The sequence below is a fragment of the Papio anubis genome, chromosome 17 (assembly GCF_008728515.1).
Source record: "Papio anubis isolate 15944 chromosome 17, Panubis1.0, whole genome shotgun sequence".
Taxonomy (NCBI): domain Eukaryota; kingdom Metazoa; phylum Chordata; class Mammalia; order Primates; family Cercopithecidae; genus Papio; species Papio anubis.
In genome coordinates, this window is record NC_044992.1 from 18722336 (window position 1) to 18866514 (window position 144179).

General features: G+C 44.6%; 1 protein-coding gene across 4 annotated transcripts; it reads right to left on the reverse strand.

Moving 5' to 3' along the window:
* Positions 1–22273: 22273 nt before the first annotated feature.
* AKAP10 (A-kinase anchoring protein 10) lies at positions 22274–113454 on the reverse strand. Of its 4 annotated transcripts, none has more exons than XM_031657417.1 (15): positions 113373–113454; positions 92050–92097; positions 86214–86396; positions 80574–81131; positions 67876–67974; positions 61490–61574; positions 60554–60677; positions 59409–59545; positions 55592–55736; positions 51167–51340; positions 45577–45686; positions 40606–40688; positions 27724–27776; positions 26977–27072; positions 22274–24034 (listed from the first exon to the last, which is right to left on the reverse strand). In XM_031657417.1, the coding sequence occupies exons 1-15, from the start codon at positions 113437–113439 to the stop codon at positions 24029–24031; spliced, it is 1968 nt and encodes a 655-aa protein (XP_031513277.1). In that variant the 5' UTR covers positions 113440–113454; the 3' UTR covers positions 22274–24028. The 4 variants fall into 4 exon arrangements, with proteins under 4 accessions (XP_031513277.1, XP_031513276.1, XP_031513278.1 ...); XM_031657416.1 differs by lacking the exon at positions 113373–113454 and adding an exon at positions 101444–101708; XM_031657418.1 differs by lacking the exon at positions 113373–113454 and adding an exon at positions 101444–101693 and having other exon boundaries at positions 86214–86365.
* Between the last annotated feature and the right edge of the window lie 30725 nt (positions 113455–144179).

Consider the following 144179-nt stretch of genomic DNA (forward strand, 5'->3'; position numbering starts at 1 on the left):
TGTGCAGCCCCTGCAGCCCTCAGTTCCTCCTTAGAGGAGTCTGTAATCAGGAGGACTGATTTCTGCCTTCTGCATAATTGCTAACACTGGGAAACTCATATTTCCCTTTTTCTGCCCACTGTGGTGAGAATTGCTGAGCTGATATCTTCCCCCAACTCAAAAGGAAGTGAACGCCCTGCCCTGCGCAGGGGGCCCGAAGCCATCTCCTCTGCCTCTTGGGGATGTGGTCGGGATCTTGCCCGAGGTCAACCACACGGCACACACATGCCTACACGCCACGCCTCTTGGGGAGGAAGCTCTTGGAGGCTGCCAGCCTTCTTCAAAGGAAGGAAGAAGCAAAACCCACCGGCAACAAGAACTAAAACTGTGTGTGTGATCTCAGTGCAGACATAGGCAGATACATCAGTAGAACCAAATGGGAAGCCCGGAGACACACTGGGAGGTCAGCCCACGGCGCTGTGCCATGACAGCGAAGGGGCCACCCTGAGAAGCTGCAGCCCATGTCCTCCCTAAGGCTTCACAGCGGGACGCCTGCTCTAGAGAAACCACCTCGGTTGGCATGCAGGACTTGGCCTGGCACTTCCGTGAACCTGATTTCATGAGCACCCAGAGATTGGGGTGAGAGTCTCTCTCAAGAGTTCACGTTAATCACAATCCTAGAGGCTGTGACATTTATCCCAGAAGCCGAATGTATTGATTTGTGAGGGAAAGATCCAACTGTTAAAAAGTAAACCAGAAAAAGCACTTGACAAAATCCAACATTCATTTCTGATTAAAACAAAACAACACAAAACAACTCCTAGCAAACTAGGAAGAGAAGTGAACTTCTCCCAACTTTGGCATTTGTCCAAACCCATAGTACGTCTATCACCAAGAGTAGACACTAATGTAAAAACCCTCCTGTAAACAGTGGACTTCAGGTGATTAGAGTGTGTCAGTGCAGCCCGATGGATTGTGACCAATGAAGCACTGTGGTGGGGGATGTTGACAGTGGGGAAGGCTGTGCATGCAGTGGGGGCAGGGGGTGTGTGGGAACTCGCTGGACTTTCTGCTCAATTTTGCCGTGAACCTAAAACTGCTTTAAAAAATAAAGTCCTAAAAAATGCTCAGCACTGCTAATCATCAACAAAATGCCCATTAAAACCACAATGAGATCTCATCTCACACCAGTCAGAATGGCTATTATTAAACGGACAAAAAATAACAGATGTTGGTGAGGCTGCAGAGAAAAGGGAACTCTTTATATGCTGTTGGTAGGAATGTAAATCAGTACAGCCTCTGTGGAAAACAGTGTGAAGATCTCTCAAAAACTGAAAATAGAACCATACTGTCTTTTGATCCAGCAATCCCTCTATGGGTATCTACCCAAACAAAAAGAAATTAGTGCATCAAAGGGATACCTGCACTTGTATGTTTATCGCAGCATTATTCACAATAGCAAAGATATAAAATCGACCTACGTGTCCTTCAACAGGTGAATGAATAAAGAAAGTGTGGTGCATATACACAATGGAATATCACTCAGCCATAAGAAGAATGAAATTATTGGCCAGGTGCGGTGGCTCACGCCTGTAATCCCAACACTTTGTGAGGCTGAGGCGGGCGGATCACGAGATCAGGAGTTCGAGACCAACCTGACCAATACGGTAAAACCCCATCTCTGGCCGGGCGCGGTGGCTCAAGCCTGTAATCCCAGCACTTTGGGAGGCCGAGATGGGCGGATCACGAGGTCAGGAGATCGAGACCATCCTGGCTAACACGGTGAAACCCCGTCTCTACTAAGAATTGCCAAAAGAGGTGGCAGCGCCTGTAGTCCCAGCTACTCGGGAGGCTGAGGCCGGAGAATGGCGTGAACCCGGGAGGCGGAGCTTGCAGTGAGCTGAGATCCGGCCACTGCACTCCAGCCTGGGCGGGGGCGCGAGACGGCGTCCTCCTCAAAAAAAAAAAAAAAAAGGAATGAAATTATGTTTTTGGCGGCATCATGGATGGAAATGGAGGTCAGTCATTATCTTAAGTGAAACGAGCCAGGTGCAGAAAATAAAATACTGCATGTTCTCACTCATAAGTGGATACTAAGAAATGTGTGCATATGGAGGTAGAGTAGAATGCTAGACAATGGAGACTCAGAAGGGTGAGGGGCTGGGGGGATGGGAGGGTGGATGATGAGAAATTAGTTAGTGGGTACAATGTACATGGTGGGTGCACTGAAAGCCCTGACTTGACCACTATGCAATCTATGCATGTAACACAATTGCACGTGTACCCAATACATTTGCACAAATCAAAATAAAGGTAACTAAAAAGATAAAAATAAAGTCTTTAAAAGGAAAAGAGTAACCCAGATTATGTTGTTCTTTGTTAAAAACCCTACAGAGTCCTCTCACCCAATCAAGGGAACCTAAAGTCCTTATAATAACCTGCGAGAACCTTCGCTATCTGGCCTGTTTCCCGTTTGTCCACATCTCACGTCACCTTCCCCCGCCTTGCCTGGCCCCAGTCACACTGGGCTACATGCAGCCTCTGAGCTTCAGGGCTCCTGAACGTGCTGTTTCTTCCCTCTGGGAATGTTCTCACTCTATCTGTATGATCACTTCCTCACTTCCTTCAGGTCTTCTACTGAGCTGTCACTGCTCCAGTGAGGCTATCCCTAGCCTCTTTTGAGACGAGTTCTGCCTCTGTCACCCAGGCTAGAGTGCAGTGGCCAGACTCTCAGCTCACTGCAAAGCCCGGGCCTCCCGGGTTCACGCCGCATTCTTCCTTAGCTCCTCAGCCTCCCGGAGAAGCTGGGACCAGGCGCCCACCTCTGGGCGCTCGCTAATTTTTGTATTTTTAGTAGAGACGGGTTTCACCGTTAGCCAGGATGGTCTCGATCTCCTGACTCCTCGTGATCCACCTGCCTCCCGCCTCCCAAAGTGCTGGGATTACAGGCTTGAGCCGCCCGCCATTTTTTTTTTGAGACGGAGTCTCGCTTCTGTCAGCTTCAGGCTGGGAGATGCAGTGGCCGGATCTCAGCTCACTGCAAGCTCCGGCCTCCCAAGCTCCTCGGGGCCTCCGGTTCACGCTTATTCTCCTGCCTCTCTTAGCCTCCCGAGGTAGCTGGGACTACAGGCGCTTCAGCCAATCACAAATTCTCGCTAGTTTTTTTTTTTTTTTTGTATTTTTTTTTTTTTTTTTTTTTTTAGTAGAGACGGGTTTCACCGTGTTAGCCAGGATGGTCTCTACCCTCCTGACCTTGATCCGCCTGCCTCGCCTCCCAGTGTTGGGATTACAGGCTTGAGCCACTGCCAGCCTCGCCCCTAGCCTCCTTTTCAAGTCGTATTCTCCTCTACAATTCTCATTCCTTCCCAGGCTTCCCTTCGGGCACCTGCATCACCAGCTAACATCCTACCTAGTTTGTTTCTTTGATGGTCAGCCAGCCTCCACTAGAGAATAAACGTCTTGAGAACAGGGGTTTGTCAGTTATTTCGCTATTATTTTAATATATATATTAAAATGTAATATGAATATAAAATACATATATTATATATACATATATGTATTTCAGAAAGAGGGGTCTCACCTCTGCTGCCCAGGCTCTGAACTCAAGTGATCCTACTGCCTTCCTTCCAAAGTGCTGGGTGCCAGGATTACAGGCTCAAACCATTGCAACCTGTGGCTACTTTGTCAATTTTGTTCACTCCTAAATACTTGCTGAATGGAATGAATAGATGAACTATCTGGTGGCTAAAAAGGGTAACAGTAGCTCCTCACATACCCCAGCCTGCAAAGCCACCTGAAGCCATATAGCTTCAGGGGTACTGGAGAGGCTGGAATTCGAGCCCAGGTGTCTGCTGACTCCTGGGCACGCCGCTAGCTGCATCATCCTGGCAAGGCAATACCCTCTCCCCATATTTTCTCCTTGACACTGCCTTTTCATTCTTCCAGGGCTCTCATCCCTCTTTCTAACAAGTACACTCTTTACTCCCCACCTCCCTCTTTTTTCCCCCTTGCTTTCACTTTTTTCTTCTAAAGTGTCTCCCATCTGAAGTCTGTGTGGATCATAGCTCACTACAGCCTCCCAACTGCTGGGCCTTTAAATCCCTCCTGCCTCAGGCTCCCAAACACTGGATTACAGAATCACTGGCCTGGCCAGCACACTCTTTCATTCTTTTTGACGGAGTCTGGCTCTTGTCACAAGAGGCTGGAGGCAGGGCTCTGATCTCAGCTCACTGCAAGTCTGGCCCCGGGTTCACCATTCTCCTGCCTCAGCTCCTCCCCGAGTAGCTGGACTACAGGTGCCTGCCACTCCGCCTGCTGCTTTATTTTTATAGAGACGGGTTTCACTGCAGTTAGCTGTGATGAAGTTCATCTCTGATTCCTCGCGGGATCCGGCCAGTTTCGGTTTTCCCAAAGTGCTGCTGGGATTACAGGCTTGAGCCAACGCTACCGCCACATTCTTTTTTTTTTTGAGTATGTCCACTGTCTTTACCCAGGCTGGGAGGCACTGGCATGATCTAGGCTCACTGCAACCTCCACCTCCCACCAAGTGATTCTCCACCAGCCTCCCAAGCACCAGGATTACAGGCATGCACCACCACGCTTAATTTTGTATTTTTAGCAGAGACGGGTTTTGCCATAAGCTGGGCTGGTCTTGAACCACTGACCTCAGGTGATCTGTTTGCCTACCTCCCAAAGTGCTAGGTAGGATTACAGGTGAGCTACCGCGGCTCGGCCCTTTACTCTTTCTTAAGATATGCTCAATTTAAAAGTCTTGCTGCTGGTGGCATGGTGGCTTATGCCTTTAATCCCAGCACTTTGGGAGGCTGAGGTGGGTGGGATTGCTTGAGGACAGGAGTTCAAGACCAGCCTAGCCAACATGGTGAAACCCTACCCTACTAAAAGTACAAAAATTAGCTGAGCATGGTGGTGCATATCTGTAATCTCAGCTACTTGGGGAGGCAGAGACACAAGAATTGCTGAATCTGGTGGCAGAGATTACGGTGAGTCAGGATTGCACCACGGCATCTAAAGCCGGGTGATGAGAGCAAGACTCTGTCTCAGCAAAAACAAACAAAACAAAACGCTCTTGCTGCCTTGGCATTAAATTATTTAAGACATCTCACATAACCTCTGCTATGAGTTATTTTTACGATCTTGAACCTTGTCAGAACCAACCTCCTATCCACATAGCTCTCCTGGGAAACATCTATTATCCATGCCTGCATCATGAGAGTCTTAATGTTCGACCTAGTGCCATTGGGGTGCACCAATGGCTCACAGCTGTAATCCCAGCATCTTGGGAGGCTGGAAGCTGCATCACCAGTGAGGTCAGGTTCTGAGACCAGTCTGACCAACATGGTGAAACCCTGTCTCTACTAAATACAAAATTACCGGGAGTGGTGGCAGGTGCCTGTAATCCCAGCTATTTGGAAGGCCGCTGCAGGAGAATCTCTCTTAAACCTGGGAGGTGAGGTTGCAGGAGCCAAGATTGCACCATTGCACTCCAGCTCAGCAATAAGAGCTAAACTCCATCTCAAAAAAAAAAAAAAAAGAAAAAAAGAAAAATTTGGCCTGGTGTGGTGGCTCACGCCTGTAATCCCAGCACTTTGGGAGGCTGAGGCAGTTGGATCACAAGAGGTCAGGAGTTCCAGACCAGCTTCCACCACCATGGCAGGAAGCTCCTTGTCTCTACCAAAAATACAAAATTGCTGGGCATGAAGTGGCAGATGCCTGTAATCCCAGCTACCGAAGCTGAGGCAGGAGAATCTGAACCCAGGAGGAAAAGTTGCAGTGAGCTGGATCACGCCACTGCACTCCAGCCCAAGACAGTAAAAGACTCCCCCAGTTCCAAAAAAAAAAAAAAAAAAAAAAAATTAGCTAGTGGTAGCAGGCGCCTGTAATCCCAGCCACTTGGGAGGCTGAGGCAGGAGGAACGTTTGAACCTAGGAGGTGGAGGATTTCAGGTGAGCCGAGATCACGCTGAGCTGACTCCAGCCTGGGCAACAAGAGTTAAACCCAAATCCAAAAAAAAAATTTTTTAGAGACAGAGCCTTGCTCTTACCCAGGCTGAGCACACTGATGCGATCTGCATCCTTGAGCTACTGGGCTCAAGTGATCCTGCCATCTCAGCTTCCCAAAGTGCTGAGCAACTCTGGCAACTAAACAAAGTGTGGCCTCAAATACAATATTAAAAACCGTGACAACTCATTCAGCTCTCACAGATGCTGACTAACTGAACCCTTTACCCACCAGCTATAGCTACAGCTTTGATTCGGGTCGCAGACTGATTTTCAGTAACTTTCTCCTGACAAGAAGACCACTTTGGAGGCCAAGGTGGCGGATCAGCTGAGGTCAGGAGTTCAAGACCAGCCTGGTCAACATGGTGAAACGCTTTCGTCTCTACTAAAAAAATACAAAACTTGGCTGGATCATGGGCTGCAGATCGAGACCATCCTGGCTAACACAGGAAACCCCCTCGCCTGTACTAAAAATACAAAAAAATTAGCTGGGCATGGTGGCAGGTGCCTGTAGTCCCAGCTACTCAGAGGCTGGAGGCAGGAGAATGGCATGGAACCCGAGGCGTGAGCTTGCAGTGAGCTGAGATTGCACCACTGCACTCCAGCCTGGGCGACAGAGTGAAACTCCGTCTAAAAATAAATACATAAATAAATAAATAAAATTTTAAAGATACAAAAATTAGCTGGGTGTGGTGGCTAGCCGCCTGTAATCCCAGCTACTCAGGAGGCTGAGGCAGCAGGAATCGCTGAACTCCAGAAGGTGGAGGCTGCAGTGAGCAGGATAGCCACTGCACTCCAGCCTGGCAACATGAGTGAGACCCAAAAAAGAAAAGGAAAAAAAAAAAAAGACCTCTGATCGCGGACTGGCTCTTGTGGGTTTACAAAGGTTTCGTATTTTCACACCGTCGGGTCCTGAAAAGATCTTTTGACATATAGGGCCTAACTGTAATACATTGAAATGTTAAGTCTCTACCCGAAAGTGAACACGGGTTGTATGTTACAGGTATGTTTGCTCAGTACACGTCAGGACTGCCTTGATGAATATTCATAGCATAGCTCCTCCTGTAATATGTTGAATATGTATGCTTAGCCAACGTGTCCAGCATAACTTCTACCCTAACCCTTCCTCCTCTGAAGTGCCTATCTCTAGTCTTGGTCAGAGGCATGTTTTCCAGCCTGTGGGATGGCCACCTTGGGGGCTGTAACCCTTCTATAAAAAATCAAGTCTCTTCCCTTTTTCTAAGTTTACATATTGTGGTTTTTCAAAAGTTAACAGTACAACTCTTTTTTTTTTTTTGAGACGAGTCTCTCCTGTCGCCCAGGCTGATTGCAGTGGCCGGATCTCAGCTCACTGCAAGCTCCTCCGCCTCCCCGGTTCACGCCATTCTTCCTGCCTCAGCCTCCCGAGTAGCTGGGACTACAGGCTACGCCACCTCGCCTGCTAGTTTTTTCAGAAGTTTTTAGTAGAGACGGGGTTTCACCTCGTGTTAGCCAGGATGGTCTCGGATCTCCTGACTCAAGGATCCGGGCCTGGCTCTCGCCTCCCAAAGTGCTGGATTACAGGCTTGGAGCCTACCGCTACCGCCAGTACAAACTCTTTGGAAGACACTTTATTAGTATCTGTCAATGTTGAGTACGTGCATTGTCTATGATCCAGCAGTTCCATTGCTAGGTATACAAACAGAAATGTAGACATACGTTCACCTGAATTCACAATCTAGAGTGTTTGTAACAGCACTGTTTGCAGGAGACATAAACTTGGCATTCGTGGTTTATGCGTACCATGTGATACTGAATAGCAATGAGAATGAGTGAAGGACCACAAGCTGTCTACGGATGACTCTCACATGCATGACGCTGAGTGAAAGAAAGCAGACACAAACCAGACAAAACTAAATCTAGAGGTTGCGATAGTGTTACCTTTTGGAGTACAGTAGTTGGATGGGAGGATGACGGGGTCTGTGACGGGCAAACTGGGTTTCCAGAAAAATGAGTGAATCCAGCTCATCCTGTACGAAGAGGCCCAGCACTCTCAGCCAGCTCCAGTGACCCAGATCCTATAGCCCCAGTTGAGTCACCACAGGCAAAACCACGTGGGGCAGAGATGAACCATCCCTGATGGCCCTACCAGAATTCCTGACCTACACAATTGGGAACCCTTAATTAATTAATTAGTTAATTATTTTTTTAAGAGATAGGATCTTGCTTGGTTGCCCAGGCTGGTCTTAAACTCCTGGGATCAAATGATCCTCCCACCTTGGCCTCTGAAAGTGCTGGGATTACAGGCATGAGCCATCGTGCCCAGTCTGTGAACAGTTTTTTAAAAATGTTGGCCAGGCACGGTAGCTCACACCTGTAATCCCAGCACCTCAGGCAGGCAGATCACCTGAGGTCAGGAGTTTAAGACCAGTCTGGCCAACATGGTGAAACCTCGTCTCTGCAAAAATACAAAAATTAGCCGGGCATGATGGCGGGTGTCTGTAATCCCAGCTACTCAGGAGGCTGAGGCAGGAGAATTGCTTGAACCCAGGAGGCGGAGGTTGCAGTGGGCCGATATCGCGCCATTGCACTCCAGCCTGGGTGACAGAGCAAGATGCCGTCTCAAAAAAAATGTTTTTTGGTTTAAGTGAGTAAGTTTTGCAAAACAGTAATAGATTACTGAAACAATATTCATCCTTGAGGGGCTACTGAGGAAGGAACCAAATCTTTCTTGTATTTGGGGTGTTAAATATGTTTAACAATGTTTAATATAAACAGTATAGGCAACATTTAACAACATTATATGCTAACATACAAAATTTAACATTTTACTTTTTGAATAAGCCAAATAACACATGCCATAAACACATACATGCCATTGAAGATGTAGCATACATTATTAATTAAATTACTTTGAGGATTTCTAAATTATTTATCAATATTTTGAAGCTGTTGAGTGTTCATTTGTCTGATGTAGCTCTCCCTAGTTAAATGAGGGCTCATCTGAACCATGGTTTAACAACAGTGAACTATATCAAACTCTTCTCATGACTTCCCCACTGGATTTAAAGTCACTAAGTGGCCTGTATTTTTTTTTTTTTTTTTTTTAAGAGATAGAGTCTCGCTCTGTCGCCCAGGTTGGAGTGCGGTGGTGTGATCTCGGCTCACTGCAAGCTCCGCCTCCCGGTTCATGCCATTCTTCTACCTCAGCCTCCCAAGTAGCTGGGACTACAGGTGTCCACCACCACGCCTGGCTAATTTTTTTTTTTTTTGTATTTTTAGTAGAGACGGGGCTACACTGTGTTAGCCAGGATGGCTTCTATCGCCTGACCTCATGATCTGCCCACCTCGGCCTCCCAATGTGCTGGAATTACAGGCGTGAGCCACCATGCCCGGCCTGGCCTGTATTCTTAATACCTAGAGAATGTTTCAATATTAACAATATTGTTCATGTCTCTGAATCTTCTTAATCCTTATAATAATGTCAGAGATTTAAAAAATGTATCCAACAGCTTTATTAGGAAGTATATATATAGTAATTTATTGGAATAAATACCTTATTTATTTTTAATTTTTATTTTATTTATTTATTTATTTATTTATTTATTTATTTATTTATTTTTGAGACAGAGTTTTGCTTTTGTTGCCCAGGCTGGAGTGCAATGGCACAATCTCGCTCATCAGAACTTCCCTCCCCGGAGCCCAACGCCCTGCCTCAGCCTCCCTCGAGTAGCTGGGATTACAGGTTTCAATCGCGTTTGAAGTTGATTTTGTACTTTTAGTAGAGATGGGATTTCTCCCATGTTGGTGAGGTTGAAACCTCTCACGTGAAACCCCGGCCTCTACTAAAAAATACACAAAAACTAGCCGAGTGGTGACTGGCGCCTGTAGTCCCAGCAACTCTGAGGCTGAGGCAGGAGAATGGCGAACTCGGGAGGCGGAGTTTGCAGTGAGCTGGAGATCCGGCCACTGTACCCAGCCTGGGCGACAGGAGCTGGTGACTGGCCTCAAAAAAAAAAAAAAAAAAAAAGAACCCAGGCTAAGGGAGAGAAGGGAAATGAGGGCGGAAGGTTGCCCATACTGAAGGAGTGTAAGCTTAAAGAGAAAAGTAGAGACACAGAGAAGGGGCGGGCGTGAGCAGTCAAAGTATACGCCCCCGAACACTGCCACCAAGGGAATGTGGTGAATGACCAAGCGCAGGCATCCCCGCAGTGATCAGATACCAATGGAGTGTGGGTGAATAACCAGGCAGGTGTCCCTGCAGTGATTAAACACCAAGGAAGACTGTTTCCCGAAGTCCGCAGACCGGGCGCCAGAGTTTTGGGTCCATGGATCAAATGTGTCTCCTTGGTTCTACTAGAAAAAGAACTGGAATTGGCTGACAGGGAGATTGGAGGATAGCAAGAGAGGAAGACTGAAGGGTAGCTAGAGAGACTGGAGAAGAGAGTGAAAAGACTGCTTACCCGGGACGGAAATTGGTGAGATGTTCTTGGCTGGTTGGTCTGAGGACCCTTGGTCGTAGGTGGATCTCCTCACGGGAGGAGGGGCGAGGACAGGGGACTGGTGTCCTGATCGAGTCCCCCTCCTGTCCCGGTCGCCGGCACCAAATGTAACACGCGGTCCACGCCAAGAGACTAAACAGGCTTTGTGAGCAACAAAGCTGTTTATTTCACTTGGGTGCAGGCGGTTGAGTCCAAAAAGGAGTCAGACATTTTTTTTAAGACAGCCCACCACCTCAGCCTGCCAGTTTTGCATTTTTTAGTAGAGAGGGGTTTCACCATGTTAGCCAGGATGGTCTCGACCTCCTGACCTTCGCGGACGCCCTCGCCTCGGCCTCCCAAAGTGCTGGGATTACAGGCTTGAGCCATACCGCTTTTTTTTTTTGACAGAGTCTTTGGCTCTTTGTCTCCAGGCTGGAGTGCAATGGTGCAATTTCGGTTCACTGCAACCTCCGCCTCCTGGATTTAAGCGATTCTGCTGCCTCGGCCTCCCAAGTAGCTGGACTTACAGGCATGTACCACCACACCTGGCTAATTTTATATTTTTAGTAGAGACGGGGTTTCTCCATGTTGGTCAGGTTGGTCTTGAACTTCCGACCTCAGGTGATCCACCTGCCTCAACCTCCCAAAGTGTTGGGATTACAGGCATGAGCCACTGTGCCCAGCCTCGTGTTTTTTTCTTAAAGGTTAGTTACAATGTAGAGTCTGAACCATATCAATGAACTGTTCATAGTCTGTTATATTGAAATCTATTGCTGGCTCTTGCACTTTGATCTGTCACCTAAACATGATTTTTTATAGCATGCACTGGTCATTTGGAAAACATTGGTTTGGCCAGGTTTGGTGGCTCATGCCTATAATACCAATGCTTTAAGAGGCTGAGGTGGGAGCATCACTGGAGGTTAGGAGTTTGAGACCAGCCTGGGCAACACAGTAAGACCCCCATCTCAAAAAACAATTGGACTGGGCTAGGCATGGTGGCTCACGCCTGTAATCCCAGCATTTTGGAAGGCCGAGGTGGGTGCATCACCTGAGGTCAGGAATTAACAACATGGTGAAAGCCCGTCTCTACTAAAAAAATTAGTCAGGTGTGGTGGTGCACACCTGTAATCTCAGCTACTTGGGAGGCTGAGGCAGGAGAATTGCTTGAACCTGGGAGGCAGAAGTTGCAGTGAGCCAAGATTGCGCCACTGCACTCCAGCCTCAGTGACAGAGCAAGACTGGGTTTCAAAAAACAAACAAAAAAAAATTGGACTGGATAATGCAGATCTTCCAAATATTGGCACATTTTATTATACAGCATTTTACAAATCACATTTGTTTGCCGGTGTGGTGACTCACAGCTGTAATCCCAGCACTTTGGGAGGCCAAGGTAGATCACTTAAGCCCAGGAGTTGGAGACCAGCCTGGGCAACATAGCAAGACCTCTTCTCCACAAAAAAATCACGGTGGCACACACTGGTGGTCCCAGCTACGAGGGAGGCTGAGGTGGGAGGATCACTTGAGCATGGGAGTTTGAGGCTGCAGTGAGCCATGATCAGACCACTGCACTCCAGCCTGGGTGACAGAGTAAGACCCTATCTTAAAAATGAAGAAAATAAAATGTCTTTTAAAAACCCAATAGTCAATTGGTCAGCTGTTCTTTAAAGCAAAGATGGAATTCCATGAAAACGGTGGCTAAGTCGGCTGACCATCCAGACAACTGCACAGTGCTTTTCCTGGGGACAGCCATCACACTGCACTGTGCAGAAGTGCTTTATGCAGACTTCCCATTTGTTACGCACATTAAAATACATGTACTCGAGGGTTGATATTTAATGAAATTACCAATTGCTATCCTTCCCCAATAACATTCCTATGGGAAATGGTTTTTTTTTTTTTTTTTTTGAGATGGAGTCTTGCTCTGTTGCCCAGGCTGGAGTGCAGTGGCGTGATCTCAGCTCACTGCAATCTCCACCTCCCGAGTTCAAGCACTTATCCCTGCCTCAGCCTCCTGGGTACTGGGATTACAGGCAACTGCCACCACGCCCAGCTAATTTTTATATTTTTTAGTAGAGACAAGGTTTTGGCATGTTGGCCAGGCTGGTCTTGAACTCCTGACCTCAGATGGACCCACCCACCTCGGCCTCCCAAAATGTTGGGATTACAGGCATGAGCCATCGCGCCTGGCAGGTGTTTTCTTTTTTTATGGTGAGTGCACGGTGGTGAAGATTTCAATAATGAGTGGCACAGGTCAGCGTCACTGTCCAGATTTCCACTGAGATGCGTTTCGTCTATCCTTGCTTTTGCATCATCCGTGCAAACATTCACATGGTGACACCCCATCTTAGTCTGATTATGAAGTTTTGACCTCGCAGACCTCCAGAAAGGGTCTCGGGGACCCTTGGGCACCTGTGGGATGATGTCTTGTGAACTGCTGGACTAGCACTAGAGAGAGACATCTTAACGTCAGCCTCTTTGTAGGGGCAGACAGGGCGTTTTTCAGGCAGACGGGCCCAACAGGGCCATTAGCTGGGCCTGGTCCATTTACAGCAAACTTATTTCCCCCTGCATCTCCTGCATCATGTTTCCTGGGGACAAACCCGTCTTTCCTGGGAAGAGCTCACTCACATTTGATGGCATAGAGGCCCAGAACCGAACCATCAGTGATGCCAAACTGGATGCTATGTGAGGACAGGCTTGGCATCGGGAAAGGCTTTGGGAGGATGTGGAGGAGAAAGTGGTCAGTCTTGAGAGAAAAGGCGGCCTTCTTTGGGCAGAATGTGGGGGAAGACATTTTAAATGGTGGGCATTGCTTGAGGATAGGTACCAGTTCTGAAGTGTGAAACCCACCGAGGAGAGAGGAGATGTGTAGTTCAAGTAGTGGTGTTCTGGCTGGGTGAAGTGGCTCATGCCTGTAATCCCAGCACTTTGGGAGGCTGAGGCAGGTGGATCATCTGAGGTCAGGAGTTCGAAACCAGCCTGGCCAACATGGTGAGACCCCCATCTCTACTAAAAATACAAAAATTAGCTTGGTGTGGTGTAATCCTAGCTACAAAAATTAGCTGGGTGCTCCTGTAATCCCAGCTACTCAGGAGGCTGAGGCAGAAGAATCGCTTAACTCAGGAGGTGGAGGTTGCAGTGAGCTGAGATTGCGCCACTGCACTTCAGCCTGGGCAACAGAGTGAGACTCTGGACTTTATTCAGTGGACAATAGGAACTTCATGAAACATACAGGTGATTTCTACATTTAATACAAATCCCTATTTCCCTAATAACAAAATCATTTAAAGTACCCAGAGTACTTAAACTTCTAGGAATGCTGATGAAATAGGCACATGTCTAGTTATAATATCTAATTTATTACTTTAGTTACACATGCATATTTAAAATAACATTATATATATAATACATTAATACAAAATATTGCTTTTTTCCCATTCTCACATTTCAAGTAACAATTTTATCCACTCTCTACATGCATCTTGGACATCAACATCTTCCTGATACCTAGAGTCCATTGCTCAAAGTGTATCTCCTTCACTTGCCTCTAAGCTGTCTGAGGTGCAGCGCTTCTCAAATACATGTCTGACTCACTGGAAAGTTTGACCCAAGTCACCACATTAGGACCACCCTCCCCAGCCCCCAATTTATCATGTAGGTGTATTTGTAATCCTTACGACAAAATCACTTATTTTTCCTTCCCCTCTAATCCACTCCAATAGGAGGACTCTATAATGGTACAAAATGTTATTGTTTGAGGCGGTTGTGGGTAGTGTGTGAGGAGAAACCGGAGGTAGAGCAGTTGCAGGGGATCACCGAGTTTGGATACGGGTGCAACCGAAGAGTGAAACGCCAGTCTTGGGAACAGGCCAGATTGCTGGGCAGACTCTGCCATCATGGACAGTGATGTTCCTGGGGTGGGAATGAAGTGAAGAAACCCGGGAGTGGTAGATGGAAGACCTGGAGAAACAGGTAGGAGCGGCCTGGAGCCGAGCAGATGGCAGAAGTGAAAGGGCAGTTTCAGGTGGCAATGCTGTGGAGGACGGGGAGCAAGGCTGTGGAAGCAGCACTGGCCGGAAGCAGGTGCTACGGACAATGATGATGAGGTGTGAGGTAGGGAGTCAGGACTGGGAAGAAATGGTGTCTTGAGACTTGCAGAATGGGCAGGTCCTAGAGAAAGAGTGAGATGGTCACAAAGTCTGTAAACTGCAGGGTTGAGGGAGGGCACCTAAACTGCCCCCGGCAGGTCCCTTACTGTCTAGTAGCACTCATCCCATTGAGTGGTCATTGCTTGCTTTCTGGACTGCAAGGAGGGCAGGCAGTGTTTGTCCTGGATACTGCTGTATCCCCAGCAACTACAACAGGCATATAGCAGGCCCTCAGGAAATACATACCTGATGAAGAAACAGAGGGAGGAGGAAGAGGGAAAGAAACGACTAAGGTATGAGCATACTCTGGGAGGGACGTGAAAAGAAGGTCAATGAAGGAGAGATAGGCCAGGAAAGGCATGGTCAGGACCTCAGAGGGAACGGAGGACCTGAGGTACAAACGGAAAGAAAATGAACCACACAGGATTTGTGTGAAAAGTTCCACTGGGATCTTGGGTATGATTCCAACAGCCGCCAGTCTCAGCCCAGACTGTCAAGGGCGCTGTTCCCAGCAAAGAGGCTGGGAGCTGATGACTATGGGGCTGAAACCGGTCTATGGTCTCTTCTAAGCCTCATCCCAGCAAGCAACTTGCTTTGATAGCCTTAGATCTGCCCAGGCTCCCAGAGACTGAAAAACTGTTTGGGTGTTCTCAGCTTTGATAAACATCTGAATAATAGTAAAGGATTTATATGCTTGTTTGGGTGACTCATAAATAATAGATCTCGGCCGGGCGCGGTGGCTCAAGCCTGTAATCCCAGCACTTTGGGAGGCCGAGACGGGTGGATCACGAGGTCAGGAGATCGAGACCATCCTGGCTAACATGGTGAAACCCCGTCTCTACTAAAAAAAATAACAAAAAAACTAGCTGGGCGATGTGGCGGACGCCTGTAGTCCCAGCTACTCGGGAGGCTGAGGCAGGAGAATGGCGTGAACCTGGGAGGCGGAGCTTGCAGTGAGCTGAGATCCGGCCACTGCACTCCAGCCTGGGCGACAGAGCAAGACTCCGTCTCAAAAAAATAAAAAATAAATAATAATAGATCTCAAACTACATTTCTGTGTAGCATGGTCATTCCCAATAAGAGGGAATGAAAATATTCATTTTCCAACTCACAGGAAAGATTTTAAGGCAGTGGTTCTTGAAAGTGTCGTCTCCAGAGCAGCGGCATCTGGGAATTTGTTAAAAATGCAAATTCTTGCCTGCAATCCCAGCACTTTGGGAGGCTGAGGTGGGTAGATCATGAGGTCAGGAATTCACGACCAGCTTGGCCAAAATGGTGAAACCCCGTCTCTATTAAAAACAAAAAATTAGCCGGGCATGGTGGCAGGCGCCTGTAATCCCAGCTACTCTGGAGGCTGAGACAGAGAACTGCTTGAACCCGGGAGGCGGAGGTTGCAGTGAGCCGAGATTGCGCCAATGCACTCCAGACTGGGTGACAGAGCGAGACTCTGTCTCAAAAGAAAAAAAAAAAAAAAAGGCAAATTCTTGCACCATTCCAGACCTATTAAATTAGAAACTTTGGGGGTTAGGCCCAACAATGCAAATTTTCACAAGTCCTCCAGGGGATCCTGATGCGTGTGAAAATTTAAGAACCACTGCTTTAAGGTAGATAGATGGGATGTTTTCCATTTTAAAGTGAATCCCTCTAATTTTTTCTGAAGTTTTTGATATCTTCTATACTTGTCTGTGGTGAGTACCAATAAGCGCAAAATGAGAGAAGAAGAGAACATTTGCAGGATAGCATAGTTGTGAGTCTCCCCTGGCCGAGACCCTGGAGAAATTCCTTTACCTCTTAAGCCTGTCTTCTCCTTTGTAAGAAGGGAAAAAATGGCCAGGCATGGTGGCTCACACCTATAATCCCAGCACTTTGGGAGGCTGAGATGGGAAGAGTGCTTGAGGCCAGGAATTCAAGACTAGCCTGGGCAACATAGTGACCCTCTCTCTAAAAGAAAAAAAAAAGTTGTTTAAAGAAGGGAGAAAATCAGCCAGGCACGGTGGCTCACGCCTGTCATCCCAGCACTTTGGGAGGCCGAGGTTGGTGGATCATGAGGTCAGGAGACCGAGACCATCCTGGCTCACATGGTGAAACCCCGTTTCTACTAAAAATACAAAAAATTAGCCAGGCGAGGTGGCGGGTGCCTGTAGTCCCAGCTACTCGGGAGGCTGAGGCAGGAGAATGGCGTGAACCCGGGAGGCGGAGCTTGCAGTGAGCTGAGACCGCGCCACTGCACTCCAGTCTGGGCAACAGAGTGAGCCTCCGTCTCAAAAAAAAAAAGACGGGAGAAAATCAGTACTTACAAGATTATCATAAGGATCAAATGAGACGCTGCCTGGCACACAGTGTTTACTCATTATCCTGATTATTATTACCACTGCAGAACTGGGGAGCTGATTACTTAATGGAATTAGCTCAACAGCTAGCTAGGATTTTCCAAGGTTGTGATTTTACACTGCATGCATATAGTAACTGTACAGTAGTCTTGTTTTTAAGAATTCACATGTCCCAAAGCTCTGCAGAGCCATGGAGCTGAGACTGACTTTAGGCCTCTTCTAAGCCTTACTCTAAGGTAAGCCCTGTTCAGAGACTTGCCTTGATGGTCTCAGGCATCAAGATGCTGACGTATTGTCAACCAGGGGCTCAACACCTGAGGAAAAAAACCTCCAGTCTTGCAGGAAGTGAACGGAGTGGCACAGCAACTGGTCCTTGTGGAAAGATGAGGCTGACAGGACACAGAAGGGGGACCTCTCTTCAGGCTCCCCCTCTCGGCTGCAGCTCTCCCTATGGGTCTATAGCAGGAAAGCCTGATGATTTCCCGTAGACCTTGGTGGGTAAGAGAGCTAAATCAAGGGCTCAAAAGACCATCTTGAATCAAAAATGCCAGCACAGTTTAGCCGCTATCCCAACTTCCATCAGCTCTTCAGTAGAATACAAGCTCCAAGGTGTCTGCAAGTTTTATTCCTTCCTGTGTCCCTGTCAACAGTGCCTGGCACTTACAGGGTGACTGAATGGGTGAATTTACTAAACCAACAGTTACGTAGTTAGAAGAAACAAAAGGTACTCTTTGCCAAGAGAAAACTAAGACAAACTTGAAAGAAGTGTGGTGCTTCCTTCAGCTGGAGCCTCTTTCCAAGTTGTATGGTGTGTGGAATTCTTACTGTGATGTGGGAGAGGCCAGCTTGGGGTCACTTAGGGATGAGTCTGAAGGCACAGTCAATATACAGGACTCAGCTGAAGCTGGGGAAATGGCACAGTTGTTGCAATCATCGTCTCTCATTTGCTTCTTGGTAAATCCCAGCTCCTTTCAAGCTGAAACTAAGCCCTCTCTCTAGGCTCCTTGCCCACAGACTGGGCCAGTCCAACAGGTGCTTCAGTGGTACAGGGGGTGGGGTGGGGAAGGAGATGCACTATCACCTTTAGGCAAGGGGCTGAACGCATCCAGGTGAGTTGTGACATCCTGGATGTGCCAGAGCAGGCAGTTTGAGAGGAACAGACTGAGGAAATACTTGTTTACATAAAGTTACTAAGGTAGGGCCGGGCGCGGTGGCTCAAGCCTGTAATCCCAGCACTTTGGGAGGCCGAGACGGGCGGATCACGAGGTCAGGAGATCGAGACCATCCTGGCTAACACGGTGAAACCCCGTCTCTACTAAAAAATACAAAAACTAGCCGGGCGAGGTGGCGGGCGCCTGTAGTCCCAGCTACTCGGGAGGCTGAGGCAGGAGAAAGGCGTAAATCCGGGAGGCGGAGCTTGCAGTGAGCTGAGATCCGGCCACTGCACTCCAGCCTGGACGACAGAGCCAGACTCCGTCTCAAAAAAAAAAAAAAAAAAAAGTTACTAAGGTAGGAATACCCACCCTCCTGTGTGCCAAGCAAGCCAGTGGGCAGCAACCCTCCCTGAATATGAATGCCCTCGGGGCCTTTACTCAAACTGCTCCCTCCAATGTCCTTTATTGGACATCACTGGCCATCTCCACCTGCCCAGAATCCACAGTATCACTGGTCCTACTCTGCCCCATTCCCAGTCCTGCCCAAGCAGAAGGGCTTCCTTTAGTGCTCAATGTTAACCCGGAGAGGGCCTCAGTGGGTAACTATCAGTGTGGGCCACCCAAGTTGTAAGCTTGAGGGGTTTTACTGGGGTTTCTTCCCACTGTATGGTTCCAGCAAAGACCAGAGACCTTGCCTAAATCGGCAGGTATTTACAGATTTTGTAAAAATTATCTCTCCTGCCAAACTTCTACCAGTACTCTAACCAAAAAACTTTCTATTTCTGGGTTTATTACAATTGCTAAAAGTGGTCATAATCCTCATTAGTCTTTGGAAGGATCTGAGAAGCATGAAAAGGCACTGGCCTAGGCCTGAGTTCTAATGGTGATCATCTCACAAGCCAGGGACTTCTCCCTTTCCTGGGCCTCAGTAACTGCTTCTTATAAAAGTAAGAGGTGTCGTGTAGGTCCATTAGGTTAGGACACCACTTTGAGAGAATACACATGATGACTAAGTAAAGTTTACTAAAGAAAAATTATTCTCCAGAAATCAGCAGTACTTTGCAGACATGCTGAGCATACGTAATCATTAGGAATTAGAGCAGTCTGGCAGTGTTTTAGCCAAACTCCTTTTGGTTGCACGTAATTAAAAAAACTCACTTCAGACTGGTTTCAAAAAATCAAAAAACAGACCGGGTGCCATGGCTCACACCTGTAATGCCAGCACTTTGGGAGGCCGAGGCGGCCGGATCACCTGAGGTTGGGAGTTTGAGACCACCCTGACCAACATGGGAGAAACCCCGTCTTTACTAAAAATACAAAATTAGCCAGGCGTGGTGGCACATGCCTGTAATCCCAGCTACTCAGGAGGCTGAGGCAGGAGAATCACTTGAACCTGGGAGGTGGAAGTTGCCGTGAGCCGAGATCGCGCCATTGCACTCCAGCCTGGGCAACAAGAGCGAAACTCCACCTCACAAAATAAATAAATAAATAATTAAATAATTAAAAAAATAAAAAATCATTATAAGGATAACTGACAGATTAATGAAGTCCAATGCAATAATGCAGGACTAGATGCAGAAACCAGGGATGTCTTCAGTGTTATCACGATAGCTGCTATCTCAGGCCCACATGCTTCTGTTTGTCCACACAGTGCTGGCTCCTGATTTTGTAAGTGCCACATCCAAGCACCATCCCACATGGTGACCAGTATCTCTCTTTCCCCATGCAAAATTCTTTTTTTTTTGAGACAGAGTCTCGCTCTGTCACCCAGGCTGGAGTGCAGTGGTGCGATCTCGGCTCACTGCAACCTCTGCCTCCCAGATTCAAGCAATTCTCTCTGCCTCAGCCTCCCCAGGCGCCTGCCACCATGCCTGGCTAATTTTTGTATTTTTTTTTTGTTTTTTTTTTTTTTGAGACGGAGTCTCGCTCTGTCGCCCAGGCTGGAGTGCAGTGGCACGATCTCCGCTCACTGCAAGCTCCGTTGCCTCCCGGGTTCACGCCATTCTCCTGCCTCAGCCTCCCTAGAAGCTGGGACTACAGGCGCCCGCCACCACGCCCGGCTAATTTTTTTATATTTTTAGTAGAGACGGGGTTTCACCGTGTTCGCCAGGATGGTCTCGATCTCCTGACCTCGTGATCCACCCACCTCGGCCTCCCAAAGTGCTGGGATTACAGGCGTGAGCCACCGTGCCCGGCTGTATTTTTTTTAGTAACAGACAGGGTTTCACCATATTTGCCAAACTGGTCTTGAACTCCTGACCTCAGGTAATCCATCCACCTTGGCCTCCCAAAGTGCTGGGATTACAGGCATGTGCCACCGCACCCAGCCAAAATTTTTTTTTGAGACGGAGTCTCACTCTGTGGCCCAGGCTGGAGTGCAGTGGCACGATCTTGGCTCACTGCAAGCTCCACCTCCCAGGTTCACGCCCTTCCCCTGCCTCAGCCTCCCTAGTAGCTGGACTACAGGTGCCCGCCAACATGCCCGGCTAATTTTTTTGTATTTTTAATAGCGATGGGGTTTCATCATGTTAGCCAGGATGGTCTCGATCTCCTGACCTTGTGATCTGCCCGCCTTGGCCTCCCAAAGTGCTGGTATTACAGGCATGAGCCACTGCGCCCGGGGAAGTTTTTTTTTTTTTAGACAGAGTCTTGCTCTCTTGCCCAGACTGGAGTGCAGTGGTGCGATCTTGGCTCACTGAAACCTCTGCTTCCTGGGTTCAAGTGATTCTCCTGCCCCAGCCTTCCGAGCAGCTAGGATTATAGATGCCCGCCACCACATCTGGCTAATTTTTGTCTTTTCAGTAGAGACTGAGTTTCACTGTGTTGGCCAGGCTGGTCTCGAACTCCTGTCCTCAAGTGATCTGCCCATCTTGGGCCTTCCAAAATGCTGTAATTACAGGCGTGAGTCACCGTGCCCAAAATTCTTTTCCCTTTTTTTTTTTTTTGGAGACAGAGTCTCCCTCTGTCACCCAGGCTGGAATGCAGTGACGCAGTCTCGGCTCATTGCACAACCTCCGCCTCCAGGTTCAAGCAATTCTCCTGCCTCAGCCACCCACATAGCTGGGATTACAGGCGTGTGCCACCACGCCCAGCTAATTTTTGTATTTTTAGTAGAGACAAGGTTTCACCGTGTTGGCCAGGCTGGCCTCAAACTCCTGACCTCAAGTGATCCGCCTGTCTCGGCCTCCCAAAGTGCTGGGATTACAGGTGTGAGCCACTGTGCCCGGCCCCAAAATTCTTAACATAAAGAACTGTCTTGGGCCTGTCTGGATCAGGAGTTCAACCCAGGTCCAATCGACTGCTATGTGGGGAAGAGGGAGGAGAGGGTGAGAGAAAAGTTCACTGTGTAGAAACAAACCCCACTCCTGAAGTCAGGCAGGTACCCAAATAGTGTCACTGGAGAGAGGTCAGTCACTTCATCAGGTGCTTAGCTCTCAATACTTAAATAAAACAGCAAAGAAGTTTGTATTTTTCTACAATTCAGAATGACCTTCCCCTCCAAATTCCTACTGAACTAGTCAAAGCTCCAGTATTGTAAACTACTTACATTTCAAAAAGCTCTACTGAATGTTGAAACCCAAGTAGAAAAGTTATAAAAAGTCGCTCCCTGTTTTATTGCAGTTCACTGGATTTGGCTGACATTTGCTTTTTACTTTCATCAAATCTTGCAGAGTGATGAAGACACATCAAGTTACAAAATGTATCACTTTCTCTCTAATATCTTTTTTTTTAAACAATTTGTGTCAATGTCAACAACATGATAAAGATGAAGGGTGTTCAACTGATTATTTGAACCTATGAAAACTCCACCAGGGAATCTAATTTTATGAGCACAATGCACAGAGCCTGGAACATGGTGGGTGCTCAATATTGGAGGAATCGAATTCCAACTTTAAAATCAGTACAAGGATCTACTTTAGATCAAATATTACATCTGGCTAATAATTTCGGGTCACACTCCGCTTCTGTGTCTCAAAGCAGGTGGAGCAGAAAAAAGTAGCCAAGTGTCAGATTTGCTGCTATTCTCTTTATAAGCCGTTTACAACTACTTGGCATCTCTAGCTCAGAAGCACAAATTGTATATACAAAGAAATGATCAGAAATTATCTTAACTGAAAGCACTAGTTTAAACAGCCTAGAGTCTTGTAGAAATTGTTATTCCAAAACATGCAGAGGCAGCAAGAGTCGCCCAAAACCACATTTTATTCTATGACCTTTATATTGCTTTTCTGTTAAAGATTGAAGCAATGTGAAATGGATGGAAATATTTTGTTAAAAGAACAAAATGAATTAATCATAGCATAGATGCCGAATAAAAACCTTGGGTTTATGCCATACACTCCAAAAACAAGGCAAAGTCCAGTAGTGGCTCATGTTCTGAGTTTTTAGAAAGCAAATGGAAATATTTAGAAAGATCAATATATTTCAACAGAAGAGCCATAAATACCCTGAAAGCAGAAAGTTGACACAATTTTAAATAGAATTCTCATATATATATTTTAAAATCAAACACAATTAAATATAATATGGTTTAAGTACATGAATACTTCAGCTTTAAAAGAATAACAGAGGTGGTACATAGTACCAAAAACTTACACAAAGCCTTTTTGCTTCTTCTGTCGATGAAACAGTGTGCCTCTATACAATCAAATATTGCAATGGAATAAATTCTCTGTTCATTCAAGACTTTCTCAAGGACAAAAGTGATTAATAATTATATATTTATACATATATATATATATTTTTTTTTTTTGCAAAGTCTGAGCAAAAGCAGTAACATCTAAGAGAACTTTCTTTCTTCTCAAACAATCATGTGCATTGAGGAAGCACTGGCGCCACGTGGTCAATGGAGTGTGCTCACCAACTGGGCAGCCCTGCTGATGGCTGTGCGGTCCCGATGCAGAAGCCAACTGAGCAGAAGTGCAGTGAGTGAGTCTCTTACTGTCCTAAAGAAAGGAGAAGAAAGACCACCAACTGCACACTTCCCAGCTCACAGCAAAGAATGGGGGAGGCAGTCAAACAAAGTCGAATGTTTCCCTCTCCCCAATCATCCTGCTCATCTTATGTTAAAAAAAAAGTGTAATTTGGGAATAACTGTTTTGTTCAAGGTGCCACAGGGGCAAAATTGGAGTCATCGCTATGATTTCTTTCTTTCCACATGTATTCTGAAGGGAAAGTTAAGTACTGGAGTGCAGAATTCCAAAGGGGCAAATCCTAATGCTCAAAGTAAACCAGATTCACACCCTTCTGTTAGCAGGAGAGAGAATGGTTTTAAGTATACTGCATCTCAGGAGGAGGAATTAAATGTGAAAACTGTATACTGCCATCAAAGGAAGGAAGAAGTCACTGAAACTTGACCCATGACTTGTCAGCTTCCTTCCAAATTAATGCTGCTGTCAAGGAAGACTGCATAATTTACTCTCACCCTGTTCCACTGAAGCTGCTAGCACCATGCTGCCACTCAGAGCTGCCTGGCTCTCGGTGGGGCTGACTCACCTGCTTTGGAAGGACAAAGCAAAGCACCTCTGGCACCTGCTTTATGATGCTGTTAGGGATGAGTTACTGCTACGAGTGTGCATCAAGTATCGGTTCTATGCTTATCTGCTTCCCAGAGGATGTGGTCCCTGTCTATTCCAGTAGGCTAAAAGACTCTCATAAATGGGTTATTGCCGTTGGAAAACTAATAATTTTCTAGTAATGTAAACAATACCATTTTGTATCTTTAAGACTCTCACTGTGTGAACGTCATGTGCATCAATTATGCCTATAGGTAACTGCATTATGGTGGAAGTCTAGGATTGTCTCCCATTCTCTCCTGGAAACAACAGTGACAGATCAGAAATACAGTGCTGTTTTCATTGGCTGTGTTGAAGAATTCAACCAAGGGAAAAAAGTTCTCTTATTTTTCACAAGCAGATTTCCTTTATCTCAAGTTTTGAGTCATAACTGAAAAAAGAAAAGAAAAGAAAATGGTAAGGTGCATTTCTCTAACAAGTGACCTATTATTACAAATTAAGGATGGACACCAACACTTAGTGTTTACTATATACCAGAGTTTATGACAGCCAGAAGCTAACTACAATTTTGTGAGGTAAGATATTGTAATTTTCCTTGTTTTAACACATGAGTGAACAGAAGCTTAAAGAGGTTAGGTAACTTACCCAAGGGTCATTTAACAAGGACTGGCATCCAGACTTGCTTTCCCATGTTGGCAATAGATATTAGAATGAAAAATACTGCCAATTTTCAACAGAGTAAGTCTACTTCTAGGAATTAACCCTACAGCATATTCAAGAGGGATGGTAAAGACACGCATGCAGGCATTCACTGACTCCCTCCTGTACTCACAGCACTGGGGACAAATATCACTGGGTCCCCGGTATTGTGGCATGGGACATGTGCACATGAAGCAATTCAGTAATGGTGTAAGGTAGTTTATGCTGAATGTCCAAGTACATCCTATAGGCAAATGTCGAGTTGGAGGTTGAAGAGAGAGGTATCAACACAGGATAAAGAGACTGGGTATTCCTTCACAGGCCTAGGACTTCATGCATTCATAAAATCATGGAATGAGGATTAGAAGGGGTTTTTCTTTCGGGGTTTTGGTGTTGAATTTCTCTGATCTACTAATGAGGACATGAGGAACTAAAGTAGTCACCTGCGTAAAGAAAAACTCAGCTAGTTCTTTGAGTCTACTTTTTTTTTTTTTTTTTTTTTTTTTTTGAGATGGAGTTTCACTCTTGTGGCCCAGGCTGGAGTGCACTGGTGCGATCTCAGCTCACCGCAACCTCTGCCTCTGGGGTTCCAGCGATTCTCCTGCCTCAGCCTCCCAAGTAGCTGGGATTACAGGCATGTGCCCCCACACCCAGCTAATTTTGTATTTTTAGTAGAGACGAGGTTTCTCCATGTTGGTCAGGCTGTCTCGAACTCCCAATCTCAGGTGATCTGCCTGCCTCGACTCCCCCAAAGTGCTGGGATTATAGACGTGAGCCACTGTGCCTGGCCCCCATTTCTGGAATTTTTTATTTCAAGAAATTCAATTTGGTTCTTTTAAAACTATTTTGCATTTTTCTCATTATACTCTTGTTTTCCTTGATATTCTTGAACTTTTTTTTTTTTTTTTTTTGAGATGGAGTCTTACTCTGTTGTCTAGGCTGAAGTACAAGTGGCGCAATCTCGGCTTACTGCAACCTCCGCCTCCCGGGTTCAAGTGATTCTTGTGCCTCAGCCTCCCATGTAGCTGGGACTACAGGCGCCTGCCGCCATGCCCAGCTATTTTTTTTTGTATTTTTAGTAGAGAAGGGGTTTCACCATATTGGCCAAGCTGGTCTTGAACTCCTGACCTCACGTGATCTACCCATGTCGGCCTCCCAAAATGCTGAGATTACAGGCATGAGCCACCGCGCCTGGTCACTTGAGCATATTTTTAATATTTAAATTCACCATCTTTCTCATATCTGGGTCTGTTTCTATAGATTGAGTTTTCTCCTGGTTATAGATTAACTTCATGTCATACTTGGTAATTTGTGATTGATGTCAGAATTTTCATCTCATCTCCTCGTCTCGTCTCGTCTCATTGTCTGAGTTTTGCTCTTTTTGCCTAGGCTGGAGTGCAGTGGTGTGATCTTGGCTCACTGCAACCTCCACCTCCTGGGTTCAGGCAATTATCTTGCCTCAGCCTCCCGAGTAGCTGGGATCACAGGCGCCCGCCACCACGCCTGGCTAATTTTTTCTATTTTTCATAGAGACAGGGTTGCACCATGTTAGCCAGGCTGATCTTGAACTCCTAACCTCAGGTCATCACCTGCCTCAGCCTTCCAAAGTGCTGGGATTACAGGCATGAGCCACTGCACCCAGCCTGGACATTAGACATTCTAACTTTACACTGTGAAGTGCTGAATTTTGTTGTGTTACTGTAAAGAGGGTTAGCCCTTTGTTTTGGCATGCAGTTGTTAGAGTAATTTGATCCTTTAAAAATTTGCTTTCAAACTTGGTTCAGGTGGTTGTACTCCAGACCTAATTTAACTTCAGTAGTAAGGCATAACCTTTGTGAAGACCCTACCCAATGCCTTGTGTATCACAAAGTCTCTCTACTCTGGCCAGATCCTTCTGGCCACGAACTTTTCTTAGCCCTATGTTCAGCCTACTAATTTCTGGGGGGTTCTTTACCTGGACAGATGCATTTTCACCCCACACATATACAGATAACCTAGGCCAAGGATCCAAGGAAACCTCTCTAAATATCTCTACAGCTTTCTTTCTGGGCAGCTTCCTCTTTTCTGGTACCTTTTCCTACAACTTCTACTCAAATTGGTCTCTCTGAACTTTGATTTTTTGTTTGTTTGTTTGAGATGGAGTTTCGCTCTTGTTGCCCAGGCCGGAGTGCAGTGGCGTGATCTCAGCTTACTGCAACCTCCACCTCCCTGGCTCAAGCGATTCTCCTGCCTTAGCCTCCCAAATAGTTGGGATTACTGGCGCCTGCCACCACACCCAGCTAATTTATGTATTTTTAGTAGAGACGGGGTTTCACCATGTTGGCCAGGCTGGTCTTGAACTCCTGATCTCAAGTGATTCACCCACCTTGGCTTCCCAAAGTGCTGGGATTACAGGCGTGAGCCACTGCACCTGGCCTGAACTTTGATTTTTAACTCTTTCGTTCAGCAAGACTGGGCTCTGTTTGGTTTCAGTGGTTTCCCTGTATTGCCCATTGTCCAATATATGGAAACAGTTGTTTCATTTAGTTTGTCTGTTTTCTAGTTGCTTATGATAAGAAGGTAATCCCCATAGCAGTTAATCTTTCAAAGGCAAAGAAACCCCTTATGTCCTTTTTTATTTTTATACCTGGAAAATAATACTTTTTAGTTTACACAAAACAAAGTCATCCTTACCTTTGTAGATTTCTCTAATGGCTGATCATACTGTGCCTGCTGCATAACGTCACTGACTATCATTTTAGCAATCTTCCAAGCTAGCTCTTCCTGGGCCTAAAGAAAATAATTTAAACTGGTGATAACAGTTATTCATTAGATGGATCGAGATGCACATACTCAGTGCTCTTAACAAATGGCATAATCATGCACATCATTTCTACTTATTTGGATAAGAATTTCATTCCCACGTACGAAAAAACCTGGGCCACCCTCTGGCTATGAATATTAACAGGTCATTCCCTGTCTTCCAGTGTCAACTACTGGATATCTAGCACTGGAACTACTTTCAGGTTAGATGGTCAAAATAAAACACTTTCCTTTTTTCACCTCCCATCTCTCAATGTTCTTAACTATTAAAAAAGCAAGCCTCCACTACTTAAAGTAAAACTGATGGCGGGGAGGGAAACATTTGAGCTTTTGATCTATACATTGATTACTGATGCCTGCTGGCTGATGGAAACTTGAAAGCATGTATATCCTTCAGTGGTCCTAGCCTCTGGACTGAAGATACTTTCACTGCTACTATCAGGCAATTGTTATATGTTAAGAAGGGACCACCCTTTCTTGGTACATTGTGGATAAGAGAGCATAAATGTGCCATGCTGCTTAAACATGGGAACTAAAGAAAAAGAAAATTTAAAACCTTACTTACACAAGGATGGCACTTATAAACAGAAATCTCTTTATCCTAAAAGTAGAATTTACCTCATCAGTATTTCCTTGCACCCATTTCTTCATAGCTTGTGAGAACATGGATCCTAGTAAACAAAAACAAAATTGAATGTACATTTCATGCATAATCTTACATTAAAAATGCACTGGGCACAGTGGCTCACGCCTGTAATCCTAGCACTTTGGGAGGCCGAGGCGGGCGGATCACCTGAGGTCAGGGGTTCGAGACCAGCCTGGCCAACATGGTGAAACTCTGTCTCTACTAAAAATACAAAAATTAGCCAGGCATGGTGGTGTGCGCCTGTAATCCCAGCTACTCGGGAGGCTGAGGCAGAAGGATTGCTTGAACCTGGGAGGCGGAGGTTGCGGTGAGCCAAGATCGCACCATTGCACTGCAGCCTAGGGGACAAGAGCGAGACTTCATCTCAAAAAAAAAAAAAAAAAAAAAAAAGCTCTTATTTGGCTGGCCGTGGTGGTTCACACCCGTAATCATAGCACTTTGGGAGGCTGAGGTGGGTGGTTCACCTGAGGTTAGGCGTTCGAGACCAGCCTGGCCAACATGGTGAAACCCCTGTCTCTACTAAAATAACAAAAATCAGCCGGGCATGGTGGCAGGCACCTATAATCCCAGCTACTCAGGAGGCTGAGGCAGGAGAATTGCTTGAACCCAGGAGTGGAGGTTGCAAAAAAAAGCTGGGCACGGTGGTTCACTCCTGTAATCCTAGCACTTTTGGGGAGGCCAAGGTGGGTGGATCACCTGAGGTCAGGAGTTTGAGACCAGCCTGGCCAACATGATGAAACCATGTCACTACTAAAAATGTAAATAAAAAAAAAAAAATTTAGCCAGGTAGCAGGCACCTATAATCCCAGCTACTTGGGAGGCTGAGGCAGGAGAATCGCTGGAACCCAGGAGGCGGAGGTTGCAGTGAGCCCAGATTACACCATTGTACTCCACCCTGGGCGACAGAGTGAGACTCCATTTCAAAAACAAAAACCCAATATCACCACCACCACCAACAAAATGCTCTTTTAAAAGCTGTTGCTTCCAGACATGGATATTCTTATGTGATACCATCCAAAACACTAAGGAATATTGCATTAATAAAAATTGATTATATTGCTTCCATAACAGAGTATTTAACTTGCAAACATCATGGCTTGACAAACTTTTGAAAAGGTGTTTCAGAGTTCTGGACTTTTCTTCTACTCTCCTCACTTGATGAAAGAAACTAATATCTAGTGTTAGTTTGCGGCAAACATTAAAAAACAAAACAAAACCCTAACCAGGATATTGCTCTTGGGTAAGAATCTAGCAATACATTGGGAGACATCAACACATTTGTTATGTTTTCAAACCTTCCAGACCAGATCCTATATAAAATGGTTTCTAGGACAGAGTATGCCACTACATTCTAGTTCACTGGTCTATATAAACTAGCCGGGTGAGAGAACAGTTTCAAAGAGCCATACTCCATCCAAGCTAGAGTACACCTTAACTTCCTAGGATGTGTAAGCCCACATCTGTAATCACATGCTGAGAATCATCTGAAGTAGGCCAGCCTCTATTTCTACAAATGAAATACACAGCTTACTTTGTTATTTAATAATTTGAACACTCTTACTTGCTAACTTTGCTTTAAACCAAGTTAATTGTTGGTAGATTATTTCTTGAGGCGAGGTCCTGATTCATTCAATAACTGAATTCATAAAAAATACAAAACCTGGGCCAGGCGCGGTGGCTCAAGCCTGTAATCCCAGCACTTTGGGAGGCCAAGACGGGCGGATCATGAGGTCAGGAGATCGAGACCATCCTGGCTAACAAGGTGAAACCCCGTCTCTACTAAAAAATACAAAAAACTAGCCGGGCGAAGTGGCGGGCGCCTGTGGTCCCAGCTACTCGGGAGGCTGAGGCAGGAGAATGGCGTGAACCCGGGAGGCGGAGCTTGCAGTGAGCTGAGATCCGGCCACCGCACTCCAGCCTGGGCGACAGAGCCAGACTCAGTCTCAAAAAAAAAAAAAATACAAAACCTGGATCCTTTTCCCTCAATTTTTATTATTACCTAAGGGTTTAAATATTGGTTTATTCAAATTTTACTGCCAACCAGAGTCTACAGAGCCACAATGTTAAATGCTCTGCCTGAAGGCTCAACTGGCTGTTGAATCATCCCATGCACTGTTCTCTTTTCAGGCCACCCTGCAGAGTCACTCTATTGACAGTCTCCCTCTTATTGACTGATACTTTTTCCTCCAAACCCACATCTTAGACTCTTCCTCTGTGCATTCCGTCCTCCTTTAACATGGAGCTTCTCCAGGATCCAACTGCCAGCTTTCCTTTCATCTTCAACACATTCTCTTTGGGCATCTCATTCCCTTGTGTGGATTTAACTTCCTTTGATCTGCAGATAACTTAGAAACCCCTTGAGTGTCAAACCTGTAGTTCCAAATTGTCCAAAGGCATCTCAAACTGAGCCTATTTCAAACTGAACTAATCTATCTCCCACCTACTCTTTTTCTGTGTTGTGTGTCTCAGTTAACGTTACACATTTTCATCTAGAGAACCCATGTTAAAAAAAATCTCAATCTACCTTCCCAATTTAAACATGAAATCTGGTTACCAAATTTCACCTTAGAATTCAACCTTGGACATATCATAAATCTGACCTTCCCTCTAATTCTTGCTACCACTACCTAACTTTGAATCTTTTTCTTCTCCTATCTACATTATTAGCTAATTCCACTGGCTGACTGGTGTCCCTGATGCCAGTTTCTCCCAACTCCAATTCATTCTCATTCTACTGACAAGGAAAACATCTGGTTAGTACTTTGTTTAGAAATCTCTGATGTCTACATGATGCGAGTCTAAGATCCTTAAAATGACATGTAAGGGATTTATCAATTTAAGTACAGTTTTGTCTCCTGCCACTGTATCCAAGCACAAGGGATTGCCACTACATGGGCACAGGCTCATAACATCCTTTTACAATTCCTCCTTGTTACACTGTCTCCTAGATGATGTTAATGTAACTTAAGTTACCTTGCTTGCCCTTCTCATAATCTCAGAAGTCTCTTTTCAAAACTCAATCTTGGCTGGCACGGTGGCTCAAGCCTGTAATCCCAGCACTTTGGGAGGCTGGGGTGGACAAATCACTTGAGGTCAGGAGTTTGAGACCAGTCTAACCAACATGGTGGAACCCCGTCTCTACTAAAAATACAAAAATGGTCAGGTGTGGTGGCGCATGCCTATAATCCCAGCACTTTGGGAGGCCGAGGCGGGCAGATAACCTGAGATCAGGAGTTCGAGATCAGCCTGGTCAACATAGTGAAACCCCGTCTCTACTAAACATACAAAAATGAACTGGGGATGGTAGCACACACCTGTAGTCCCAGCTACTAGGGAGGCTGAGGCAGAAGAATTGCTTGAACCCAGGAGACAGAGCTTGGAGTGAGCCAAGATCGTGCCACTGCACTCCAGCCTGGATGACAGAGCAAGACTCCATCTCAGAAAAAAAACAAAATGGGCCGGGCGCGGTGGCTCAAGCCTGTAATCCCAGCACTTTGGGAGGCCGAGACGGGCGGATCACGAGGTCAGGAGTTCGAGACCATCCTGGCTAACACGGTGAAACCCCGTCTCTACTAAAAAATACAAAAAAAAAAAAAACTAGCCGGGCAAGGTGGTGGGCGCCTGTAGTCCCGGCTACTCGGGAGGCTGAGGCAGGAGAATGGCGTAAAAACCCGGGAGGCGGAGCTTGCAGTGAGCTGAGATCCGGCCACTGCACTCCACCCTGGGCGACACAGCGAGACTCCGTCTCAAAAAAAAAAAAAAAAAAAAAAAAAAAAGAAAAAAACAAAATGAAACAAAAACACAGAAAATTAGCTGGGCGTGGTGGCACGTGCCTGTAAGCTCAGCTACTCGAGAGGCAGAGGCAGAATTGCTTGAACCTGGGAGGCAGAGGTTGCAACGAGCTGAGGTGGTGTTACTGCACTCCAGCCTGGGCCATGGAGCGAGACTGTCTCAAAAAAAAGAAAACTCAGTCTTTTCCTCTGTGCTCTATTATCAAGGTTTCAAAACTCAGATTAAAACTATAGGCTAGTAAATGATGAAAATTCTTTCCATCTGCCCCCAATAAGGAAGGAGAGAGAGGCAGAGGAAGGGGAGTCAAACTGTAAACAAACTGTTGTCAAGGTGGTATTCTGAACCAAAGCCCTGTAGTTGCTACTAACCTGCTGTGTGACTCCTAACAAATCACAAATCACAATCTCCCCATTCCTCAATTTCTTTTTTTTTTTTTTAAGACGGAGTCTCACTCTGTTGCCCAGGCTGGAATGTAGTGGTGCATTATCAGCTCACTGCAAACTCTACCTCCTGGGTTCAAGCCATTCTCCTCCCTCACTCACCCTCCCTAGTAGCTGGGATTACAGGTACCCGCCACCACGTCTGGCTTTTTTTTTTTGAGACAGAATCTCGCTCCGTCACCCAGGCTGGAGTTCAGTGACGCAATCTCAGCTCACTGCAACCTCTGCCTCCCAGGTTCAAGGGATTCTCCTGCCTCAGCCTCCCGAGTAGTTGGGACTACAGGCACCTGCCACCATGCCTGGCTAATTTTTTGTATTTTTAGTAGAGACGGGGTTAGCCAGGATGGTCTCGAACTCCTGACCTCGTGATCCGCCCACCTTGACCTCCCAAAGTGCTGGGATTACAGGCGTGAGCCACCGCACCCGGCCCTAATTTTTGGGTTTTTTTTTTTTGAGATGGAGTCTCGCTCTGTGGCCCAGGCTGGAGTGCAGTGGCCGGATCTCAGCTCACTGCAAGCTCCGCCTCCCGGGTTTACGCCATTCTCCTGCCTCAGCCTCCCGAGTAGCTGGGACTACAGGCGCCCGCCACCTCGCCCGGCTAGTTTTTTGTATTTTTTTTAGTAAAGACGGGGTTTTACTGTGTTCGCCAGGATGGTCTTGATCTCCTGACCTCGTGATCCGCCCGTCTCGGCCTCCCAAAGTGCTGGGATTACAGGCTTGAGCCACCGCGCCCGGCCAATTTTTGTATTTTTAATAGAGGCGAGGCTTCACCATGTTGGCCACGCTGGTCTTGAACTCCTGACCTCAGTGATCCTCTCGCCTTGGTCTCGCAAACTGCTGAGATTACAGGCGTGAGCCACTGTGCCCAGCCTTCAATTTCTATATTTGTAGAATGAGGAGATGATATACACAGATACATCATCTAAGAATTGCATGAGCTTGAAAATGCTAAGAAATATCAATTATTTGGGAACTGAGAAGAGAATGGCCTCTGTGAGTATCCTCACAAGTAATCTGGCTAAGAAAACATAGTGTCTATGTCAGTGTGGCAAAGGGCAACCAAGTTTAAAAAATGATTTTTTTCTTACATAAATATAATCCATAATCTTATCACTCAGAAAATCCCAAATGAAATTCTTAAGTATTAATTAATTCAATCAATAAATATTTAAGGAGTACTTACCATGTGCTAGGCATAATTTCGGAATCAGGAAATATAGTGCCAAATAATACAGACAAACTCACAGCTCTTATAGAGGTAATATTCTAGTCATGAAAGAGAAACTACTTTTATTTACTTTTTAGACACAGGGTCTCACTTTGTCACTAGGCTAGAGTGCAGTGGCACGATTAAGGCTCACTGTCGCCTTGACCTCCTGGGCCCAAGTGATTCTCCCACCTCAGCCTCCCAAGTAGCTGGGACTACAGGCATGTGCCACCACGCCCAGCTAATTTTTAAACAATTTTTTATAGACAGGGTCTCACTTTGTTGCCCAGGCTGGTCTTGAAGTCCTGGGCTCAACCAATTCTCCAAACTAGCCTCCCAAAGTATTGGGATTATAGGTGTGAGGCACCATGTCCAGCTGATAAATAAACAAGTATATAAATAAATGAACAAGATAATTTCAGACAGTGAATAAGAAAATAGGCCAGGCGTGGTGGCTCACTCCTGTAATCCCAGCACTTTGGGAGGCCGAGAGATGTGCATTGCTTGAGGTAGGAGTTTGAGACCAGCCTTGGCAAATCCCTGTCTCTACAAAAAGTAAAATAATAAGCCAAGCGTGGTGGTGTGTGCCTGCAGTTCCAGCTACTCGAGAGGCTGAGGTGAAAGGATCATCTGAGCCCAAGAAGTTGGGGCTGCAGTGAGTCATGACTCCAGCCTGGGCAAGACCCTGTCTCAGAAAAAAAAAAAAGAAAGAAAAAAAAAAGGAAAAGAAAAAGAAAAGAAAGAAGTGGTAGTGAGTGGTACATACAACGGATTTTAGATCATGTGAGTTGGAAAGGTCCCTCTCTGAAGAGATAATATTGAGATGAGAAGGAGAAACAATCCTTGCAAGAAAGCCATGGCAGGGCTTGCCACAGTCATGAAACAGCAACTGCAGAGGCCCTCAAAGGGAAGAAACTTCAGCAAAAGAATAAAAGATAGTCCAATGAGAGCTCAGTCCATGAAAGGAGTGGTTCAAAGTAAGGTGATAGAGGCCAGCAAGGGACATTCACAGGTCACAGCAAAGAGTCTAGATTTAATTCCAAATGCAACAGGAAGCCACAGGGGAAGAGATGAGGTGGACGATTAAGCAATAAAGTATGCATAAGGCAAGAAAATTCAAAAAGCAGAGGAAAAGGGTATATTGAAAAGTAAAAGGCACCTCTTCTCATCTCTAATGTAATCACTGTTAAATTTTACGTGTATCCATTCAGGCAATATTTTAATGTACAGACCAATATATAGAAAGCCTTTCAAAAACACCATATACAACACACCCATGTGTTCTAATCTAAAATGTGTAACACGAATCATCAAGACTATAGGTGTAACTTCCAGTTTACAAGAAATGTCTAGGAGAGAGAAATAAGCTAAATAACAACCAGGAAATTTCAGAAGATTAAACATTCTGTAGGTTAACTGATATGCGCTTCACAAGTCAGGGTCATTAAAAAGGAACCAAGCTGGAGTAAAACAGACTGAGACTATGCCCTCTTATTTACATCCTTGGCATTCAGCATAGTGCCTGGCACACAGTAATCACTCAAATGCCTTCTGAGTGAATAATTCAATCCCTAGGCTCCTACACTACCAAAAAATACTTTGACTTAAAGAGACGTCTGGACAATTAAAAGAATTAAAAGAAGGATATATGGGGGTGTTTAACCCAACTGCAGACATTCCTATTCATTAGTTTATGTGGGCGTATCTCAATCAAATTAATAATACAAGTAACTTCATAGATGGGCTTGCTGGTAGAAATACAATGTTTGCCTCTACCTTCAAATACAACCCGAACTGGACTGGTCTTCCACTACCAGCCTAATCCACACCACCATCATCCCTTACTTAGACTACGATTACGGCAAGAATGTTGTTTCTCTGCTTCTATTCTTGAAGCCCTACACTTAATTTTCCAAATAGCTGATACAGCAATCCCTTAAAAACATAAATCCCATCATTTCCCTGCTCCAAATTCCAATGTGTCCCTGACACTTTCCAGTCCTTGCCATGGTCTCTGGTGACCTCCCAACTCATTCACCTTCTACTGCTCATTCCTTTGCTCACTCCATTCCAGCCACATGGGGCTTGCTGTTCCTTGATCATGCTGAGCTCTCTAGCTTCGGGCCTCTATCCTTGTTCCTTCCATCATGAACACTCTTCCTCCACTTGCTGCCTGGGCTTACGCCCCCAATGCGCTCAGGTCTACTAAAAATGCCACCTCCTCAGTGAGGCCTTTCCTGACAACCACCTTGAAAACAGCACTCCCTACTACTCTCTCCCAGCCCCCTACCCTGCTTTTCATGTAACACATGTACACAGGCTGCATTTGTTTATCTGTTACTGTCTCTACCAATATAATGTAAGTTCCATGAAAGCAGGAACTTTGCTTTCTTCCCCAGGACCCACAACAGTAGATGCATATAGTAGGCACTCCATTGTTCTATAGAATGAATGAATGAAGGAATAACATAAAGAGACTGAATGAATAGAACGAGCAGATATAGTGGTTTGGGAAAAAATTTCCTGTTTATCTTCAACTGCTCATAATACACCTTAATTCATATAAAACAAACAGAAACAAACACAACACCAAACACCTATGCTATACCTAACACATATATGTATGAAGCAGGAACACTTCTTCATGAGCTATCAGAGGTATGAGACCAGATTAAAAAAAAAAAAACAAAAAACCGGCCGGGCACGGGGGCTCACGCCTGTAATTCCAGCACTTTGGGAGGCCGAGGTGGGCAGATCACGAGGTCAGGAGATTGAGACCATCCTGGCTGACATGGTGAAACCCCGTCTCTACTAAAAGTAACAAAAAAATTAGCTGGGCGTGGTGGCCGATGCCTGTCGTGCCAGCTATTCGGGAGGCTGAGGCAGGAGCATGGCGTGAAACCAGGAGGCGGAGCTTGCAGTGAGCCAAGATTGCGCCACAGCACTCCAGCCTGGGCGATAGAGCAAGACTCCGTCTCAGGGGGGAAAAAAAAAACAGCTCAGAGATTTTCTATTAATACCGGGGAGGAGACTCCACTATCCTTATAGACAGAAGCTGCCTAAAGACACTGTAGAGTTCTTCCTGGCCAATGCCTCACAAAGGTCATCTGGCACTTCCTCTGTTCTGAAACCACCGCTGACCTCTTCCCAGTATTCCTTAAAAAAATTTTGTTTTGTTTTTTAGAGACAGGGTCTTGCTCCATTACTTAGGTGGAAGTGTGATGGCACGATCACAATTCACTGCAACCTCACCTTCCTGGGCTCCAACACTTCTCCTGTCTTAGTCTCACGAAGTGCTGGGATTACAGGTATGAACCATCATGCAGCCCCCAATATTCTTCTTTTATCCAATACAAGCTCATGCCTGTAAGCCCAGCACTTTGGGAGGCCAAGGCGGGCAGATCACTTGAGGCCAGGAGTCTGAGGCCAGCAGGGTCAACATGGCAAAACCCCATCTCTACTAAAAATACAAAAAATTAGCCAGGCATGGTGGCGGGTGCCTATAATCCCAGCTACATGGGAGGCTGAGGCAGAATAATTGCTAGAACCCGGGGAGCAGAGGTTGCAGTGAGTCGTGATTGCGCCATTGCACTCCAGCCTGGGCAACAGAGCAAGACTCTGTCTCCAAAAAAAAAAAAAAAAAGAAGAAAAAGAAAGGCACATAACTACTAGACTGTCAAATTTTTGAAAGCAAGATCTGAATCTTCTAACCTGCTGTGTGAATACAAGTACACAAAGAGGCACTCAAAATCATTTACTTAAAACATATACACAATTTTTTTCCCTTTCCTTAACTCAGGAAAAGCAAAACATTATTTTTTTTTTTTTTTTTTTTTTGAGACGGAGTCTCGCTCTGTCGCCCAGGTTGGAGTGCAGTGGCGCGATCTCGGCTCACTGCAAGCTCCACCTCCCGGGTTCACGCCATTCTTCCGCCTCAGCCTCCGAGTAGCTGGGACTACAGGCGCCCGCCACCACGCCCGGCTAGTTTTTTGTATTTTTAGTAGAGACGGGGTTTCACCATGTTAGCCAGGATGGTCTCGATCTCCTGACCTCGTGATCCACCCGCCTCGGCCTCCCAAAGTGCTGGGATTACAGGCTTGAGCCACTGCGCCCGGCCGCAAAACATTATTTACTGAATGAACTGTGTAGATTTTCCTTCAGTCTTAAGAGTCTTCCCAACAGTGTACCTAAGACTTCTCTGACAAAACAGGAAATAAAAGTAATTATTTGGATAAAGTCAACTAGGTAATAGGCCCTTTTTTGGTTTAAATTACTTCAATAATTGTTGCATTTTTTGCTTACTCTGTCAAATTTATATCTGACCAAAAAGTAGATCATTCATCAAAATGAAGAGATGCAATTAATTACCTAAATAATAGTTGCATTAAGAAAATAAAATGGGCCAGGTGTGGTGACTCACACCTATAATCCCAGCACTTTGGGAGGCCAAGGTGGGTGGATCACAAGGTCAGGAGATGGAGATCATCCTGGTCAACATGATGAAACCCCATCTCTGCTAAAAATACAAAAATTAGCTGGGCCTGGTGGTGCATACCTGTAATCCCAGCTACTTGGGAGGCTGAGATTACAGGAGAATCACTTGAACCCAGCAGGTGGAGGTTGTACTGAGCCAAGATCATGCCTCTACACTCCCGCCTGGCAACAGAGCTAGACTCTGTCCCCCATGCCAAAAAAAAAAAAAAAAAAAAAGAAGAAAGAAAATAAGATGGCTGGGCGCAGTGGCTCACACCTGTAACCTCAGCACTTTGGGAGGCTGAGGTGGGCACAGATAACGAGGTTAGGAGTTCGAGACCAGCCTGGCCAACATAATGAATCCCTGTCTCCACTAAAAATACAAAAATTTTGGGAGGCCGAGACGGGCGGATCACGAGGTCAGGAGATCAAGACCATCCGGGCTAACACGGTGAAACCCCGTCTCTACTAAAAATACAAAAAATTAGCCGGGCGTGGTGGCGGGCGCCTGTAGTCCCAGCTACTCCGGAGGCTGAGGCAGGAGAATGGCGTAAACCCGGGAGGCGGAGCTTGCAGTGAGCTGAGATCCGGCCACAGCACTCCAGCCTGGGTGACAGAGCGAGACTCCGTCTCAAAAAAAAAAAAAAAAAAAATACAAAAATTAGCCAGGTGTGGTGGTGCGCGCCTGTAATCCAAGCTACTTGGAAGGCCGAGGCAGGACAATTGCTTGAACCCAGGAGGCAGAGGTTACAGTGAGCTGGGATCATGCCACTGCACTCCAACGCTGGTCAACAGAGCAAGACTCCATCTCAGGAAAAAAAAAAAAGAAAATAAGATAAATGGCCAGACATGGTGGATCACGCCTATAATCACAGCACTTTGGGAGGTCCAGGCAGGCGGATCACCTGAGGTCAGGAGTTTGAGACCAGACCAGCCTGGTCAACGTAGTGAAACCCTGTCTCTACTAAAAATGCAAAAATTAGCCATGGCGCCTATAATCCCAGCTACTCGGGAGCCTAAAACAGAATTGCTTAAACCCGGAGGCGGCTGCACAGGCACATGCCACCAAGTCTGGTTAATTTCTGTGTTTTCAGTACAGACGGGGTTTCACCGTGTTGGCCAGGATGGTCACGATCTCTTGACCTCGTGATCCACCTGCCTTGGCTTCTCAAAGTGCTGGGATTACAGGCGTGAGCCACAGCGTCCAGCCAACAGCTCTTAATCTTAAACGTACTTATCAAAATTGAGTATTTTCTTCTTACAAAAATTAAAGACAATACTGTCAATTCAACCAAAGTGAAAACTTCTAGATATCATCTTTCACGGATCCACATTTGTTTCTGAAATCTTCCTGTGTAAACCAGGAAGAAACTGAAATCAGTCACAAAGAATGCACTTGACAAAAAAGATTTCTGTGTCTAACCCTTGGATTTGACTAAGCTACTCTTGTGATGAAACGAACAATTTGAATTTTGACCTATTAATATTTTCCACATATATTTCTTATTTATTTATTTATTATACTTTAAGTTCCAGGGTACATGTGCACAACGTGCAGCTTTGTTACATATGTATACATGTGCCATGTTGGTTGGTGTGCTGCACCCATTAACTCATCATTTACATTAGGTATATCTCCTAATGCTATCCCTCCCCTTTCCCCCAACCCCACAACAGTCCCCGGTGTGTGATGTTCCCCACCCTGTGTCCAAATGTTCTCATTGTTCAATTCCCACCTATGAGTGAGAATATGCGGTGTTTGGTTTTCTGTCCTTGCGATAGTTTGCTCAGAATGATGGTTTCCAGCTTCATCCATGTCCTTACAAAGGACATGAACTCATCCTTCTTTATGGCTGCATAGTATTCTATGGTGTATATGTACCACATTTTCTTAATCCAGTCTATTTTCTATGTATATTTCATTACTTTCATCAATCTTGAGGAAATTTAATAAAAATAATTTAATAAGGCCAGGCACAGTGGCTCACACCTGTAATTCCAGCACTTTGGGACGCCAAGGCGGGTGGATTGCTTGAGGTCAGGAGTACGAGACCAACCTAGCCAACGTAGTGAAACCCCATCACTGCTAAAAATACAAAAAGCAGCCAGGTGTGGTGATGTGCACCTGTAGTCCCAGCTACTCAGGAGGCTGAGGCAGGAAAATCGCTAGAACCTAGGAAGCAGAGGTTGCAGTGAGGTGAGATCAGACCACTGCACTCCAATCTAGGTGACAGAGCAAGAACTGTCTCAAAAAATTATTTAAAAAAAAAAAAAAGGCCGGGCGCGGTGGCTCAAGCCTGTAATCCCAGCACTTTGGGAGGCCGAGACGGGCGGATCACGAGGTCGGGAGATCGAGACCATCCTGGCTAACACGGTGAAACCCCGTCTCTACTAAAAAAATACAAAAAACTAGCCGGGCGAGGTGGCGGGCGCCTGTAGTCCCAGCTACTCGGGAGGCTGAGGCAGGAGAATGGCGTGAACCCGGGAGGCGGAGCTTGCAGTGAGCTGAGATCCGGCCACTGCACTCCAGCCTGGGCGACAGAGCGAGACTCCGTCTCAAAAAAAAAAAAAAAAAAAAAAAAAGGAAAAAAAGAAAAGAAAAAATATAACAATTTAATAAAATAAAGGGTCTCAAACATTAAGTCCAACTTAGGTTGGGTATTTTGCCATAAAATAAAAAAACAGACAATGCTTTTTCATATTCATGTGCCTTCTGGAGTGGCAAAGCAAGTTCACTAACTTTTGATTCAGAGGAAATTGCATAAAGATGTGACTACATGAAGCCCTTGTACTTACTTGTGACCATAAACACAAGGTGAAAGATACAGTGGTTATTTTACAAAATAAACAGTTTAAACCTTCAGTGGTCTTTGAGTTACAGTCAAATGACTTACAGTCAATGTGAGTAAAGGCTTAATATGAAGTATAAAAACATCACAAACCTTTTGATTTCTTTACATCAGGTTCAGGCTCAGATTCTCGGATGAATTGCCCCAAGTCACTGACTCTTCCAAATGTCATCTTCCTAAACAAGGATGAACAGAAGACTATAACCGCTAACAATCAGTTTTAAATTTAGGAGAATTCATCTAAATCTAGAAAGCCAGAAACACAATTTACAGCCATCCTATGTAACTTAAAGTAGGGCTTATTTGAAATAAAACGTTGCTGCACAGAAAGCAAGATAACCTTTGAGTGCAATTCCATTAGAAATCCTCAAACGGTTTACAAAACATGGTGAGTCAACAGGTAATTCACAATTCTAAAACTCACAAAGAAGAAAAAAGGCACAAGAATAGCCAAGACAATTTTGTCAAAGAAGCAGCCAAAAGGTAGGCCTTGCTCTAACAATGACTGAAATATATTATAAAGCCATAGTTGTGTGTATATATGTTTGTTTATACTAAAACTATAGTACTATAAAACAAAGGTAAAAAGCAAAAAGCAGCCGGGCGTGGTGGCTCATGCCTATAATCCCAGTACTTTGGGAGGCCAGGGCAGGTGGATCACTTGAGGCCAGCAGTTTGAGACCTAGCCAACATGGTGAAATGCTGTCTCTACTAAAAATATAAAAATTAGCCGGGAGTGGTGGTGGGTGCCTGTAATCCCAGCTACTCAGGAGGCTAAGGCAGGAGAATCGCTTGAACCAGGGAGGTAGAGGTTGCAGTTGCAGTGAGCTGAGAGCCGAGATCACACCATTGCACTCCAGCCTGGGCAACAGAGTAAGACTCTGTCTCCAAAAAGAAAACAAAAGCAAAAAATAAGGCCGGGCGCGGTGGCTCAAGCCTGTAATCCCAGCACTTTGGGAGGCCGAGACGGGCGGATCACGAGGTCAGGAGATCGAGACCATCCTGGCTAACACGGTGAAACCCCATCTCTACTAAAAATACAAAAACTTAGCCGGGCGAGGTGGCGGCGCCTGTAGTCCCAGCTACTCGGGAGGCTGAGGCAGGAGAATGGCGTAAACCCGGGAGGCGGAGCTTGCAGAGAGCCGAGATCGCGCCACTGCACTCCAGCCTGGGCGAGAGCGAGACTCCGCCTCAAAAAAAAAAAAAAAAAACAAAAAAAAACAAACAACAACAAAACAAAAGCAAAAAATACAGTAAGGTTCTTATTTTTAAGATATTACCAACCAATGATTAGTATTGAGAAACATGTACAGAATTTTTTTTTTGAATAATGAAGTGTCATGCCGAAGAAATATACAGAATTTTAACAAGTCACTAATAAAATCACGCAACAGAAATAATGTGAAAAGGAGATGAATAGTCAATTCATAAATGAAAAAACCTGAACAATCAAGAGATATACCAAAAGAAACCCAATCTCAACCTAAGACTGGAAAAAAAATTAAGTCTGAAGTTTTTTTTTTTTTTTTTTTTTCTGAGACGGAATCTCACTCTGTTGCTAGGCTGGAGTGCAGTGGTGCGATCTCAGTTCACTGCAACCTCTGCCTCCTGGGTTCAAGTGATTCTCCTGCCTCAGCCTCCCGAGTAGCTAGGACTACGGGCGTGCACCACCATGCTCAGCTAATTTTTGTATTTTTAGTAGAGACAGGGTTTCACCATGTTGGCCAGGGTGGTCTTGATCCCTTGATCCGCCCGCCTCGGCCTCCCAAAGTGCTGGGATTACAGGCGTGAGCCACTGTGTCCAGCCAAAAGTCTCAAGTATTCTCATTAATGACTGGTGAGAACATAAAATGATGTAGATACTTTAAAAAGTAAATTGTAAGAGCTATCAAATTTTAAAATCTGGGCCAGGCGTGAGTGGTTCATGCCTGTAACCCCAGTGCTTTGGAAGGCCAAGATGGAAGGACTGCTTGAGCCTAGGAGTTTGAGACCAGCCTGGGCAACATAGTGAGACTTCATTTCATTTTTTTTCAAAAATTTAAAAAAAAAAATTTTTTTTAAATCTGCTTCCTGGTACAAAGAAGCATATAAAAGGAGATCCTTTGTGATACTGGGTATAAGAGGGAAAAACTGCAAATGACTTAAATACTCATTGATACTAAAATGGCAAAACAGTAACACATACACTATGAGATACTCTGCTACAGTTATGAATTATAATAAATATTATATACAGAATACTACAGTATAGTTAAAATGAGGTAAGTCTGTATAGACGAACATAGGAATGCCCAAAACTCACTGTGAATGAAAGTACAACGTACAGAATGGAGCGTAATATCAATTATATAAAAACAAGCAAACAAAAATGCATACCATAAGAATGATTACTGTGAGTAGGAACGGAAGAAAATAAGCAATGGTACATGAACAAAGGGGACACTAAACTTAACTATAAATTTAATTTTTTATAAGAATAATGCTAGGTGCGGTGGCTCATGCCTGTAATCCCAGCACTTTGGGAGGCTGAGGAAGGTGGATCACTTGAGGTCAAGAATAATGCATTTGTCAAGTTGGTTAAAAGAAAAATTCTGTGAACATCAATATATCAGTTTATTTCAGGCAAAGTAGATCTTATTTTAAAGATACCCTCCTAATAAGTTATTTCATATATGGGTGCTGATATACCAACTGATACAATTTACTTGCCTTGAGAAAAATTTCAGGAAGATGCTAAAATCACAAAACTAAAACAAATATTAAAAACCATCTTTATGGCCGGGCGCGGTGGCTCAAGCTTGTAATCCCAGCACTTTGGGAGGCCGAGACGGGCGGATCACGAGGTCAGGAGATCGAGACTATCCTGGCTAACACGGTGAAACCCCGTCTCTACTAAAAAATACAAAAAACTAGCCGGGCGAGGTGGCGGGCGCCTGTAGTCCCAGCTACTCTGGAGGCTGAGGCAGGAGAATGGCGTAAACCCGGGAGGCGGAGCTTGCAGTGAGCTGAGATCCGGCCACAGCACTCCAGCCTGGGCGACAGAGCCAGACTCCGTCTCAAAAAAAAAAAAAAAAAAAAACCATCTTTATTTATTTATTTTTAGTAAAGACAGGGTTTCACCATGTTGGCCAGGCTGGTTTTGAACTCCTGACCTCAAGTGATCTGCCTGCCTCAGCCTCCCAAAGTGCTGGGATTACAAGTGTGAGCCACTGTGCCTGGTGAAGGTAATCTTTAAAGATAAAGAAAAATGATCACTTCTCTTTTCTGCTTCCTTTTATACATTTAAAAAATACATGCTGGGCGTGATGGCTCACGCCTGTAATAGCAGCACTTTGGGAGGCCAAGGCAGGTGAATCATGAGGTCAGGAGATCGAGACCATCCTGGCTAGAACGGTGAAACCCTGTCTCTACTGAAAATACAAGAAATTAGCCGGGCGTGGTGGCACACGCATGTAGTCCCAGCTACTTGGGAGGCTGAGGCAGGAGAAACGCTTGAACCTGGGGTGACAGAGGTTGCAGAGAGTGAGACTGCACCACTGCATTCCAGCCTGGGTGACACAGCGAGACTCTGTCTCAAAAAAACAAAACAAAAACATATATATTTACATTACACACATACACAATTACAGAAGTGAAACATCACACAATGGATAGACTTTATGTAAGGTCTTAAATAAATGAAACATTCCTTAAGAATAACATCATCTTTGGGAATGAACTCCTTTAGGTTTACTGTCCATTATTTTTTATTTTATTATTATTATTTTTGAGACAGAGTCTTGCTCTCTCGCCCAGGCTGGAGTGCAGTGGCGTGATCTCAGCTCACTGCAACCTCCGCCTCCCGGGTTCTAGCAATTCTCCTGCCTCTGCCTCCTGAGTAGCTGGGACTATTGGCACACGCCGCCACGCCCGGCTTTTTGTATTTTAGTAGACATGGGGTTTCACCATGTTGCCTAGGCTGGTCTCTAACTCCAGAGCTCAGGTAATCCACCTGCCTCAGCCTCCCAAAGAGGTGGGATTACAGGCGTGAGCCACTGCGCCCGGCCTTGTCCATTATTTTCTAAAAGAAGAACTAAAGATCACTATACAAAGCAACACAGCTGAAGAAGCTGGCTTTCCAAATACAGTGTGGTCAAACAAATCTTTTATTTCCTTCAAGTACTTTCCAGGCTCCTCAGTCTCCCAATACCATAGTTACTTTCTTTTTTTTTTTTTTTTTTTGAGACAGAGTCTCGCTCTGTCACCCAGGCTGCAGTGCAGTGGCGCAATCTCTGCTCACTGCAAGCTCTGCCTCCCGGGTTCATGCCATTCTCCTGCCTCAGTCTCCCAAGTAGCTGGGACTACAGGTGCCTGCCACCACGCCCAGCTTTTTGTCTTTTTAGTAGAGACAGGGTTTCACCATGTTAGCCAGGATGGTCTCGATCTCCTGACCTCGTGATCTACCTGCCTCAGCCTCCCAAAGTGCTGGGATTACAGGCATGACCCACTGCGCCTGGCCTACCACTGTTACTTTCTACTGAAAGCAATTAAGTATCTTGAAATCACTTTTTCATGGTACTGCTGGGAACTAGGGAATGGGTCAGGGTAGCGCAATCAAGTCTTTACACACCTTTACATGTTAATCAAGCCACCTTTAGGGAAGAGAAAGTGATTTTCTGATTGGATCTGTGGTAAATTTTAGTAAGTGGCATGTCCTATAAATCACTATCTTTTGATCACAAGCTAAAATGAACAACCGAGTTAATTCTTAAATTCAAAGAAATAATTTTTCCAAGTATGAGTTATGCAGCCCAGAGTAAATGATGTTGGCATCTTTTCACTTTATTATTCTTATTTTACAGATGAAAAAACCGAGATACCAAGAGGTTAGCAGCTTGCCAAGATTAAAACCCAGGAAGTCACTCCAGAGCCTTTACACTCAACCACCACATTATACTGCACACTCTAAGTGAAAGTTCTGGGCATATAATAATAGATTAGAAAAAAATGTAAAATTTAATTTAAAAATTTTAAAAGATGCAGTTATTTACACTTGTAAAAATTCTACACATGAGCTAAGCTTACCCGGCATATGTCCGTTGATACAAAGATTCCGGATCCAGACTTGCCGCATCCACAATTATCGCTTCATCAAAATTTTTCAGTATTTTAATACTGGCTTTTTTCACACTGGACTACAATAGAAATTGTAAAATTAGAAGTATATGAAACAATCAGTCCTGGGCTTGGAATGTGACAGATTTGTACAAAATTTTCTTCAGTGTTTGAAATAGAAGTAACTTTCACTCAACCTCATCACTATTAAGATGCTTAACAACAATGACTCTGAAATGTAACCTCATACTATAGCTAAAAGAGGAAAGCACAATATTAAAATGTACAGGTCAGGCACAGTGACTGAAGCCTGTAATCCCTAGGTTGAAGTGTGATGGCGCGATCACAACTCACTGCAGCCTCAATCTCCTGGGCTCCAGCACTCCTCCCGTCTGTCTCACAAAGTGCTGGGATTACAGGTATCAGCTACCATGCAGCCCTCAATATTCATCTTTTACCCAATACAAGGATCCCAGCACTTTTGGAGGCTAAGGTGGGCCAATCACTTCAGGCCAAGAGTTCGAGGCCAGCATGGTCAACATGGTGAAACCCTGTTTCTACTAAAAATACAAAAATTAGTCGGGCATGGTGGTGCATGCCTGTAATCCTAGCTACTCTGGAGGCTGAGACATGAGAATCACTTGAGCCCAGGAGGTGGAGGTCATAGTGAGCCCAGATTGCACCACTGCTCTCCGGCCTGGGCAACAGAGGAAGACTTTGTCTTAAAAACTAAAAAATAAAATAAAATAAAATGTGTAATATATGAATTTATAAAACATTCTTAATGACCTAAGTTCCAACAAATGTGCTGTACTCACAGCATTATTCCTCAGCGTGAAAAGCTCTCATCCATACAGAAATATGTATCCTGGGTAGTAAAACCCCATGTTTACAGGGTAAATAGGAATGTTTGATTCTTGGTGAGGCCATATGACAAAAAGAAGCTAAGGAAACCCTTTCTAAAATGACTAGCTAGCTGAGTACAGCATGTTACCCTCCAGCATTCTACCTCCTACTCCCCACCTCCACAAGAAAAGTCAGAATTGGTATTTTTGTGAAATACAGAGCCATAGGTTGACCTAGAAATTCCACTTCTAAAAATTCAGTTACAGACAGACTCATATTGATGGAAAATGACTTATATACAAGATTATTCACTGCAGCATTCTTTAAAATAAAAGACATAAACAAGCTTAATGTCCCTGACTAAGTAATAGGTTAAGTAAATAAAATAATTGAACAGACACTTATAGAACTCTCTATAGCGGGGGTGGGAGGGTAGGGAAAGGGGCTCTCATTATGTGTTGAGAAGGAACAATCTCCAAGATACACAGTTAAATAAAAAAGAAAGAGGGACCAGAATAAAGAAGAGGGAATACTTCCCAACTAATTCTATGACGACTGTTACTCAGATACCAAAATCTCACTCTTACTTTCTGATTTCAAAACTTATTACACAGCAATAGTAATCAAGAGAGTATGGTACTGGCATAAAGACAGACATACAGATGGATGGATGTCTTATCTTTGGAATGGAAGAGAATTAAGAACCCACAAATACACCCTCACATTTATGGTCAATTGATTTGTGATGGAGTATAAATGTTATCTTAAGCGTTCAGATACAAAATCTTCAACAAAATACCAGTAAATAGAATCCAGCAGCATATTGAAAAGATTACACACCATGACCAAGTGAGATTGATCTCAGGCATGCATGGTTGGTTTAACACTGAAAATCAATTAATATTTCACATCAATAGAATACAACCCAAAACCCATATGATCATTTGTACTGATACAGGAAGAACATGACAATATTCAACACCGTTTCATGATTTTAAAAAAAAAAAAAAAAAAGCATTAAAAAATTAGGAATGATAGGGAAATTCCTCAACCTGAAAAAAGGCATTTATTGAAAACCCAGACCTAATATCATATTAAATGATGAAACTGAAAGCATTCCCTGTCGGATAGGAAACAAGACAAAGATTTTTGCTTTTGCCACTTTTACTCATCATTGTTCTGTAAGTTCTAGCCAGAAATAAACTATCTGTATCCATAAATGACATGATCTTATATAATGAAAATCCTAAAGAATCCACAAGAAAACTATTAGAGCTAACAATCAGATTTAGCAAAGTTGAAGTTGCACTTGCATCAACATGTAAAAATCACTTGTATTTCTTTCTTTTTTTTGAGACGGAGTCTCGCTCTGTCACCAAGGCTGGAGTGCAGTGGCACGATCTTGACCCACTGCAAGCTCCACCTCCGGGATTCACACCATTCTCCTGCCTCAGCCTCCTGAGTAGCTGGGACTACAGGTGCCTGCCACCACGCCTGGCTAATTTTTTTTATTTTTAGTAGAGACGGGTTTCACTGTGTTAGCCAGGATGGTCTGGAACTCCTGACCTCGTGATCCACCCATCTCAGCCTCCCAAAGTGAGCCACCGTGCCCAGCCAAAATCACTTGTATTTCTATGCTCTCTCATCAAACAATCTGAAAATGAAATTAAGAAAACAATTCTATTTATAATGGAATCGAAAAGAATTTAAACATAGGAATAAATGACCCAAGGGGGTGAAAGGCTTCTACTCTGAAAACTACAAAATTCTGCTGAAATTAAAGAACACATAAATACATGAAGATACATCTATGTTCACAAATTAGAAGACAATATTGCTAAGATGGCAATATTTCGGCTGGGTGCAGTGGCTCACAACTGTAATCCCAGCACTTTGGGAGGCCATGGCAGGTGGATCACCTGAATTCAGGAGTTCAAGACCAGCTGGGTGAACATGGTGAAACGCTGTCTTTACCAAAAATACAAAAAAATTAGCCAGGCATGGTGGTGGGTGCCTGTAATCCCAGCTACTCGGGAGGCTGAGGCAGGAAGACACTTTTAATAGTGAAAAGACAGGTTGCATGTGGCTGACATCTGTAATCCCAGCACTCTGGGAGGCAGAGGTGGGAGAATCACTTTGAGCCTAGAGTTTGAGACCAGCCTGGGCAACCCAGTAAGATCTGTCTCTACAAACAGAAAAAAATAGCTGGCTGGGAGAGTGCGCATCTATGGCCTTAGCTATTCAGGAGGCTGAAGTGAGAGGATCACTTCGGCCCAGGAGGTCAAGGTGGCAGTGAGCTGTGATTGTGCCACTGTATTCCAGCCTGGGCAACAGAATGAGACCTTATCTCAAAAAACAAACAACAAAAACAAAACAAAACAAAAAAAAAACCCTTTTTTAAAAGGTAGAGGAAAGACAACTCACAGAATGAAGAAAATACCTGGAAATAATATAATTTGATAAGGAACATTTATCTGTAATATATAAAGGACTCCTAAAACTCAATATAAAAAGGCAATCTAATTTAAAAATGGGCAAAGGGCCTGAGCAAGGTGGCTCACGCCTGTAATCCCCACACTTTGGGAGGCCAAGGCAGGAGGATCACTTGAACCCAGGAGTTTGACACCAGCCTGAGCAATATAATGAGAAAATTGGCTGGGCATGGTAGCTCATGCCTGTAATCCCAGCACTTTGGGAAGCCAATGCAGCTGGATCACCTGAGGTCAGGAGTTCGAGACCAGCCTGGCCAACATGGTGAAACCCTGTCTCTAAAAAAAATACAAAAGTTAGCTGGGTGTGGTGGTGGGCGCCTATAATCCCAGCTACTGGGGAGGCTGAGGCAGGAGAATCGCTTGAACCCAGGAGGCAGAGATTGCAGTGGGCCGAGATTGAGCCATTGCACTCCAGCCTGGGCAACAAGAGCAAGACTCTGTCCCCCTCAAAAGAAAAAAGAAAAAAGAAAATTTAGGCCAGGCCCAATGGCTCACGCCTGTAATCCCAGCACTCTGGGAGGCCTAGGCAGGCAGATCACCTGAGGTCAGGAGTTCGTGACCAGCCTGGCTAACACATTGAAACCCCGTCTCTAGTAAAAATAGAAAAATCTGCCAGGCGTGCTGGCAAATGCCTGAAATGTTAGCGTAGATTAGCGTTACCTGTTCTTGTCATTTTATAAATAAAACCATACCGTGTATTCTTTTTTTGTACAGCTTTATTGTGCTAATTCACATTCACATCATACAATTCAGTGGTTTTTATATGGTCATGTATACATTTTTTTTTTTTTGAGATGGAGTCTCTTCTGTTGCCAGGCTGGAGTGCAGTGGCATGATCTCGGCTCACTGCAAACTCCGACCCCCTGGTTCAAGCCATTCTCCTGCCTCAGCCTCCCAAGTAGCTGAGATTACAGGAGTGCGACCACTATACCCAGCTAATTTTTGTATTTTTAGTAGAGACGGGGTTTCACCACGTTGGCCAGGATGGTCTTGATCTCCTGACCTCCTGATCTGCCCACCTCAGTCTCCCAAAGTGCTGGGATTACAGGTGTGAGCCACCGCACCTGGCCAAAAAAATTTGCAAATTAGCCAGGCGTGGTGGTGCATGCCTCTAGTCCCAGCTACTCAGGAGGTTGTGGTGGGTGGATTATTTGAGCCCAGAATTTCCAGGCTGCAGTGAGGAGACCCTGTCTCAAAAAAAAAAAAAAAAAAAGAAAAGAAAAAGAAAAAGAAGAAAAAGGAGACCTAAGAATTCACTCAATTATTTTATTAAAAGTATCCTAAAAAAATAAAAAATAAGGCCGGTGGCTCAAGCCATAATCCCAGCACTTTGGGAGGCCGAGGCCGAGGTGATCCTGAGGGATGGGAGGGTCGAGACCATCCTGGCTGACAGTTGACCCGTCCTCTACTAAAAATACAAAAACTAGCAGTGAGGTGGCTGGTAGCCTGTAGTCAGCTACTCGGGAGGCTGAGGCAGGAGAATGTGAACCGGAGGTGAGGAGCTGCAGTGAGCTGAGATCGGCCACTGCACCTCAACCTGGGCTGACAGGCGAGACTCCGTCAAAAAAATAAAAATAAAAAAAAAATAAAAAATAAAAAAAATAAAAAGTATCCTAAATACTTACATACAGAGCTCTTCAGAGGCTATGAATATATTCCATATTACTTGATTTATTAAGAGAAATAGCCACAGATTCAAACAGAATAATGGCCTAAATGAAACAGCATGATACTTTACAATACAGTATATTGTAAGTCACCACAAATGCTTTAATTAGAAGATAGTAAGTAAGCTAATTTTATTTCTCTCTCTCATTTTTTTTTTTTTGAGACAGTCTCACTCTCTCACCCAGACTGGAGTGCAGTGGCGCGATTTCGCCTAATTGCAACCTCTGACTCCTGGGTTCAAGGGATTCTCCTGCCTCAGCCTCCCAAGTAGCTGGGATTACAGGTGCCTGCCACCATGCCCGGCTAATTTTTGTATTTTTAGTAGAGATGGGTTTCACCATGTCGGCCAGGCTGGTCTTGAATTCCTGACCTCATGTGATCTGCCCACTGCAGCCTTCCATAGTGCTGGGATTACAGGCACAAACCACTGCACCCGGCTTTTATTTATCTTTTGTTTCTGCAACTTAAAATTTACAAACAGGATCTGTTACTGGGATGTGAAGGAAAGGATGTGTATGCTTTTCTCCCTAATGGCAGATGCAATCAGTCAATACCTGAGACGCAGAGCTGTCAGAACTCCCTGGGTGAGACTCATCAGGAGGGCCAACAGAGCCAGGAGCAGTCATCGAAACGTTCCCACCCAGAAATTCATCTCCTCGAACCGAATGGATGAGATCATTCAAATATTTATAATAAAGATTGCTGGACAAAAAGCCAGGCAAAAAGACCTGATAGAGAGGAAAAGCATTATTTCAAAGTTGAAATCAAATCCAACTAAAACTATTTTAAATAAATAAACTTTACGTATAATTTTACTGGTTATAAACGTTAACTATCTATAACAAATGTTTTTCCTTCTTGTTTTACTACAAGTATTATTCCTTTGTACAGTTTACAAATTAAAATTATAATGCATGAGGCTGGGTGCAGTGGCTCACACCTGTAATCTCAGCACTCTGGGAGGCCATGGCAGACAGATCACTTGAGGCCAGGAATTTAAGAACAGCCTGGCCAACATGATGAAACCCTATCTCTACTAAAAACTATAAAAATTAGCCAGGCATGGTGGTGAGCACCTATAATCACAGGTACTCGGGAGGCTGAGACAGGAGAATTGCTTAAACCCGGGTGGCAGAGGTTGCAGTGAGCCGAGATTGTGCCACTTGCACCCCAGCCTGGATGCCAGTGCGAGACTATGTCTCAAAAAAAAAAAAAAAAAAAAATTACAATGCATGTAATTTTGTTGGGTTTTCTCCCCCAAAACATTTGTCATGAAAGTATTACATAAACCTGATATTTACATAAACTCCAGTTTTCTGGTTTATGATAAATATTAAAGTCTTTGTGCATATATTGATTTTACTTTCAAACTGATTTCCTTAAGATAACTCACCAGGCGTGTGATTGCTGAGTTAAATTTTAACTTTGATATATATGGTCAGCTTACCCTTCAAAGGAACATTATCAATTTGAATCACTAGCAATATATCAAAATATCTGTTTCCACATAGGTTTTCTAACACTGGGTTGTATGTTTTTTTTTTTTCCAAATAATTATTAAATACCTAATTTTACATAGATGTTTTTCTTTACATTTAATAATTATTAATTATACTGAATGAGTTCTCATGTTTATTACTTGTATTTCTAATTCTATAAAGGAAAAGTTTGTAACTGGACATGCAAATAACAAACATGAGAACTTATTCAGTATAATTTGTAAATATTTATGTTCGTATTTAATATGCACCTTTTTTGTTTGTTTTTGGTTTTCTGAGATGGAGTTTCGCTCTTGTCGCCAAGGCTGGAATGCAGTGGTGTGATCTCGACTCACTGGAACCTCTGCCTCCCAGGATCAAGTGATTCTCCTGCCTCAGCCTCCCGAGTAGCTGGGATTACAGGTGCCCAAGACCACATCCAGTTAATTTTTGTATTTTTAGTAGAGATGGGGTTTCGCCATGTTGGCCAAGTTGCTCTTGAACTCCTGACCTCAGGTGATCCACCCATCTCAATCTCCCAAAGTGCTGGGATTAGAGGTGCGAGCCACCATGCCCAGCCAATATGTGCCTTTTTTGTAGACTAAGCTCCAGGATGGCAGAAACACATTTCTTTTGTTTACCACCATAACACTTTTTGGTGAATGAATCATTCATGTCTTTTTTCCTACTTAACTACCAGGGTCTTTATAGTGTTCTTAAAATTAGTCTAAGTTCCTTACATACACATATCTAGTAAGAACTACTTTTGCATTTTCTCTCTGCATTTTAATTTTATTACCCTGAAAACTTACATTCTTTATATCACACAGATCTGAACTTTTCCTTTAAAATCAGAAAAGGTTTAATTTTAATTGTGAAAATATTATTATCATTGGGTAACAGTTGACACTCTATTCTGTTTACTACTAGCTATTTAATGATTTGACTTCTATATGTAATTCTTCGGTATTCCTAAAATTCAGTTTTTGTGTATAGTATTATATAATAGCACTTAATTAAGTTTTTTCACCTGGATACACATGACACATATAAACAACATTAACCTCATGGGCTCCACAATTCCTGGAAAAATCTCCTCTAGTTCATTAGAAGAATAAACCATTCACAAACATCAAAACTTTACTTTTATTTATTTATTATCATTATTTTTTTGAGATGGAGTTTTGCTCTTGTTGCCCAGGCTGGAGTGCAATGTTGCAATCTCAGCTCACTGCAACCTCCGCCTCCTGGATTCAAGCGATTCTCCCACCTCAGCCTCCTAAGTAGCTGGGATTACAGGCATGCACCACCACGCCCAACTAATTTTGTGTTTTTAGTAGAAATGGGGTTTCTCCATGTTGGTCAGGCTGGTCTCAAACTCCTGACCTCAGGTGATCCACCCGCCTCAGCCTCCCAAAGTGCTGGGATTACAGGCATGAGTCACTGCGCCCGGTCAATACTTTATTATTAATAAGCTATTAGTAATACCTAGTGATCATAATACCGAAAACTAGTATTCCAATCCTGTGACAGATACTGGTGAAATATTTGGATCATTACTAAGCTAACTCTGCCCCATAATGCCTTCTTCAATTTTTGGAGACAGGGTCTTGCTCTGTCACCAAGGCTGGAGTGCAGGGGCATGAACACGGCTCACTGCAGCCTTGAACTCCCAGGCTCAAGCAATCCTTCAGCTTCAGCCTCCTGAGTAGCTGGAACTACAGGTGTGTGCTACTACGCCCAGCTAATTTTTGATAATGCTTTCTAATTATTTAAAAATATGTAATAATAATAGTAATAACAGTAGTTAACATTTTTTGATGCTTACCATGTTATCAGGTACTATGTTAATATGTATTTTTATATACATTACCTTATTTTAATCCTCAAAGTAACTTTGAGGTAAACATGCATATTATCGTCATTTTACAGATAAGGAAAATGGCATTAGAGAATTTCAGTTACTGCCCAGACATGGTGGCTCATGCCTGTAATCCCAGCACTTTCGGAGGCCAAAGCAGGCAGATCACTTAAGGTCAGGAGTTCGAGAACAGCCTGGCCAACATGGTGAAACCCCGTCTCTACTAAAATATGAAAATTAGCCAGGCGTGGTGGTGCCTGCCTGTAATCCCAGCTACGTGGGAGGATGAGACAGGAGAATTGCTCGAACCTGGGAGGCAGAAGTTGCAGTGTGCCAAGATTGTGCCACTGCACTCCAGCCTGGACAACAGAGTGAGATTCTGTCTCAATCAATCAATCAATCAATCAATCGAATTTCTATTTGCCATTGTGCTAACATCACAGAGTGTACTTATACAAACCTAGATGGTATGGCCTACTATACCCCTTGGCTATATGGTACAACCTATTGCTTTTGGGCTACAAACCTTTATCACATGTTACTATAACAAATACTGCAGGCTACTATTACAGTGGTAAGGATTTGTGTATTTAAACACAAACACAGAAAAGGCACAGTAAAAATACAGTTTAAAAGATAAAAAAAGGTACATCTGTATAAGGCACTTACCATGAATGGAGCTTGCAGGACTGGAAGTTGCTCTGGGGGAGTCAGTGAGTGAGTGGTGAGTGAATGTGAAGGCCTAGCACATTACTATACACTACTGTAGACTTACACTATACACTTAGGCTACACTAAATTTACTTAAAATTTTTTTCTTTAATAATAAATTAGCTTACTGTAACTTTTTAACTCTGTAAGTTTCACCTTTTTTTAACTTTTTGACTCTGTTGTCATAACAGCTTAAAACACAAACATATACAGCTGTACAAAAATATTTTCATTATATCCTTATTTTATAAGCTTTTTTCTATTTTTAATTTTTTTTTCTTTTTAAATTTGTTTGTTAAAAACTAAGACAAACACCCACATTAGCCTAAGCCTACACAGGGTCAGGATCATCATTATCACTTTCCTTCACCTCCACATCTTGTCCCACTGGAAGGTCTTCAGGGGCAGTAACACGCATGGGGCCATCATCTCCTTTGATAACAATGCCTCCTTTTGGAAACCTTGTGAAGGACCTGTCTGAAGCTGTTTTACAGTTAACTTTTTTTTTTTTAATAAGAAGGAGCACTCTAAAATAATGATTAAAATTATAGTACAGTAAATATGAGGCAACAGAGATTTTTCAGTTCCATTAATTTTTTTGGTTTTGTTCTTGTTTATTCTTTATCTTTTTAGTTTTTCTTTTTTATTCATTAAAATTTGTTTTTTCTAACCTTTGTTATTATTATACTGCCAGCTCTGATCCATTATAATCATACAGGACCATTGTACATGCAGCCCACTGTTGACTAAAATGTTATGTGGCATGTGACTGTACATACCAGGCCAGACTCAAGGCCTCTGCTCTTAATCACTGTGCTGGACTGCTTCAATTTCCACTGTGCTATTCTGCTTGGTTTTCCCACCTTATATTTTATGAGTTCTACCAATAAAACTTCTTGTAATTTAATACATTTGAAGTTCTTGGTTACCTTCTCCATGGTTGTCCAGGCCTGACGTAATGGAGTTGTGAAACAGTTGGGGAGTGGCCCACCTTCCCTGCAGATATTGGATTCAATTTCTAATCGTACGACATCATCAAATCCAAGAGGATGTGTGGCTTGGAGGGAGAAGTATCTATGGTAAAAAGATATCCAAAGTAAAATCAAATTCCATAGCAAGTATAAGCAACTTTTGGCGCCTCCTCCAGAGAATCTTCTACAAGGCTACTTGATTCAGTCTGCAGGCCTAGAACCATAGAGCTATGTGATGACGGTACTGATGCAACCTTTCTTTATTCCCACTTCCCCACAGATAGTTGGGTCAACTTGCTACCTTTCTATCTGTCTGCCAACCATCCTTAGTTCTTGACGGTGAACTATACTGTTGTTTAAAAGCTGTAAGGAGCAGACTACAACTGAGGCAAAGAAACTAACAGTCACATATTTATGGGTACCTATTCTCTGTTCAGGACTTGATAGACAGAAATGAATTTATAGGAAAGGAAGACATGGTCATTTCCCCTAAAAAGCAAGCTGAGAACTGGTATGCACAGAATAAAATAAGAACACATCATCATAACTATGAGGCATCAGCAGTAAACATGTACAAATTCAAAACAAAATGGCACTGAGGGTGAGCTGGATGGATATGATCTATTTGGATAGAACAGGACTTACTGATGACTCAGTGTGGAAAGGAAAGGGAGTAACTAATATTGGGAACACAAAGATTTCTACCTTGATAGGGTATAATGCAGCTAATGTTTTGGTAAGCTGATTATGAAATGAATACCAAAAAAAGCATTAAATGCGAGGGAAAAAAAAAAGTTCTCTTCCAAGCACTCTAATGGCTTCTATCTCCTATCTCCTGACAGAAATACAAAGGCTGATAAGGCATGACTATGATGATGCATATATATGATACAAAAACAAGTATGCCGGGCACAGTGGCTCACACCTGTAATCCCAGCACTTTGGGAGGCCAAGGTGGGTGGATCATTTGAGGTCAGGTGTTCAAGACCGGCCTGGCCAACATGGTGAAACCTGTCTCTACTAAAAATACAAAAATTAGCTGGGCATGGTGGCCCGCACCTGTAATCCCAGCACTTTGGGAGGCTGAGGCAGGAGAATCGCTTGAACCCAGGAGGCGGAGGTTGCAGTGAGTTGAGATCGTGTCACTGCACTCCAGCCTGGGTGACACAGCAAGACTCCATCTCAAAAAATAAAAAAGAAAAAAAAAGAAAACTCTCCTTTTAAATCAGCATTTTTGTAACAAAATGTGAATCTCCTATGTTGTATTGAATAAGTTGGTCAATACTCCTCCACGACTTGAATGTTCAGGCACTTTACACCAAATTTCTAAATGTAAACCCTTCTTATCTCAATATCTATATAGCAATGTTTCTTATCTAGTATCGTCTACAAACATATTGTATCAAAATAAACACTGGACAGAACATTAAGAACTGCATTCCAGTCCAAGTGCTGCCACTAACTTGTTCTGTGACTTTGAGAAAATCATTACCTCTCTGGGCCTTATTTTCCTTACTTGCAAAATAGGAAAATCAGACTACATCCCTAATCTGGCTATTTATCAGAATTATCTGGTATGTTTTCTTTTTTTTTTTTTCTTTTTTTTTTTTTTTTTGACGGAGTTTCCTTCTTTCGCCCAGGCTAGAGTGCAGTGGCCGGATCTCAGCTCACTGTAAGCTCCGCCTCCCGGGTTCACGCCATTCTCCGGCCTCAGCCTCCCGAGTAGCTGGGACTGCAGGCGCCCGCCACCTCGCCCAGCTAGTTTTTTGTATTTCTTAATAGAGACGGGGTTTCACCCTGTTAGCCAGGATGGTCTCGATCTCCTGACCTCGTGATCCGCCCGTCTCGGCCTCCCAAAGTGCTGGGATTACAGGCTTGAGCCACCGCGCCCGGCCTATCTGGTATGTTTTCTAAAAATAAAGATTCCTGGTCACACCTCAAACCTGTGGAATCAGAATTTCTGAGACTGGGTGGGTGGGGGACTGGAAACTTTTTTTTTGAGATGGAGTCTCCCTCTGTTACCCAGGCTCCAGTGCAGTGGCACGATGTCAGCTCATTGCAACCTCTCTGCCTCCTGGATTCAAGCAATTCTCCTGCCTCAGCCTCCCTAGTAGCTGGGATTACAGGCACCCGTCAAAATGCCCAGCTAATTTTGGTAGTTTTTAGTAGAGACAGGTTTCACTATGTTGGCCAGGTGGGTCTTGAACTCCTGACCTCAAGTGATCTGCCTGCCTTGGCCTTCCAAAATGCTGCGATTACAGGTGTGAGCCACCATGCCCAGACTGAAAACTTAAATTTTTTTTTTTTTTTTTTTCTGAGACAGAGTCTCGCTCTGTCGGCTAGGCTGGAGTGCAGTGGCATGATCTCGGCTCACTGCAACCTCCGCCTCCCGGGCTCAAGCAATTCTCCTGCCTCAGCCTCCCGAGTACCTGGGATTACAGGTGTGTGCCACCATGCCTGGCTAATTCTTGTGTTTTTAGTAGAGATGGGCTTTTACCATGTTGGCCAGGCTGGTCTTGAATGCCTGTCCTCAGGTAATCTGCCCGCCTCGGCCTCCCAAAGTGCTGGTATTACAGGCAGGAGTCACCACACCCGGCCTGAAAACCTATTTTTAACGAGCTCTCAGGTGATTCCCATGCAGACAGCCCAGCAAGAGCCTGCAGACCAGTGTTCAAGAACCACTGACCTAGATGCTATTGGCTGTCTTCAAACCCTAACATTTATGGACTTTTCTCTATCCCCAAGTTACCCCTTTACCATTTGCTTAAGGATACAAATAACAAATTACTTTTTTTTTTTTTTTGAGAAAGGATCTCACTCTGCTGCCCTGCACAGGGTGGAGTACAGTGGATCACAGCTCACTGCAGCGTTGACCTCCCAAGCGTCAGGTGATGCTCCTGCCTCAGGCCCCTAAGTAGCTAGGACAAAAGGCGCACGCCACCACGCTCAGCTAATTTTTGTATTTTTAGTAAAGGCGGGGTTTTGCCATGTTGCCCAGGCTGGTCTCAAATTCCTGGGCTCAAGCAATTCACCCGCTTCTGCCTCTCAAAGTGTTGGGATTACAGGTGTGAGCCACCGTGCCCAACCACAAATTATTTTTTTTACAGAGTAAGAAAAGTTAAATGAAAAGAATACCATACGTTACAGAGCTGGCCAGAAGCTCATCACTTGCCTGATCAGATATTTTCAATTTTGTTCACTGTATGATTTTTCTATCCTCTCATTTTCAGTGAAAACTAATAAAAAAACTAATTCATTTAATAACGTGGCAAGGCAGATTTATACAGAAAGTATACTATACCCATAAAGAGGCATTCAAGGTCCCTTACAATCTATTCCAATTAGTACCAGCATCCTCACATGTATTCCCCAACCCTTTGATTATCTCAACTCAAGTTTCTTGAAAGTGCCACCTTCCGCCAAGTCTCCATGGCTTCTGTGCCAATGCCTTTGCCTAGAATGTTGTTTCCTGCCTTCTCTGGGTAGCAAAATTCAATTCATTCTTTAGGATCCAAACAAAATCTCTCTTCTGGGAAACACTGCTTGAACACTACCACTGCCATCCTGTTTGCCCCCCACACACCTCCCCTTTCCCAGCAGAAACTTTTGTTCTAAGAACCCCCAAAGCTTTACAAACACCATATAAAAAGTAGCTTTTATGCTGCCTCATGTGAACTCCTTGACAACAGAGACTGAGTTTTTGCATCTTTATTTCCACAAAACATATCACATGCTCAATAAGTATCTGCTGAATGCATCTATCAATATAACTCACTTGTCATATAAAATCATGGCATCATTCTGTGCCTCCTGTCCATCGTATTGGCCCTTTTTGGCAGCAAGCTGAGACTGGAAGTTATCTGCTGCCAACCAGAATTGTAAGATATTCACTGCATCCTCTTTTTCCATGTACTAGGAAGAAATAATACACAAGGGAAAATAAGACTATAAACAGATTTCTCTCACCATCTCTAATCTATAAGCTCAAATATTAAAATACAGGTCATAAGCAAAAAACAAAAAGATCTACTTCTTCAGTTAACACCTGTCAGCAAGTTACAGTCATTTGAGATTAAAAAGTTTTAAAGTATTTAGAGGAAAAAAAAATTAACAAGAAACAAACACTACACAACTGGATGCAAACTTTTAGTGAACTAGAGTAAAAATTATACTAAATTGGATTTGTGGTTCCTTACCAGCAAACATATAAAGAGTAAACTAACCAAATATTTTATATCTGATCATTTCCACCATTCCATGAGGACATATTAACCTAAACAAATTGTTGATTTAAACTTATAGCAAAGAAAGGCAGTGAAAAAACAGATCAACTGAGTACCTGTATTCTTGCAAAGAGGCGGAATCAAGTGTCTTAATTACTGCTTTGTGAGACCAGGAATCCTCTTTCTGCTTTCTGACAAAATAATTTCACTTGTTGAAGCCTAACAAAGAGCATTATACTAAACTGTATGCCTCAAAAAGATTAATATACTCATTGTCTGTTGCAAATGCTTCTTCACTGGGCAATCCTATCAACTGGCTAAAGTAAACATGATGAGCATAAGAAAAAATTTACTACTTTTCCTTTTCTCTTCTGAAGTCTGGTCTGCAATTTATGCCCTGGAAGTTTCAAATTCTGTGGTTTTAAAATAGCTCCAAACAATTAAAAACATGCACTCTCTGGCATGCAGTAGCTTAATCAGGTTTTTCAAAATTAGAGTTATTTAACACATTGAGTTTTCATGTTCTCTCTAATATGTTATTAAATTACTCTTGCTATCAGAAACAACTTGAAACAACGATAAATCTTTTTGGAAATGACTTGGCTTTTCTGCGTTATTTCCTATAGACAGGGCCCCAGCATTGATAGTTAGAGGCTGGAATGCTCGAACAGAGTGTGAAAGGAAATGCAGACTTTACCTCAGAGAAATAAAAGAGGGCTGACTCACAGAAGAGAATGTCAGCCAGGTAAACAGTTCCACTGGTCAGCACTTCAATCTGGTATTTACAGAAATGGTGACTTCGCAGAAACTCACTAAAGTGCCTGCACATGGACAAAAGGGAAAATTTGAGGGAACGACCAAGGAAAGAGTTTAAGTGGGAAAAATATACTCTTTCCATACTGTCCCTATTGTATCTTAAAGGCCTAGGTCAACACTATCTCACTCCCCACGGTGTCATTACTGATTCCTTTACCTGTATGTAATCTCTCCCACCTTTTTATGACTTTGTAGTTCTCCCCTGACATTTAACACATGCCACTTCATATTACAGTAACCAAAGAACATGCCCTATGTCTTTTATTAGGTTGTAACTTCCTTCAAGACTGGTACTATGCCTAACCATGTCTTACACAGAGCACTCTTCTGATAAATGTTAAGTGAAAGAATGAACAGATTTTTTTTTAAGGGCACACAGCAGTAATAAATCTAAAAAACCTCTGGAGCCATTTCAACAAATCTATGTGGATTTAGTTACATAGCATCGATTTAGCTTAAAGCCTAACAAATTAGGAGAGCCATCTGAAGACATGCACTATTTCAATAAATAAACCAATTCTAATAGTCACAATCACTACAGCCTCAATCACTCCCCAAATGATTTCAGAACTAAAAACAAATGATTTTAACTTAGGAAATGCTAACATTGAAAACGAAAATTAAAATTTTAAGAGTTCACATAATTTATATTTAAAAGAAACTATTAATCAAGATAGAGTATGCCTTATATGTTCCTGTAAATATCCAAAATATTTAAATCCTCAAAAATACTTCGTTTTTAGCTAAGTGAAGCCCATTCCTAACAATGAACCCAAATTCCCTAGGATGCACAATGTGAAAATATGAACTAACTTACTCTTGCTCCATTGCACTAAAGACTATGGACTGTGCCAAAACGAAACAGTTGGGATCCACCTGTCCATCTTCTCCACAAATCTTTGCTGTAAAAGAAGTCGTAAATAATTAAATTGCCACTAAATTCAAACTATACATACTTGTGAATGAACTTGGGAGTTAACAGCATAGGTACGTAAATTAAGAGGTTTTAAATAGAACTAAAAGAAAATACAGGTAACACTTGACCTTGAAGGAGAAAGTCTTTTGAAGTACATACGCAAAAGCAGAAATCAAAAGATTTAACAACATAAAATTATTTCCTAGACATTGAAACACTCCAAAAACAAAATACAAAGGCAAACAAACAGAAAAAAGATTTGCAGCATGCATGACAGTTAAAAGATTACTATCATTAAAATACCAAGAGCTCTTATAAACTACTAAGAAATGTCCCAAAAGAAAAATGAGCAAAGGACATGACAACCCACAAAGGAACAAACATAAAATGACCAACGTGAAAAGATACACATACTCACTAGTAATCAGATCAGAATAAGGAGGCACTGCACCTTTTGTCTAGTAAACTGGTACAACATTGTTTTTAATAATATGCATACTTGAGCAAGGGCACAGGAAAACTGACACTAGTGTTAGTGGGGATATAAACACCTTTTTCTGAAGGCAATTTGGCAGTTTCTAGCATAGCTTTAAAAACGAACATACCCTTTCAATGAGCAATTCTATTTCTAGGATTGTAGCTTAAAAAATTATGTATTTGTGAAGTCATCTGTAAAAAAGTTTATCAAAATGTTATTGGTAGAAATTTTAAAACATGAAATGTGCTAAAATAAGGAACTGCCTAAATAAACTGCAGCAAAACAATAAGCTCTTTGGCTAACTGTTAAACATGGCTGGAAAAACCATATAACACGATGCCTAGTCTCACTTTGTGTTCATGACTTTAGTGGGGCCTTCATGAAAACCAGGGATCATACTAGTGTCGTGGTTTGTTCACATTCACTTTCCTAGACAATACAAATCTGTGATATTGTGAAATATGTTATTTATTCTTTGCCCAGTTTTTTTTTCCCCCCTTTTCTTCTGAGACAAGCTGGAGTCAGTGGCACGATCATGGCTCACTGCTGCCTTGAACTCCCAGGCTCAGTGATCCTCAGCCTTCTGAGTAGCTGGGACTACAGACAAGCGCTACCACGCCTGGCCAATTTTTAAGTATTTTGTAAGGGGGGTCTCACTATGTTGACTAGGCTGGTTTTGATCTCATGGCCTCAAACGATCCCCCTGCCTCAGCCTCCCAAAGTGCTGGGATTACAGGCCTGAGCCATTGCAACTGGCCTTTTTAGCCAGTTTCTTAGCATACAGCTCCTAAAATTCATGAAATCACTGGATTCTTTTGAGTGCTAATGAGATGACTAATGGCAGGTGGCCTTTAAAGAGCTTTAGGATGAGGGCTAATCACCAGAAAGACCAAGGCAGAATTACAGGGTTGGGACTTTCAGCCCTACCCACCAACCTCCCAGAAGGAGGGGACTAAAGGTTGAGCTGATCACCAATAGCCAACGATCAATTATGCCTATATAATGAAGTCTCCACAAAAAAACCAAAAGGACAGAATGGGGAGGGGGGCTTCTGAATAGCTAAATCTGTAGAGGTTCTTGGAGGGTGGTATGACCTGGAGAGGGCATGGAAGCTGTGCCCCCTCTCCCATACCTTGCCCATGCATCTCTTCCATCTGCCTGTTCAATCTGTATCCTTTGTAATATCCTTTATAATAAATGGGTAAATATAAGTAAAGCATTTCCCTGAGTTCTGACAGCTGCTCTAGCAAATTTATTGAACCCAAGGAGGGGACTGTGGGAACTCCAATTTATAGAAGGCCGGTCAGAAGCACAGGCCACAACTTGGGCTTCAGACTGGCATCTGAAGTGGGGGCAGTCTTGTGGGACAGAGTCCTCAATCTGTGGGATCTGATGCTATCTCCAGGTAGATCGTGTGAGAACTGAACTGACTTAGAGGACACCCAGTTGGAGGGGTCACTGGAGAATCATCTGCAGAATTGATAGTTGACAGGGAAAACCCCCACACAACTAGGGTCATGGAAAGGTTCTGTTTTGTGAGAGTTCAGGAGAAACTGAGTTTTGTTTTGTTTTGTTTTTCTACAGTACATCTCCTTTCTCAAATATTCAACACCTCTTTCTCCTGTTCTCTTTGCTGAGAACTTTGCTTCCTGCTTCAGTGAGAATATAGAAGCAATCAGAAAATTATTTCCATCGTCTCTCACATCTTTCAACTCACCTGCATCTCCACCCATGTACTGCATTCTTTCCTGTGACTCCAGATAAACTGTCCTTGCTCCCATCTAAGCAATATTTTATGTGAGCACTAGAAGTCATCCCTTTTGCCTCCAGACTTCTTTCCTGTAACAACTGTCCCCTCTCCTACATCAACTTCTCCTTCACTACTGCCTCATTCCTATCAGCTGTGTGGACTGCATGTTATACATGTATACCTGTTCGTATGCTGTAACACACCTTATATGCTTATAATACATCTTACCTTAAAAACAAAATTAAAAACCATTGCCCCCCTCCCCCCCGCCTTTTTTTTTGAGACAGGGTCTGCCTCTGTCACCCAGGCTGAAGTGCAGTGGCATGATCTTGGCTCACTGCAGCCACGACCTCCTGGGGCTCAAGTGATCCTGCCACCTCAGCCTTCCTAATAGCTGAGACTACAGGTATGCACCACCATGCCTGAAAAATTTTTGTAGTATTATTTTTTTTTGGTAGAGATGGGGTTTCACTATGTTGCCCAGGCTAGTCTCAAACTCCTGGGCTCAAGTGATCCAACCTCCCTGGCCTGCCAAAGTGCTGAAATTACAGGTGTGCACCACTGCCCCCAGTGCACACTTGATTAACATCACCTTCCAGCTCAACTTTAGAGGAACATGCCACATAAGAGTTGTCAATACTCGCTGGTTCCACTCCTCCTATTCTCTCTTAAGACTCCTCCAATTAAGTTTCGTCTAAAATGGCCCACTGTAATTAAGATAACTAGTGTACGATGGGTTGTCAAATCCATTCAATTCCAGTATTCGTCTTACTTATCTCAGCTTCATTTCCTCCCAGAAACATTTTTCTTACTTGGCTTCCTGAAGAAAACTACTTCTTGATATACCATTGTCATAAGAGGGCCTAAGTGTCCTTTGCTAGTTCTTCCCCATCTGACAGAATGTCAGGGCTCAGTCCTTAGACCTCATCTTCCCTCATTACACTTACTCCTATGGTAATGTTATCTAGTCTTGCAGCTCTAAATCCATCTATATGCTAATGACTTCCAAACACGTGTCTCCAACCCGGGCCACTGCCATAAAATCCTAATGTAGGTGTGCAATTACCTACTTGACATTCACCATTTGGATGTCTAAAACCAAACTCCTGATTTTCCTCATAAGCCATTACTCCTACAGTCTTTTCATCTTATAAATGACAACCCTACAATTCCAGGTATTCAGTTTTTTAAAAAATGGAGTCATGCAGTCGGGTGGGGTGGCTCATGCCTGTAACCTCAGCACTTTGGGAGGCCAAGGTAGGTGGATTACGAGGTCAGGAGATGGAGACCATCCTGGCCAACACGGTGAAACTCCGTTTCTACTAAAATACAAAAAAAAAAAAAAAAATTAGCTGGGGGTGGTGGCAAGAGCCTGTAGTCCCAGCTACTTGGGAGGCTGAGGCAGGGGAATCGCTTAAACAAACAAAAAAAATGCAGTCATGCTTTATTCCTTTTTTTCCCTCTCATACTACTCACTTCCAAACCATTAGCAAATTCTGTCAGCTGTACCTTCAAAGTTTTTTAAAATTCTACCACTTTAAAGATTTGTGGAAGATGAAGGAGGTAGTGGAAGTATAGCTTCTGGATCACTCTAAATCCTCACATAAAAACAGTAATTAGAGAGCAAAGCCAAAAACCCAAGGATAACATTTAAAACAAGACTATGCAAGTTGGATACACAGTAAGTGCTGAAGTGAAGGCTCCTTTGAATAAAACTCACTTGAAGGACGGCTATATTCAAATAGTACAACTGCAGCAAGAGGAGACAAATAATTTGGCCAGGATTAAGAATGAGGCTCAAGGAGGAAAAATGACTTGCCTAAAGCCATACAGGTAATTAACATCCTAAAATATATAATGATAGACACTGGGATAGAGGTTTTCTCAAATCCCTTGATCACAAAACGTTATCAACTTGATCCTTAAGCAGACTTCTCCTTCATGGGATTACATCATCATTAATTTGATTAAGCTTAAGTAAAAGAAAGAGAGTTGCAGTGTGGTTTCATTTTTAAGTGTTTTATTTGACTTGAAACTCTTTCCTTTTCATCCTCACACCAGTGAGGCTATTAACTGGTACAGACTCCCCTCAAAAAAGTCACTAGCCAACCAATTCTTCAAACAGGCAAACTCTAATCAGTCAGAACATCCCTGTTGTATTACTAGGAAAAGCTGGTCTAGCGACAATGGTAGCAGCAAATTCTCACATAAAAACAGAGCAACAACACAGAAAAACTCAAATCTCATGACAACATCTGTCAGCAAAACTCAGTGAAACACCACCCCTTAAATACAAGCAGATAGGGATAAGCCACCAACAGCCACCAGGCCTATGTTATAGCTGTTATAGGTATCTGTCTGGGAGAAAGAAAAGGAAAATGGAGGGAACATGAGATGGACCCCACAATAGCTAACTGGAAGGTACAGTGGGCCAATTTAAGAAACACAGCTGAGACTAACAGGGGTCTTGCTGTCTCCAGTAGTGAGTGAGTGCAAAGTACCCACAGTAAGATTAAAGAAGCCCCACATAGGGACAGACCTGCTAGAAGTGCAAGAACAAGTTTTATTACATAAATCACAAATACTAACTTTTTTGAAAAATAAAAATACATAATATTAGGACTTATGAGAATGTAATATTTATTGAACGAATAAATAAACCTCTTTTATCTGTGAATATATGTTCACCTAAGGTCTTCCTGATAAAATACAGTAAAAGCTTTCAAACTATTTTGCTATAACTTATACAGAAATATATTTGTTGAATCAGCATACACATACATACATGTATATATAATGAAAACATTTTTCTGAAATGATGTTTGTCCTTACTACTCTGAGACACTTTAATTTTTTTATTCTAGTGTGTATATACATATATATACACACTAACATATATATATACTAACATATATATACACACTAACATATCTATATACACTAACATATATATATATGTTTATTTTGGTAGGGGATGAGGGCATAGGAGAAGGTCGGTCCCAACCTACAGTATGAAAAACACTGCCACAGCACAGCAGTTAAGGTATGTGAGGGTCTAGTTTCAAACCCTGACTCCGCCATGTCTGAGCTGTTACCTTGGACAAAGTACTTAACTTCTCTGTGCTTCAGTTTCTTCATCTATAAAATAACTGTATTTATCCCACAAAGTTCTTTAGAAGTTAAAGAGTTTATCCACAGAAAGTGCTTGGAATATTGTCTGGGACACAGTGAGTGTTCAATAAATGTGTACTATTTACTGTTCTTGCTGTCATTGTTATTTAGGTCGAAGTCTAAGAATTTGGGTCCAACATATAAGAAAAACTTTTTTTTTTTTTTTGGTAAAGTTAGCAAATTGTCTTTATTCAGAAGAATAAAGTTACTTGAAACTGGGACTGGACATGAGGCTGCCCTCCTCCTTGCACCTCCAGCTGTGCCAAATGACACAGAAATGACATTGTGTGTGGCACAATCAACTGGCAAAAAATGGCAAGTCACGGGCCATGTGATGGCTCTGGCTAACGCAGGTAGACGGGAGGTCAGGCCCACTGAGGAGTGGGATGAAGCCCTGAGACAGAGAGGCCACCACTGAGACAACTGTCTGGCCATCCAGTTGTCCGCTGGTCTTGAGACTCCTGGGCTGCAGCCCTGATGCCTGGAGACTTTGGCACTGGCCTTTAGCCTCACTGGACTTCCAACCCCAGAAGTTTCTGTCCCGCCCACTTTGTGCACCGGTGCGGGGCTGCCAGCCAGTCCGTCTGGTGGTCTGTGCCAGTGTGCGTAGCCGCCCGCCAGCCCGGCTGCTCAGCAGTGGCCAGGCCAGAGCACCCACTACACCGCAGCCCTCCCGGCCCAGGCAAAAACCCTGGCGCCAACTGCAGCCGAGAAACTTTTAAAGTGAGCTATAATCTGACATAAAAAATACTCAGAAAACAAATTAGGAAGGGAACTGTTAAATTCCATGTTAAGAAAAAATTAGTCAGTAACCAAAATTGTCAGTTCTGTGCATTTTTTGTTTTTTTGTTGTTTTTTTTTCTTGCCACAGTTTCAAGCATTGCTTACCTATGATGTCATTTCTCATTGCTTCTGTAATTGGTATTGGTTTAGCAGCATCTGGAGATATATATTTGGTAAAAGTATTCACTGCATCTTGTTCTATACCTGCAAGGGGAGAAGAGAACTTCAAAAATCAAAAAGCCACTTAGACTCCAGTAATGAATTTTTTTTTTTTTTTTTTTTTTTGAGACAGAGTCTCGCTCTGTCACCCAGGCTGGAGTGCAGTGGCGCGATCTGGACTCACTGTAAGCGCCGCCTCCCGGGTTCACGCCATTCTCCTGCCTCAGCCTCCTGAGTAGCTGGGACTACAGGCGCCCGCCACCAGGCCCAGCTAATTTTTTGTATCTTTTAGTAGAGATGGGGTTTCACCATATTGGCCAGGATGGTCTTGATCTCCTGACCTCGTGATTCACCCGCCTCAGTCTCCCAAAGTGCTGGGATTACAGGCATGAGCCACTGCGCCCGGCCTCCAGTAACGAATTATATTCATGAATAGCAGGGCTTAGATCACTGTGAGTTCCTATTGCAAAATGAACTTCCATCACGGAGGTGCTTTTTCATTGTTTGGTTTGTGGAAGAGGAGAGTTACATGGGGATGTTCAAAGCTATGGAAAATGCATATGATGAAAAAACTATGCATGAATTTCAAAGTACTTTTACACCAAAATAAACTCATATTAACCTGTTATATCTGAACAGGATCTACTTTGAGGCACTAAGAAGGAGAAAACACCAGTTTGAAGACAGCCCCTATTGGAGCAACATGAATTCTGCTAAAATAGAAGAATAAACATCAAATTTACAGTGAAGCTTGGGTGGATGAATGATAAAATTATTGATGCTTTACCAAAAGTTTATGGGGACAATGCCTCAAAGGAATCAGCGGTTTAAGAGGGATAAGGTACATGAAGTCGGCAGCAGCAGACTATCCACATCAATTTACGAGTAAAAAAAAATTGATCTTGTTTGTGTCCTATTTGAAGAGGATCAACAATTATCAGCAGAAATAGATAACACCACAGATATCTCAATATTCCTGCCTCTGTCTCCCGAGTAGCTGAGACGACACACACTTGCTAATTTTCATATTTTTAGTAGAGACGGGGTTTCATCACGTTGGCCAGGCTGGCCTCAAACTCCTAGCCACAAGTGATCTGCCCACCTTGGCCTCCCAAAGGGAAGGGATTTCAGGAGTGAGCCCCCACGCCCGGCCACAAATATTTATTGTATGGCTATTATGAGCAAATTACTAAGCAAAAAATGTCTGCCCAAAAGCTTTAAAATCAGAACCTGGTTGTTTGTAAATGCTTGCTTTCCCATTTAGTCAAAAACACCTGCCAATCCCAGATAAATGCAGTAAGAATTTATCTAGATATTAATGCATATTTATTTTCTGGGGATTAAAACCATTGGAAGAAGTATTAATACTCTTAAATAACACATTAACTATATTTCAGAAACAGAACTAGGTCACATCCTTCTTTCAGATACAGAAAGTTTTCATTTGTTTAAGAATAAAAGAACATTAAAACATTTTAAAACATTTTAAAAAATAATAAAATACGTTTTAAAAATTAACTCAATAAACACTAGATTAAAATAAATGCTTTGGGTCCACTTCCTACAATACTCTTTTTCTTTTTTTTTTGAGATGGAGTCTTGCTCTGTTGCCCAGGCTGGAGTGCAGTGGCACAATCTCGACTCACTGTCAGCTCTGCCTCCTGGGGTCACGCCATTCTCCTGCCTCAGCCTCCCGAGTAGCTGGGATTACAGGTGCCCGCCACCACACCAGGCTAATTTTTTTGTACTTTTAGTAGAGACGGGGTTTCACCATGTTAGCCAGGATGGTCTCGATCTCCTGACCTCGTGATCCGCCCGCCTCGGCCTCCCAAAGTGCTGGGATTACAGGCATGAGCCACTGTGCCCAGCCCAATTCCTACAATACTCTATAGAGAAATTGCTTAAAATATCCTGTTTTTTTTTTTTTTTTTTTTAAAGTGCCTTTTAGGAAACTGTGAGGTCAGATAACTAGAATGATCTATTTGAATGGATCTATGTTATTTTTTGAGACAGAATCTCGCTCTGTCAGCCAGGCTGAAGTACAGTGGCGCGATCCCGACTCACTGCAACCTCGTCTCCCAGGTTCAAGCAATTCTCCTGCCTTAGCCTCCGAAGTACCTGGAATTACAGGCATGCACCACAATGACTGGCTAATTTTTTTGTATTTTTAGTAGAGACCAGGTTTTGCCATTTTGGCCAGGCTGGTCTGGAACTCTTGACCTCAAGTGATCTGCCTGCCTCGGCCTCCCAAAGTGCTGGGGGTTACAGGCATGAGCCACTGTGCCCGGCCCAAAATGGATATATTTTAGATCACCGATTTGTCAAGCCGTGGTATGACAGTTTCAGGGCACATGAAGTAACAGTTTGAAGTATAAATCTGTTAGAACAATTAAAGTATTGAAGGTAACAAATTCTTTAGACTATAAATTCATGCAATGGACAAAAATTTTGCTGAATGCTCAGCTTGTGATTATTCCATTTATTACTGTACCGCTGGTGTCTCGGCATATAAAAAAAGTGCTTAATAAACATTTGCTAAAAGAATGAACTTACCACAAAGACCTGTTGAAAGAATGAATTTACTACATATATTACCACGTTTTCCTGTTATCTTAAATTGTTAGCAATATCTTTATGAAAAATTTTGAGGTCAGGAATTCTCCTTAGGCAGAGGGAAGATGTCTGAAGATAAAGACAGAAAGACAGCTTAAAGCAGAGAAGATAAGCAATGGGAGTGGGGCTCCACCTCAAGACACGATGGGCAGGCCTATTCCTAAAAGACCATCAGGCAGTCAGGTAAAGGGCTATGAAGGAGTATGTGTTCTAGGCAAAATGCAAGATTAGTAAATTTATCAAAGTCAGTACAGAAGAAATTATTTTGTTAACTTCCACCTCTCTGCATAAAGCAAGACCCTAAAATTAAGCTTAGTATCTATTCAAATACCAAGTACAAAGCATCACTGTATCCTAAAGAATTTAGTCAAAAGAAATTATACACTGATTTTGAGTTCTTTGTATTGATTTTCAGTTACAAAAGTAGTAGGCCATTACAAATCTGTTCATTGGTAAAAGGAGTAACAAGGATATATTCAAGAAATTCTAGGCCATCCAAGAGTAGTGATATATGCAAATATGAAAAGGTTTATTCAAGAAAGAGATTATCCATTCTTTATGAAAAACGGGAGCTAGAACTACCAGGAGAAGAGAGAGTAAGAATTTCTAGGCTCCAGACAAATTTTATATGCAAATATAAGAGATGTTACTATAAAGCTATCTTCTGGAGTTCAAGAGGTTTTAATACAATGAAAGTATTAATAATTGGCTGGGCGCGGTGGCTCACACCTGTAATCCCAGCACTTTGGGAGGCCGAGACAGGTGGATCACGAGGTCAGGAGATCGAGACCAACCTGGCTAACACGGTGAAACCCCACCTCTGCTAAAAAACATTAGCTGGGCGTGGTGGCAGGAGCCTGCAGTCCCAGCTACTTGGGAGGCTGAGGCCAGGAGAATGGCATGAACCCGGGAGGCAGAGCTTGCAGTTAGCCGAGATGGCATCACTGTACTCCAGCCTGGGCGACAGAGCGAGACTCCGTCTCCAAAAAAAAAAAGTAAGTATTAACAATTATGACAGAAACCACCACAGGCGGTGTTAAAGTATTATCTTCCTAATGTGCTTGCTAAAGGGAAAACAGCAAATTAATATAGAGAATATCATCCTTTGATTTGATTTGAAATCCTAATAAGTAGGTCAAGACGAAATAAGCACACTCTTCTGTCTCTCCCATGGAATGCAACTAACAACAGTGGACAAATGTATCCAAGGACTTGGAATCAGGTAGGCTGAGAAAAGTAACCAGAACTCGCAGTACCTCCATACTCCTGACAAGTTTGTCCAGCACCTCCTGGCCTGGACTCAAAAGCTGTAACTGCACACTAGATGCACAAAGAAGAAGTTCCAAGAGAGGCCCTCTATTTCTGGTCTGAGGAACAGGAAAGAGGGTTCTCACGGATTAAAGAGAGTGGAGGAAATCCCCTGGGTGGTTGTGTTTTGTTCCGTTCTCCTTTGACTCCCAGGCAGTATCAGAGCAGCCATAGCAGCAATGACAGCAGCTCCAAGAATCCTACTTTCTGACAAGAGAAACTGCAGTCCCAAGAGGAAGAAGAGAAGTCTTGGCCACAGAGGGTGACATAACTACAGGAAGTGTGCTGAAGTATAGGGAATCTAAAGCCCTGACTTTCTAGCCAGACAACAGGAAAGGGATAAAGGGAGGTTCTCAGGAGGCAGAAAGTGTCAGGGACATTATAGAAAAGAAGGAGCCCGTGAAAACGTATAGTTGTATGTGCACTCCTGGGGCCACTCGTGAGCTGGGTGTGCATGGCCCTGCTTCTGAGAGTATACAAAGGCTTTGGGACCTGCCCATTGGCCAGGTCCCAGACTGGACACAAAAAGGCATATAAGCCGATAAGATACAAAACTGAACTGATGATGGAACCAGAGCCTACAGAATGCTGGTTGGAATTTGTGGCCTGAACCTAAATAAGTCAACTGCTTGTTAAAGCAAAAACTTCAGTATTTTCCACAGGATTTAAATAAGATTCAGAATCATGTAACATAAGTCAAACTGTCCAAGATACAAACCAAAATTAATTGTCATACAAAGAACCAGAAAATCCCATTATCTCACAAGAGAAAAGACAATCAAGAGGACACATATGGTGGGATTATAAAACAAATTTTAAGTAGCTACTAAAACCATGCTCTAAGAAATAAAGTCACTCTTGAAACAAATGATAAGAGTTTCAAGAGGAAAGTAAAAGACACACACAAGGCCGGGCGCGGTGGCTCAAGCCTGTAATCCCAGCACTTTGGGAGGCCGAGACGGGCGGATCACGAGGTCAGGAGATCGAGACCATCCTGGCTAACACGGTGAAACCCTGTCTCTACTAAAAAATACAAAAAACTAGCCGGGCGAGATGGCGAGCGCCTGTAGTCCCAGTTACTCGGGAGGCTGAGGCAGGAGAATGGCGTAAACCCAGGAGGCGGAGCTTGCAGTGAGCTGAGATCCGGCCACCGCACTCCAGCCTGGGCGTCAGAGCGAGACTCCGTCTCAAAAAAAAAAAAAAAAAAAATTTTGACATACACAAAAAAAGAAATTTTAGAACTAAAAAACATAATAAACAAAATTTAAAATTCACTACAAAGACTCAATAACAGAATGGAAATGACAGGGGAAAGAACCAGTGACTTTGAAGACAGATGAATAGAAATTTTCAAAGTTGAACAACAGGAAAAAAGAATTTAAAGAAGTAAATAAGGCCAAAAGAACCTGCCAAACAATAACAAAACTAACATTTGGGTTACTAAAATCCTAGAAGGAAAAGAGAAAAAGTGCAATGTCAAAAAAAAAAATATTTAAAGACTTAGTCGGGCGCGGTGGATCACGCCTGTAATCCCAGCACTTTGGGAGGCTGAGGAGGGCAGATCACGAGGTCAAGAGATCGAGACCAGACTGGCCAACATAGTGAAACTCCATCTCTACTAAAAATATAAAAATTAGCTGGGCATGGTAGTGCACACCTGTAATCCCAGCAAGTCAGGTGGCTGAGGCAGAACTGCTTGAACTCAGCGGGTGGAGGTTGCAGTGAGCCAAGATCACGCCACTGCACTCCAGCCTGGTAACAGAACGAGAGACTCCATCTCAAAAAAAAAAAAAAAAGGTATTATTAAATATTTTTATTATATTTCTTTTCTCTCTCTTTTTTAACCTCATCTCTAGCTCTATTTTTATGGTGGTGAAGTTTTCTACATTCCACTTGAAGTTATAAAATAGTAAATGTGAGTACACTGTGAAAAATATGTATATTGTAATTCCTAGAGAAGCCACTAAAAAGCCTATATAAAGATACAATCAATAACTCAACATATAAATTCTGGAAAAAGGCAGGGCATGGTGGCTCATGCCTGCAATCCCAGCACTTTGGGAGGCCGAGGCAGGTGGATCACCTGAGGTCAAGAGTTCAACACCAGCCTGGCCAATATGGTGAAACCCTGTCTCTACTAAAAATACAAAAAAATTAGCTGGGTGTAGTGGCACATGCCTGCAGTCCCAGCTACTTGGGAGCTGTGGCAGGAGAATCACTCAGAAAAATAAATAAGTAAGTAAAATAAATAAATTTAAGGAAAAATTCAAATAATGCAAAAGAAAGCAAAAAAGGGGAAATCAAGGAGGGGGAAACAGAGAAAATAAACATAAAACATATACTAAACTGGTAATCTAAATCCAAAGACATTAATATTATTATGGGTAATATAATTAAATTATATTAATACCAATAATTATATTTACACATTATAAATACTCCCAGTGCAACAGTTACAGTTACATTTAATGTAAATAATTATACTAAAATGTATATTAAAATAATTAAATTTACCAACAAAACCCCCATATTGTGAGAAAAGATTAAAAATAACATGACTCGGCCGGGTGCAGTGGCTCACGCCTGTAATCCCAGCACTTTGGGAGGTCAAAGCAGGTGGATCACCTGAGGTCAGGAGTTCAAGACCAGCCTGGCCAACATGGTGAAAACCCGTTTCTACCAAAAATACAAAAAATTAGCCAGGGGTGGTGCACGTGCCTATAATCCCAGCTACTCGGGAGGCTGAGGGAGGAAAATCGCTTCAACCCAGGAGGTGGAGGTTGCGGTGAGCCAGGATTGCTCCACTGCACTCCAGCTTGGGCAACAAGAGCAAAACTCCGTCTCAAAAAATAAATAAATAAACAACACAACTCAACTATATGCTGCCTACAAGAAGCCCCCTTTAAATAGAATTATAAAGGTAGGTCAAAAGGAAAAAAACGAAAAAAGATATGCCATGCAAGCACTAATCAAATGAAAGCTGCAGTGTCTATATAAATTGGACAACAAATATTTCTGATCTCAGAACAAGAAAAATTACCATAAAGAGGGAATTACATAATGATAAAACATGCAATTCACCCAGAAGATACGATCCTAAATATGTACACACCTAACAACAGAGCCTCAAAATACGTGAAGCAAAACCAGATAGAGCTGAAAGTAAAATTGGAAAAACAATTGTAGTTGGAAAGTTCAACACTCTTCTGAGTAATAAAGTAATATAATTGCATACAAAATATCAGCAAGTATAAAGACAAACTGAATACCATCATTAACCAACTAAATCAACTTGACATTTATAGAAAACTGTCCAAAAACAGAATGTACATTCTTCACACTGTATGTGGTATATTCACATTAAAAATTTTTTAATGTTATTTTTAAAAATTAATAAATGAAATCATTCAAAATATATTCTCTGACCATAATATAGTGAAATGAGAAATAAATGGTAGAAAAATAACAGGAAAAAAGTCTCCAATTGCTTGCAAACTAAATAACATATTTCTAAATAATTCATGGGTAAAAGAAGAAGACTCAAGGGAAATTAGAACATTTCATTTGTGCTCAGTTCAAAATACCAGAATTTGTGGGGGTATAGCTAAAGCAGTGGTTAGAAAGAAATTTACAGTATTAAATGCTTATCTTAGAAAAGAAAGGTCTCAAACCAGAAATCTAAGTTTCTACTTTAAGTAACTTGGGAGAAAAAAAAAAAGAGTAAAATAAACCCAAAGCAAGCAGGAGAAAAGAAATAATAAAGAGCAGAAAATCAATGAAATTGAAAACAAAAACAACAGAAAAATGAAAACAAAAGCTAGTTTTTTGAAAAGACTAATAAATCCCTATACAATCTGACAAAGAAAAACAAGACACAATTGCCAACACCAGGAATAAAAGAGGGATACCACTACAAACCAAAAATGCTATAAATAATTACATGCCCATAAATTCAACAATTCAATATAATTAATTGCTCAAAGGCCATAAAGTACAGTAAAAATTCACTCAAGAAGAAGTAGATAACTTAAATATTCCTATATCTATTAAATAACCTGAATTCATAGTTTAAAATACTCTGAGAAAGAAAACCCTAGGCCCCTGCCAGGTACCGTGGCTCACATCTATAATCCTAACACTTTGGGAGGCCAAGGTAGGCGAATCACTTGAGGTCACAAGTTCAAGACCAGCTTGGTCAACATGGTGAAACCCTGTCTGCACTGAAAATACAAAAATTAGTCGGGCATAGTGGCACACGCTTGTAATCCCAGGTACTTGGGAGGCTGAGGCGGGAGGGTAACTTGAACCTAGGAGGCAGAGGTTGCAGTAAGCCAAGATCTCACCACTGCACTCCAGCCTGGGTGACAGAGTGAGACTGTCTCACACACAAAAAACAAAACCCTAGGCCCAGATGGCATCACTTCCCAATTCAACCAAATATCTAAAGAAGAAATGACACCAATTCTACACGATCTCTTCTAGAAAATGGAAATAGAGTAAAAATAAAAACTTACCAATTCATTTTATAAGGCCACCATTACCCAGTTTCAAGACTTACTATACAGTAATTAAGACCATGTGGTATTAACGAAGGAATAGACACACACATCTTGAAACATAAAACGGAAACCAAAAACAGGCCTAGACAAATATGGCTAAAATACAAAGGCAATTCAAAGGAGTCAAAGTTGTCTTTTCAACAAATGGTATTAGAACAACTAGACATCCATATGTAAAAATAAACAAAAAACTTGGCCTAGCCCTCACACTTATACAACATTAACTCAAAGAAGATATATATCTAAATGTAAAGTGTGAAACCATAATACTTTTTTTTTTTCAAAATGGAGTCTAGCTTTGTCGCCCAGGCTGGAGTGCAGTGGCGCAATCTCAGCTCACTGCAAGCTCCGCCTCCCGGGTTCACGCCATTCTCCTGCCTCAGCCTCCCGAGTAGCTGGGACTACAGGCGCCCGCCACCAAGCCCAGCTAATTTATTTATTTTTTTTGTATTTTTAGTAGAGACGGGGTTTCACCGCATTAGCCAGGATGGTCTTGGTCTCCTGACCTTGTAATCTGCCCGCCTGGGCCTCTCAAAGGGCTGGGATTACAGGCATAAACCACCGCGCCTGGCCAACCACAATACTTTTATAAGGAAACATATGAGAAAATCTTCATGACCCTTGATCAGGTATGACTCCGAAGGCACAATCCATACAAGGAAAAAAATGACAAGTTGAATGTAAATTTAAAAAAAAAAAAAAAAAGTCCTGACCGGGCGCAGTGGCTCAAGCCTGTAATCCCAGCACTTTGGGAGGCCAAGGCCGGTGGATCACTTGAGGTCAAGAGTTCGAGATCAGCCTGCCCAACAGGGTGAAACCCCGTTTCTACTAAAAGTACAAAAAAATTAGCCGGGCATGATGGTGCGTGCCTATAATCCCAGCTACGAGGGAGGCTAAGGCAGGAGAATTGCTTGAACCCAGGAGGCAGAGGTTGCAGTTAGCCGAGATTGCCTCACTGCACTCCAGCCTGGGCGACAGAGCAAGACGCTGTCTCAAAAAAAAAATAAATAAATAAATAAAAAGAAAAAAAAGAGAAAAGGCAAGCTACTGAGATGGAGAACAGATCAGTGGTTGCCAAGTGTTGGGACAGAGGTGGGGTTTGACTTGAAAGGTGAAGGAACTAACTGTTCTTTACCCTTATAGTGGTGACAGTTACAGGAATCTATGTGTTAAAACTGATACAAGTATATGTTTCAAAAAAGTCAAACTTACTATATATAACATTTGAAGATAATGAAAAAGGGCCAAATGTAACTAATGGTCTTTTAATAACTCCACTGCTATTTCTATTTTTATTGAAAATTACCACCAAAGCAAAGACAGTTTCCAAAAACAATAAATGTGTTACAATTACAGACACATAATCCCAGCACTCTGGGAGGTCGAGGTGGGCAGATCATGAGGTCAGGGGTTCAAGACTGGCCTGGCCAACATGGCGAAACCCCATCTCTTCTAAAAATACAAAAATCAGCCAGGCAGGGAGGTGGGCACCTGTAATCCCAGCTACTCAGGGGGCTGAGGCAAGAGAATCGCTTGAACCCAGGAGGTGGAGGTTGCAGTGAGTAGAGAGTACACCACTGCACTCCAGCCTGGGTAACAAAGTGAGACTCCATCTCAAAAAACAATTACAGAAACAGACTTTGGACTTCCATTTCCAGAAACAGGTTAGAAACGTTTTCCAATACTGAATTCCCTCAAAATGTTTTTTAAAAAGATGAGCTTGTGTTAAAGTAAGGAAAACAGTGGGAGCCAGAAACAAATACAGGCAGTTCTCTTATCTGAAACATTTGGGGCCAGTAGTAGTCTGGAATTCAGAATTTTGGAAGGTTTTACAGGGACAACACATTAACAGAAAGCATATTAATTAACACTCTAGCACCTACCTGGGACAATACCCCATAATCAAAAACCATCATATTTCTGCAATAAGTACAAACCTGCACTCATATAGGATTAGTACGAGCACCCAAGACAAAAATTCAGTTTTAAGTGGTACCAGAAGGGTAGTGACACAGGCCCCAGCTGCATGGCAAAAGAGAATGCAAAACACCTGAAATAACCTAATTTATACAGAATACATAGAGAATTCCCACAGATAAAAGTCCAAGAAACATGTTCACAGCCAAAAATCACTAAAATCACAAGCCACCAAGAGTCTGAATCTGAGGAAACAAAGAAATGCTGAATCAGGTCCACAAAAACTGTAGACAGTAGAATTATCAGACAATAAATACACATTTAATAAAACTAAAGAAATAAAAGATGGGATCAAAAGTGGGATGAAGTGTGAAAGGAATAAGAAACTACAAAAAATGATCCATAGAAATAAAAAATTCAGTAACTTTTTTTCTTTGTTTGAGCTGGGGTCTTGCTTATTGCCCAGGCTGGTCTCAAAACTCCTGGGCTCAAGCAATCTTCTCACCTTAAGCTTCCTGAGTGGCTGGGAGTACAAGTGTGTGCCACTTCACCCAGTTTACAATAACTTTGTGGCCGGGCGCGGTGGCTCAAGCCTGTAATCCCAGCACTTTGGGAGGCCAAGACGGGTGGATCACGAGGTCAGGAGATCGAGACCATCCTGGCTAACACGGTGAAACCCCGTCTCTACCAAAAAAATACAAAATACAAAAAACTAGCCGGGCGAGGTGGCGGACGCCTGTAGTCCCAGCTACTCGGGAGGCTGAGGCAGGAGAATGGCGTGAACCCGGGAGGCAGAGCTTGCAGTGAGCTGAGATCCAGCCACTGCTGCACTCCAGCCTGGGCGACAGAGCGAGACTCCGTCTCAAAAAAAAAAAAAAAAACAAAACAAACAAAAAAAAAACCAATAACTTTGTGATGAAAATAACATGCGGCCAGGTGTGGTGACTCATACCTATAATCCCAGCACTTTGGGAGGCTGAGGCAGGTGGATCACTTGAGGTCAGGAGTTCAAGACCAGCCTGACCAACATGGTGAAACCCCATCTCTACTAAAATATAAAAATTAGCCAGGTGTAGTGGTGGGCGCCTGTAATCTCAGCTCGTCAGGAGCCTGGTTGAGGGAAGGAAGGAGGGAGAGACGGAGGGAGGAAATAACACACTGAAAACTTGATTCAGTAGTAGATTAGACCTCATTTTAGTTCACTGAGAATGAGCGAACTAAAAATCTGAAATCACTTAGCCCTTTGAGACACAAAGAACACTTAAGATGAAAAAGAAGAACATGAAGGCTGTCTAATCAAAATCCCAGATTAAGAGTATAGAATTTCTAAACTAATAGAGAAGAAAAAAAACAGGTGCTCTTGTCAAAATGCTTCTAGGTCCACATTTACTGTACAACCTAGGGGAAGTTACCTAACCTTTCTAAGCCCTGGTTTTCTCATGTGTAAATAAGATAATCATGCCTACTACCTGCATAGAGGTCTTGTGACTAATAAATAAAATCCAAATATACACTAAGCACAGAACTTTTTTTTTTCTTTTGAGACGCAGTCTTGCTGTTGCCCAGGCTGGAGTGCAGTGGCGCAATCTCAGCTCACTGCAAGCTCCGCCTCCCGGGTTCATGCCATTCTCCTGCCTCAGCCTCCCAAGTAGCTGGGACTACAGGCGCCCGCCACCACGCCCAGCTAATTTTTTTGTATTTTTAGTAGAGATGGGGTTTCACCGTGTTAGCCAGGATGGTCTTGATCTCCTGCTGACCTTGTGATCCGCCTGCCTCAGCCTCCCAAAGTGCTGGGATTACAGGCTTGAGCCACTGCGCCCAGCCCTAAGCACAGAACTTAATAAATGTCACTTATTGGCCATTTTAAAAATAATTTTTAAAAATTTTATCTGCAAAGTGCAGTAAAATATTAATAAAATTAAGACTGAGGGAGGAAATAAGGCTATGTGGATAATGGTTTGATTTCAAAATCAGTGGAGGAGAAAAGTAGGACATTTGACCCTTTTTCATTTACTAATTCTGATAACACACTTCTTAGAAGGTCCAGTCACTCCAGATATCCCTCCTGCTCCTTTTCCATACACTGATCTGACTCTACTACACTCTCCAAATTCTCCCAAATTTACAAGTAGTTAGAGGAGGAAAAAAAAGATTCCAATCATTTTATTCCTCATCTGAAGTTCTGCTTTGTAAATTAAAAAAAGAAAGTGAGACACACACGTACACACAAGAAAATCACATACTCACTTTTCATTAGTTTTCCTGACAATTCTTTTAGTGGAGAAGCAGGACTATTTCTACTGGCTACTGTAAGTGTAGAGGAAGATTCTTGGGTTTCCATGGAAACTTGATGAGTTCCTGCTCTGGCCCTTTCAAGATGGAGAGAATGGGCACTGTCATATTCCTGGGAAAGCAGCAAGTGATTCTGAGTGCTGTTAGTTCTATTATTCAGGTCAATTCCTTCTGAATGAGTCATAAACAACTGTGCTGAGCCGGAATCCTCCAATCTCTTGTCAAGAGAATCAGTTAAAAAAGCTGCTGTAGTTTCGTGCTTTTTAGATGGAGAGACAGGCTCAGCCAGTGAGCTCTGCTTCACTGTGTTTAGACTGTGTGCTCTTATTCGCGACCAAGTTGTTGAGTGAAAACTTTCAGCCTCTAACCAAAATTTCACCAAATGCTCCATTCGCCGAAGTTCCATGAATTGAATGAAGTAAGGGAGGACAACAGTGTCATGCAAGACTTGTTCAAGGGTCTTAGAAAGGCTTGATTTGGTCTCTTGAGTCTGGTAGTCCAGACAAGATCTGCCTAAAAGATAGAAGCAAAAGAATTAGCAGTTCAGCAATAAATAATTTCAGATTGACAGATTAGTCGATCACTTTTAGCAATAACTGGTACCAGAGACCTTGAATAAAGTTTACTTCCTACCAACGAAAATAAATTTTAAAAACTACAAATAGGCCAGGCGCGGTGGCTCCAGCCTGTAATCCCAGCACTTTGGGAGGCCGAGACGGGCGGATCACGAGGTCAGGAGATCGAGACCATTCTGGCTAACACGGTGAAACCCCGTCTCTACTAAAAAATACAAAAAACTAGCCGGGCGAGGTGGCAGCGCCTGTAGTCCCAGCTACTCGGGAGGCTGAGGCAGGAGAATGGCGTGAACCCGGGAGGTGGAGCTTGCAGTGAGCTGAGATCTGGCCACTGCACTCCAGCCTGGGCGACAGAGCGAGACTCCGTCTCAAAAAAAAAAAAAAAAAAAACAAAAAAAAAAACTACAAATACTATGCTTTTGGTTTCTAAACAAAGTACAATCCTCCAAAACTTGCCTAAATTATTAAAAAGTTCTTTGTAACTCAATAATTCTCATATCTCTTTTAATGGCAATTCAGATCATGCAAATTCTTTTTTTTTTGAGACTCTTTACTCTTGTTGCCTAGGCTGGAGTGCAATGGCACGATCTCAGCTCAATGCAACCTCCACCTCCCGGGTTCAAGCGATTCTCTTGACTCAGCCTCCTGAGTAGCTGGGATTACAGGCAACTGCCACCACGCCCAGCTAGTTTTTGTACTTCTAGTAGAGACAGGGTTTCACCACGTTGGTCAGGCTGGTCTCAAACTCCTGACCTTCGGCAATCCATCCGCCTCAGCCTCCCTAAGTGCCACGATGCAATCGTGCAAGGTGTGAGCCACTGCACCCAGCCCAGACCATGTAAATTCTTAAGAAAAAAAACTTATGATACTAGTTCCAAAGAAAAGGGGCCAATAAAAATATTAAAAACTATACTCAACCTCATTAAAAATTCCAGAAAAGCAAATTAACATAAAATGCATTTTTACTGTCAAATTAGATTTTTTTCAAAAATTATTAAGCAGTAACAAGGGCACAGGAAAACAGGTCATGGGGATGTAACTGGCAAAACCATTTTGGTGGAGCATTCAGGAATAGATAGCAAAGTCTTAGCAAACTGCATGATTTTCAATTCAGTAATTACACTTGTAGAGGCACTTATCCTAAGGGAAAATTGTGGATATATCTACAAAGATGTTATGAACTCAGCATTATTCATTCATAGTAAGTTAAAGAGTAGCTTTGAGATTGTACCCTGAAAAACAAAACTAAACTTAATAAAAAATCATTTATCTTATATTTAACTAAATTTAAGTTATAATTATAACCACAAGCTAATTGTTAGGAAAAACAAAAAAATTTTTTTTAAATTGGCTTTCATAGCAAGATCATAAAGATGGTTATTCTTATAAAGCTGACTGAGGGTTTCATCAATTTGTCAAAAGAGCTTTTCTTAATTCATTGATACTCAAGTCATTTTTTTGAAGTACGTCATGTTATCACATCAGTCTTACTGTCAATGTCTACTAGTTCATCTTTGTCAACATCACAAACTTCAGGAAATTCTGATCTTCTGTGAGATTTACAATTTCTTTTAATTAAATTCTATGAGATAATGCTAGATTCACATGAAGTTGTAAGATAAAATACTGAAAGGGCCAGGCGTGGTCGCTCATGCCTATAATCCCAGTACTTTGGGAGGCTGGGGCGGGTGGATCACTTGAGCCCAGGAGTTCGAGACCAGCCTGGGCAACATGGTGAAACCCCATCTCTAAAAAAACAATAATACCTGGAGATCCCTTGTACACTTTAGTTTCTCCCATGGTAACATCTTGCAAAGCTATTGTACAATATCACTCTAAGATACTGACAGTGATACAACACTCTAACTTATTCAGATTTCCCCAGTTTTACCTGTACTCATTCCTGTTTTTAGTTCTTTGTAATTTTATCACATTGAGATTTCTGCATCCACTGCCAAGACACAATTTCAACATCACAAGGATCCCTCCTGTTGCACTTTTATAACTACACCTACTTACCCCTCTCACCTCCCTGTCTCTAACATCTGGTAAACACTCATCTTTTCATTTCTCTAATTTCTCTACTTCAAGAATAGTATCCAAATGGAATCATACTGTATGTAGCCTTTAGGGATTGGCTTTTGTCTGACAGCAAAATTCCCTTGATATTCATCCAAGTGGTTACATGTAGCAACCGTTTGTTCCTTTTTATTGCTGAGTGGTATTCCATGGTATGAATGAACCAGTTCATTCACCTGCTGAAGAACATCCAGTTTTTTGATATTAAGCTGCCATGAACATTTGTGCACAGGTTTTTGCAGGAAGGTAAGTTTTCATTTCTTTAGGAAAAATGCAGAGTGCAACTGCTAGGTCATATGGCAATTGCATGTTTCACCTCATAAGAAACCACCAGCCAAGCATGATAGTTCACGCCTGTAATCCCAGCACTTTGGGAGGCCGAGGCGGGCTGATCACCTGAGGTCAGGAGTTCAAAACCAGCCTGACCAACATGGTGAAACTCCATCTCTACTAAAAATAAAAAATCAGCCTGGCATGATGGCAGGCACCTGTCATCCCAGCTACTCAGGAGGCTGAGGCAGGAGAGTCACTTGAACCCGGGAGGCGGAGGATGCAGTGAGACAAAATTGGGCCACTGCACTCCAGCCTGAGAGACTCGTCTACAAATAAATTAAAAAAACAAACAAAAAAAACTGCCTAGGTCAGGCATAGTAGCTCATGCCTGTAATCCCAGCACTTTGGGAGGCCCACACGAGTGGATCGTTTGAGTCCAGGAGTTCGAGACCAGCTTGCGAAACATAGCGAAACCCTGTCTCTACAAAAATACAAAAATTAGCCAGGCGTGGTGGTATATGCCTGTAGTCCCAGCTACTCAGGAGACTGAGGTGGGAGGATCACCTGAACCTGAGGAGGCTGAGGCTGCAGTGAGTTGTAATCACGCCACTGTACTCCAGCCTGGGCAACAGAGTGAGACCCTGTCTCAAAAAAAAAAGAAAAAGAAAAAGAAAGAAACTGCCTTTTTCCAGAGTGTCTGTACCATTTCAAATTCTCATCAGCAACTTATGAGTGATCCAGCAAAACTTACAATTTTACTCTGTGAGCTATGTGCATTTTGTTTGCTATGTATTATTGCTAAGTGTGACCCACAAACACATTGACACTGGTTTGAATATACACAAAAGTAGAGATGTCAAAAGAAGGACTGATTTTATTAGAAGTCTATTCGTTCATGGATCTTTTTTTCAACTTATGACAACATGACATGCAATTTTCTTTTTTTTTTTTTTTTTTTTTGAGACGGAGTCTCGCGCTGTGTCACCCAGGCTGGAGTGCAGTGGCGCGATCTCGGCTCACTGCAAACTCCGCCTCCCAGGTTCAGGCCATTCTCCTGCCTCAGCCTCCGAGTAGCTGGGACTACAGGCGCCCGCCACCACGCCCGGCTAGTTTTTTGTATTTTTAGTAGAGACGGGGTTTCACCATGTTAGCCAGGATGGTCTCGATCTCCTGACCTCGTGATCCGCCCGCCTCGGCCTCCCAAAGTGCTGGGATTACAGGCTTGAGCCACCGCGCCCGGCCGACATGCAATTTTCTAAGTGCAAAAATTTGGTTAACAAATACTGAGAAAATAAAGGTATCCTGCATATGTTTTTGTTTTGGAAGAACTTATTTTAATATAAAGGATTTTACCATACATACTGTGATTTGCTTCTCACTTTCAAACATGCCTTAGACATTTTCCCATGTCTTTTTTAGACTTCTAAATGGCTACACTGAGCCAGGTGTGGTGGCTCAACGTCTGTGATCCCAGCACTTTGGGAGGCCTACGTGGGAGAATTGCTTGAGGCCAGAAGTTTGAGACCAGCCTGTGAGACCCCGTTTCTACGAAAAAATTAAAAAATTATCTGGGTGTGGTGACACATGCCTGTAGTCCTAGTAACTCTGGAGACTGAGGCGAGAGAATAGCTTGCGCCCAGGAGGTGAAGGCTGCAGTGAACCATGATCGTACCACTGCACTCCAGCCTGGGCAACAGAATAAGATCCTGTCCCAAAAAAATAAATAAATAGAAACAAATGGCTACACTATACGCCAGAGCAATGCGTATACCACAATTTGGTTATTTCCCTCTAACAGATATATTTATGTTGTCCATAATTTTTTGCTATCACAAACAATACTACAATGAATAGCCTTAAACATACATATATACATGTGCATATGAATGAGCATATCTGAGGGCTAGGTCTTAGAAAGAGTGGCCTAAATGACATGCATATTTTATACTGATTTCCAAATTGCTTTCCAAAGAGTCTTCAACGAATTACGTTATCACTAAATAGGAGGGGTATTTTTCCCTGCATCTTCACTAACATTCAAATTGTCAGACTTTAAATATATGCTAATGTGGGTCAGGTGCGTGGCTCATGCCTGTAATCTCAGCACTTTGGGAGGCCGAGGCGGGCAGATCGTGAGGTCAGATTGAGACCATCCTGGCTAACTCGGCCCGTCTCCACTAAAAATACAAACAATTGTATTATTTGTATTGTGGAGGGTGCCTGTAGTCCCAGCTACTCAGAAGGCTGAGGCAGGAGAATGGCGTGAACCTGGGAGGCGGAGCTTGCAGTGAGCTGAGATCCTGCCACTGCATTCCAGCCTAGGTGACACAACATATATATATATATGCTAATACATTAGGGAACATTAACTGATTATTTTAATTTGCACTTTCCTCAGTAATAAAGTGAGGCATCTTTTTCATATATTTATATTTAGTGGTCCGACATATTTCTTCTGGAAATGCTTGTTTTTCTACTGGGCATGCTTTATATTCTATACTTACAGGAACACAACACAGTGCTAACCATTATACTTGTAGTTGTTATTTTAAATACATTTTTTCCAAAGCATCTTCCAGTTATATAGTTCTGTATCCTATGACAGAAGTTTCACATATTGTACTCAAATCCTTCTATTGCAAGTTAACAAAAAATGATAGTTACTTACCCAGGTCACCAAAATGAGCGGCCTCCATGTGGCTTGGCTGCTTCTTAAGTGTGGCTGTCCTGCTACTTGAAAAGGAGTCCATGTTGGCAGAAATGGCATTGATTGCAACATGACTTGGTCCTGCAGCCTCCAGCAAGGCATGATTTTTAGTGCTTTTTTGTGGGGAATGTACGGATATTGAAGCTATAATTTTTCAAAAAATTGTTAAGAATTAAACACAATTTGATAGCCTAAAATTCTCATAAGGGGGCTTTCAGAGAACTTTAAAAATTAAATTTTGTAACATTACTCTTAAGTCAGCATACTCAGCAAAAAATACTTTACAGGAAAAGTAACTTAATCAAGTGGCAGAAAATTGGGAAGAAAACACTCTATTTTTTTTTTTTTTTTTCAGACAGTCTTGCTCTGTCATCCAGACTGAAGTGCAGTGGCATAATCTCGGGTCACTACAACCTCCGCCTCCCAGGTTCAAGTGATTCTCCTGCCTCAGCCTCCCAAGTGGCTGGGATTACAGGCATGAGCCACCACACCCAGCCAGAAAACATTCTAGTATTATTTATAATTCTCAAAATACTGTGCCAAAAAGTTAAAAGAGCGAGATCTTTCTCTGAGAACTTCTATTGTGTATAAAGAGTAACAAAGCCAGAAAGCATTCTAAAATATGGATTATTTTAAAATCCTTAAACCTTGCTTGCTTTAGGAACAAAATTAAAATTGCAGAATAAATGCTTAGGGTGGGAGGAAACCTAGAAAAACATTCCTTAGGCCGGGTGTGGTGGCTCTGCCTGTAATGGCAGTACTTTGGGAGGCCAAGGAAGGTGGGTCACCTGAGGTCAGGAATTTGAGACCAGCCTGACCAACATGGTGACACCCTGTCTCTACTAAAAATACAAAAAATTAGCTGGGTGTGGGGGCAGGCGCCTGTAATCCCAGCTACTTGGGAGGCCGAGGCAGAAGAATTGCTTGAACCTGGGAGGCAGAGGTTGCAGTGAGCTGAGATCGCACCACCGCACTCTAGCCTGAGCAAGAAGAGTGAAATTCCATATCAAAAAAAAAAGAAGATAAAGCACACTCAAAATTCTTAAAATATATTTTTAGTAGTCTGAAGAAATATCAGTATCACCCTTTTGGCTTCAGAATAAAGATAATTTCAGTCATTCAATAATAGTTGTGGGAATTACAAAATGAAGAGTGACTGTCTTCAAACTATTTTTTCAATTTTAAAGGAAGGTTTATTTTTATTTTCATGAGAAATTGGAAGGAGCAAAATAATTTTTAGCTTATTTATAAACAAAAGCCAGTTTTCGTGTTCAGACAAGTATGAGTCTATAGGAATTGTGAGACTCTTGCATTGTTTCTTAATTAGATGTATATAATATAAAATGCTATTAACTCATTTGTACAAGGCTTTCCCTGGTCCCTCCTAACATCTCTGTTAGAATTAGTAACTTATTTTTACCACTCCTTCCTGATAGTCTATCTTTCTTGGTCTCCATGGTATTATATTCTCCTAATTTCCTCTTCTATCTGCTCATTCCTTTCATTCTTAAAAGAATACCCATTTATCAATGCCCAGTGTGTCAGATATGGCCTGCTTCTTTGGCTCCTCTTCTTGACGCTATCTGTTCTTCTTTTATTCTTTCTGCTAGAAAGCATATTTACTCTCAAATCTTTAATTATTACTACAGCAATACTTTTCAAACTTTTTTAAAGCTGCAACCTCCTTTGCTTACCCCCAAAATAAACTTAACAAGGGGTCGGGCGCGGTGGTTCATGCCTGTAATCCCAGAACCTTTGGAGGCCGAGGCGGGCGATCACGAGGTCAGGAGTTTGAGACCAGCCTGGCCAACATGGTGAAACCCCATCTCTACTAAAAATACAAAAAAAAAATTAGCTGGGCATGGTGGCACGTACCTGTAATCCCAGCTACTTGGGAGGCTGAGGCAGGAGAATCGCTTGAACCCGGGAGGCGGAGGTTGCAGTGAGCCGAGATCTCGCCACTGCCCTCCAGCCTGGGCGACAGAGCGAGAATCTGTCTCAGAAAAAAAAAAAAAAGTAATTCTGGCAAATTCAAGGGGAACATCTTACTCACACCCTCCACATGGACTCTTTGCAACAGCTCCTGGGGTACACCTCTGCAGAGCAGATGAGAAATCCCTGATCTCTATCTGTGAATTGTCTTTGACCTGGACTTTGGTCTTGTATCACTGATTACCGCTACTAGGCATTCCCACCCACACTGACTTTACCATCTTCAGCACAATCTATCTAAATATCAACTTAAAACATCATCGTCTGATTCTCCTCTCAATTTCCCTGTCTGTTCAATCCACCAGTCTCCAAAACTCAAAATCTTGGTCCCATTCTTTTTCACTGTATCTGTTTACTTGCCAAGATTTGTTGACTTTTCCTTCAAGATGTTTAAACATTTACTTACCTGTTTATTTTTAACACCACACCCTCAGTGCAAGTCTGTCTGTATTATAACAAAAAAACTTCTGGGGTCTCCATCCTGCAAATCTCTTCCAGACTAACCTTTCATAAACACCACACTTACAGCATCAGTATCTTGCTCAAAAACCTACAGTGGCTTCCTGCTTCCTGTCTCAATTCTCTTTTCTGGTCTTTACAGCCTTCTATACCTTCATCTCAATCTTTCTGTAAAAATCTCCCTTTACTTGTCTGAAGGCCCCTCTGCCCAATATATCCTCAAATAAGAAGCTGGGCTGGTAGGGAGAAAAGAGAAAGAAACTCTCATTCAAATCTTTCTTAATCTTCAACTTTTATACAAGGTAAGTGTCATTTCCATGAAGTCTTCCCTAAACTTCAGAAATCATTTGCTGACCTCAAATTCCTCTGAACTCCTTGTAATGCTTCACTTAGTTTGATGAATTCAACAAATTGAAGGCTATGTTAAAACTAGATAATGATAGCTACCAATGGAGGACCTATTATATACCAGGCACTATACTAGTTTCTCTATGTATCTTTTTTTTGGATATTATTTCATCTCTCTCTCATGACAATCTTGTAAGACCATATTTTCCTTATTTTAGAGGTGAAGACAAAAATGAAAACAAGTTGAATACTTTGCCCTAGGTTAATGAGCTAGTAAACAGCCATTTCAACAGGCAGGATTTCAACCTAGGTTTGCTAGACTCTAAAAAATCACTCTCTAACCTGTGGTTTACAATTCAGACCTTAAAATTACTGTGCATATAAAATAATATATGTAACATATGTAAATGAATGACTCAAAAGCACCTCCCACCCAACATAACAAAACTGAACATATAATTTCCTGGCTTGGTTCTGTCAGGCAAGTCAGAAGGTAGGTATCAATCTTAAATATTCCTCTCTCTCACACCTCATATTTAATCAATAATAAACTTCTATCCATTTTGCCTCCTAATGTTTTTTCAAGTCTGTTCAGATCTCTTTATTTCCATCACTACCAATCTAGGCCAAGCCATCTGTGGAATTACTTGATTAATATTCCTCTCCCCTATTAATCTGGAAGTTCAATGAGGGCAGGACCTAAGTCTTTTTTGTTTACCGTTACAGTCAGTTTTTGTCTAATGCCCAGAATAGAAGAAGTGTTCTATAAATGGCAGCTATTATTATTTTGGTTTATTTGCTACTGTTCTGTATATAAGTTTGTCTTTCTAATGAGACTGCAAACGTCTTGAGGGGCTGTTTCTGGTACTGCTTCTGTATTATCCTAAGGTTAAGTCAGTGAATGTTAAGCACAGGTTATATACTATCATAATCAGAGTATGAGCATAGAATTTTTTAGCCCGGTAGAGATTTAGAAATTAACTAGGTTGGCCGGGCGCGGTGGCTCAAGCCTGTAATCCCAGCACTTTGGGAGGCCGAGACGGGCGGATCACGAGGTCAGGAGATCGAGACCATCCTGGCTGACACGGTGAAACCCCGTCTCTACTTTAAAAATACAAAAAACTAGCCGGGCGAGGTGGCGGCGCCTGTAGTCCCAGCTGCTCGGGAGGCTGAGGCAGGAGAATGGCGTGAACCCGGGAGGCGGAGCTTGCAGTGAGCTGAGATCCGGCCACTGCACTCCAGCCTGGGCAACAGAGCAAGACTCCGTCTCAAAAAAAAAAAAAAAAGAAATTAACTAGGCCAATCCCCTCATTCAACAAATAAAGAATCTGAAGAAAGCTACAACTTCCCAAGGTCGTACTGTTAGTGGCAAAGTTTAGAGTGAAAGACTGGTGTTCTCACTGCCTGAGACGTCTAAGTTCCTTCCTTCTACTACAATCAGATCTAGTCTTTACAGGTCTCTGCTTGAGAAGGGCTTTAAGCCTTTATCACTGCCAATCAAATTTTGCTCAAAGAAGGCAGTTTGAACTAACGTGGAATCCAACTGGCTTTAAATAAGAAATAAGTAAAGTAGGCTGTAAAGTACCTTATTTTTTTCCCCTAATTTTACAACTTTCCTAGGTTATAATTAGTCTTCTTCTCTAGCAAATTGAGCATGTAGAATACTCAATGCGAGCAATGCAACATAAACATATTTGAAAGAAAAATCTAAATAAGCACCAATCTACAGATTTTACAGAAATAAACTGATGAAATTAATATGTAGCCGGGCGCGGTGGCTCAGCCTGTAATCCCAGCACTTTGGGAGGCTGAGACGGGCGGATCACAAGGTCAGGAGATCGAGACCATCCTGGCTGACACGGTGAAACCCCGTCTCTACTAAAAAATACAAAAAACTAGCCGGGCGAGGTGGCGGGCGCCTGTGGTCCCAGCTACTCCGGAGGCTGAGGCAGGAGAATGGCGTAAACCCGGGAGGCGGAGCTTGCAGTGAGCTGAGATCCGGCCACTGCACTCCAGCCTGGGCGACAGAGCCAGACTCAGTCTCAAAAAAAAAAAAAAAAAAAAAAAAAAAGAAATTAATATGTAATGACTATGGAAACAATTTCCATTATAATTTTCCCATTTCAATCTCTGTACACTGGACAAATAAAATCAGTGAATAATATAGCATCTTTTAAAAGTATGCTCTAATCTATAAACAACGACAATGTATCAATCCCAACAAAAAATAAACAAAACTAATATATTTTAAATTAAGTTTGTTCATTCAAATAAAAAAGCAAAAACTGTAATCTACCATACTTCTGGATAAATAGCGCCAGTGCTTTCCTGCAGTTAACAGACTGCTCAGTTAAGAGCATTCTTCATTTTTCGTCTTACTAAATAAAGTCAACTAATCACTTTTAGGGAACAACTAAATGTGTGATTAATAAGAAGGGCACTGGTTCACTGTAATCACTAGGATAGCCAATACACAGAAGGCTCAGTAAAAGCCTACTTATGGCCGAGCGTGGTGGCTCACGCCTGTAATCCCAGGAGTTTGGGAGGCCGAGGTGAGTGAATCACTTGAGGTCAGCAGTTCGAGACTGGCCTGGTCAACATGGTAAAACCCTGTCTCCACTAAAAATACAAAAATTAGCTGGGCATGGTGGCGGGCACCTGTAATCCCAGCTACTCGGGAGGCTGAGGCAGGAGAATCGCTTGAACCCGGGAGGGGGATGTTGTAGTGAGCCGAGATGGCACCACCACACTCCAGCCTGGGCGATAAGAGCAAAACTCTATCTCAAAAAAATAATTAAAGTAAAAAAACCTACTTATTATATGCTAGGTGTTAAAGTGTTACACAGGTTAAAGAGGGAAATAAATCAAAATCATAACTAATTATAAAATAAGGCAGAAATGATTAATGCCAAAAGAGAGAAGATAACAGGATTAAAGAGTCCACAAATGCAAAGCACATCACTTTCTAACGCAGTGGATTGCAAAGGGCAGAACTTACCTTTAATGGACTTGACATCTGAGGTCTTCTCTTGTTCTTTGCCTTTCACTAGAATATAAAAAGATAATTATGACCAATTTTGCAGTCAGAGATCCACTCAATAATATTGTAAAAATTAGACCAGCTTTATTCTAAGATGAGTATTCAAAGTTCTAGAACAATGGAAAGCCTTGGAGGACAGCACAGGAGGGCAGTTGTCAGCAAAGGCTTCTCTAAGGAAGTGACCTTGAAACAGCATCCAGTCAAAAGAGTTGAACCTGCTTATGGAGAAACAATGTAGTCACGGGCTCTACCACTTATAAGCCACGTGATCTTGGACAAGTTACTTTACTTCTCTGGGTCTTAATTTTCTTGATTTATAAAATTAGGTCAATAATAAAAACTACCTTAGAGGGTTATTGATGAAAAAAAAAAATACCTGTAAGGGGCTTAGAAGGGTGACTAGCACAGTAAATTTAGGACAAATGTTAACCAATATTATTACCACGCGTCATCCAGAGTACTAGCTACTAGAAGCATAGTGAAGAAAGTTCTCTGGTTGTGTATCACATATTACTTCTTATTCTTCCCATAGCATCAAGTAAAAACATCCTAAACCTCTAACACTCAAAGTATAATAATTTGTCTGGGCCAGGCACGGTGGCTCACGCCTGTAATCCCAGCACTTTGGGAGGCCAAGGCGGGTGGATCACCTGAGGTCAGTAGTTCAAGATCAGCCTGGCCAACATGGTGAAACACCATCTGTACTACAAATACAAAAAAATGAGCTGGGCATGGTGGCGGGCACCTGTAAGCCCAGCTACTTGGGAGGCTGAGGCAGAGAATTGCTTGAACCTGGGAGGCGGAGGTTGCAGTGCGCCAAGATCACGCCACTGTACTCCAGCCTGAGTGACAAAGGGAGACTCCATCTAAAAGAAAAAAAAAGATAAAAAAAATTTGTCTGTAAAATAATCATATAATTGCTTCTTTATTACATAAAACAGTAAAAATTCTGCTGTAGATAATATGACATCCAAGATAAGAAGGTGCCCAGCAGCTTAAGCCAAGTGTGAATTCTATTATAGGATCTGACATAAGACTATTTTAAACCCCCTTTTCTTTTTTTTTTTTTTTAACATTAAACTTTAAAAAATCTTACTAGGAAAAGGTTATCAAAATAAGAAATGCCAAAGCGTGCCCATCTCTCTATTTGTGCTCTTAAACACTGAAAGGTGAAAGGCTAGTAGCAGGAAATAACTCGCCCCCAGAGTATCTGGTTGAAGTCGATACATCAACTGTTGAGTGCTTAGTATGTGCCAGACACGCTCCCAGCTCAGAAAAGGCAGTGATTTTGCCTTCAAAAAGTCTACATTCAAGTGTGTGGAGACTAACATGAAAAAAATAAATAAGATCGTTGCAGGTACTCATCACTGCTATCAGGAAGACAACATTTAAAAATGTTGTAGGGTGACTGGTGTTTGCAGCCCTCTCAGCAGCATCTGCCCATGGACTACATCACTCACTTGAAACATTAACTTGTCTTGGCTTCCTTGACTCCTCTCTTCTGCATATACATCTGTATTCCCTGGCTGTTCCTACCCATTCTTAAGGCTTACAATACCATATATATGCTGTTACTCCTAAATTTATATCTCCATCCTAAATCTTTTATCTCAAATTCATATAGCTAACCACCTACCTGCCATCTTCTACAATTCCACTTGTCTAAAAGGGAATATGTCATCTTCTCCCAAAACTGTTCCTACCTCAGTCTTCATCTTCCCTCATGAATGACACTGTCATTCACCCACTACTCAGACCACAATTCTGGAAGTCATCCTTAACATGGTCTGTTTATTACCTTCCACATACAAACTATGACCAACTGATTCTACTGCTAAAATAAACCGCCACGGTTTCACTTTTACCACCCTAAAAACATTCTCCTACTAACACCAGATCTCCTATGTTATACTTCTAACAGACATGCAACTCAACAATCAAATATCAGCATTTTGCTTCATTTCCTTCTGTCCCCCTAAGTATTATACATAGAGTTTAGAGTTCCCATGAATCACCACCTGACCCTTCCTTTCCCAGATATAAATACTATACTAAATTAGATATTTTCTGGCTGGGAACGGTGGCTCACGCCTGTAATCCCAGGACTTTGGGAGGCCAAGGCGAGTGGCTTACTTGAGGTCAGGAGTTCGAGACCAGCCTTGCCAACATGGTGAAACCCCATCTCTACTGAAAACACAAAAATTAGCAGGGTGTGGTGGCGGGTACCTGTAGTCCCAGTTACTTAGAAGGCTGAGGCGGGAGAATCGCTTGAACCCAGGAGGCGGAGATTGCAGTGAGCTGAAATTACACCACTGTACCCCAGCCTGGGCGACAGAGCAAGACTCTGTCTTAAAAAATAAATAAATAAATAAATAAATTAGATGTTTTCCTTCCATGTCTGTTTTTTGACTACGACCACATCCAAATACTTTCTTTTTAATTTTTATTTTTTTGAGACAGGGTCTTGCTCTGTTGTCCAGGCTAGAGTGCAGTGGCCTGATAATACTCAAACTCCTGGGCTCAAGTGATTCTCTCACGTCACCATGCCTAATTATCCTTTCTGTTGTTGAGATGGGGTTTTGCTATCTTGCCCAGGCTAGTCTTGTACTCCTGGGCTCAAGTGATCCTCCTGCCTCAGCCTCCCAAAGTGCTGGGATTATAGGTGTGAGCCATCACACCCAGCCAAATGTATATATACATTTTAATAGTATTATTCTGCACATCTTTAAAAATTACGTGAATGGCTAAGCACAGTGGCTCATGCCTGTAATCCTAGCACTTTGGGAGGCCAAGTTGGGTGGATCACTTGAGGTCAGGAGTTCAAGACCAGCCTGGCCAACACAGTGAAATCCCGTGTCCACTAAAAATATAAAAATGAGCTGGGCATGGTAGTGCATGCCCGTAACCCCAACTACTCGGGAGGCTGAGGCAGAAGAATCACTTTAACCCAGGAAGTGGAAGTTGCAGTAAGCGACATCACGCCACTGCACTCCACCCTGAGTGACAGAGTAAGACTCTGTCTCAAAAAAAAAAAAAAATTAATTACACAAATGGCACTCCACACATATCTGATCTGTATTCATTCAATAATCTGACATGACTATTGATGCAGTTCTAGTTCATTCATGCAGCTCTAGTTCATTCATTTTAGCTATTTAGTTCCTTTATAAATATACCTTTATTTACTCATTTTCCTGTTAGTGAACATTTACTTTATTTCCTAATTTTCACTTAAATATTCAACTGATGAACATTCTAGTACACGTGTTCCTATGCATATAAGCAAGAATTTCTCTAGAATAAACCTCTAGAAACGGAATTGCTAGGTAACAAATTATGTGCATTTTTTTTTGGCCAGGAGCGTTGGATCACGCCTGTAATCCCAGCACTATGGGAAGCAGCTCACCTGAGGTCAGGAGTTTGAGGCCAGCCTGGCCAAAATGGCAAAACCCTGTCTCTACTAAAAATAAAAAAATTGGACGGGCGTGGTGGCACACGCCTGTAATCCCAGCTACTCAGGAGGCTGAGACAGGAGAATTGCTTGAGCCCAGGAGGCAGAGGTTGCAGTGAGCTGAGATCATGCCACTACATTCCAGCCTGGGCGAGAGAGACTCCGTCTCAAAAAAATAAATAAAAAACAAATTATGTGCATTTTAAATGAAAGTGACTGTACCAGTTCCATGTACTCAGATAGCCACGCTTCATAGTCTCATCCTTGGTATTTTTAATTTTGCCAACTTATTAGTTTTGAAATGGCATTTGATGTTTTAAATTCATTTCCTTGTTCCTCTGAGGTTAAAACATCCTTTCATGTTTATTGGTCATTTTGGTTCCTCTTTTATAACTGCCTCTTCATGTCCTTTGTCTTTTACTTATTACCTGTAGAAATTGTAGAAATTCCATACATGTCCTGTATGCAAATCTTCTCTTCTGTAAGTATCTTATTTTATTGTATGAAAGTTTTAGGTTTTTGTTTTGTTTTGTTTTTTGAGATGGAGTCTTGCTCTGTCGCTTAGGCTGGAGTGTAGTGGCGCAATCTCGGCTCACTGCAAGCTTCGCCTCCTGGGTTCACGCCATTCTCCTGCCTCAGTCTCCTGAGTAGCTGGGACTACAGGCACCCACCACCATACCCGGCTAGTTTTTTGTATTTTTAGTACAGACAGGGTTTCACCGTGTTAGCCAGGATGGTCTTGATCTTTTGACCTCATGTTCCGCCCACCTCAGCCTCCCAAAGTACTGGGATTAAGTTTTAATGTAGTCAAATTTACACAACATATTTTCCTGTGTCTTATGTTAAACAATATCCCTTCCTATCCCGAGATCAGGACTTTCCCCCCTACCTGTTCTTCTACATGATTTTAAGTTTTGTTTTAACATGCTGGGCTCTTATCTACCTGGAATTTGTTTCTATATCAAGGATTGGCAAACTACGGCTCATGGGCCAAATCCAACCCACTACCTTTTGTTTCGTTTTGCTTTAAGACTCCATCACCCAGGCTGGAGTGCAGTGGCGCTATCTTGGCTCACTGCAACCTCTGCCTCCTGGGTTCAAGTGATTCTTGTGTCTCATCCTCCAGAGTAGCTGGAATTATAGACACACACCACCATGCCCAGCTAAGTTTTGCATTTTTAGTAGAGATGGGGTTTCACCATGTTGGCCAGGCTGGTCTCAAACTCCTGACCCCAAGTGATCGTCTGCCTCAGCCTCCCAAAGTGCTGGCCATGCCTAAACTGGCCCACTACAGGTTTTTGGAAGTAAAGTTTTATTGTAGCACAGCCATGCCCATTTGTTTACATATTATCTGTGGCTTCAAGGATAGAGGAGAGTGTGACAGAAACCATATGGTCTGGAAAGCCTAAAATATTTACTATTTGGCCCTTAACAGAAAAAGTCTATTGATCTGATATGTATGAGAGGAGGCAGGAAATTATTTTTTGCCAGATAATGGATAATTGGCATCATTTACAGATCAGTCTATCTTTTCCCAACTAGGAACTCTTTTTATATCCAAAATTCCCATATATACCTGGGTCTGTTTCTGTGCATTTGTTTTGAACATATACCATAAGTATCAAGAATGGAGGCCGGGCGCGGTGGCTCAAGCCTGTAATCCCAGCACTTTGGGAGGCCGAGACGGGCGGATCACGAGGTCAGGAGATCAAGACCATCCTGGCTAACACGGTGAAACCCCGTCTCTACTAAAAAATACAAAAAACTAGCCAGGCGAGGTGGCGGGCGCCTGTAGTCCCAGCTACTCAGGAGGCTGAGGCAGGAGAATGGCATAAACCCAGGAGGCAGAGCTTGCAGTGAGCTGAGATCCGGTCACTGCACTCCAACCTGGGCGACAGAGCAAGACTCTGTCTCAAAAAAAAAAAAAAGTATCAAGAATGGAATGGAAACCAAATGGAAGCCTATAGCAAAATAATGCTGCCTCCTCAATCTTTATAAAACCAGCTCCCTCTTGACATTTAAGCTCAGATTTGAATGTCATCTCCTTAGAGGACATCTTTAACCACTCAATCTTAACAGAGATGACTGCCTAGACCAGGGTGTTAATTGTCACAGATGGTGAGAAGTGGTAGGATTTGGATATGTGTGAGGTAGACCTAACAGATTTGCTGATGGATCAGATATAGAGTAGGAGGAAAGAAGAGGTTCAAGGATGTACTAAAGTTTTGGGCTGAGCAATTAAAAATCCAAAAATGCAGCCAGGAGCGGTGGCTCACGCCTGTAACCCCAGCACTTTGGGAGGCCGAGGCGGGTGGATCACCTCAGGTCAGGAGTACAAAACCAGCCTGACCAACATGGTGAAACCCTGTCTCCAAAAATTAGCTGGTCGTGGTGGTGCATGCCTGTAATTCCAGCCACTTGGGAGGCTGAGGTAGGAGAATCACTTGAACCCAGGAGGCAGAGGTTGCAGTGAGCCAAGATCCGCCACTGCATTCCAGCCTGAACAATAAGAGCGAAACTCCATCACAAAAACAACAACAACAAAAAAAGCCAAAAATACTACTTACTGAGAAAAACTGATGAGCGGGTTTAAAAGGACTAAATCTGGCATAAAATTTTAGATATTGCAAGTTGAAGGTATCTATTGGATTAAGTTTGTCCAACCTGCAGCCTATGGGCCTCATGCAGCCCAGGACAGCTTTGAATGAGCCCAACACAAATTCGTAAACTTTCTTAAAACATTATGAGTTTTGCGATTTTTTTTTTTCCAGCTCATCAGCTATTGTTAGCGTTAGTGTATTTTATGTGTGGCTCAAGACAATTCTTCCAATGTGGCCTAGGGAAGCCAAAATAATGGACACCTCTGTATTAATGAGGTAGAGATATAAAGTGAACCTAAAGTTGCATATACCAATCTGGATTCAGGGGCAAGGATCCAAGGTAGTGATGTCAATTTGGGACTCAACGCATTGGGGGTATTTAAAGTCTGAATAGAATCCCTAACAGACCATCTCCAGCTTCTACTCTTACCACATCCAGTCTCCAAAAAGCTTCTAGAATGATTTTTTTTTTCTTTGAGACAGGATCTCACTGTGTTGCAGTGGTGGGATCACAGCTTACTACAGCCTCAAACTCCTGGGCTCAAGTGATGTTTCTGCTTCAGCATCCTGAATAGCTCACAACGCCCAGCTATTTATTTTTTCTTTTTATAGAGATGAAGTCTCTCTATGTTGTACAGGTTGATCTTGAACTGGCCTGAGGTGATCCTCCCGTCTCAGCCTCCCAAAGCACTTGATTACAGGCATGAGCCACCGTGCCCTAAAATGATCTTTTTAAGATATAAGTTCAGATCACTCCTCTTTTGAAATTTTAAATTAACATTCTCTCTATATTTTGTTTGACACAGGGTCTCACTTTGTCATTCAGGCTGGAGTGTAGTGACTCAAATATGGCTCACTGTAGCCTCCACCTCCTAGGCTCAAGTGATCCTTCTGCCTCAGCCTCCTGAGCAGCTGGGACCACAGGTGTGCACCATCACACCCAGCAAATTTTTTATCTTTTGTACAGGTCTCATGTTGCTCAGGCTGGTCTTAAACTCCTGGGTTCAAGCTATACTTCTCCCTCAGCCTCCTGAAGTACTGGGATTACAGATATGAATCACTATGTTTAGCATCTCGGCATTAGGAATAAAACCTAACCATGGCCTGTAGAGCTCTCAATCACCTGCCAGTTGCCTACATCTATGCCCCAGTCACAGTAGCCTTCTTTCCTCTCTTGAAGGGCACCATGTTCTTTCTTGCCTCCTGACCTTTGAACATGCTATTCCCTGGCCTCTCTAGTTACCTCCTACTGATCTTTCAGCTCTAAGTTTCAAGGTCACCTGCTGAGTCCTCTAACATCTAACCAAAATGTGTTTCTTCTCTTAATCTTTCATAACACTTTACTCAATTTGTTAAGTATACACCTCTACACACACACTTACATGGAGCGGGAGGGAGAAAAGAGGAAGAGATTTGTTTGCTTATTTATTATCTGTCTACCCCAGGAGACAATAAACTCCATGGGTGCAGGGACATTGTCTGGTTCACTACCCAATCGTGAGGACCTAGCACAGTGCCTGGCAGACTGTGGACACTCAAAAGATATTCGTTGAATAGAGACAACAGTCTCTTGTGCAATATGCAGTTTGTCTCATTATTCTTAGAATGCTTTTCCCCCCTTAAAAAAACAAAAGGTAACCACTGCAATGCCAACAAATTAGAGAGCTATTAAGTATACCCCTGCCTTACCAATAAAGATTCCTCCTTCTATTTTACCTGTTTCATTCATTCAGCACTTTCATTCATTCATCACCTAGCATCAGTTACCAAAACCGTGTACCTACTTAAGAAGTATTTAATGCCATTCAGAGTTCAATGGGCCTTTGGGAATCATCTAATTCTCAGCTGACAGAAGACAGAAAGGTAGGTTAACTGGTCTGTCCCCCGTTACAGTTAGTAGCAGAGCTGTCATATGAATCCAAGTTCCTGATTTTGTTTAGTGCTTTTTCCAAAACCCGTTTCTGGCCGGCCGCGGTGGGAGGCTCACTTGAAGTCAGGGGTTCAAGACCAGCCTGACCAACATGGTGAAACCCCGTTTCTACTAAAAATACAAAAATTAGTCAGGCATGGTGGGGCATGGGTAATCCCAGCTACTTGGGAGGCTGAGGCAGGAGAATCGATTGAACCTGGGAGGTGGAGGTTGCAGTAAGCCGAGATCGAGACGCCATCGCACTCCAGCCCGGGCGACAAGAGCGAAACTCCGTCTCAAAACAAAAAAAGAAAACAAAACTCATTTCTGTTTTTTTTTGAGACGGAGTTTAGCCCTTTTTGCCCAGGCTGGAGTGCAACGGTGCAATCTCGGCTCACCGCAACGTCCGCCTCCCAGGTTCAAGCAATTCTCCTGCCTCAGCCTCGAGTAGCTGGGATTACAGGCATGCGCCACCACCCTGGCTAATTTTTGTATTTTTAGTAGAGACGGGGTTTCCCCACGTTGGTCAGGCTGGTCTTGAACTCTGACCTCAGGTGATCCACCCACCTCGGCCTCCCAAAGTGCTGGGATTACAGGCGTGAGCCACCGCACTCGGCCTCTGTCTGGTACATTTTATCTGAAGCAACAGGAATTGACAGGAAATATCACTGCTGTCCACAGATCCACACTTGCTCACTTCGGATATGTATTTTTAATGAAGTGTAACAACCTTACCCAAAATCAAACCCAAGCTGCTTCTACGTAAATATTGGGCAGGTAATACAACTGAAAATCAAAAATGTAAGTAGTTCGTTTATAAAGTTAGGCTTCCAGTAGCTAGTAAACTTGCAAAGTCATCAAAAGTAGTGGTCTTCCTCTTGGGGAACTTTAGCAGTAAGTAATTTTATTTTAGTAACAGCAGTAACTACCCCTCCCCCCAAGAGGAAATTGTAAGACAGCACTGGGTGAAGAAAACAATTTTTTCACATGTTGCTTTTAGACATAAAACCCTCACTATTTGGAAAATTCAGACTTCCATAATAAGGTTCTAAAAAGATTTCCTTGATCTTGATCCACGGTCCTCAAAAAAACACAAAAAAACTAACCACCACCTAAGAACTGTTCTTAACCAAACAACCAGGAACTTCTGTGGGCTTTAGCAATCGCTTCTGAACCAGCGCGACAATTCTCCTCTGACCTCGCGCAAGAAGACCACCTTCTCCCTCCCAGAAGAGTCCCGGAGCAGAGCAAGGCACTCAGGGGGCATCTGCGCCGAGGCCGAAGCTCGCTGAAGGCCTTGCTGCCGCCCTGGAGAAAGCCCTCGCAGGCCCACCTGCCCCACCGCCGCCCCTGAGGCCCGGCCTGACTCCCCGCCGGCGCCCCCTCAGCTACCTTTCCGCCGGAAGAAGGACATGGCGGGGCCCGGGTCGGGGCGGAGGGTGCGGGGGGACTGGCGCGGGGAGGGCCCGGCTCCCCTCATTCAGCAACCGGCCCGGACTTCCGGGTCCAGAGGGCCCGCCGCACTAGCGCGAAAAGGGACCCTTCTTCCGGGAGTGGGCCCCACCGCCTCCTCGGGATGCCCAGGCAGCTCCAGCCGCCATATTATCAACAAGCCGCCCGCCCGGAGTTCCGGTCCTTCCCCGCGCTAGGCTTCACGGGAGGTCAAGCGCCGGCCCCGCCCCTTTCCCCCACCGCCTCCCGCGGGTGGAGGGGCGCACGCCCGCATCGCCCGCGTGATGCGCGCGTGCGACCCGCGCCTCTTTCCCGGGCCCTGGGTGCCTGGAGCAAGCCACTGTTCCTGCAGCTGTTTTGTGGCGTCTGCCGCCGGCCCCCGGTGGAGCGCTGCAGACCCAGTCTTTGCAAAACTAACCTCCCTGGAGCGGGAGCCCTCCCAGCAGCTGGGACGGGGCGGGCCTTAGGTCCCCGGCTTCCGGCCCCTGGGCACCCTTCAAATTGTGCCCTTCTAAAAGGCAGGGCCAACCCTGCCACGCTCCTGCTCGACCCCTCCTGCTCCTCCGTTTGAGGTTTGCTCACAGGCGCTGGCCGACACGAGCAGCTTCACCCTGCACCCCAGCCCCTGCTTCCCCAGGAGAGCAGCCCACCACGGCCTGCGGTTTCGAGGCGATGCAGAACCCTGATAAGGAAAGGGCACAACCTGCTGCATGGGAACCAGCAGCTCCCTCGGTCATTCGCGAAGGAAAAGGGGAAGCGGGCTTATTTCGGAGTGCAATCCCTGCGAATGCTGAACTTTGTAAGGGACTGCAACATAAAAGCCTCGCTAGTATTTAAAAGCAAGTTCCAGTGAATCATCCTTGCTCAAATGCCATTTTCCTGTGAATCTTCTGACCCTTCCTCTACTCCCAAAGCAAAACGAATCAAGCGTCCCTGTCTTTGGTGCTTCTTACACCCCACGAGTGCGCTCAGCGGCTGAGGTTGTAACTGCTCCCTGGGGTTGGGGTTGGGGAGGGCAGGAAGGTAATAGTAACTCAATAAATGTTCGCTGGGGTTTTTTAACCAATGAATTTTATCATGTGACGGATGGGAAAACAGGCCCAGAAGAGACAACTAGCCCAAGATGGTTCAGAATGTTAGAAATACCAAAATTGTTAGAAATAGATAATCAGTGCCGTGAAGAAAAGTCAGCACGGAGACAAAAGATCTCTCAGCAAGGCAATCTTTAGTTTCTGCAGAAAGTGTGCTCAGTTGCAGATGGGACAATGTCGAGAGCACACCTGAACAACAGAAAAGCAGACATATTTATCCCTTACACATTTGGGTCGTCCTCACTGCTGTGTCCTGCATCCATTGGCTGGAGCGGGACCTCACACTCTTAAACTGATACCCTGTTTGCTAATAGCGTAAAACTTTTCTAAATAGGTAAGTGCAAGGAAGAACGAAGAAAGAAAGGAAGTTGCTTACCGAAAGGTTTAAGGAAGCAATAACATTTCCAAATAAGGAAGGGGCATAGGCTGTGAGCTGCAATGTGCCTATGAGCATGTCCAACAATTACATAGGATAGGGCTTAACAAAGAGTTATTAGCACAAAGCAACGAGGTTTGAAGAAAGTCTTTAAAAGAAACTATTACTTATTACACTTATGATGTAGTCTTTAACAAGAAGGGGAACTTTGAAGGGGAAACTTTATTTCCTACAAGAATGTCCAAGTTTAAGACTGTAACTAGAGGCCGGGTGCGGTGGCTCAAGCCTGTAATCCCAGCACTTTGGGAGGCCGAGATGGGCGGATCACGAGGTTAGGAGATCGAGACCATCCTGGCTAACACGGTGAAACCCCCGCCTCTACTAAAATACAAAGAACTAGGCCGGGCCAGGTGCAGGGCTTCTGTAGTCCCAGAAGCTACTCAGGAGGCGAGGCAGGAGAACATGTGAACCCGGGAGGCATGAGCTTGCAGTGAGCCGGAGATCCGCCACTGCACTCCAGCCTGGGCGACAGACAGACTCCGCCCCAAGCAAAAAAAAAAAAAAAAGACTATAACTAGAACTCGGGAAAAGGTAACCTTTAACCCGCTCTAATAACAGTATGGTCTTTTCACTATATTATTAGAGCAGGTTAAAAGATTTGCTTATTTCATTTCTGGCCAGGCTGCGGCTCATGCCTGTAATCCCAACACTTTGAGAGGCCGAGGCGGTCAGGATCACCTGAAGTCAGGAGTTAGACCAGCCTGGCCAAGATGGCCGAAACCCATCTCTACTAAAAAATAAAAGTGGCCGAGTGTGGCGGCGCCCTAAAGTCCCAGCTGATCGGGAAAACTGAGGCAGGAGAATCCTCATTACCGCGAGAGGTAGAAGTCACAGTGAGCGATCTCGGCGCCACTACGCTTTCCAGCCTGAAGCTGAAGGAAGAGCGCCTCAAAAAAAGGTCAAAACCTATTTGGTTTTCGTGACCTTCGTTCAGTTATACAGGCACCGGCCGAGGTGAGCTGGGGTCTCAGTGAGGGGCACGTCGGCCACTGTCGTCCCGGTGCTTAGGGCTGGAAGGCCTTCAGAGCCCAGCACAGGCTCCCGGGTGAGGCCTTGGGGCCCGTCCTGACAGTGGGGCAATCAGACTTCCCAATGCCTTCCTGGTAGCATACGGACGTAGTGGCCGGCGGGGATCCAGGCACTTACTGGCCAATGCAGGGGTGCTGCACACACTTAAAAGCATGGAATGAAGTGCAGTGGCAGCAGCTATAGGGGACACTGGTTTGCCCAGTGTCCTGGAGTCTCCGCGCGTGCCCCATAGCTTAGGAGCCCTGGGGCTGCCCTGTATGTCTTCCCTCACGGCAGAGTGGAAGCAGCAGCTGGTTGGAGGCAGCCACTAGAGGCTTGCGCCTACGACACAGCCCTTCTTTTTCCCTTGGCTGCAGCTCTAAAATCAGCTGCTGCTTCTCTGGAGTTAAAGCTTTAGGCCCGATTTTCCTGTAGGAGTGCAGGCCCATCACCAACCTTTTTTTTTTTTGCTTTTTGAAAAGATAGCCAGGCTTGGCTTCTGGAGATAAATAGGAGGCTGGACCAAGCACCGCTCCAGCTAGAAGTGAGTTAGCCAGAGTAAATTCGAATGGCCTCTGTAAAATAATTTGAAGGCTTGGGTTCTCACATCTGGTGCTGGATAGTTCCCTTTAGTTTATCAAAATTGACCCGCTGGCTTCAGAAACGCCGCTGCAGCGGGGCGGTGAACCATAATGCTTAAGCCCTGCCGGTAGGCCAGGCTGCCGGTTAATCTCAATCGGTTCCTACATAAGGCCAGGGCCATCTCTCATTCGCGGGACAGGTACGTCAGTTAAATGCCATTGATCATATTTGCACTAAACACAAGGAATACACTCTCTCTTTCCTCTAGGTTAAAATTAGATAAGAATATGTGCAGTGCCACCAGGTAAGGTTATATATTCTGGCCTAGGTACTCCGAGGCCTCTTTGGAATGTGGGTGGGGTTGGCTAGAAATTACGTGTGGGCCTTCTAGTTGGAAAGGTCAGCCAGGAAAGGGACGTGGGGCTCCTAACCCATGCTGAAACAGCAACTCTTAGGGTGGGGAAGGGGCGACAAAATAGCAGGGAGGTTACAGACAGACTGACCAGTAGGAGTAGAGTTAAGACAGAGCTGACTGGTAGAGGTTTGGGAGCAGGCTGGCCTGATAGAGGAGCTGATAATGGGAGGCATGCAGGTCTTGGCAGAACAAATGTGGGTCGGTAGGAGAGGTAAGAGGTAGGCTGAGGGGAGGGAGGATGTCAGAGGCAGGGCAGTTGTGGGAGCTCCACCGGGGAGAGGGTGGGAGAGTGGCTGAAGGGAGGCGTGGGAGGGTGTTAAGGGAAGTCAAACAGGGAGGGGGTTGCAGAGAAATTTGGGAGGGGAGTGCCTGCCGTGGCCCCATCTGGGAAATGGAGGGTGGGCGATCCTCCTCAGTGCTGAAGTGGGGGCCAGAGATTTGGGGAGTTTAAGCTACTTGAGAGGACCTGGGCCATTGCCAAGCAGAAGCTGCCCTGAGTCTGAAGGCATGATCCACTTGGGCATAGACAAAATCTCAGCCACTTTTCCAAGCCTTTGTAGAAATTGAGAATCTGTAGAATGTATAGTCAAGTGTGCCATGTAGTGGCATTAAAACAGAGATTGAACATCTAATTTCACAAACCATGCCACAGGCAGAGAAAAGTGCCTGGCAGCTTCGTTTAAATCTTGGGCCCCAATCCCTAAGGCTTCAGGATTTGGGAGGCGCCCTCCAGAGAGGGTGTTCTAGGGATTTTGGATTGTGAGGTTCCCATTGTTTGTACAGAAGTGGAGGCCGACCTCCATGATAGCCAGCGTCCTTGCCGCTGCTGGGAGACCGAAGAAGTCCTGGAGCCACTAGGAGATTGAGGGACTTCAAGGCGGACGTCTCCGGGTTGAGAGGCCTGCTCAAGCCACCTCACGTCAAATCATCCAAATCACATACAGCTCTAAATGAACCAAAATAGTGGAGATAGTTAAGCAAAGGGAGTGCCTCCTAGAAGAAGAATTCCTCAAGGCACCAGTGGAAAGCGGAACACTTGTTGGTGTTGGTGGCTGGGGCTGGGTTGGGAAGGCCGGTTGGCTGGGGAGGAGGTTTGGGCTGGGCCGCCAGGGGTGTGAGGAAGGGTCTCCTCGTGGGGTTTTCTGCACTGAACTGTGCTGTTTAAATTAATTTGTATAACTGTTTGTGATTTAATTTAGTAACCATTTAGGCTAAGTATGTAGTGCAAACGCTGAGGCCAATCGTGAAAGTGGCAGTCTTTTATTGCAAAATATGCATACACTCTCAGGCCGAGGTTCACTGGTCCTCAGGTGTGGGAGCTACAGCTGGTAGCTCGGGTGATGTTCTCCGGTCCACAAATGCGGGGGGCCGAAGAAGTCACGCCGGCTCCTGCCGGCGGTGGACTTTTATGCCTGGGAGCTGGAAGGGGAGGAGTTTGGGGCGTGTATGTAGGAGTGGCTTCTTGAATTTCGGTGTCCCCGGCTTGACGTCATTCTGCGCATGTTCAGTTGATTTGGTTCTTTTCCCGGGCGCGGGAAAATCTGTGATGAAGAACCCGGAAACAGGGACTGCTCCATCTTGTTCACCTTCCTCCATCTTGTCCCTTTTCCTTCACCCAAACAATTATTAGAGCAGGTTAAAAGATTTGCTTATTTCATTTCTGGCCAGGCGCGGTGGCTCATGCCTGTAATCCCAACACTTTGAGAGGCCGAGGCGGTCAGATCACCTGAAGTCAGGAGTTAGACCAGCCTGGCCAAGATGGCGAAACCCCATCTCTACTAAAAATACAAAAATTAGCGGGGCGTGTGGCGCGCCTAAAGTCCCAGCTGATCAGGAGGCTGAGGCAGGAGAATCTCGTACACGGGAGGTAGAGGTCACAGTGAGCCGATATCGCGCCACTGCACTCCAGCCTGGGCGAGAGGAAGACGCCTCAAAAAAAAAAAAAAAAAAAAAAAAGATTCGCCTATTTCGTTTCGGAGCATGGCATGTTTGCAAGTGCACGAAAGGTAACCAAAACTGACATGGAAAATTTACTATGCGCCACTACTGTGCTAAACCCTCCAGATGAGTAATAGTCCTTGGAGTCAGTCCTGGTATCCGGAAAACTAGGCACTGAAAAATAAAGTCAACTGCTCAAGGTCACACACTAGGGATGAAGCCTGGATTTCAAGGTCAAGCCTCTCTCCAGGTAAGGAGAGTGCGTCCAGGCGCACTGGACGGAAGCAGCGCTGGCTACGGCTCCGGACGTCCGGAGTGAGCTGGCGCCGAACGGACGCGGTCTGGCAGCTTCCTGCTGGCCTTGGCCGGGCCTGCACCGGGAGTCTGAGCGGCGCCCCACCCAGGGATCCGAGATGCCCTTGGAAGCCAATCTGTGTTCTGGGCGGACCACACCCCGCTGTCTGTAGCCAATAAAACTCTGGATCCTGCATCCTACCCCCACCAAAGGGAGATCGGCCGAGGCCAAGGACCCGGGCGCGGTCTAGGTGGGATTTCTCCGCAGGCTGAGGGGACACGTGACTGTCTACCAGGGGCCCAAGTACAGGGCGTCAGCAAGAAAGCGCAGCGCCTTTCTCTCGTTCCCTTCCAGCGTGCAGAACCTCGCAGGGCCTATTTTGTATGTGTTGTGTGGTTAATCGGATGGGACGGCAGGGACGCAGGGGAAGGGAGAGTGCGAGAAATCCCCTGAATGCACGGGGGCAGATCCGACCGAGTTGGAGGCGGAGGACTCTTAAGTTCCTCTAAATCTCCTCTAACCCTTCCTCATTCTCTCCTGCTAAGCAGAGTCAATGCAGAAGCAGTGCCTCATCTCCACTTCCAGTGTGATTTGCTGCCTTTGAGCCCCGCCCACCAGAAATTCCCCGACAGCCTCATACACCTCAGTCATGATAATGGCCGTCATTCTTTATGGAGTACTTATTATGCGCCTTCCTTGTGTTAAGTGCTTTACAATTACTAGCTCACTTAATCCATAATTCCTGCCATTCCCCGAAAAGAGACCCTGTGAGATCACATCACAACCCCCAATTTACAGATGTGGCCCTGAGGCTTAGGGTAACTTATGCAGGATCATGAGGCTGGTAAGAGGTAGAGACAGGATTTTAATCGCTGTCAATCAGACTCCAAAGCCATTTGCTTATACCACTTTCTTCTATCTGTCCACCCACCCATTCATCCAGTGTCCCAAAATGGGATATCTGTCGGGCAGGTATATGGGAATGAATGATATCTGGCAGTACAGATTCTTCAGGTACCTACTGAATCATCACCCATTAAAATGTTTATATGCTTAGGGAAGCTTGCTGCTAAGAGTATTGTCATTTAATCTTTTGAAATTTGATGATCCACATATGAGTAAAGTTAAAAGAAGAATTTAAAAATAATAACAATATTACATTAGCCTGAATACGCAGCTGTGGCAAGTTAATACCTTGCATTATATTTCTGAATAAACTTGATACAGTCATTTTAGTTTACATGTAAGATAAAATTAATTTTTATCAGAAGGAGTTCCTTTAATTGTTCTCCTAATTTTTGGGAATCGTTACAGTATATATATATATATATTTTTTTTTTTTTTTTAGACGGAGTTTTGCTCTTGTTGCCCAGGCTGGAGTGCAATGGTGCGATCTCAGCTCACCGCAACCTCTGCCTCCCGAGTTCAAGCAAATCTCCTGCCACAGCCTTCCGAGGAGTTGGGATTACAGGCATGCACCACCATGCCCAGCTAATTTTGTGTTTTTAGTAAAGATGGGGTTTCACCATGTTGGTCAGGCTGTGCAGGGGCCTTTGAAAACAGTATGCTGAGAATAGATAGGGCTCAAGGACAGTATCTCCAATTGAACTTTTAATGAACTCCCGTAGGCGCCAAGAAGGCGGGCAGATAAGGAAGAGCATAGAAACAAGGAACTGAGTAGAAGGTTATATGTGGGAAAAGAAAGTTTGTTTTGCATTGCATTCTTTCTGCTGACGTGGGGTTTATGGAGTATAAATAAAGTGAGGCGGAGGCTCTGAGTGCGGCCGCCATGTTCTCTGTGTGTCTTTGTCTTTTGTGTGTTCTTTCATTCTCCACCACCCCCGGCACGGACCCCAACAAGGCTGGTCTTGAACTCCTGACCTCAGGTGATCCGCCCACCTCAGCCTCCCAAAGTGCTGGGATTACAGGCGTGAGCCACCGCACCTGGCGTCCTCACAGTCTTTTTATACCAGTTGTATTAATTACAACAAACCAGTGAGGTAAAATCAGTAAGTTAATTATCACAAATCCAGTGAATGATTTAATCTAACATTGTTTAAAAATCAATGAATAGTATTCTACAACAAACATTCCAACAAATATAGTTTATCAAACATTCATAACCTTTTTTTTGAGACAGATTCTTTTTTTTTTTTTTGAGACGGAGTCTCGCGCTGTGTCACCCAGGCTGGAGTGCAGTGGCACGATCTCGGCTCACTGCAAGCTCCGCCTCCCAGGTTCACCCCATTCTCCTGCCTCAGCCTCCGAGTAGCTGGGACTACAGGCGCCCGCCACCACGCCCGGCTAGTTTTTTGTATTTTTAGTAGAGACGGGGTTTCACCATGTTAGCCAGGATGGTCTCAATCTCCTGACCTCGTGATCCACCCGCCTCGGCCTCCCAAAGTGCTGGGATTACAGGCTTGAGCCACCGCGCCCGGCCTTTTGAGACAGATTCTAATCTCACTCTGTCGCCCAGGCCAGATTGCAGTGGTGGGATCTCGGCTCACTGCAACCTCCACCTCCTGGGTTCAAGCAATTCTCCTGCCTCAGCCTCCTGAGTAGCTGGGGCTACAGATGTGGGCCACCATGCCTAGCTAATTTTTGTATTTTTAGTAGAGACAGGGTTTCACCATATTGGCCAGGCTGGTCTTGAACTCCTGACCTCAGGTGATCCACCTGCCTAGGCCTCTCAAGGTGTTGGGATTACAGGCATGAGTCACCGCACCCGGCCCTGGTTTTCGTTTTAATCAAATCAATTGTACCAAAAGGGGAGAAGAGAGAATTTAGCAAGGAAGTATTTGAAAAGCTACTAGCTGACAATTTTCCTGTGGTGATAACAGAAACCAACACACTAATTCAAGAATCACTATGAACTGCAAGCAAAAGAAATACAAAGAAATCTGCACACACATTATTAATAACAAAACTTCAGGAAACAAAAATGAAGAAAAAGTATTAAAAATTGCTAGGGGTAGGGGAAGTAGATTTCATTCAAAGGAGTGCCACTTGGCTGGGTGCGGTGGCTCATGCCTGTAATCCCAGCATGGATTGGGAGGCCGGGGTGGGCGGATCACCTGAGGTCAGGCGTTCAAGACCAGCCTGTCCAACATGGTGAAACCCTGTCTCTGCCAAAAATACAAAAATCAGCCAAATGTGATGGTACACACCTGTGATCCCAGCTACTTGGGAGGCTGAGGCAGAATTGCTTGAACCTGGGAGACGGAGGTTGCACTGAGCTGAGATCACGTCACTGCACACCAGCCTAGATGACAGAGTGAGACTCCATCTAAAAAAAGGAGTGCCAAGTAAATAGCTGATTTTTTAACAGTTACAATGGATGCCAGGAGATTGATATTAAATCTTCAATATGCTATAAAAAGTAACTACTGGCTGGGCATGGCCCAGCACTTTGGAAGGCCAAGGTGGGTGGATTGCTAGAGCTCAGGAGTTAGAGACCAGCCTGGGCAACCTGGTGAAGCCCTATCTCTACAAAAAGTAGAAAAAATTAGTTGAGCATGGTGGCATGCATCTGTAGTCCCAGCTACTGGGGAGGCTGAGGTGGGAGGATCACCTGAGCCCTGGGAGGTCAAGGCTGCAGTGAACCAAGATCACGTTACTGCACTCCAGCATAGGCAACAGAGTGAGACCCTGTCTCAAAATAATAACAATAATGATAATAACTATCAACCTACAATTCTGTACCCATCAAAAATATATTTAGAAGATGACACTAAATAAGATTTTCAGACAAAAACAGAAAAAATTGGCCAGGCATGGTGGCTCATGTCTGTAATCCCAACACTTTGGGAGGCCAAGGTGTGTGGATCACCTGAGGTCAGGAGTTCCAGACCAGCCTGGCCAACATAGTGAAACCCCATCTCTACTAAAAATATAAAAATTAGCCGGGTGTGGTGGTGGGTGCCTGTAATCTTAGCTACTCAGGAGGCTGAGGCAGGAGCATTGCTGGAATCCGGGAGGCAGGAGGTTGCAGTGAGGCAAGATTGCGCCATTGCACTCCAGCCTGAGCCAACAACAGCGAGACTCAGTCTCAAAAAAAAAAAAAAAAAGTCACCAGCAGACCTCACTAAAGAATATTCTATTTTGGCCAGGTGCAGTGGCTCATGCCTGTAATCCCAGCACTTTGGGAGGCTGAGGTGGTCAGATCACTTGAGGCTAGGAGTTCAAGACCAACCTGGCCAACATGGCGAAAACTGGTCTCTACCAAAAAATTACAAAAGTTAGCTGGGCGTGGTGGTGCGTGCCTGTAATCCCAGCTACACGGGAGACTGAGGCAGGAGATTCGCTTGAACCAGGGAGGCAGAGGTTGAAGTGAGCTGAGCTTACGCCACTGCACTTCAGCCTGGGCCACAGAGTGAGACTCTGTCTCAAAAAAATAATAATAATAATAAATAATATATATATATACATGGTAGCACAACAGAGTGACTCTAGTCAATAAAAAATTAATTGTACATTTAAAATTACTTAAAGAGTGTAATTGGATTGTTTGTACCCCATTCTTCATGAAGTGCTTATTTCACATTGCATGCCTGTATCAAAACACCTCATGTACTCCATAAATATATATACCTACTATATACCCACAAAAATAACAAAATTAAAAATAAATAAAAAATAAAAATACGTATGTACAAAGTTTAAAAAAAAAAAGATCCTAAAGGATTTACTTCAAGCAGAATAAAGTACATGAGATAGAAAGTCTTTGATGCAGGGCACTAGAAAGAAGAAAGTAAGTGGTAGGTGGATAAATGTGAATAAACATTGAGTGTAAGCAGTAATGATAAAGTTGTGAAAATTAATCAACTACAAAGTTAGAGGGCATGGTCCACACATGAGCTCCCTTACTTCTGACACCAGTTGCAAGTTCAGGGGTCCCCAAGGCTAGCCTTAGGTTCGATAATTTGCTAGAAGTGCTCACAAAACTCATTGAAAGCTGTTATATTCACAGTTATAATTTACTACAGCTCAAGGTTACACTTTAAGAATCAGCCAAGGGGGCTGGGCGCAGTGGGTCACCCATGTATTCCCAGCACTTTGGGAGGTTGAGGTGGGCAGATCATGAGGTCAGGAGATCAAGACCATCCTGGCTAACATGATGAAACCCCGTCTCTACTAAAAATACAAAAATTAGCCAGGTGTGGTGCTATGCAACTGTAGTCCCAGCTACTCAGGAGGCTGAGACAGGAAAATCTCTTGAACTGGGGAGGTGGAGGTTGCAGTGAGCCGAGATCGTTCCACTGCACTCCAGCCTGGGTGACAGAGTGACATAATAATAATAATAATAATGATAATAATAATCAGCCAAGGAAAAAGTGTGCAGGGCAAAGCCCAGGGAGGTACCAAATGAGAATATCCAGTTGTCCTCTCCCTGTGGAGTCAGGATGGGGTTAGTTTCCCAGTATAGAGCATTGCCAACCAGGAAAGCTTACCCAAGCCCTTGTGTCCAAAGTCTTTTTTTTTTTGAGACGGAGTCTTGCTCTGTCACCCAGGCTGGAGGGCAGTGGCGTGATTTTGGCTCACTGCAAGCTCCGCCTCCCGGGTTCACGCCATTCTCCTGCCTCAGCCTCCCAAATAGCTGCGACTGTGGGAGCCCGCCACCATGCCCAGCTAATTTTTTGTATTTTTAGTACAGATGGGGTTTCACCGTGTTAGGCAAGATGGTCTCAATCTCCTGACCTCCTGATCCGCCCACCTCGGCCTCCCAAAGCGCTGGGATTACAGGCGTGAGCTACCATGCCTGGCCTGTCCAAAGTCTTTATTGGGATTCCATCATGTAAGCTGGGTTGACTGCCCATGTGGTTGATTCCAGTCTCTAGCCACCCAGGAGGTCACACTGATGCCACCTGACCCAAAGCCCCCAACCCAGATCACATTGTTGCTATCAAGGCCCCCAGTCAAAACAAAAATACTTTTATCAGGAATGCTATTTCAAGAGTTTAAAGAGATTACTTCCCACTAGCTGGGGACAAAGGCCAGACCCCTCTTTGGGCAAGGTTAAATTCTTTTCTACACAAACATCTAGCAGGTTTAAAAATGTCACCAGTGTGGCAGGCCTCTGAATCTTGGTAGAGTTTACATCTCACCTTCTGGCATGTATGTGTCTTGCTTGTGTTTCTGGAACACTTGCCATTTCTTGCTTACAATCGGCATGATGTCATCAATATAGTGTCTCAGTGTGATGTTCTGCAGAATGTCCAGACAATCAAGTATTCTTTTTTTTTGAGATGGAGTCTTGCTCTGCCACCCAGGCTGGAGTGCAGTGGCGTAATCTTGGCTCACTGTAACCTCCGCCTCCTGGGTTCAAGCAATTCTCCTGCCTCACTCTCCTGAGTAGCTGGGATTATAGGCGCCCAACACCAAGCCCAGCTAATTTTTGTATTTTTAGTAGAGATGGGGTTTCACTATGTTGGCCAGGCTGGTCTCGAACTCCTGACTTCAGGTGATCCACCCCCTCTTGGCCTCCCAAAGAGCTGGGATTACAGGCTTAAGCCACCGCACTCGGCATTTATTTATTTATTTATTTTTGAGACAGTCTCACTCTGTCGCCCAGGTTAGAGTGCAGTAGTGGTGTGGCGTGATCTTGGGTCACTGCAACGCCTCCTGGATTCAAGCTATTCTCCTGCCTCAGCCTCCCAAGTACCTGAGATTACAGGCATGAGCCACCATGCCCGGCTAATTTTTTTTGTATTATTAGTAGAGGTTTCACCATGTTGGCCAGGCTGGTCTCGAACTCCTGACCTCAAGTGATCCATCCGCCTTGGCCTCCCAAAGTGCTGGGATTACAGGTGTGAGCCACTATGCCTGGCCGATCAAGGATTCTTTAGACTTGCACTGTCCAAAATTTTGGTGAATACTAAATAGCCACATGTTGCTATTCAGTATTTTAAATGTGGCTAATCAAACAAAGATGTGCTGTGAGTGTAAAATATACTTTCTATTTCCATGCACTCTAACCTGACAGCTTTCTACTGCAAATACCTGTGACTCTGTCTGTGCTCTTTTTTTTTTTTTTTTTTTTGAGACAGATTCTCACTGTGTTACCAGGCTGGAGTGCAGTGTCGAGATCTCAGCTCACTGTAACCTCCACCTCCTGGGTTCAAGCGAATCTTGTGCCTCAGCCTCCTGAGTAGTTGGTATTACAGGCACACGCCACCTCGTCCAGCTAATTATTATTATTATTATTTTTTTTTTCAGGTGGAGTCTCGCTCTGTCGCCCAGGCTGGAGTGCAGTGGCATGATCTCCACTCACTGCAAGCTCCGCCTCCTGGGTTCACACCGTTCTCCTGCCTCAGCCTCCCAAGTAGCTGGGACTACAGGCACCCGCCACCACGCCCGGCTAATTTTTGTATTTTTAGTAGAGACGGGGTTTCACCGTGTTAGTCAGGATGGTCTCGATCTCCTGACCTCGTGATCTGCCCATCTCGGCCTCCCAAAGTGCTGGGATTACAGGCGTGATATTATTTTTTTTTAGACAGAGTCTCACTCTGTCACCAGGCTGGAGTGCAGTAGTGCGATCTCCGCTCACTGCAACCTCCACTTCCAAGGTTCAAGTGATTCTCATGCCTCAGCCTCCTGAGTAGCTGGGACTACAGGTGCACACCACCAAACCCGGATAATTTTGTATTTTTAGTAGAGGTGGAATTTCACCATGTTGGCCAGGATGGTCTCGATCACTTGACCTTGTGATCTCCCCACCTCAGCCTCCCAAAGTGCTGGGATTACAGGCATGAGCCATGGTGCATGGACTGTCTGTGCTTTCTTTAGCAGCTGGTGTGCTCCTGGCCTGTGCACCAAGGAGGCTGGAAGTGCCAGAGAACTAACAACCATGGGTCAGATTTCAAAGACTTGGTATGAAAAAAGAATGTGGAATACCACATTAGTATTTTCATATTGATTATACAGTGTCTGTTACATTATCCCAGTTCCTGCTTTGGGGATGAAGCAATCACTACAGAGTGGATCTGAAGACTCATTGGGCCCACTGCAGGCTGGACTTGGGTCCAGACTCCACATGACTTCATTTTAAGCACAAGAGCACATGACATTTGGGTCCTCTGGTTTTAATCATTTTTATATCCCAGATCCCGTATTGCACAGTCCTAGGAAACTCTGGATGTCTCACGTTTCTGTGTGAAGAGATCACCAAACAAGCTTTGTGTGAGCAACAACGCTGTTTGTTTCACCTGGGTGCAGGTGGGCTGAGTCCGAAAAGAGAGTCAGCAAAGGGTGGTAGGGTTATCATTAGTTCTTAAAGGTTTGGGGATAGGCAGTGGAGTTAGGAGCAATGATTTGCGGGTAGAGGGTGGATCTCACACAGTACATTCTGAAGGGTGGGGAGAATTACAAAGAACCTTCTTGAGGGTGGGGGAGATTACAAAGTACATTGATCAGTTAGGGTGGGGCAGAAACAAATCACAATGGTGGAATGTCATCAGTTAAGGCTATTTTCACTTCTTTTGTGGATCTTCAGTTGCTTCAGGCAATCTGGATGTATACGTGCAGGCCACAGGGGACATGATGGCTTAGCTTGGGCTTAGAGGCCTGACATTCCTGTCTTCTTGTATTAATAAGAAAAATAAAACGAAATAGTGGTAAAGTGTTGAAGCAGCGAAAATTTTTGGGGGTGGTATGGAGAGAGAATGGGCGATGTTTCTCGGGGCTGCTTTGAGCGGATTTAGGGGTGGCATGGGAACCTACAGTAGGAGAGATTAAGCTGAAGGAAGATTTTGTGGTAAGGGGTGATTCTGTGGGGTTGTTAGAAGGAGTATTTGTCAAGTAGAATGATTGGTGATGGCCCGGATACGGTTTTGGATGAATTGAGAAACTAAACGGAAGACACAAGGTCTGAATAAGAAAAATAGGTATTAAAGGACTAAGAATTGGGAGGACCCAGGACATCCAATTAGAGAGTGCCCAAGGGGGTTCAGCGTAATTACTTGCTTGGTTGGTGAGTTTTTGGGCTCTATCTTTGACAGAATTCTCCTTTTTAAGTTGGAGGCTGAGCTTGGTGTAGTGTGTTTTTAAAATTAGTCCATTCTACCTTTCCTGAAGATTGAGGACGGTAAGGGGTATGAACGTTTTACTGAATACCAAGAGCCTGAGAAACTTCTTGGGTGATTTGACTAGTAAAGGCTGGTCCGTTATCAGACTGTATAGAAGTGGGAAGGCCAAATTGAGGAATTACGTCTGACAGAAGGGAAGAAAGGATCACAGTGGCCTTCTCAGACCCCGTGGGAAAGTCCTCTACCCATCCACTGAAAGTGTCTACCCAGACCAAGAGGTATTTTAGTTTCCTGACTTGGGGCATGGGAGTAAAGTCAATTTGCCAGTCCTTGGCAGGGGCACATCCCCGAGCTTGATGTGTAGGGAAGCAGGGGGGCCTGAACAATCCCTGAGGAGTAGTAGAATAGCAGATGGAACACTGAGAAGTGATTTCCTTGAGGACAGATTTCCATGATGGAAAGGAAATGAGAGGTTCTAAGAGGCAGGCTAGCGGCTTGTAACCCACATGGAAGAGGTTATGAAATGACAACAGAATAGAATAGGCCTGTGAGACTAGAAGGAGATATTTTCCTTGGCCCAAGAACCATTGCCTTGTATGGGAAGAGATTGATAGGTGGAAGTTTCAGTAGGAGAGTAAATAGGAGTGACCAATGAGAAGGAGAAAAACTGGCTGTGAGGGACAGAAGTTGGAACGCTAGCTGCTTCTTTAGCTACCTTATCAGCATAAGTGTTAGATGGGATCTGATACCTTTTGGTGGCCCTTGCAGTATATGACTCCAGCTTCCTTTGCAAGTAAAGTGACCTTGAGAAAAGTTTTTATTAAAGAGGCATTAATGATGGAGGACCCTTGCATAGTGAGGAAGCCTCTTTCAGCCCATATAACAGCATGGTGGTGCAGGATATGGAAGGCATATTTAGAGTCAGTGTGAATATTGACGTGTAATTCCTTTGCAAGAGTGAGGGCCTGAGTTAAGGCAATGAGTTCAGCTTGTTGAGAGTTAGTGGAGGGGGCAGAGCGGTAGCCTCAATGATAGATGTGGAAGATACTATAGCATAGCCTGCCTTTGCTGGTGTGTGGCTATTAGGCCTGGTGGAACTGCCATCAATAAACCAGGTGTGATCAGGGTGAGGAACAGGAAAGAAGGAAATATGGGGAAATGGAGTGAATGCCAGGTGTATCAGAGAGATATAGTCATGGGGGTCAGGTGTGGTATCCGGAATAATGCGGGAGGCCAGATTGAAGTCTGGGCCAGGAACAATGGTAACTGTGGGAGACTCAATGAAGAGTGAGCACAGCTGAAGGAGCCAGGGAGTGGACAGAAAATAGATTTGTAAGTTATGAGAACTGTAGAGAGTGAGTTGAGCATAATTTGTGATTTTGAGGGCCTCTAAAAGTATTAGGGCGGTGGCAGCCACTGCACGGAGACATGATGGCCAGCCTAAAACAGTAAGATCAAGTTGTTTGGATGAAAAGGCTACAGGGCACAGTCCTGGTCCTTGTGTAAGAATTCCGACTGCACAGCCCCGCACTTTGGCTGTGTGTAATGAAAAGGGTTGGGATGAGTTAGGGAGAGCTAGTGTAGGGGCAGCTTCTAGGGCTGTTTTCAAGGAATAGAAAGAGGAGTGGCGAAAGGACTTAGGATCTATGGGGTCAGCTAGGTTTGCTTTTGTGAGTTTATATAATGGTTCAGTCAGGATGGTAAAACTAGGTGTCCAAAGGCGGAAGTACCTAACCATGCCTAGGAAGGAAAGGAGTTGTTGTTTATAGAAGGGATTGGGGTTTGGGAGATTAGCCAGACATGATCAGCAGGGAGAGCGCATGTGTTTTTATGAAGAATTATGTCGTGGTAGGTAATGGATGGAGAAGAAATTTGGGCTTGACTGAAGTAATGGGGGGCTCTCTATGAAGCCTTGCGGCAGTAGAGCCCAGGTAATTTCCTGAGCCTGATGGGTGTCAGGGTCAGTCCAAGTGAAAGCGAAGAAAGGCTGGGATGAAGGGTGCAAAGGAATAGTAAAGAAAGCATGTTTGAGATCCAGAACAGAATAATGGGTTGTGGAGGGAGGTATTGAGGATAGGAGAGTATATGGGTTTGGCACCATGGGGTGGATAGGCAAGACAATTTGGTTGATAAGGCGCAGATCTTGAATTAACCTGTAAGACTTGTCTGGTTTTAGGACAGGTAAAATGGGGGAATTGTAAGGAGAGTTTATAGGCTTTAAAAGGCCATGCTGTAGCAGGCGAGTGTAACAGGCTTTAATCCTTTTAAAGCGTGCTGTGGGATGGGATATTGGCGTTGAGTGGGGTAAGGATGATTAGGTTTTAATGGGATGGTAAGGGGTGCATGATCAGTCGCCAAGGAGGGAGTAGAGGTGTCCCATACTTGTGGATTAAGGTGGGGAGATACAAGCGGAGGATGTGAAGGAGGCTTTGAACTGGGGGAAAAGGTCAGTAATGAAGTGTGGCTGTAGTCCAGGAATAGGGAAGCAGATAATTTGGTTAAAATCTCTTGGCCTAATGAGGGAACTGGGCAGGTAGGGATAACTAAAAAGGAGTGCTTAAAAGAGTATTGTCTAAGTTGGCACCAGAGTTGGGGAGTTTTAAGAGGTTTAGCAGTCTGGCTGTCAATACCCACAACAGTTATGGAGGCAAGGGAAACAGGCCCTTGAAAAGAAGGTAACGTGGAGTGGGTAGCCTCCATACTGGTTAAGAAGGGGACAGACTTACCCTCCACTGTGAGAGTTACCCGAAGCTCGGCGTCAGTGATGGTCCAGGGGGCCTCTGAGGTGATTGGCGGTGTCAGTCTTCAGCTACTAAGCCGAGGAGATCTGGGAAGGAGTTGACCAAGGAACATTGGGTTCAGGCTCCAGGGGCTTTAGGAGCGGCGGCAATGTGAGTCGGACAGTCCAACCTCCAGTGGCGGCCCACACAGACAGGGCACGACTTAGGAGGAATCCTGGGCTGCAGGCATCCTGAGGCCCAGTGGCCAGGCTTTTGGCATTTGAAGCAAGGCCCACGAGGATGTTTTGAAGGAGCCCCTGGAAGCTGTGACTTGGATGTTCTAAAGTCCTTGTATGTTGGAGACGTGGTTGTGGGTTGTCTTACAGTGGAGGCAAGTAGCTGTAACTCAGAAATGCGTTGCTGTCTGGCTACCTCCTCTCTATTATTGTACACCTTGAAGTCGAGGTTGATTAATTCCTTCATTGTAGTCGGAGGGCCAGATTCCATTTTTCCTGGAAGCTTTTTTCTAATATCGTGTTTAGACAGGGTGATAAAATGGCTATTAAGAATAAGGCGGCCGCACATGTAACTGCCTGTAATCCCAGCACTTTGGGAGGCCGCACTGGTGGATCAATGGTGTCAGGAGATCAAGACCATCCTGGCTAACACGTGAAACCCCCGCCTCTACTAAAAATACAAACCAGCTGTATGCAGGCGGATGCCTGTAGTCCCAGCTACTCGGGAGAGGCTGAGGCAGGAGAATGGCGGAACCCGGGAGTGGAGCTGTAGTGAGCTGAGATCTGGCCACTGCACTCCAGCCTGGGCGGGGCCAGAGTGAGACTCCATCTCAAAAAAAAAAAAAAAAAAAAAAAAAGAATAAGGTGGCCTTCACCCCTCTCTGTCTAGGGTGGTAAAGCATCTATGGGTTAAGCGCTGCTAAGCGGGCCATGAACTGGGCTGATTTTCATCTTTACCTTAGGTAGTTTCTTTAAGTTTGTCGTAATTAACAGCTTTGTAAGCTGCCTTTTTAAGCCCTTCAACTAGGCAGGAAACCATGTAATCTCGCCTAGCTACACCTGGGGAATCTGCCTGATAGTTCCATTGGGGATCTTCTCGGGGAACTGCTCTAATGCCTTCCTGGAGGTCTGGCTCATGAAGCCAGTGGTTATCAGCATGAGATTGGGCTAGAGAAAAAACTCATTCCCGTTCATCTGGGGAGAGGGTAGAAGTTAGGGTGACATTTAAGTCACTCCAGGTTAAATTGTAGGACAGAGTTAGATATGGGAATTCCTGTATATATTTAGTGGGGTCTGATGAGAAAGAGCTTAAATGCTGGCTGATTTGGGAAAGGTCTGCTAGAGAAAATGGCACATGTACCCTGACTATGCCTTCAGCTCCAGTCACCTCTCTAAGAGGAAATTGTTGGGCAGGTGGGGGAGAGCTAGTTGCAGAACAAAACTATAAACCAGACCGGGTGTGAGGAGGGGAGGTGATAGAAAGATTATAGGGTGGGGGAGCAGAGGCTGAGGAAGAACTGGGACCTGGCTCTGCCTGGCAAGGAACAGGCTGGGGAGAAGGGGAGAGGTCAGATGAGTCCGTAGAAAAGAAAGATTCAAAGGACTCAGAGCTTGGGGTGGAGACTGAAGGAACAGACAGGAGAGAAAGAAGAAAGATTTGGGACATGTCGCATTGGAAGCAGAGACTAGGGAGGGACCAATGTGTAAAAGAATGCCTCAGACGTCAGGCACCTCAGACCATTTGCCCATTTTTCGACAAAAATTACCTAGATCTCGTAGGATGGAGAAATCAAAAGTGCCGTTTTCTGGCCATTTAGAACCATTGTTGAGTTTGTATTGGGGCCAAGTGGTGTTGCAGAAGAAAATAAGATGCTTAGATTTTAGGTCAGGCGAGAGTTGAGGTTTTAAGTTCTTGAGAACACAGGCTAAGGGAGAAGAAAGCGGAATGGAGGGTGGAAGTTTGCCCATAGTGAAGGAGGCAAGTTTAAAGAGAAGGGTAGAGACATGGAGAAGGGGTTGGGGAGCAGCCCTGGGCTGCAATGTGGGTGAGCAGCCAAAGCAGGTGTCCCCGCAGTTGACTTGCCACCAAGGGAATGTGGGTGAATGACCAAGGCAGGCGTCCCCGCAGTGATCAGATACCAATGGAATGTAGGTGAATAATCAGGCAGGCGTCCCCACAATGATTAAATACCAAGGGAAGGATTAAATACCAAGGGAGAGCTGTCTCCCCGAGTCTGTGACTGGTGCCAGAGTTTCGGGTCCACGGACAAAATGTGTCTCCTTTGTCTCTACTAGAAAGGAAAAAGTACTGGAATTGGAAGGACAGGGAGATTCAAGGGTAGCGAGAGAGGCTGGAGAAGAGAGTGAAAAGACTGCTTACCCGATTTGAAATTGGTGAGATGTTCCTTGGGCTGGTTGATCTGAGGACCCAAGGTCATAGGCGGATCTCTTCACGGAGTGAGGGTGAGGACAGGGGACTGGTCCTACAATTTAACCTGGAGTGACTTAAATGTCATCCTAACTTCTACCTTGTCCCGGGAGTAGAAGGAGTCCTCCTGTCCCGGGTTTCAGCACCAAATGTCACACGTGTCTGTGTGAAGAGACCACTAAACAGGCTTTGCGTCAGTAACAAGGCTGTTTATTTCACCTGGCTGCAGGTGGGCTGAGTCCGAAAAGAGTCAGCAAAGGTGGTGGGATTATCATTGGTTCTTATAGGTTTTGGGACAGGCGGTGGAGTTAGGAGCAATGTTTTGCAGGCAGGGGATGGATCTCGTACAGTACGTTCTGAAGGGTGGGGAGAATTACAAAGAACCTTCTTAAGGGTGGGAGAGATTACAAAGTACACTGATCAGTTAGGGTGGGGCAGAAACAAATTACAATGGTGGAATGTCATCAGTTAAGGCTAATTTCACTTCTTTTGTGGATCTTCAGTTGCTTCACGCCATCTGGATGTATACGTGCAGGTCACAGGGGATATGATGGCTTAGGTTGGGCTCAGAGGCCTGACACTGGGCATTCTCCTTTCCCTTGCGCTCAGTTACTTTTGAAAAATAACTGCAGGTCTATTGGGGGGAATGATTGGGGAATTATTTACTATACATGCTTATGGTGGTACTGTTAAGGTCTTTCCTGAAGAGGACCTGGCTTCCTTTTCAAATAGTGAACTGTAGGCCTATAAACTAACTTATATCTAGGAACGTGGGAGGAAATGTGACTTTCCATTGTGGCAGCTGAGAGACTTCCGAGTAGCTGGTACTACAGGCGCCCGCCACCATGTCTGGCTAATTTTTTGTATATTTAGTAGAGACAGGGTTTCACTGTGTTAGCCAGGATGGTCTCAATCTCCTGACTTCGTGATCCACCCGCCTTGACCTCCCAAACTGCTGGGATTACAGGCATGAGCCACCGCACCTGGCCCATGAGCTGTTGATTTTTAAAAATTATATAAATCAGGCATGCCCTAGTCTGTTGTCCATCTTTCTCCCCACTAGGAATACTATGAACCTATTAGCCATCTCTCCCAACCCCTTATGGGTCCAGGAACCCCAAAAGACTGTCCCGCCTTGCTTCCCAATACAATAAGTACATTAGCCTTCCTTTGATACTTAAATGCAGCCACCTGGCCAGTTCCAGAATCCCATCATTTCCATTGGTAGTTGTTAAGAAATAAAGCTGGAGTCGTAAAGAAAGATGAACACTTAAATAAAGGATTTTTTAGAAAAGCAAGTTTACTTCTGTGCAGAAGGGTGGTTTTTGTAAGGCTGGTTGTCACGAGAGTACACCAAATAAAGGAGAGTGGAAGCTTGTTTTTTTTTTTTTTTGAGATGGAGTCTCGCTTTGTCGCCCAGGCTGGAGTGCAGTGGCGCCATCTCGGCTCACTGCAAGCTCCGCCTCCCGAGTTCAGGCCATTCTCCTGCCTCAGCCTCCAAGTAGCTGGCACTACAGGCGTGCACCACCACACCCGGCTAATTTTTTGTATTTTTAGTAGAGACAGGGTTTCACCCGTGTTAGCCAGTTAGCCAGGATGGTCTCGATCTCCTGACCTCGTGATCTGCCCGCCTCAGCCTCCCAAAGTGCTGGGATTACTGGCGTGAGCCACTGTGCCTGGCCGGAAGCTTGTATTTTTAACGTGACTCTTGTCCCCATGTCCTTTCCCCATTGGCTGGGGTCGGACTATAATCTAAATCTAAACTAATACCGATTGGCTAAACATTTAAACTTTTTTAGATAAGGTAGGTGCCTGATGGGAGAGAGGGGAGAGGAGGAAGGGGTCATCTACAGAGGACTAGAGAGCTAGTCCTATTTTTTTTTTTTTTTTTTGAGACAGAGTCTGGTTCTGTCGCCCAGGATGGAGTACAGTGGTGCGATCTCGGCTCACTGCAAGCTTCCCCTCCTGGGTTCAGGCCATTCTCCTGCCTCAGCCTCTGAAGCCGCTGGGAATGCAGGTGCCCGCCACCACGCCTGGCTAATTTTTTTGCATTTTTAGTAGAGATGGGGTTTCACCGTGTTGGCCAGGATGGTCTCAATCTCCTGACCTCGTGATCTGCCCGCCTCAGCCTCCCAAAGTGCTGGGATTACAGGTGTGAGCCACTGCGCCCGGCCCCAGTCCATTTTTTTTTTTTTTTTTTTTTTTGAGACAGAGTCTCGCTCTGTCGCTCAGGCTGGAGTGCAGTGGCCGGATCCTAGCTCACTGCAAGCTCCGCTTCCTGGGTTTCCGCCATTCTCCTGCCTCAGCCTCCTGAGTAGCTGGGACTACAGGCGCCCGCCACCTCGCCCGGCTAGTTTTTTGGTATTTTTTAGTAGAGATGGGGTTTCACCATGTTAGCCAGGATGGTCTCGATCTCCTGACCTCGTGATCCGCCCATCTCGGCCTCCCAAAGTGCTGGGATTGCAGGCTTGAGCCACCGCGCCCGGCCCCCCAGTCCATTTTTAAATGAGGAAAGGAATGTGAGCTGGGGCTGTGACATGCCTGGGCATGTAGTAAAATCAGAAAGAAGGAAAAGGAGAAGAAAGCCGGGTGGGGAGGTGGGCGGGGAGTGGGAGGGGGGTGGGTGGGGAGTGGGAGGGGGGTACTTGGAATTAGAGAATAGGAAGCTTAACAGCCTGTTTGAAGAGAAACCTTGTCATATCTCATAGTAGTAGCATGTCCCACAGTCCACACTGGTCCACACTGGCCAACAGAAGATTACCACCACCCAGCCTGTCACAGATGCCAGTGTCCTAATGAAGGCTGTGTCCTCCGATGGCTTCTCAGATCTTGCGTAGTAATTCAATTCCAACATTCCTGCTGTCAGAGGCATTGGAAACCAGAGCAACCCCATGGTAAAATGAGGCTGAGACCTGCAAGGCTGCATTCTTAGTCACAGGATGAGATAGGAGGTCTGCAGGACAAGTCATAGGTCATAAAGACCCTGCTCATAAAACAGGATGTGTTAAAAAAAAAAGCCGGGTGCGGTGGCTCAAGCCTGTAATCCCAGCACTTTGGGAGGCCGAGACGGGCGGATCACGAGGTCAGGAGATCGAGACCATCCTGGCTAACACGGTGAAACCTCGTCTCTACTAAAAATACAAAAATCATTAGCCGGGCGAGGTGGCGGCGCCTGTAGTCCCAGCTACTCGGGAGGCTGAGACAGGAGAATGGCGTGAACCCGGGAGGTGGAGCTTGCAGTGAGTCGATCGCACCACTGCACTCCAGCCTGGGCGACAGAGCGAGACTCCGTCTCAAAAAAAAAAAAAAAAAAAAAAAAGCCGGCCAAAACCCACCAAAACCAAGATGGTGATGAAAGCGACCTCCGGCCGTCCTCACTGCTCATTATACACATTATAATACATTAACATGCTAAAAGACACTCCCACCAGGGCCATGACAGTTTACAAACGCCGTGGCAACGTCAGGAAGTTACTCTATATGGTCTAAAAGTGGAGGGGATCCATCAGTTCTGGGAAATCCCTGCCCCTTTCCTCACAAATATCCACCCCTTGTTTAGCACAGAATCAAGAAATAACCATAAGAATACTCAGTCAAGCAGCCCAGGTCACTGCTCTGCCTATGGATTAGCCATTTTTCTGCTTCTTCTTTAATAAAATTGCTTTCACTTTACTCTGTGGACTCACCTCAAACTCTTTCTTGTGCAAGGCCCAAGAACCCTCGCCTGGCGTCTGGATCAGGACACCTTTCCAGTTACACTACCTCCTTAAGCCTTCTGACCTCTTCCTCAATACTATGTTGAGAAAGTTCTGGCACTATCCTCCTCATTTTTTTTTTTTTTTGAGACGGAGTCTCGCTCTGTCGCCCAGGCTGGAGTGCAGTGGCCGGATCTCAGCTCACTGCAAGCTCCGCCTCCCGGGTTTATGCCATTCTCCTGCCTCAGCCTCCTCAGTAGCTGGGACTACAGGCGCCCACCACCTCGCCTGGCTAGTTTTTTGTCCTTTTTAGTAGAGACGGGGTTTCACCGTGTTAGCCAGGATGGTCTCGATCTCCTGACCTCGTGATCCGCCCATCTCGGCCTCCCAAAGTGCTGGGATTACAGGCTTGAGTCACCGCACCCGGCCTATCCTCCTCATTTTACTCTAGGCCAAGTTCAATCCCGACCATCTATTAGGACTAGCTCTGGGATCTCTTGCCATAGCACTGGATCTTGAGTTGTGGGTAAAGGCCCCCAGATGGGAAAAAACTCCCTGGGGCCAGGCTTATACTCCATCCCACCCCCAGTCCAACAGCTTCAATATTGACTCCCACACACAGCAGCCAGGGCTAGCGAATCCTTTGGCCAGTGTGGTATTTTCTTTTTTTTTTTTTTTTTTTTTTTGAGACGGAGTCTCAGTGTGTCTCCCAGGCTGGAGTGCAGTGGCGCGATCTCGGCTCACTGCAAGCTCCGCCCCCCGGGTTCACGCCATTCTCCCGCCTCAGCCTCCCAAGTAGCTGGGACTACAGGCGCCCGCTACCGCGCCCGGCTAGTTTTTTGTATTTTTAGTAGAGACGGGGTTTCACCATGTTAGCCAGGATAGTCTCGATCTCCTGACCTTGTGATCCGCCCGCCTCGGCCTCCCAAAGTGCTGGGATTACAGGCTTGAGCCACCGCGCCCGGCAGTGTGGTATTTTCTCCTGCAGCAGGGTCTGACTTTCTTGCTCAGGCTGTGTGGAGACCTGACTTTGGTTATTTACCTAGAAACAGAGTGGAGGGGTCCATCTCCAGTAGGACAAGTAGCATCTTGCAGGGCTCCTGCCTGAGCTGAGGTCCATGTCCAGCCTCCTCTGGGGAGCAGGGGCATTGAGGGGTCTGAAGGTGCAAGCTTCTCAGGGTTAACCACTCAAATGTCCCCATTTCACATCTCCGGGTTTGACTCTTATTTATCAGGGCGTTGACTTTGACTGGGAGATGAGATAAGACTACGCATCCTCTCTTTTTCTCAACAATTAGAACCTGGGCCTGATCATCAGCAAAGTCTGTTCTCTGGTGAACAATCTAACTTTCAAATCCCAATCCTCTTTTAGGGCCACTCAGTATTTAGCCTCAGTTCCCCCAAAAAAGCAAAGCCTGAGATGAAGAGCTCATGGCAGGGCTATGTGAAGGTGCACAGTCTCAGGGGCAGGGATAAAAAATGAGGGAAGCGAGGGAGGAATGGAGGGAGGGCACACGCAAGACTGTGTTATCGAGCTGGCTGCTTCTAAGTCTGAAGAATTGCCGGATTCTCGAACTCCTGACCTCGTGATTTGCCCACCTCAGCCTCCCAAAGTCCCGGGATTAAAGACGTGAGCCACTGTACCCGGCCCTGGCCATATCTTCAATGTGCTGCTGGAAGTAAGGGCTGTAAATAAACTGAATAAATGAAATGCCAGAATAACCTTTCTTGGTTGTGTTGTTGTGTTGTATGCATAAGAGAGGCAGTTGAGTCATGTCTAATCCATCAGGAGTAGCTCAGCCTCCAGAATCAATTATTAATACCACATTTGGAGCTCTTGCATGATCTTTTATCCAGGATGTCTCAAATATATTTCAGCAGAGAACCCTAGAATCAGTGATCAACAAAGCTAGGGTTCTAGGGTTGGGCACGGTGGCTCATGCCTGTAATCCCAGCACTTTGGAAGGCCGAGGTGGGTGGATCACCTGAGGTCAGGAGTTTGAGACCAGCCTGACCAATATGGTGAAACCCCATCTCTACTAAAAATACAAAAGTTAGCTGGGCGTGGTGGTGTACGCCTGTAGTCCCAGCTACTCGGGAGGCTGAGACAGGAGAATCACTTGAACCCGGGAGGCGGAGGTTGCAGTGAGCCGAGACCATGCCACTTCTCTCCAGCCTGGGTGACAAAGTGAGACTCCCTCTAAAAAACAAGAACAAAAAAATAAAGGTAGAAGGAATCTTAGCAATGGTCTATGCAATTCCCTTACTCTATGGATCAGAAAACTGAAGCCTCTCTCAGTATAATAATAACAACAATAATGACCATCACTGCAATAATATCACTATCATTTTTGATCACCTGTTAGTTGTACTTTTTCAAAAACTAATGCATGACAGCTCTCATTTTGGAGATGAAAAAAAACAGCCTCAGATGGGCTCTGATTTCATCAATCTGGGTGATTCTAACGAGCAGCAGGGGTCAAAATCTAGAGCCTAAAGTTTCACTTAAAATTGTTTTTCCCCCCTAAAAGGAGACCAGTGAGCCTGAAGCATTATAATCAGTCCTCTTGTCTTCTTTCAATTGCCTCGCTGCCCACAATCATTTAAAGTGAATTTTAATGACGTTTCAGTGATATTCCATTGTGAGCATCAGTTCTGAGATGCTAAGTATCCACATAAAAGGATATCCTTGTGGAGCACATACTTTAGCCAGATAATGTCCAAGGGACTTCTCATTTCATTAAATGTAATGTTGCATTTAATTCTCATGACAACCTGGGAGAGCAGATATTATTATTTGCCTCGTTTCGTGAATGAGAAAATGAGTCTTTGGAGAGGTTAAATAAATTGCCTGAGATCTTGCAGCTAATAAAAGGCAGAGCCAAGTATTGAAAAATGGTTCTGGGCTGGGAGCAGTGGCTCATGCCTGCAATCCCAGCACTTTGGGAATCTGAGGCGGGTAGATCATCTGAGGTCAGGAGTTCGAGACCAGCATGGCCAACATGGTGAAACTGTGTTTCTACTAAAAATATAAAAATTAGCCGGGTGTGGTGGCACACGCCTGTAGTCTCAGCCACTTAGGAGACAGGAGAATTGCTTGAACCCGGGAGGCAGAGGTTGCAGTGAGCCGAGATCGCGCCACTGCACTCCAGCCTGGGTGACAGAGCAAGAGACTCCATGTCGAACAATAATAATCATAATAATTCTAGGGTGTTCTCTCAACTCCTCTATCCAACTCCTATCTTTGCTTCAGGACTCAGCCCAAGATCTACCTCCTGATAGGAAGTCCTCCCTGACAAATCCAGCATTTCCTGACTCAATTGCTTCTAAACTGTTATAATTAGAGTAATGCAGCTATCAGTTGTTGAATACTTAGTATACACAAGGCATCTTTTATGCATTATCTCAAAACGTTCTAACACTTTTTTTTTTTTTTTTTTTTGAGACGGAGTCTTTCTCTGTCGCCCAGGCTGGAGTGTGGTGGTGCGATCTTGGCTCACTGCACACTCTGCCTTCTAGGTTCTAGCAATATCCCTGCCTCAGTCTCCCAAGCAGCTGGGATTATAGAAACGTGCCACCACACCCGGCTAATTTTTGTATTTTTTAGTAGAGACAGGGTTTTCCATGTTGGCCAAGCTGGTCCTGAACTTCTGACTTTAGGTGATCCACCTGCCTCAGCCTCCCAAAGTGCTAGGATTACAGACATGAGGTAATACTCTTGAGTGTTAGAAAGTATTGCTTTTACAGATGAGGAAACGGGCTCAGAGAGCCTTCCAAGCTCCTGCAGCTAACCAGCAGCAGAGCCAGAATTCAAAATCAGATCTGGGTGAGCCCAAAGCAGGAGTTGGCAAACTGAGAATCATGGGCCAAATCCAACCCACTCATTGTCTGTTTTGATAAATAAAATTTTGCTGAAACAAAATCAGACTCACTCATTTACATAACCCTGATGGCTGCCTTCAAGCTACAATAGCAACATTGAGTCCCTGCAAATGAGTCTATGTGGCTCTCAAAGCCTAAAATATTTACTGCCTGGCCCTTTAGAAACATGTTGCTTGTAAACGTTTTTGTTTTTATAGAAAAACTCCTGTTTGGAAGCCTGTTTTCTTGCCACTTCATCTCTTTTCTTCTCTGCATGCCACTGCTATTACAGTATTGCAGTTGTCACTCTTGCTCCCAGCAGGTGAAAGGACAGCATGCTTCTCATGAAAAGGACCTCAGTAGGACACTCACAGAAGTCCAGGCAACTGCGACGGAGACCATGACCCCCAGGGAGGGAGTGATCAATCAGCACAGGGATCACCAGTACAGGAGCCCCTGTTTGGAAGGAAAGTCAGAAAGATCCTGTGGCCTTGCTCTACCAACTTTTGGCAGCCTGCCCGGCCACATCCCTACCTCCCAGAAGCCCATGCTGTGGTTCCTGGATGTCACCCTGTTCTCTGCAAGTGCCAGCAATGTTGCTTTTGCATCATCCCAGGGGGCACTATCCACATGTTCCAGGGACTCCATCTACATAGTTACCCTGGATGCAATGATCACCTGTGTGTGTCTGGAGTGGATGGGGGAGGGGGCTGTGGCTGTTCTTGGGATCTGCAGTGAGAGACTCTGTTTTTTTTTTTTTTTAATTGTAATAAAATGTTTTATTTTTATTTTTTAATTTTTTTTATTATTATACTTTGAGTTCTAGGGTACATGTGCATAACGTGCAGGTTTGTTACATATGTATACTTGTGCCATGTTGGTGTGCTGCACCCATCAACTCGTCAGCACCCATCAACTCGTCATTTATATCAGGTATAACTCCCAGTGCAATCCCTCCCCCCGAGACTCTGTTTTAAGGGTTCTGAGAGAGGAGGCTGTGTCGTGGGGTGTGAAGGAGCGAGCTGGGACTCTGCAGCTTTTGGTCTTTGCAGAGCAGTGGGACTGGAGGAGGTAGAGGAGGAAATCCTGGGAAAGAGGTTGAGGGTACTGTCTTGAGAAGAGAGTGCAAAGCCACACACACCCAGACCACATAATATGAATAGTATATAGAGTTTATCGGGGGCAAAGCCTATAGGCGGCGAGGTCTCAGAGCACACTGCTGCTATGCCCGAGTCAGCCTAAGCCATCAAGGATGACCCTGCAGTCAGACCATGTCTGGCTATTGACTCAGTGCAGTTAGAGGGACTGCACACTGAGCAACATGGGAATGGCTCAGCACACAAAGGTCAGCACAGAGTTATTCCAGGACTTGAAGGTGGTGTGAAGTTAAGGTGACAATTAAATGAAGCAGTGCTTCGATAGGCTCATAGCAAACCAGGCTGGGTATTGTGAGTCAACATCAGGTGCGGGCTGGGAAATGGACTCAGGGTCTCGTTTCTTTGGAAATAATAATTTTTTTTTTTTTTTTAGATGGAGTCTCACGCTGTTGCACAGGCTGGAATACAGTGGTGCCATCTTAGCTTACTGCAACCTCCGGCTCCTGAGTTCAAGCAATTCTTCCTGCCTTAGCCTCCCCAGTAGCTGGGATTAAAGGCAAGTGCCACCATGCCCGGCTAATTTTAGTATTTTTAGTAGAGATGAAGTTTCACCATGTTGGCCAGGCTGGTCTCGAACTCCTAACCTCGGGTGATCAACCCACCTCAGCCTCCCAAAGTGTTAGGATTACAGGCGTGAGCCACTGCACCTAGCCTTTTATTCCTTTTTTAAGGCCGAAAAACATTCCATTGTACGTATATACCATATTTTGTTTTTTCATTCGTCTGCTGACAGACACATGTTGCTTTTGTGTTTTAGCTATTAGGTCAAAGTTAATACTGCTATGACCATAGAGGTACAAATATCTCTTCAAGACCTTACTTTCAATTCTCTCTCTCTCTTTTTTTTTTTTTTTTTGAGATGGAGTCTTGCTCTGTCACCCAGGCTGGAGTGCAGTGGCGTCATCTTGGCTCACTGCAGCCTCAGCCTTCCTGGTTCAAGTGATTCTCTTGCCTCAGCCTCTCAAGTAGCTGGGATTACAGGTGCACACCACCACACCCAGCTAATTTTTTTCGTATTCTTCGTACAGAAGAGGTTTCACCATGTTGGCCAGGTTGGTCTCCCAGCCTTCCTGACCTCATGATCCTGGCCTTGTCTCAGCTCCCGTGCTGGGATTATGGGCTGAGCCACTGTGGTCCTGTTCTGATGTTTGTGACCCACCTACCCAGGCTGACCTCGTGGGCCTCTGTACTGCAACTCCTGCCTCCCAGGTTCAAGTGATTCTCTTGCTTCAGTCTCCCAAGTAGCTGGGATTACAGGTGCCCACCATCACACCTCGCTAATTTTTGTATTTTTAGTAGAGATACAGTTTCACCATGTTGGCCAGGCTGGTCCTGAATGCCTGACCTCAGGTAATCCACCTGCCTTGGCCTCCCAAAGTGCTGGGATTACAGGCATGAGCTACCACACCTGGCCTTCTTCTTCTTCTTCTTTTTTTTTTTTTTTGTAGAGATGGGATCTCACTATGTTGCTGGGATTTACAAGTGTGAGCTACTGTGCCTGGTGTCTATATATTTTTTAATTAATTAAAAAATTTTTTAAATTCTTTTTTTTCTTTTTTCTTTGAGACGGAGTCTCACTTTGCTGCCCAGGTTGGAGTGCAGTGGTGTGATCTTGGCTCACTGCAACCTCTGCCTCCCGAGTTCAAGTGATTCTCCTGCCTCAGCCTCCCAAGTAATTGGGATTACAGGTGCCTGTCACTGCACCCAACTAATTTTTGTATTTTTAGTAGAAATGGGGTTTCACCATCTTGGCCAGGCTGTTCTTGAACTCCTGACCTTGTGATCCACCCGTGGCCTCCCAAAGTGCTGGGAGTACAGGCATGAGCCACCACGCCCAGCCTTTGTTTTTTAGAGACAGTCTCACTCAAGCTGGAGTACAGTGGTGAGATCATAGCTCACTGTAATCTCAAACTTCTGGGCTCAAGGGTCTTCCCACTTCAGCCTCCTGAGTAGCTGGGACTAAAAGCACACTGTCATGTGTTGGGATTCACTCAGGATGGTGGCAGAAATATTAAAGGGAAATATTAGGGAAAGTTATAGGGAGTAGTCACAAACCTTTTGAAAGGCGGAAAGGTTACATCGCTTGTAATAATTGAACAGCTGAAGGCAGCTGGTTCTTACCTTAGAGCATTAGGTCATAGGGTAAATACTAGGGACAATAGATGCTTCCTCAGTTAAAGTCTGTTTACCCCACCTCCATTAACACCTTTGAGCCAGACGGCCCTCTTGCCGGGAGGTGGACTAGGGATATTGCCCCCTCATAGTATTTACCTTAGACCTGGTACCTGAGCTTTAATCATTCCTAGAACTACTCTCTTAACCATGTTAAGTATCCCCAAGTGTGTTTACTCAAAGCTTCTGTTGTTAATTGTATACCAAATAAATGCCTGGAGTGTGAGCTGCTCAGGGCAGGCCAGGCCGTAGTGACAAACCTTTCCTGGTATGCAGGCGGTCGGACACTCGGCTGGACTGGCAAAACAGAGTATCTGTGTGTCAGTGTACATTTTATTCATCTGTCCTTTGGGTCAGGGTCTGCGGACAGACCCCTGCAGCTAATGCCCTCAAGTGTGAGGAGCAATACCTCAGCCATGCCCAGCTATCTTTTATTTTTTGTAGAGATGGAGTCTCCCTATATTGCCCAGGGTGGTCTTGACCTCTTGGCCTCAAGTCAACCTCCCACTTTGGCCTCTCAAAGTTCTGGAATTACAGGCATGAGCTACGATGCTCAGCTCTCTGCTTTTAATTCCTGCTTTTATATACCCAGAAGTGGAATTGCTGGATCATATGGTAATTCTATGTTTAGGTTTTTGAGAAACTGCCAAACTGTTTTCCATACTGGTTGCACCAACAGTGAATTCCCACCAATGATGCACAAGGGTTCTGATTTTTCCACCAACACTTATTTTCTCACCAACACTTGTTATTTCTGTTTTTTTTTTTAATAATAGCCATCCTAATGAATATTAGAAGTGGTATCTCATTGTCATTTTAATTTGCTTTTTCTTCATCATTGGTGATCTTGAGCATCTTTTCATGCATTTATTGGCCATTTATAATCTTTGGAGAATTGTCTAATAAAGTCCTTTGCCAAGGCTGTTGCTTTTTTTTTTTTTTTTTTTGAGGTGGAGTCTCACTCTTTCACCCAGGCTGGAGTGCAGTGGTGTGATCTCGGCTCGCTGCAAGCTCTGCCTCCTGGGTTCACGCCATTCTCCTGCCTCAGCCTCCCAAGTAGCTGGGACTATGGGCGCCTGCCACCATGCCCGGCTAATTTTTTGTATTTTTAGTAGAGACGGGGTTTCACCGCGTTAGCCAGGATGGTCTTAATCTCCTGACCTCATGATCCACCCGCCTTGGCCTCCCAAAGTGCTGGGATTACAGGCATGAACCACCGCACCCAGCCGGCTGTTACTCTTAAGAGCTGAGCTTGTGCTTTCTCCAGGGCTGCTGTATCAGTAGGGATAGGCTAGGTTATCCTGCAATAATGAAAAACTCTACTATCTTAGTCACTTAAGACAACAAAGTGTACTTCTCACCAACAAGTCTACAAGGGTCTTTCTCATTGTGGCGTTCCAGGTCACAGGTTGACAGTGACTACATATCCACCACATGTGCTTCCCCTGCTACCACATCACTGGGAAGGGGACATGTCACAGCATGCACTAGGTCTCAGGGCTCACTGCCCGTTACCAAAGCAAGCCACACAGCTATGCTAACTTCAAAGTAACTTCAAAGGTGAAACTTCAAGGAAGCCGAGAAATGTCATCCTACCCAGAGTCTGGAAAAAGAAACAGTGTGTTCCTGGACAGCGCTAATGAGCTCACATCTGCCTACACAATTCCTGTCATCTTTCTCCAGCCTCACCTGGGGGTTGGGCTGGAGTTGGGACCCTGATGCAGAGCCATGTTAATCCTTACCAGAATCTCGTTTCTTTCTTGGCTACTAATCTTTGAAGTTTATTCCATAAGATTATATCCCCTTCTTTGGTTGCCACAGAATTTTTGGCCATTTCTCCCTATATTTTGTTAACTTTAGTCTATTTCAGATGAGGAAGATTTTGGGCCCTGCTTTATCTTGCTTTTTTTTTTTTTTTTTTTTTGAGACAGGCTCTATCTCAAATAAACAAAAACAAAAGGAAACAAAACAAAACCGCCACTCACCCCGGGTTGGAAAGCAGTGGCACAATCTTGGCTCACCGCAGCCTCAACCTCCTGGGTTCAAGCGATTCTCCCGCCTCAGCCTCTTGAGTAGCTGGGATTACAGGCAGTACCACCACACCCGGCTAATTTTTATATTTCTAGTACAGACGGGGTTTCACCATGTTGGCCAGGCTGGTCTCAAACTCCTGACCTCAAGTGTTCCATCGCGTTGGCCTCCCACAGTGCTGGGGTTACAGGCATGAGCCATCGCGCCCGACCCTCTTGCTCAATTTTAATAGAAACACTGCAAAGCCAAGGTTTTTGTGTAATGTTCTATCAACTCTTGACCAAGAAACCTATTTAAAAGAAACGCACAGTTGACATACATAATATGTTTATTGTGGAACAGGCTCTGAACTTACCGTTTACATTCATGATCTCGTTTAACCCTCACCCCAAACCCATGAGGTAAGTACCTTTTACCCATTTTGTACCTGGGGAAACTATGGCTGAGATCCAAGGCTGAATGCCTGGTGAGCACTGTAGCCTGTGTTCCAGCAGAGCCTATCCAACTCCCGGGCTGGCCCTGCTCCAGAATAAGCAGAGAGGACCTCCAGCATTGTGCTGGGCATTAAGGATGATTTGGTTTGGCCTGACTGACGCTCTGCTCTGGATTCCTCTCCACTTTCTTTTTCTTCCTCCCCCAACCCCCACACAGCATCCATGTTTTAAAATTTATTGGTTAATTTCTGTATGTTTTGATAGACACGGGGCCTCGCCATGTTGCCCAGGCTGGTCTCGAACTCCTGGTCTCAAGAGATCCGCCCGCCTCGGTCTCCGGAGTAGCTGGGACTACAGGTGTGAGCCCCGTGCCCGGCCCAAAGTCTCTTTGGTAAGACGGTAGGATCGGGCCTAGCTTTTGCAGCCGCGCTGGCCCTTTGGCCTCTGGGGATCTCGAACTCCCAGTCCTCGGAGGGGACACAGGGTTTGGTGGCCGCGCGGGCTTCCCCCAGGCCTGGTGGAAAAGCGGGTCCACCTCTGGCCCTGGCGAGGAACCAAGACCTGGACCGGGGCCACGGCGTGGGGAAGGCCAGGACATCCGCGCAAGGCGGGGACCTTGCCCGGACGCGGCACGCAGCTGTGGCCCCTCCACGCCCTTCCCGGGCCCCACAGCCACGGCTGTTTTGTTTTCCCAGCCAAGGAGCTTCATGTTCCACACCACGCGGAAAAAGGACGGGGCTTGGCGGGACCCGGAAACGGCCGCTTCAGCTGGAGCTGACCGCTGCGGAGCGGGTTAGTGCTGGCCGAGCCCTGGCCGAGCCCTGGATCAGCAGTCCGCAGACGTCCCGGTCCCCGGCTCCTCGCGCCGGTCCTTCCGGTGCCAGGGTGCCCCCTGCTGGCTAGGTGCGGAAAGCCCCTCCACTTTCCCGTGTCTGGCCAACACTTCACTGTCAAGTGGAAAATGTAGGCTCTAGTTTGTAAATAGATCAATGTTAAACCTATCCTTGAATTTGTATTCTGATCTTTTAGTTGTTAATTCCCATGTAAAACAGGTTTTAACTGGGATTAGGCTTTAGTGTGGTCTTCGGTAGTCTCAGGATCCCTGGAAACGTGTGGCATGTGCATTTCTTAGAGTGTCTATTGTTTCATCACGTCTTAAAATGAGTCCATGACACAAAATGTTAATTGCTAACATAAGACATCTAAACGTTTTTGTTCAAAACTCCAAGGAATTCTGCTTTATTCTGTTAAAAGCAGCCTCCAGTTTGAGGTTCGATTTCTGCGCTCACAGTTCAGTACTACATAAATTCTCTAGGTGGCAGCATAACCCTCAGTATAAAAACCCATTCTGAGCCCCGCGCGGTGGCGCGCCTGGAATCCCAGCTACAGCTACTCCGGAGGATCGCTAGAGCCCAGGAGCTGATGCAGTGCTCCAGGACCTCACCTGTGAACAGCCACTGGCGCTCCAGCCTGGGCAGCAGCGAGACCCCGTCAACAAACAAACAAAACACCCCATTAGGCGCGGTGGCTCACTTCTGTAATCCCAGCACTTTGGGAGGCCCAAGCGGGTGGATGGCTTAATCCCAGGAGCTCGAGACCAGCCTGGGCAGCATATAGAGACCTCATCTCTACAAAAAATTAAAAAATTAGTGGGGCATGGTGGCACGCGCCTGTGGTCCCAGCTACTCGGGAGGCTGAGGTGGGAGGGCCACCTGAACCCGGGTTGGAGGCTGCAGTGAGCCGCGATCACACCACTGCACTCCAGCCTGGTCGACAGAGCCAGACGAACTTTATGGATCCGATCCTGATCTTGATCCTGCCCGTCATCGCCCACCAGCCTGCCCGCCTGCCTGCCCGCCGCCCGCCGCCCGCCTGCCTGCCCGCTGGAAGATCCGATCAGAGTAGGAGTGAGAGGCACTATCACTGCAGCCTTGAACTCCTGGGCTCAAGCGACCTCTACCTCAGCCTCCCGGAAAGCAGCTAGGGACTACACTCTGCATGCCAGCACATCTGACAATTAAATTTTTTTCTTTTTTCTTTTTTTTTTTTTTTTGAGACAGAGTCTTGCTCTCGCCTCCCAGCCTCGAGTGCAGTGGCACGATCTTGGCTCACTGCAAGCTCCCACCTCCTGGGTTCACTTGTCACTCCTCCCCTGCCCCCAGCCTCCCCGAGTAGCTGGAACTACAGGCTCACCACACCCAGCTAATTTTTGTGTTTTTAGTAGAGATAGAGTTTCACTGTGTTAGCTTGCTAGGATGGTTCTTATCTCCTGACCTCGCGGATCCACCTGCCTTGGCCCTCCCAAAGTGCTGGGATTACGGCGTGAGCCACGGTAATCTCGCCAAAAAAATTTTTATAGAGACAGGTCTCGCTTTATGTTGCTCAGGCTGTCCTTCAAACTCCTGCTAAGGCACCCTCTCACTTCAGCCTCCCAAAGTGTTGATTACAGGTGGGAGCCACCAGGCTCCTGGCTCCAGCCTGAATTTCTTTTTTCTTTTGAGACAGAGTCTTGCTCTGTCTCTCCAGGCTGGAGTGCAGGCACGATCTCCACTGGCTGCAACCTCCTCCCTGTTCGCCATTACACCATTCTCCTGCTTCATCTCCAGAGTAGCTGACTACAGGCGTTTCACCATGCCTGGCTAATTTTGTATTTTTAGTAGAGATGGGTTTCACCCATGTTTGCCAGGGTTGGTCTCGAACTCCTTGACCTCGTGGATTCGCCCTCGCCTCACCTCCCAGTGCTGGGATTACAGGTGTGAACCACCTCCGCCCCAGCCCTGTTTTTTTGAGACGGAGCTTGTTTCTGTTGTCCAGGCCAGCAGTGGTGCGACCTTGGCTCACTGCAACCTCTGCCTCCCGGGTTCAAGTGATTCTCCTGCCTCAGTCTCATGAGTAGTTGGGATTACAGGCACCCGCCACTACGTCCAGCTAATTTTTTGTATTTTTAGTAGAGACAGGGTTTTACTATGTTGGCCGGGTTGGTCTCGAACTCCTGACCTCAGGTGATCCACCCTCCTTGGCCTCCCAAAGTGCTAGATTATAGGTGTGAGCCACCACACCTGGCCTCAATTTTTATATTCTTAGTCTCTGGAGCAGAGTTGGTTGAACAAATGAATGAATGAATGAATGGATTACCACAAGGACTACACAAGGCTAGGCATTGCCAGCTTGGAAAGAGTCTTTAGATTGCTATTATGCATGGAAACTTCAGTGCACCAGGCAAATTTCTTGGTTGCAAGCAACAGAAATAAACTCTGGTTCTCTTAAGCATAAAAGGAGTTTATTGGAATAGCATGGCAGTAGAATCATAAGAGTTTGTCTTAGTTCGTTTTCTGTTGTTTATAACAGAATATCTGAAACTGGGTAATTTATAAAGAAAAGGCATTTATTTCTTACAGTTATGGAGGCTGAGAAGTCCAAGGTTGAGCAGCTGTATCTGGTGAGAGCCTTCTTGTTGGTGGGGACTCTCTGCAGAGCCCCTAGGCAGTGTAAGACATCACATGGTGAAGGGGCTGACCATGCTAGCTCAGGTCTTAATTCTTCCTCTTATAAAGCCACTTATACCACGCCCATGACAACCCATTAACCCATTAATCCACTCATGAGGGCAGAGCCCTCATGATCCAGTCACTGCTTAAAGCCCCATCTCAATATTGCCACTTCGGGGCTTAAGTTTCAAAATGAGTTTGACAGGGGACAAACATTCAGACCATACCAGGGTTCAAAAGTAGGTTCCGACAGTTTTCAAAATTTGTTTTAATTTTTTAAAATTTAAAAAGTTAAAAAATATCAAAAGAAGCAGGTTCAGCAAATAGGCAAAGGAAGCCCTGGAGGGTCAAGAAGTAGGAAGAACAACCACCACCTCTGAGCATGAAAGGTCTGGCCAGGGCCCACCACTGTCACTGTCCACCTCCACAGCTGTAGTAAAAGTCCTAATTTGGGCTGTCCTCTTGCGTTTGCAGCGTATGTTCGCCTTTGCGTCATATATCAAAAGGCGGATTGACCCTTTGACAGAAGCTAAGTCACATTCCAAAGCCCCAGCTGCCAAAGAGTGAGTGGGGGAGGATCTCTCCAATACAACTTCCTGGCAGAGGAAGTACCCTGCATCCTGCCACTCACACACAGGAGCGTCCCCCAGCCAGCTGGGCAAGCTTCACAGGGGTGTGGCCATCCACCTGCTCTGGGCAAGTACTGTACAGTCTTTCAGTCCTTGCTGCCAGCCTCTGCACCAGTAAGATTTTTTTTTTTTTAAATCAATGCTCATTTCTTCTTTTTGACTTCCTGAACTAGTCAAGAAGATTGCAGGCATTCTTGGCCTGTCTTAGTAGGAATATTTTTTTTTTTTTTTTTTTTTTTGAGACGGAGTCTCGCTCTGTCGCCCAGACTGGAGTGCAGTGGCCGGATCTCAGCTCACTGCAAGCTCCGCCTCCCGGGTTTACGCCATTCTCCTGCCTCAGCCTCCCCAGTAGCTGGGATTACAGGCGCCCGCCACCTCGCCCGGCTAGTTTTTTGTATTTTTTAGTAGAGACGGGGTTTCACTGGGTTAGCCAGGATGGTCTCGATCTGCTGACCTTGTGATCTGCCCGTCTCAGCCTCCCAAAGTGCTAGGATTACAGGCTTGAGCCACCGTGCCCGGTAATTTTTTTTTTTTTTTAAATCAGTGCTCATTTCTTCTTTTTGACTTCCTGAACTAGTCACGAAGATTGTAGGCATTCTTGGCCTGTCTTTTAGTAGGAATATTTCTAATGTTTCACCATGGAGTGTTAAGGTTTACTGAAGGCTTCTGGTAGCTAGATTATCTATTTAGTTTGAGAGTTTTCCTTGAATTCCTAAACTCACTAAGAGTTTTTTTTTTGAGATGGAGTCTTGCTCTGTTACCCAGGCTGGAGTGCAATGGGGTGATCTTGGCTCACTGCAACCTCCGCCTCCCGGGTTCAAGCCATTCTCCTGCCTCTGCCTCCCACGTAGCTGGGACTACAGGCATGCACCACCACACCCGGCTAATTTTTGTATTTTCAGTAGAGATGGGTTTTCACCATACTGGCCAGGCTGGTCTCGAACTCCTGACCTCAAGTGATCCTCACACCTCGGCCTCCCAAAGTACTGGGATTATAGACGTGAGCCACCTCGCCTGACCATCAAGAGTTTTTGAAAACAGAAATCAGTATGTATGTTATCAAATGATTTAGAGTACAAAATTTTCTTCTCTTAATGTGTTACAACAACAGAGAATGACCTTGAAAAATTTTCTAATGTAGAACCAGTCCTGCATTTCTGAGATTAATTCATTCAGCAATTCATTCATTCAAAATATTTAGTGAATGCTTAGTATGTACAAGTAGTGTTCTCAGCACTAGGAGGAGGAACAAAAGAGAATCAATGGAATAGCAGCAGATAGGCATGTCAAATCACCTGAGCCCATCCCACCCGGAACAGGCCTGATTGCCCCTGTTCTCAGAAGCTAAGCAGGGTAGAGCCTGGTTAGTACTTGGATGGGAGGACTAAAGTGCCTACCTGCAGAAAGTACCCATTCTAGTTGGGGGGAAACAGAACTTTTGTTAAAACAATGTAAAGTATTCTGGAGAAAAATAAAACTTGGACAGGGAATATGAACAGGAGTGTGTTTGTGTGATTTTTTTTTTTTTTTTTTTTTTTTGAGACAGAGTCTTGCTGTGTCGCCCAGGCTGGAGTGCAGTGGCACGATCTCCACTCACTGCAAGCTCCGCCTCCCGGGTTCACACCATTCTCCTGCCTCAGCCTCCCGAGTAGCCCGGACTACAGGTGCCTGCCACTGTGCCCGGCTAATTTGTATTTTTTAGTGAGGAGCGGGGTTTCACCGTGTTAGCCAGGGTGGTCTCGATCTCCCGACCTCGTGATCCGCCCATCTCGGCCTCCCAAAGTGCTGGGATTACAGGCGTGAGCCACCGCGCCCGGCCGATATGTGTGATTTTTAAACATGGTGGTCAGGAAGGAAGTGCAGGAGAGAGCCAGGTGACTTCCTGCAGAAACATGCCAGACAGAGGCGACAGCAAATACAAAGGTTCTGAAGAAGCAAAATCTGGGCTGTTCAGGAAACAGAAAGAACGGCTGCAGGGCTACAGTGGAGTGAGCAAGGGGAAAGAAGTGGGAGGTGATAATAGGCAGATCATGTAGGTCACTGGAAAGACTCTGGCTTTTAATCTGGCAGATTAAAACAGGAATCACGACAGGGTTTTGAGCAGAGCAGGGACATGATGGGAATTACACTTTAAAAGGATCTCTTTGATTGCTCTGTGGAGACTAGGCTGGGGTGGAGTGAAAACAGAACCAAAGAGACCAGTGAGGAGAATGCCGCAGTGATTCAGGTGAGAGAGGGAGATGGCCTGGACCAGGGGGTGACAGGGGAGATAATGAGAGCTAACTGGATTTGGGGGTCGACTGGATCTGCAGAAAGATTGGATAGGGTGTGTAATAGAGAAGAGTCAAGAATGACTCGAAAGTTTTTGCCTCCAGGTTAGATTGGACATTAAGAGGGTGAAGACTGCAGGAAAGTAAGTTTAGAGAGAAAAGTAGGAATTGACTTTTGAGCACATTGCCCATTTGAGATGCTATTTATGAGAGTTGGATTTATGAGTATGGAGTTCTGAGGAGAACTCCCACCCAGCAAGAGATAGAAATATGGGAGTCATCGGCCGGGGGCGGTGGCTCGTGCCTGTAATCCCAGCACTTTGGGAGGCCGAGCTGGGTCGTTCACGAGGTCAGGAGTTTGAGACCAGCCTGGCCAATATAGTGAAACCTTGTCTCTACTAAAAAATACAAAAAATTGTCAGGCACGGTGGCATGTGCCTATCGTCCCGGCTACTTGGGAGGCTGAGGCAGGAGAATCGCTCGAACCCAGGAGGCCGAGGTTGCAGTGAGCCGAGACTGCACCACTGCACCCCAGCTTGGGTGACAGAGGAGACTCCATCTCAAAAAAAAAAAAAAAAAAAAAGACTGTACTCTGGGGCACTTCAAGGTCAAGAGGTTAGGAGGGTGAGGAAAAACCAGCAAAGGAGACTGAACCTGTGCAGCCAGAAGGAACAGGAGAATCAGAGGAATGTGCTGAGAAAAGTTTTGTATTTTGTTTTTTTGAGACAGGGTCTCGCTGTCACTCAGGCTGGAGTGCAGTGGTGCAATCATGGCTCACTGCAGCCTTGATTTCCCAGGCTCAAGTGATCCTACTGCCTCAGCCTCCTGAGTAGATGGGACTATAGGTGCATGCCATCACACCGGCTACTTTTTAGTTTTTGTAGAGATAGAGTCTCACCATGTTGCCCAGGTTGATCTTGAACTCCTGGGCTCTCATGATCCTCCCGCCTTGGCCTCCGGAAATGTTGGGATTACAGGTATGAGCCACTGCACCTGACTGAGAAAAGTATTTTTAAGAAGAGACAGTGATCAGCCAGGTCAAATGCTGCTGAAAGATCAAATAAAATTAAGAACTGAACATTGACCCTTGGATGTGGCAGTGCAGAGGTCATTTCATGGAGTGACTGGAGCGAGAGTCTGTATAGGATTCAGCAGAGAACGGGAGAAGACAAATGGAGTCAGCACATAGACACAACACTTTGAGAAGTTTTGCAGAGAATGGAAAGAAACAAATAGGATAGTAACTAGGGGAGGAGTGAGGCTAAGTGACTTTACCACATGGGAGAAACGTCACTAAATTTATATATTGTTACCGTATAAACCTGGTGAGGGGAGGGGCTGATGATGCAAGGGAGCAGGGGAGCTGCTGGGGCCCTGCCTGAGAAGCTGCGGGTGGTGGATCCAGAGCTCCAGGGGAGGCCTGGCTTGGGCTCAGAGCCCGGACCGTCCATCCATGGTGAGAGGAGAGGACCCAGAATTGGGACACAAACATAGGGAGGTGGGTGGTTTTGCCTGTGCAGGGAGGCGGAGATTCACTCTTAAATGCTTCTCCTGGTTTCTCAGTGATTAGAAGTGAGGTCAGCAGCTGAGGCTAAGGATGGAGGAGGAAGTGTTGGAGGTTTGAGGAAAAAAGAGAAAGTCTGAATAGCTTTTCTGGAGAGAAAGCAAGAGAGAGGGAAAGAGGGAGAATGGCCAACAGCAACATAGTAGCATTTTCAGGAAGCAAAAAGGCTGCAGTGATCATGATTTTGAAGTGAGATTGTTTTTTGTCCAGGCACACTGAGCCAAATGGGTGCAGGCTCCAGCTTGTAAACGTTTGCTCTTTTATTGACCCTTTGCACAGAACCAATATTTTGATTTAGGCCAGGTGTGGTGGCACCTGCCTGTAGTCCCAGCACGTTGGGAGGCTGAAGTGGGCGGATCACCTGAGGTCAGGAGTTTGAGACCAGCCTGACCAATATGGTGAAACCCCGTTTCTGATAAAAATACAAAAATTAGCTGGGCCTAGTGGCGCGCTACCAGCTACTCAGGAGGCTGAGGCAGGAGAATCGCTTGAACCGGGAGGCGGAGGTTGCAGTGAGCTGAGATCGCAACACCGCACTCCAGCCTGGGCGACAGAGCAAGACTCCATCTCAAAAAAAAATTTTGCTTTATTGACCAGGTCAAACATTTTTTTTTTTTCCTCCCTTTAACTTCTGCCTTTATTAATTATTTCCTTGAAGTCTCCCAGCTTTGAGAGTTGAACATTTGGTTCCTTTATTATCAGGGTTTTTCTTTTTCTTTTTCTTTTCTTTTTTTTGAGACGGAGTCTTGCTCTGTCGCCCAGGCTGGAGTGCAGTGGTGCGATCTCAGCTCACTGCAACCTCTACTGCCTGGATTTAAGCGATTCTCCTGCCTAAGCCTCCCAAGTAGCTGGGACAACAGGCACAGGCCACCACGTCCAGCTAATTTGTTTTTTTCTTTTTTTGAGATGGAGTCTCACTGTGTCACCCAGGCTGTTGCCCAGGCTGGAGTGCAGTGGTGCGATCTTGGCTCACCGCAACCTCTGCCTCCTCGGTTCAAATGACTCTCCTGCCTCAGCCTCTGAGTAGCTGGGATTACAGGCACCTACCACCACACCCAGCTAATTTTTGTATTTGTAGAAGAGATGAGGTTTCACCATGTAGGCCAGGCTGGTCTCGAACCCCTGACCTCAGGTGATCCACCCTCCTTGGCCTTCCAAAGTGTTGGGATTACAGGGGTGAGCCACCGTGCCTAGCCAATTTTTTGTATTTTTAGTAGAGACAGGATTTCACGTTATTAGCCAGGATGGTCTCGATCTTCTGACTTCGTGATCCACTTGCCTCGGACTCCCAAAGTGTTGGGATTACAGGCGTGAGCCACCACACCTGACCTCTTTCTTATTTTCAAGTAAATTCACATAAAGCAATACATTTTCCTTTGAGTCGCTTTTTGTCAACATCTCGAAGAGTTTGAGAGATACTTT

Excerpts from the sequence above, each read along its gene's own strand:
- AKAP10 (XM_031657416.1), bottom strand. The coding sequence starts at position 101,531 with ATGAGGGGAGCCGGGCCCTCCCCGCGCCAGTCCCCCCGCACCCTCCGC. Across the intron at positions 55,737-59,408 it reads GCCATGATTTTATATGACAA|ATACTTCTCCCTCCAAGCCA; the intron begins GTGAGTTATATT and ends TTTTTACCATAG. Across the intron at positions 27,777-40,605 it reads TGATGTAAAGAAATCAAAAG|GATCCATGTTCTCACAAGCT; the intron begins GTTTGTGATGTT and ends TTTGTTTACTAG.